This window comes from Loxodonta africana, chromosome 20 (assembly GCF_030014295.1).
Source record: "Loxodonta africana isolate mLoxAfr1 chromosome 20, mLoxAfr1.hap2, whole genome shotgun sequence".
NCBI lineage: Eukaryota > Metazoa > Chordata > Mammalia > Proboscidea > Elephantidae > Loxodonta > Loxodonta africana.
Window position 1 is genome coordinate 57,289,092 of NC_087361.1, and position 132,479 is coordinate 57,421,570.

Consider the following 132,479-nt stretch of genomic DNA (forward strand, 5'->3'; position numbering starts at 1 on the left):
ACTACCAGGAATCCTGCTTCCAATTTAACAATTATACACAGTTTAACACAATTATACACAATTACAATAAAAAGCCAATACATATCACAATGGGGAAGTATGGGACACAACGGGAGAACCCGCAGGAGTAGCTGTGAGAGATTCTCAGGGGAGAGATATCAATGATGAGACCTGCAGGACAAATACTGAGTCAGTTAATTCGTTCAGTAATATTGACTGAGCGCTTTGGGATGGGCACAGTGGTGGTGGTTGTTAGCTCTCGTTGACTCATGGCGACCAACATGCACAATGAAATGGAACACTGCTCAGACCATTGTGATCCATAGGGTTACCATGGGCTGATTTTCAGAAGTAGATTGCCAGGCCTTTCCTCTTAGTCTGTCTTAGTGTGGAAGCTCTGTTGAAGCCTCTTCAGCTTCATAGCCACACATAAGCCTCTGCTGACAGGTGGTGTCTGCACATGAGGTGCACTGGCTGGGAATCGAACTGGGGTCTCCTGCACGGAAGGCAACAATTCTACCACTGAACCGCCAATATCCCAAGAACAGTGGTTGCTGCTAGTGCTTGAGACGCAGGGGAAGAGGTGAACAGGCAGACCTGGCCTGCCCTCGTGGGGTGTATCGTGGTGGCATTAGCTTCGTGGGGTGTATCGTGGTGGGGTTAGTGGGGCAGGGCTGGGCTGGGGGACTGTTCTAAGCAGAGGGCAGGGGCATCATGACACATAGGGAAAAGGGAACATGGGAAGTTAGAAACACTAAGAATTCCACACGGCCAGGGTATGATGCCAGGTGGGAGGGTGGCCCTGACAGACTTGAAGGAGGGCGCTGTGACCTGTGGCTGCAGCTCTCATTTGCTTATCCTCATCACGGTGATCACACCTCTAATCAGAATCTTAGAAGGAAAAGAAATGCTCGAGGTGGACACCTCATTTCAATCACTTGCAAATAATTTCTTTCTGTCTCCATGTAGCCGTGATTAAAATGACCTTTCACTGACAGAAGTGAGGCTGCTGAAGAAGTTCAGTTTGCAAGAATAAAATCTATCTCATTGCCATGGAACTTTCGGTGAGTCATGAGAGTGAGGATTTCAGATGGGAGTTACAGATTGCCAAAAGTGGAGCATACTTGAAAAAAATTCCCTACATGTCCTGCTTACAAATCAGAGCGTCAGAGGCTAGGGGAAGGGATTTATTTTTCTACCTTCCTCATAAGCAACTGTTCCTGCACTTTCTTCTAATAAAATGTGTTATTGTGTTAAAACAAAAATCCTTACAACTGGACCAATAAGCCACATCATCATAAACAGAGAAAAGACTGAAGTTGTCAAGGATTTTGTTTTACTTGGATCCACAATCAACACCCATGGAAGCGGTAGTCAAGGTATCAAAAGATACATTGCACTGGGCAAACCTGCTGCAAAAGACTTCTTCAGTGTTAAAAAGCAAAGACTTCACTTTAAAGACTAAGGTGCACCTGACCCAGGCCATGGTGTTCCAATACCTCATATGCATGTGAAAGCTGGACAATGAATAAGGAAGACAGAAGAAGAATTGATGCCTTTGAATTATGATTTTGGTAAAGAATATTGAATATACCATGGACTACCAGAAGAGCGAACAAATCTGTCCTTGAAGGAGTACAGCCGGAGTGGTCCTTGGAAGCAAGGATGGGGAGACTTCGTCTCACATACTTTGGACATGTTATCAGGAGGGACCAGTCCCTGGAGAAGGACATCATGCTCAGTAAGTTGGAGGTCATCCAAAGACACAAAGACCCTCAACGAGGCAGACTGACACAGCGGCTGTAACAATGGGCTCAAGCATAACAACGATTGTGAGGATGGTGCAGGACCAGGCAGTGTTTTGTTCTGTTGCACACAGGGTACTGTGAGTCAGAACCGACTTGACGGCACCTCACAACAACAACGTAACAACAAAGGTGGTGGCATACTTGAAAAAATTCCGTACGTGTCTTATGTTCAAATCAGAATATCACAGACTAGGGGAAGAGATTTATTTACATCTACTTTGCTCTTAAGCAATTTTTTTGTGCGTTTTCTTTTTAAAAATGTTTTGTGTTAAAATATATGTAACATAAAGTCTGTTATTTTAACCGTTTTAAGTGCACGACTCAGTGACATTGTTTACATTCCCAATGTTGTGCGATCATGACCACCGTCTGTTTCCAAAACTTTTTCATCACCCCAAACATAAACAACAGAAATTCAGCTCCCATTAAGTAATAACTCCCCATTGCCCTCCCCCCAGGCCCAAGTAATTTTAAGGTAGTTTATGCAGTTTCCATCTCTAAATTGTTGAGACGTAAATGGGTGTTACTTGATACGTACTCAGAACGTTCTGTTGAGACCATTCCTTGGGGTTCTGCAAAAGCTGAAAACTATGATGGGTTCCAGCTGGCCATTCCTTCTGAGGCATAACATGTTATATAACCCAACCAAACCCACTGCCGTCAAGTAGATTCATATTCATAGCAACCCTATGGGACAGAGTAGAACTGCCCCGTAGAGTTTCCAAGGAGCACCTGGCAGATTCGAACTGCCGACCTTTCGGTTAGCTGTTAACTTAACCACTAAGTATATTTAACTTAATAGTTGGTAAAATCTATGTATTTTGTAGTGAGTTTTGTATCTTTCCCCTAAAATTAGAACCCTGAAAACTGCAGCTCTCCTGTGGGTATTAGTTCACGCAGCATTCTGGCAATGTACAACCCTAAGCGCTGGCTGACGGCGAATCGATGTTTGCACCTGAGTACGAACAGCTGCGTGAAGAGCTCTGTGCCTTTCGTGGTTTGTCACCCTTTACTTCGATGTAGCATAACTTTCGAAGGGTTGATTTCTTTCTTGGATGATCCCAATCTGCCAAGCACCAGAACAATAATATATTCTACTGAAGCCTACTCAAGAAATACATTCAATAGATGGCAAAGCGTGTGTTCTGCGTGGCTCCGCCTGTCTCGTGTCTGCCATATTGCACTTTACTGAGTTACTGTCACTAGCAGGGCAGACCAAGACGTGCGAGTCCTGGGGTCCTTCGGCACTTGGTGTCCTTTGGACCCATCGGCCTGGTAAATAACAACCACATACGGTATTGGGGCCAGGTCTTCAGGTGGCTGAGGTGTGCCCGCCACAAAAGCATCAATCAGAGACTGTCCGTTGTGAGCGGGAACGTTTGTTGGCTTGTGATTTCTACTGTGTTGTTCTGTTGGCTTCGCCAGCAGTGGAACCACGAACTCACGTTGTTGTCGATTGCTGTTGAGTCGGCTCTAACTCAGGGTGAACGCCAAGCACAACAGAATGAAACGTTGCCCCATCCGGCACCATCTTCGCAACATTGGTATGCTTGTCTTCATTGTTGTGGCCATTGTATTGTTTTCAGTACTTTCCAACTCAGGGGCTCATCTTCCAGCACTGTATCAGACAATAATCTGTGATCCATAGGGTTTTCATTGGCTAATTTTTAGAAGTAGATTCCCAGGCCTTTCTTTTTAGTCTGTCTTAGCCTGGGAGCTCCACTGAAACCTGTCCACCATGGGTGAGCCTGCTGATATTTGAAATGCCAATGGCATAGCTTCCAGCATCACAGCAACATGCAAGCCACTATAGTACGACAGACTGACAGACGGGTGGTGGCCAGACGTATTTCCCTACTTACATAAGGGGACCCAACTCCTATGTTGGAAGTCTGTGTTAACTGACCACACATTTCTGACTTATTTCAGGGATATCTGAGCGGCCTTTTATGAAACTACATGCGTTTGTTTATGGCCTGTGTGCTTCTCCATCCAGCTCTGTTCATGGCCGAGCTCCTTGTTTCTCACATGTGGCAATGAGTGACAGCTGCCTTCCGCCCCCAGGTGGTCAGCTGTGAGCTTGCTCTCCATTCACTCCGTAATCCCATGGGAACAGCCTGACTGAAGTGTGAATTTCCCAGCATATTTAAACCTCTAATGGGCGTAGCTTTAAAATATAAAAGTGTCCTTGGGAGAGGAAGGACGAGGCTTCTCATAAAAGGGGGAAAAAAAGTAGCATTTGGGTTTTTATAGAAAAACGCCCACTGTTAATCTTGACAAAGATGAATGCCATTTGCTAGATTTCAGCAAATAAATACACTGAGTTATGTAGGCCTTCGTGGGCTGGTGCAGGAAGCTCACTGCCGTTTGTTGTAAGGGCTCCAGAGAAAATGCTGCTTGAGGCTCAAAGGGAAGATGTGCAGATTTTCTGAACATAACCAGCCACTGTACCTGCGTACCTTCCATGGACATCTGGTCTAACAGAAAACTCCTAACCAGCCACTACACCTGGTACCCTCTGTGGACATCTGGTCTAACGGGAAACTCCTAGCCAGCCACTGTACCTGTGCACCTTCCGTGGACATCTGGTCTAACAGAAAACTCCTGACCAGCCACTGTACCTGGTACCCTCTGTGGACATCTGGTCTAACAGGAAACTCCTAGCCAGCCACTGTACCTGGTACCCTCTGTGAACATCTGGTCTAACAGAAAACTCCTAACCAGCCACTGTACCTGGTACCCTCTGTGGACATCTGGTCTAACAGAAAACTTCTAACCAGCCACTGTACCTGGTACCCTCTGTGGACATCTGGTCTAACAGAAAACTCCTAACCAGCCACTGTACCTGGTACCCTCTGTGGACATCTGGTCTAACGGGAAACTCCTAGCCAGCCACTGTACCTGGTACCCTCTGTGGACATCTGGTCTAATGGAAAACTCCTAGCCAGTCACTGTACCTGGTACTCTCTGTGGACATCTGGTCTAACGGGAAACTCCTAGCCAGCCACTGTACCTGGTACCCTCTGTGGACATCTGGTCTAACAGAAAACTCCTAACCAGCCACTGTACCTGGTCCTCTGTGGACATCTGGTCTAACGGGAAACTCCTAGCCAGCCACTGTACCTAGTACCCTCTGTGGACATCTGGTCTAACAGAAAACTCCTAACCAGCCACTGTATCTGGTACCCTCTGTGGACATCTGGTCTAATGGAAAACTCCTAACCAGCCACTGTACCTGCACACCTTCCGTGGACATCTGGTCTAACAGAAAACTCCTGACCAGCCACTATACCTGGTACCCTCTGTGGACATCTGGTCTAATGGGAAACTCCTAACCAGCCACTGTACCTGGTACCCTCTGTGGACATCTGGTCTAATGGAAAACTCCGCGAATGAAGGAGCAAACGCAGCTTTCGTAAGTGGGGCTGCAGGTGATGGGGCTTTCACCATCGCATCATCTCTCTGCAAAAAGGGCATTCCCAGAGGCCTGATTCTAGTTTTATCCACTTCCCCCTTTTTTAAGTGACACGTTGCAGCGTGGCAAACCCTAGCGTAAACCAGAGCAGAAAACTGGGATTTCTAAACTCAAACTGATGAAAGAATGTGTCCTTATGGTGTTGTGTGCTGTCGAGTCGATTCCAACTCACGCCCACCCTACTAAGACACTGCAAAATCCAAAGGGTTCCCAGACTGAGCCTTAGAAATAAAGGGACACACAGATAACTTTTCTGTAAGGAGCATATTGTGCCAATTTATTATAGAACACAGTTAAAAAAAATATTTTGAGGCTAGCCTCTCCAGTTTAAAAGCACTTAACTAGGAGCACTTGAACAGCTAGGCAACAGTCTCTCCCTTACGTGCCCCCCACCCCGCAAGTCCTGTAAACGAGGTTTGAGAACATTCAATTCATTTCTTGACAGGAACCACCAAAGTAGTTAACGCAAACATACTTGCTTCTTGAAGAAAACCACCTTCCAAATTTCAAAAGCATGCATTGTTACTTGCCATTAGGTATTTCAAAATGACACACTCTGTTATGGTATTTTTAAGGCCAAAATATAATACCTATTACCAGACATACACATTACAACTAGAAAAAAATGACAAAGGTTAACCTCGTGTACCATTCCATCAGGAATTAACAGGAAAGGCACTGCATCCCTCTGGTATCACCACGCAGCTACCACCCACTTGACATGCTTTGGATTCAAGTCCTGTTAAAATGTTTTAACGGCATTTTCTACAACATACAACTCACAGGAAGGTTAACATGTCTTACGCTACTCTTCCACCACCATGTTTCCGCCCCCGTATACAACAGTTATGGATATTCACTATCAGCTCTATTTACAAGTTTATTTCGATGTTTCGGTGGGGTCGAAATCAACCACCTCAACCAAAAGTCCCCAAAGAGCATCTGGCTATGATTCATGGGTACCAACAACCACTTCAAAGAGACAAACGAAACCAATGTCTCACTCAAAACACCTAAACTAAAATTTCTCACCCACGAAAAGTTGGCAGTGAAGCTGCTATTCTCTGAATTTTGTAAGCTAAATTCTACAAGGATGTTTCAGAGTGACTTCTTCTGCAAAGCACAGGTTACATGTTGCCCCGGGTAGGGTGCTGAGCGAATGTGTTCCAGGTAAAAAAAGGGGCGCTGTTGAAAATGAGAGTCGCAGATTGGCAAGGGTGACAGTTTTCAAATCTTCCCCAGCTTTCCAGAAGATGTGAAACACAATGGTGTAACTTTACATAAGAACAAAGATTAGTTTTGAAAATCAGTAATACACATGCACAAACGTTAGAACGTGGGGGGAAAATAAAACGCTACCATTTCCGCACTGCAGCTGTTGTTGTGTTAACCAACTCCCTGCACCGACATGCGGCATGGTGCCTCTGCAGACCAGTCGGGACTCTACCCTGCAGGCTGGCTAGAAAACACAATGCTCTCCCTGGGCCCGCAGGCCAACCTGCCCTTGGCACAAACATGACAACCTACCAGGAAAGAACAAGTACAAAATACTATCATTATCGGTTTTCTCAAGACGTCCCCAAATGTCCTTGTGCGATCACCGCAAACTCAGTGATTGGCCCAAGACATCGGGGTGCCGTGAACACGGACGGATGTGCAGCGTTGGAGCAAGGAGACAAAGCCTCGATTCTCTTCTGAGCAACATGGACTGGAATTTCTGCCACAATGGTCACGGCTGCCATTTCCAAATTGTGACCGGCCATTTGCACAGTCAAGGGTTCCTCCCCATGAGGATGTTTGGAATACTCGTCATCCAGGGCCTGTTCAGCTTAAGTGGATAGAGGTGTACTCCGGCCTCCTGGTCTGGATTATTTTGGGCTTGGGTCTCTTCATCCTCTCTGTCTCCTCATCCTCATCCTCCTTCTCTTGGTCACTCTCACACACGTGGACCACCACGCTGGGCGTGGTGTCAGTGGCTGCGTGCAGCTCGTACTTCTCCCCTAGGGAGAGAAAAGCATCACAGGTGACTCGGACAAGTCCTCGAGAGCCGAGAGCAAGAGAACGGAAAAGCATCGAGGGGTCTGCTTGGCTGAGCGGCTGCGTACCTTCAGTGGGGACTGAGAGACACGGGCAGGCATGTTCTGTACTTCAGGGGCTCACTCAGGAGAAGACCTACATTACTGCTGTACTTGAGTCTGCTGACAGTCAAACCCTGCCGAGTCCAGGCATGTGGAAGGTGTGGAGGAAATGCATTTTTGGCTTTTTCAATTACAGTCCCTGGGTTGTTCAAACGGTTAGCACACTAGGCTGCTAGCTGAAAGCTTGACAGTTTAAGTCTACCCAGAGGGATCTCAGAAGAAAGGCCTGGATATCTACTTCCAAAAATGCAGCCATTGAAAGCCTACGGGACGCAGATCTACTCTGATGCAGGTGGGGTTGCCATGAGTCAGAGGTGACTCAACGGCAAGTGGCTTTTAACACATCCTTTAACGTGTCTACCAGGAACCCTAAACTACCTGAAGGTCAGTATTCCCCAAAGCGTGGTGTGACGAGCACAGGCCCGGGAAATGATGCTGGTGGACAAGTGCATGTTGAAACGGAGCCTGCTGAGTCTCCCCTGTGAGGCCCCACTGAGAGTCACAGTGCACACCAGGGCACCGGGAACGCCAGGGTCCCACAGCACAGACACGGGGCTGCACGTGGCCACATGCCCCGGAAGCATTTCTGACCGAGGCATCCTTTTCCACGTAACAGCTGCTAAGCCCCCTGGGACAGGCAGTGTTCTGTGGGTCCATTTCAGCCTGAGAATCGCCAGGTTCAGTAAGGTTCAGGCCAGTCTGGTCCAGTAAGGGTGGATTCAACTTTTTGTACCTGGCATCACTTTCTGGTACCTGTCTGGCTATGGGGATAGCCTGTGTCTTTGGGGGCTGAGGGGAGGCTGGGTAGCAAAGTGGTCAAGAGCTTGGGCTCTGGACAGCCTGCCTGGCCACTTAGTACTGGATGCCTGTGGGCAGGCTGCTTGCCTTCCTGTGTACCTCGGTATTCTCCTCCGTATAATGGGCTGAGATGGTACCTGCCTCATGGAGCTAATTAAAGAAGTGAACACAGCAAAGCACTTCATAATGCTGACAGTATAAGCATGCACTCACTCCCTCGTATTCTGTTTTAAAAGAGAGCTGGAGCGGTTGCTCTCCCGTGGAATGCTAGGGGGAGCAGAAATGCTAGGGATTTTAAACAGGGGCAGTGGGTTTGCTTCGGCTTGCTCTATCTGTCCTCAGAGTGGCCGGGAGGGGTTTCCCTCCAAGACATCATGTGCGACACTTCTCAGCAGCTCTGGGCAGGTGAGGAGGAGCCCCTGACTGCTGCATGCCCTTCACCTGGAAGGAGCAGCGGAGCAGGACTCCTCCTCAGGCTACACCTGACACCCCTCTGACGGTGGGAGGCACTTTGGGTGAAAACGGTTAGCGTGCTTGGCTGTGTTAGGTTGGAGGCTCAAGTTCACCTAGGGGTGCTGTGGAAGAAAAGCCTGGTGATCTACTTCTGAAAAGCCAGCCATTGAAAACACCACGGAGCGCAGTTCTACCCTGACACACATCAGGCTGCGTTAAGTCAACTCCAGCGAAACTGTTTTATACTCATAAAATGGTTGTTGCCCTTCTCTATCCCACGTGGGAGGCTGAGGCACCTCTGGCTGGGTTTGAACTACCAACCTTTCAGTTAGTAGTTGAGCATTTAACCACTTGTGCCGCCTGAGGGACTCCTTACAGTGATACTGAAAAACCAAACCCGTTGCTGTTGAGCTGATTTCGGCTCATGGCGACCCCACGTGTTACGGAGTAGAATTGTTCTGTAGGGTTTTCCTGGTTGTAGTTTTTACGGAACCAGATTGCCAGGCACTGCTGGGTGGGTTCGAAACACCAACCTTAAGTCCAGTAGTTGACAGCAAACCATTTGAGCCACCCAGGGTACCTACTTCAGGGATATGGAAGGATATAAACAGAAAATCACCAAACGTGCTGTGTAGACCACACGCATGATGACAAGAGCAATGGGGATGCAGCCGCTCCCCAGCACAGAGAGCGAGCACCTGGGCCAGGGCCTTCAGCACAGCCTCTGCCTGCCTCCTGGCCCTCCCGGCCTGACAGCAGCACTTACCTGGCCCCAGCTTGGAGATAGCGTATAAGAGATCGTAGTTAATGACCGGAGTGGCATCTTCCACTTGTTTCCAACCCACGGGTGGAGAGGCAGGAGGAGAGATCAGAAACTGCTTGTCAGGATTTGGCGGAGCCAGATGTGAACTTCCTATGTGTAAAGTCTGAGAAGATAAAGAAATACATGTCCGTTTAGCGAGGGGCAGCCTGAAGTAACGCACCAGTACTTAATAACAGCTCAGGGTGACAGGTGTGAAGGGACAAAACCAAAGTGATTTCAAGGATGAACCCTAAAATGGTTGAAGGGGAAGGAAATAGGGGTGTGAACTCTGGTTATGGTACAAGTGCAATTGGAGCCACTTTCGGGGGCGCAGGACCCACAGGGACTAAAGTGATTACACTTGAGCTCAACTGACAGAAAATTACAGAGATGATTTTAGTATAAATGGAAAGACTAAAGCCACTGACTTCAAGGTTAGAAAACCCAGTGCTGTCAAGTGGATTCTGACTTATAGCAACCCTATAGGACAGAGCAGAACTGCCCCATAGGGTTTCCAAGGAGTGGCTGATGGATTTGAATTCCTGACCTTTTGGTTAGCAGCCAAGCTCTTGACCACTGCACCACCGGGCTCCATGATCCTAGTTAGGTCTTAGTAATTATCCCTATGATTAGAAGGCTATTTGGAAACAACCTACTTCAAAAGCTTACCAGTTTTGTTTTTCTTTATACTTTTACATTTTCCCTCAAATTTTCAAATGAACATGTGTTGCTTTTATGATCAGAAAAAAGTCAGGAAAGTGCTAAGAAGTAATTCATAGGAAACCAAAACCCAGTTGACCCTGAGTCGGTTCCAATTCATAGTGACCCAATAGGACAGGGTAGAGCCACCCCATAAGGCTTCCAAGGAGTGGCTGGTGGGTTCAAACTGCCAACCTTTTGGTTAGCAGCCAGGCTCCTAACCACTGCGCTTCCAGGATTTCCTTAAAACCAAACCAAACCCACTGCCGTCGAATAGATTCCGACTCATAGCGACCCTATAGAACAGAGTAGAACTGTTCCATAGAGTTTCCAAGGAGCGCCTGGCAGATTCGAACTGTTGAACTCTTGGTTAGCAGCTGTAGCACTAAAACACTACGCCACCAGGGTTTCTCTTATTCATAGAAAAAAAAAAAACCTGCTGCTGTCGAATATAGGATAGAGTAGAACTGCCCCATAGAGTTTCCAAGGAGCACCTGGTGGATTCAAACTGCCGACCCTTTGGCTAGCAGCCGTAGCACTTAACCACTACATACCAGGATTTCCTTACTCATTAAAGAAACCCAAAAGGCCTGCCAAATACAGGAAAGCATGTGCCCACAGGGGAAGCTGCACCTGCCACACTTGGCCCAATGACCACTAGGGGGCAGCGCATCCCAGCCTGCTTTAATTTTCAGGGAACCTGCTGGGCGGGCTGGCCCTTGGTTCATTCTGTCAAGGCATTTTGCTTTCTGGCCTGGAGTCAGGAAAGCTTTCCTCCACTGGCAGAAAGCCTGGTGGGGACCCACTGCCATCCTGGTGCAGGGGCTCACAGCCTGAGTGGGGCTTGCTCACACAGCTGAACAGCACCCTAGAAGCTCCTTCCCCACCCCCTCCAGCCCCAGGGCCATCTTCATGTGGAATTTTGTGGGCTGCCTGGCAGGTGGGTCACCAGCTGATTCTGACTCATTCCAACCCTAAAGGACAGAGGGGAGCTACCCCATAGGGTTTCCAAGGAGTGGCTGGTGGATGCAAAATGCTGACCCTTTAGTTAAAGCTGAGCTCTTAACTGCTGCACCACCAGGGCTCATGAGGGTGGTGAGCAGGAGGAAAAAGCAAACCTGTGAGTGCCCCCAGGGCTGGGCTCCTTAGCGTCAGCTACCAGTCTGGGCCACCCATTTTCTGCATTTTCTTTGGGGCCAGGGCTGGCAGCCCTACCTTGGTGTGTGTGGTGTTTGCAGACTGCTGCTTCCCTGAGGGCTGAGAGGACACTGACTTTTCCCACCAGGGGAGGGAGAGCATGTTGCTGTTTGCTGAGAACCACACGGAGCTTGAACCTCCGCCTCTGCTCGGGCTGGAATATGTCACTAGTCAGAACCCTCCAGCAAGTTCAGTGTGAAAACCAGCCGTGCACATTTGTGAGGGCCCCAGAGCAGCCAGGCCACAACCCTGCCTCAGTACCTCACTTCACAGCCTTCCCCTGCTCACCTGGCACTGGCCACAACTCAAGACGACCAGGGGACATCGTGAGGCTGCTTTCAAACACACCTCGATGTTTTCCTAAGGTAGATGAGATACTGGAAACTTAGAGTATAAATTTTGCCTTTCTCAACATGAATTCTTGGGGTTCAACAAGAAGAAATCAATGTGTAATGTAATCTAAGTCTCAGCTGCTTCCAAAAACACAGTGGGAGGGAGGAGCAGCACACCAACAAACCCGACTTACCTGAGCAAAATACAATTTCATTTCCTTTCCCAGAAATTCAGTCTTATGCAGCTGAAGTCTGGCGTCTGCTGCAGATAAAGGGCTACTGAAGTTTATCCTGACCCGTTTGAAGCTCTTAAAATACTGAAAGGTGATATCTTTGTCATATGTCCTAAAGAGCGATTCAAACTTGGCCTGAAAAACGATAATAATAACAAAAGAAGTTAAAATTTACCCAAATATGATCCTTGACTAGGCCCCCGCATTACACTGCGTACAGAGGAGGAAGTGAATCATCAGTCATCTCCAGGATGGGGAGCTTCTCTCTTAGAGAAGATAGAGAATCGGCTTTTCTTCTGACGATACACTGCGCCTTCTGCTCTTTTAGCCCCAAGAGAGGTGGCTGGATGGGGTCCCTGGGTGGTGCAAAAGGTTAAGTGTTTGGAAACCCACCCAGAGATGCCCTGGAAGAAAGATCTGCTTCTGACAGGTCACAGCCACGAAAACCCTAGGGAGCTGTTCTACTCTGCAGCATGTGAGTCGGAATCGACAACTGCTTACTGGTTTGCAGGTGGCTGTGTAAGAAACAGAAGGCCTGGTTGCACAGTGGTGAAAGCGCTCAACTACAACCCAAAGGTTGGCAGTTTGGACTCACCAGCTGCTCTGCGGGAGAAAGATGTGGCAGTCTGCTTCCATAAGGATTTACAGCCTTAGAAACCCTATGGGGCAGATCTACTCTGTCCTACAGGGTCACTATGAGTTAGAATTGACTTAATGGCAGTGGGTATAAGAAAGTAAGATTGTATGGTTTATGGAATTGCATTTCATAAGCAGAACAATGATCAAAACTTAAGCACTTTTTATACTATTAGAAACATTCTTTTTAAAGTAGAGTATTTTCCAAGGGGGTACAGTTTGGTAATTTGGTCCCCCCCATGCCTGCCACTTTCTCTGTCCAGTGACCTTCTCTAGTCTAGTTAACCCCAAGCACCACTGCCACCCACCCCCCTCCTCCCCCAGCTTGGAGTGCTAAGCAAACACCGTCTTGTTAATGGGCACAGGCCCCCTTTCTCAGCCCACTTAGGAAAGTCACAGCCTCTGGCCTTAGCTTCCTTCCATAAAACAAGGCCCTATCAGCTCTAGAAAGACTCTGAGCAACAGTTCTCAGCCCAAGTGAAGATAAAAATACTTCTTTAGGGATTAAAAGCACTGAAGCTAATTTGAGAAAAACATTTTTTTAATTTATTTTTATTGTGCTTTAAGTGAAAGTTTACAAGTCAAGTCAGTCTCTCATATAAAAAGTCATACACGCCTTGCTATGTACCCCTAGTTGCTCTCCCCCTAATGAGATAGCACACTCCTTCTCTCCACGCTGTATTCCCCGTGTCCATTCAGCCAGCTCTTGTCCCCCTCTGCCTTCTCACGAGAAAACCATTTTTACTGAGTAGGAAAACGATGAAGTTAATAAAAAGCTTTGTGTTTCTTAATGTAGAGAGAGTGGTTTAAAAAAAACTCACTCCTGCTTTTATCTCAGTGTTATTTTTTGACTCTAAAATAATCCTGGTTTAAAAAACAACACACTGCAAGTGGACCCATTTCTGTGTCGTGGCTTTAATACCTGTAAGCATCTAGCTCCAGTGTTACAGGGATTAGTGAAAATTATGAAATCTTATGAGCTCTTAGAATGAAAAGCCAAAGTTCAAAGACTGCAAGCTTAGATTCAAACAACAGAGCTCATTAGCTTCGACTCTTTTCTGAGAAGCTCTGCAGAGGCCCCTGGGCCGGGTCCTGGTGAGGTAGGGTGGGGCAGGGCAGGGTGGGGTGCAGGTTGGGAGAGCTGGGCAGTCCACCGTGATTCCTCAGGGTTCTGGGAGAGTCAGTGGGCAGGGGAGGTTTCTGGTGATCGCAAGGGGTTTTAGTAGCCATGTTTCTGAGACTTCTCAGACCAAACACTCAGGGCCTGTACTGGGAGTTGGCCGAAAGGCACAGGGGGTGGGTAAGAGCTAGAATCTGAGCAGCAGGGGCCCACGATCTCATGGTCATGCAGAAGGGGAAACTGAGCCCTTGAGTATTGGGAAACACCTGCAGAAAGCATGGTGTAAGTGCAGACTGGAGAGAGGATTTTAAATAGGACAGGCAGACAGCTTCCAGAATGTTCACAGCTCCACAGTGTGGGGCAGGGCGGGGGAGGGTGGGTGGGTGGAGAAGGCTCAGGGGAGGAAAAAGCAAAGGCATACCTGCCCAGGTAGGGCTACCGCAGGATAGGCTGCCAGGTCCCGCATCCGCCTGCGGAGGGGCTGCTGATTTGTTAAGGGAGAAGGGAACAACTCACAAACTTACTGTTCTTGCATTTCCCTGGTTTTCTTTAAAAACAAACAAAAAGAACCTGTTGCCATCAAGTGGATTCCAACTCCTAGCGACCCTATAGGAAAGAGTAGAACTGCCCCATAGGGTTTCCAAGGAGTGGCTGGTAGATTGCAACTGCCGACTTTTTGGTTAGCAGCCAGGCCCTTAACTGTGGCGCCACCAGGCTTGTCTTCAGCTGATGAAATTTTCTGTGACTACTCTGGGAGGGTGTTTGTAAAGGCTGCCTCATACTTCTCTCCACCTCTCGAGCATGGGCAACTTTCTGGCAGAAGGGTGTGCTTAGTAGATCTGGAATTTCACATGACCTCATCAATAAGCACCGTGACCAAGTGCTTCGTTCTGAAGTTTCGCCTCAGAAGTTAGGTGAGACGGCTTTGATGAATACTCTTAGAATACAAGCCAGGGCCGAGGCCCAGGACACGAGAGAAATTACCTTATCTGTTCAATCCATGTTATCATGATTAGACTATTCTCTTATAAAATAATCATAACTCTTCAAATAATTGACATTTAGTTATTACAGTTGTTGTATGGCATCTCTGCTTAGTTAAAGGAAACAGCTATTTTACTCACGTTGAGTCTGATATTGAACACTTTGAATCTGTGGCACAGAGAGCCAAGTATGTGTGTGCTCTGTGTAGTACTTTCACACCTAGATTGTTCTACAACCTAGTTCAAAACCTGGTTCCAGCCCAAAAGCATTGTATACAATTACGGAGTTAAATTTTATATAGACAGATGCCCAAAATCCAATGCTGTCAAGTCAATTCCGACTCGCAGCAACCACTAGGCTGTAAATCTTTACAGAAGCAGGCTGCCACATCTTTCTTCCTCCAAGTGGCTGGTGGCTTCAAACTGCCAACGTTTTGGTTAGCAGTCAATCACTTTACCTGCTGCACCACCAGATACATATTCACCTGTACCGATATGGCTTTGGCTAGAAGCATATAAATAACACAAACAACACCCCCTAAACACAGCATACAGGATTCATCGTATACGATATTATTAAAGATCAGTTATATAGCTGAGCAGTTATTTGATGAAAAATCTCATATTGTAATCAAACGAGGGAGAAAACTACACATTAATTATCGTGGAGAGCAGAGCTGCTCCCCAGGAAGTACCCTTACCCCGCACTTGGGTGACTTAGCCACTCTATCATTTGCTACGACGGACCAATTTCTCTACTGGAGAGGCCTGTAGTCTCTGGGACAGACCCTGGGAACTACTGGCAAAGCATGCAAAGATCTTTCCAGTATCTAGTTCCTAAGATAAAATCAAGTCACTCTGAGTTCTGGCTGTGAAACTTAACCATCTGAAATCTTACTTCCAACATAAAACCAAAACCAACCAAACCAGTTGCCACTGAGTTGATTCCGACTCAGAAACGCCCAAACCCTGCCTTTAGTAGTAGTATTTGGTCAAGGACCTGGATGTTTTCAAATAGAGATCTTTAGAAATTCCTTCGCTGTGTAGTTTTTGCTTTTTCCAAGCTAAAAGCACTTTGGATTTACTTCAAAACTCCAAAATCGACAAGAGAGCTGCACCCCCCCAAATATTTCGGTTAATAATCCCCATTAAGGCAAAGTCGTTCAACTCTCTGAAATCCCACGACCTTAGTCAGGAGCCTTACCCTGGTTTCACTTTCGCTGAAGACATCGCTGTTTGCCACACAGGCAACGAGCGAGCTAAAGCTGTAGTTGAAGGTTCTGAAGTGCATCCTGCTTTCTTACTGGGCCCTGGAGTCACGTCCTGAGTGACGTTCCTTTATAGGAGCCGCAGGTTCCTTCCCGAGCCAGCCTTTATAAAGCACCTAGGGCCGGCCCCTTGGGGGAAAAAGCACCACTTCCAGGGCATCCTGTTTGGACAGCAAATTCCTGAGTCAAGTCCTGCCTGCTAGCAGGCCGACAGGGACAAACTGGGAGTCGCTACTGGAAAGAGGTGACGTCAGCACCTTAGTCATTTTCCCTATGCTAATTAACGCTGCCTCGGGAGGACGGAAAAAGCAGCCAAGGTTTGCTCAGCAGCTGCTTTATCAGCCTCTCTTGCAGCATAGTTTCCACTGGTAGTAATCCCATTCAGCGCTCAGGCAGCACGCTCCCGGCTGAACGGACGGCCCTCCTGGAGACTGACAACCTGACAGGCAAGAGCGGCCAGGTCCACAGTGGTAAAGAGCGGCGAGCCCGCCCGGGAATCTCAAGGCTTTGGGAAACCTGGAGACCAAAGTCTTGGTGAGCTGTTTCAGCCTTGCAATTTCCTGAAAACCTCAACGAAAGTTTCAAATTGGGGAATTAGAGAAAACGTTTTGAAATCCGTCCTGGTCAATGAACTCTGATTTTTTAAAGAAAAAAAATGGAATTAGTTTTGAAATACAGCGTTGTTGTTGTTTTCCAGTTAAGCTTTACTGGATGAATGTCCCAATCCCCACTTGTTCTCCACATCCTTATTATGGGATGGTGGGAAGAGATCCCAAAGCAGTCCTGGGACTTCCCTTTGAAAACTTCATTATGGTAGTTTGAGGACTAGGAATAAGAAACACTTTGATCATTTTCTAATGGCTACTGAATTTAGGCAAAGATAGAAAAACATTTTCAGGAATCCAGCCTCCAGAGGTGAGAAAAGACACACTAAGAAGTCCTGCTTAGAGGCTCACAAATGAAATGCTTTTTTCAAACATAGGAAAAGCAGCAGCAGTAGAAAGACCGTACAGTACTAGGGCAAAGCTGGTTACCTTGGCTGGTGCTTTTCAGGTAAGCCTCCTGGTCTGGTCCAGAAGCACATGGGGATGGCAGGTCTGGCTCTGCTTTTGTCTTTCAAAAGGTTGCAACTCTTTAAAATTTCTTAACCCCTTATCACTTCAGATGCCTGTGGCAGTCTGGGTCCTAAGTCTATTCCACCCTCCCCAATTTTGTCATACACCTGAAAGTGCTAAAAAACCCGTTGCCATCGAGAAAGTGCTAAAGTGATTTTAAAAAGTGTTCTCTAGTCTAATCAACACCCATGGAAGCAACAGTCAAGAAATCAAACAACACATTGCACTGGGCAACTCTGCTGCAAAAGACCCCTTTGAGGTATTGAAAAGCAAAGATGTCACCCTGAGGACTAGGGTACACTTGATCCAAGCCATGGTGTTTTCAACGACCTCATATGCCTGTGAAAGCTGGGCAATGAATAAGGAAGGCCAAAGAAGAATTGACACCTTTGAATTATGATGTTGGCAAAGAATATTGAACACACCATGGACTATCAGAAGAATGAACAAGTCTGTCTCAGAAAAAATACAGCCAGAATGCTCCTTAGAAGCAAGGATGGCGAGACTATACTTCACATACTTTGGACATATTCTCAGGAGGGATCAGTCCCTGGAGAAGGACATCATGCTTGGTAAAGTAGAGGGTCAGGGAGAAAGAAGACCCTCAACAAGATGGATTGACACGGTGGCTGTGACAATGGGCTCAACTGTAACAGTGATTGTGAGGATGGTGCAGGACTGGCAGTGTTTCATTCTGTTGTTCACAGGGCCACTGTGAGTCAGCACCAACTCGACGGCACCGAACAACAACAGCAAGTCTAGGGGTGCAGGCAGTGGCGGTTCAGTGGTAGAATTCTCCCTTTCTGTGCCGGAGACCCTGGTTCCATTCCCAGCCAATACAGACTAAGACAGACTAGGAAGAAAGGCCTGGTGTTCTACTTCCAAAAATCAGCCATTGAAAACTTTATGGATCACAGTGGTCCAATCTCGTGCATGGGGTCACCACGAGTCAGGGGCCTACACAATGACAGCTAACAACAGTCTAGGAGCACACAGGGACATCTCCTAACCTTCAAAAGTTAAACAGAACCCTACCATTCACATTTAAAAATTAACTTCAATGAATCATTAAAGCCAGCCAATAATTAAAAAGAATACACGGAACAGGAAAAAACAAACCAGAACATTTATCCCTCCAAAAAAGGAAATCAAAGACTTCTTCCATGAGTGCGCATTGCTTAATTTCAATGCGCTGAGACTTGCTGCCAACTGTGGGTTATGTAAGGAACCAGTTACGGCGTTTGCTTTGCCAGAGTGCCGGGAACTCTCAACCAGAAAAGCGTTAAATGCATGGATTCTAGCACGTTGGAGAACATGGAGAACACAATGGTATACACACAGGCACCCGGGGAGCTGGCCGTAGTGATGGGACTCCAAGATGCCCAGCATTTGCCTTGAACGGGCTGCACTTCCTGTCCTGGAAGCCAGTGCAGAGTGCGGTGGTGGTGTGTGGGGTGTGTGTGTGGTGTGTCTGTGGCGTGTGTATGGCGTGTGTGTGTGGCGTGTGTGTGTGGTGTATGGTGTGTGTGGCGTGTGTGTGGTGTGGGTGTGTGTGTGTGGTGTGTAGTGTGTGGTGTGTATGGTGTGAGTGTGGTGTGTGTGTGTGGTGTGTGTATGGTGTATGTGTGTGGCATGTGTATGGTGTGGGTGTGGTGTGTGTGTGGTGTGTACGGTGTGTGTGGTGTGTGTATGGTGTGTATGTGTGGCGTGTGGTGTGTGTATGGTGTGTGTGTGGTGTGTATGTGTGTGGTGTGTTGTGTGTATGGTGTGTGTGTGGTGTGTATGTGTGGTGTGTGTATGGTGTGTGTGTGGTGTGTGTGTGGTGGGTGTGTGTGTGGTGTGTGTGTGGTGGGTGTGTGTGTGGTGTGTGTGTGGTGTGTATGTGTGTGGTGTGTGTATGGTGTGTATGTGTGGTGTGCGTGTGGTGTGCGTGTGGTGTGCGTGTGGTGGGTGTGTGTGGTGTGTGTGTGGTGTGTATGTGTGTGGTGCGTGTGTGGCGTGTGTATGGTGTGTGTGTGGTGTGTGTGTGGCGTGTGTGTGGTGGGTGTGTGTGGTGTGTGTGTATGGTGTGTGGTGTGTGTGTGGTGTGTGTGTATGGTGTGTGTGGTGTGTATGTGTGGTGTGCGTGTGGTGTGCGTGTGGTGTGTGTGTATGGTGTGTGTGTGTGGTGTGTGTGTGGTGTGTGTGTGGTGGGTGTGTGTGGTGTGTGTGTATGGTGTGTGGTGTGTGTGTGGTGTGTGTGTGGTGTGTGTGTATGGTGTGTGTGGTGTGTATGTGTGGTGTGCGTGTGGTGTGCGTGTGGTGTGTGTGTATGGTGTGTGTGTATGGTGTGTGTGGTGTGTATGTGTGTGCCGTGTGGGTGGTGTGTGTGTATGGTGTGTGTGTGGTGTATATGTGGTGTGTATGTGTGTGGTGGGTGTGTGTGGTGTGTGTGTGCCATGTGGGTGGTGTGTGGGTGGTGTGTGTATGGTGTGTGCGTGTGGTGTGTGTGGTGCGTATGTGTGTGGTGTGTGTATGGTGTGTGTATAGTGTATGTGGGGTGTGTATGTGTGCGGTGTATGTGGCGTGGGCACTGGGGCTGGAGACGCAGGGCTGTATTCCTCTTGTCCACGGAAGCTGGGGACTTCTCTGAAGCGCTCTTATCTCTCTCTCTTCCTCCCCATCTCCACAGTGGCAAACAGAGTTAAAGGGGGATCAAACCAAACCCAACCCGTTGCCTTCGAGTTGATTCTGACTCATAGGACAGAGCAGCACTGCCCCATTGGGGTTCCTGTAATCTGAAGGGAAGCACACCGCCACATCTTTCTCCCGTGGAGCAGCTGGTGGGTTCGAACTGCAGACCTTTCAGTTAGCAGCCAAGCACTTAACCAGTTGCACCACCAGGGCTAATTCACGTTTATTTTCTTCTTGGTTATAACATAAGGCCCTGTTCAGTCGACTGCAACATTCCTGTTCATCTGAGACACTAGTACTCGGCTCACCAAATTTATAATTTTGATTTTATTATGGGTGAGAAAACAGAATAGGAAGGTAGCTGAAGACTGTTTAACTCTTTAAATGAGAACTCTTTCCCTAGGCTGCCCGCAAAGCCAAACCAAATTTGGAAATATGTACCTGCCTTTGAACTGATTTTACCTTCCACCTGACTTGAGTTTAGTGAACTTGCAAGGTTAGACCAGGAATAGGGGCTGGTCAGAGTGGTGGCTGCTGAGCGTGGGACGCTGGAACCAGGGCTATCTGGCAAAAATCCTGGGTCACAAGTATCCCGGCAACTGGAGCAGGGGCGAGGACACCTAGCATCCGTCACCTCAGGTGTGAGAGGTATGGAGCAGGTTAGGGTTTTCAGAGCACATCACCCTGAGTGACACAGCTCCATGTCACTGCTCTGACACCCCGCTGGCCAAGGAAGCTGGGCACCAAGCTGGACACTGCTTAAGCTCACCTCAGTTTCCCTTCATCTGCTAATCTGACAGTTCTTGCTCATGACGCCTTGTCTCATACGTGAACTTGGGTTTCTAAACCTCCTTTGCAACATTTACTTTGTAAATAGCTCTCTGCCCCACAGAGAATAAAAACGGATCCAAAGGAAGTCTAAAACAAGCTGACTTCCTATTGTGTATCTCTTGGTGGTTTGGGAGACAAGTACATTCTTGATTCTTGCTTGGGAGTCGGATTTAAGTGATGCAGAGGAAGGAGTGCCCACAGCAATACAGAGCTTCTTAAAACTCCTGAAAAGCATACTAAAAACTGCACTCAGAGTGGTAAAACTGAAACCAGGAGTTAAAACAGAAATTAAATGTCTTAGTTACCGCAAAGCTTCAGATGTTTTACATTTCTTCCATTCACACTGTAAAAATCATAAAAGAATCTTTTTAACCTGCATTTGCCTCCTCTGGCTCCAGTGAGAGCATACTTTCATTAAGAAGTTTCTATTTTCAGCGATGAAAACCTGAGGTTTATGTGAATTCCATCGTTCCCATTACAGCATTCCTGCAACATAGTCAGGATTACCTCAGCGCTTCCATTACAAACCCCAAGGAGTTTACAATGTGGCAAGAATGTGCCACTGGCTGACACTGTACAAAAGGAACTGATCAGAGAAAGTGGGTTTTGACTTTGATGGGCAGACCAAAACCGAGGGGAGAAATGTGGCACCTTCTAAAGACCTCTTGGAAAGGAGAGCGACACCTGAAGAAGATAAATGGAGTCACGGAACTCATCTTTAACAGGAATGAGACTTAGATTTTATTGGCCTTTCAGGTTCTGAGATAATGGAATGATTTTATTGTTGTTTCCTGTTCTTTCTAACTTGGGGCACTGTTTCCCCAGCCTAAGTGATTATACAAAGTAAAAACACAACAAGCAACTTTCTTCACCTTTATCATTTTGAATGCTAAAAGGCTTCATTGAACAGAAGGTTCTAGTCCTCCACTGAGCTGTGGTGAGGACTGAACCACCTGAAGTATCTAGCAGGGTGTGTTAGCTGCATTTCTCCTCCCCAGTTCACAGATAAGCACATCACAGCTCAGGGTAGCACTGTCTTAAGGGAGCCAGGACTCTCCCCTGATGGCCTGGTGGCAGTGCCCCTCAGCACTGCAGTGCATTTCTCCATTTCTGAGACGGGTGTCTCTGTTTTTTCAGTCCCTCCAGCTGGACTGTCCAGGCCACCTAGGATGTCCTCCTCACCTTCCTCTCTGCTTCGCACTCCTACAGCACCACTTGAGGCAGCTCCCCGTAACTCTGCAACCTTCTAACCGGCCTCACTGTGGCCAATTTCTTATTGTGCCGATAAACTCTGTACATTTCCACAACAAAAAATTTCCCAAAGCCAAGCTTGGATCACATTCCTCTACTACAAAAACTTCAGTGACTTCTCACTGCTCGTAAGTATCCATCCATCCACCTGTCCACCCACTAATCTACCCACTTATCTACCCATCCATCCACTCATCTACCCATTAACCCACCCATCCATCCATCCACTCACTCATCCAACCATCCATCTACCTATCCATCCATCCACCTGCCCATCCACCCACCAACCCACCCACCCATTCATCCATCCATCCATCCATGCATCCATCCATCCATTCATCCACTCATCTACCTATCCAACTACCCATCCATCCATCGATCCATCTACTCACTCACTGATCATCCACCCAACCACCCATCCATCCATCCACTCACCCACCCACGTATCCACCTGTCCGTCCGTCCGTCCGTCCATCCATCCATCCATCCACGCATCTATCTATTCTCCCAGACACTGTTCTAGGTGCTGGGGATTTGGTAGTGAACAAAACTGAAAACAATCCCTGCCTTCATGGAGCTTACATTCTACCTGGAGAGAAAGGCAATACACAAGGATAAAAGAGCAGAGTACACAGTATGTTTAGATAATGATACATCCTGGCAATAAAGCAGAAGGGAAGGATAGAAGTTTGGAAAAGGGGATGCTGAAAGTTTAGAAAGACTAGCCAGGACGGGCATCCTTGAGAAGGTGGCATGGAGGGGAGTGAGCGAGCTGTGGGAACAGGACTCCAGGCCGAGGGAACAGCAGGTGCAAAGACGCACAGTTGAGAATCCTGGCACGTGGAGGGCCCAGGAGGCTGCAGGAGACACACGGGGGCTGGGGAGAGCACTGAGAACTTTAGTTCCCTGGAAGGACGCTGGCGTGTATTCTGACTGAGGTGGGAGTCATTGGAGGGTCATGATCTGACTTCTGCACTAACAGAATCACTCCGGTTTCTGGTTCAGAATAGAGTGAGGGGTGAAGGTGGAAGCAAGGTGCCTAGTGAGGAGGCAGCTGGCACCAGCACGGCAATGGAACCTCCTTCTCTGACCACAGTGCCCACTGCTCCCCTTGGGTTCCCTCAGCTGGCTCCTGCCTTCTGTCAATTCTACCTTTAAACTCCTATTCATCCTTGAAAGCCCATCCATGTACCACTCCTCCAGTAGGCTTGCCCCCAGCTAAAGTTTCTCTTCTTCCTTTAACCCCAGTGACCCCCAGCTCTCCCCACAGTCTGCCTGGCGTAATAACACCAATATCCTCGCTTGGTTACCTCCTACACTGAGCGCTTCATGAGGACAATGCCCCTGCCACACCACCAACGTGGGACACGCTTACAGAATTCAGCAACCCTGAAGTTTGGGGGCCTGCCCCGGGGGGTCCCTGTGATGCAAAGAGCCAGGACTGACTGGCCTTGGCCGCTGTGTTACTGCTGAGGCCATCCTGTCTCTGGTTTGTGCACTGCCCTGGCTCTCGTGTGGTCACAGGTGGCAGCACGGTGTTGGTAGGGGCACTTGCTCACAGGCATCTTGGGTAGTGCTGTGCTCCAGGGCCTGTGCGTGCTCACAGGGCACCAGACGCAGCCCAGGTGAGTCTCCTTGCTCTGGGGGAGCTCGCAGGATGCCCAGGTCCTGTAGTGACCACACCACCAGTGGGCAGCTCTAAGGCATCGCTACCCTGTGGGACTCCTGGTACTTCTTCCTGTGGGTCTAGGGTGTCTTCAAGACAGTCCTTCAGGTGTGGGACGAACACAGTCCACTTCCATACATTCACCTGGTCTATCTTAAATGCCAATTTTTAGGGTATGCTTTATAAGACACCTAATGTATAGTAGAACTTGCATAGAACTTAGAAATTAAGTGATTTTATCAGCAGATATACTCAGAAATCTTTTGCTAACGAGATCCGTGATCAGAGTTCGCACAGTATTTATCTAAGCAGTGTCGTGATTTGCTTCTCAATTTTCTTTTGGCTCCTTCATGATGGTTAAATGTCAGAAACAGAAGAGGAGAGATATTCTCATGTTTGTTAGCTTTCAAGCAATTTCTGTCTTGTTCACTTCCAGCAGTAGTCAGGGAATGGGCTCAGGGGAGGCCAGCTCGGGCTCAGGAATCTACTGAGTACCGTTAAAATTTGCTGGGTCACAGGGAGCGGCCCCTATTTAAAAGAAGACTTAAGCAGACAGCTTAAGATAATGGCCATATGTTGATTTTCTAATGGGCTTTGAAGATTCTATCAGGGTTCCCCGGAGAAATCAGGCAGGTGCCAGTTCTCCAACCACTGAGAAGTCTAAATCTGAAATAAGACACTATCTTACAGGAAAATCACTGATGGAGGGGGAAAGCGGAGGAAGAGGTCAGGGTTCATACAAGATTTCATCTTGTTTGTTAAATTCCATGTGTGCTTTCAATCCCATTAACTCCGGTTCCCTTATTACCTCAATCTTTCCCCAGTGCACGGAGGTTAACCACTGCCTGGAACTTCTTGGAAACACACAGCTCGCAAAGCTTAAGATGAAGAAATGGCCGTAGGCAGATCAAAGCTCCACTCATGACTTGGAAACAGGGAGTGTCTTAGTTATCTGGTGCTGCTATAACAGAAATACCACAAGCGGATGGCTTTAATAGAAATTTATTTCTTCTTATTTTAGGAGGCTAGAAGTCTGAATTCAGAGCGCTGGTTCTAGGGGAGGCTATCTCTGTCAGTTCTGGGGGAAGGTCTTTGTTTCTTCAGCTTCTGCTTCCTGGTGCCTTGGAGATCTCCATGTGTCCTGGCTTCTATCTTACCCCCTCTCTCCTCTGCTCACTTGTTTCCTGTTGTCCTGACTCACAGTGACCCTACAGCACAGAGTAGAACTGCCCCATAAGGTTCCCAAGGAGCAGCTGGTGAATTCGAACTGCCGATCTTTTGGTTAGTAGATGAGCTCTTAACCACGGTGTCACCAGGGCTCCGGGCCAACCACTGGCATAGAGGTTAGGATTTACAACACACACACACACACACACACACGCACACACATATTTATTGTGCTTTAGATGAAGGTTTACAGAGCAAATTAGCTTCTCATTAAGCAATCCACATATTGTTTTGTGACATCAGCTGCCAACCCGACGACGTGCCAGCACTCTCCCCTTCTTGACCTTGGATTCCCCATTACCAGCTTTCCTGTCCCTTCCTGCCTTCTAGTCCTTGCCCCTGGGCTGGTATAGCTATTTAGTCTTGCTTTGTTTTATGGGCCTAATTTTTGGCTGAAGGGTGACCCTCAGGAGCGACTTCAGTACTGAGTTAAAATGGTGTCCAGGGGCCATACTCTCAGGGTTTCTCCAGTATCTGTCAGACCAGTAAGTCTGGTCTTTTTTTGTGAGTTAGAATTTTGTTCTACATTTTTCTCCAGCTCTATCCCGGGACCCTGTATTGTGATCCCTGTCAGAGCAGTCAGTGGTGGTAGCCAGGCACCATCTACTTGTGCTGGACTCAGTCTGGTGGAGGCTGTGGTAGTTGTGGTCCATTAGTCCTTTGGACTAATCTTTGCCTTGTGTCCCTTGGTTTTCTTCATTTTCCCTTGCTCCAGATGGGGTAGGACCAGTGGAGTATCTAAGAGGGCCACTCACAGGCTTTTAAGACCCCAGACACTACTTGCCAAAGTGGAATGTAGAACATTTTCTTTATAAACCATGTCATGCCAATTGAGCTAGATGTTCCCGAGACCATGGTCCCCACAGCCCTCCACCCCAGCAATTCGGTCCCTCATTGGACATGTCTATGGAGCTTCTATGACCTTGCCTTGTACAGGTTGTGCTGGCTTCTCTAGTATTGTGTACTGTCCTACCCTTCACCAAAGTTACCCCTTATCTATTGTGTTTTTTCCTCCTCACCCCTCCCCTCCCTGGTAATCATCAAAGATTGTTTCTTTCTGTGTGTAAATCTTTTCATGAGTCTTTATAATAGTGATTTCATACAGTATTTGTTCTTTTGTGATTGACTTACTTCACTTAGCGTAACGCCCTCCAGATTTGTCCATGTACAACACATATTTTTGGGGTGAATAATGCCACCCATTATGCAGACGGGGATGAAGTGAGGTCACTTTTACTTAGAGGTTATCGGGGCCAACGCCACCCTAATTAATCATTGCTTATTAGCTCTCTTTAGTCTACTTCTTTCTGGGCCCACTTTGCTTTAACTACTGATGTTAACTTCTGCTCTGATATGCTCTCAGCTGGGCCACAACACTGCAGGGACAAGAACCTCGGCAGGATCTCAAGCTGGTGTCCACGAGTAGGCTGGCAACGCTCAGCCACCTCGCTCCTCAGCCGGGAGCACCTGGTTCTTTCTCACCCAGCTCTGCCCAGCATGCCCAACCTGGACTGATGCATTCCCAAAAAGTCACTTCCTTTATGTTCAGAGTTTGACTTTGACTCTCATTCTCAAGCTGGCAGAAAAACCACGTTCTGTTTGTGCCATAACTCACACTCATCTCAGGGGACTGACTACCACAGTGCCGGCCAGGACGCGCAGCTGTGTGAGGGCGGAGGGTCCTCCCAGTGCACCTGGCTGGGGCAGAGGGTCCTCCCCACACACCTGGCTCAAGGCTGGGGCGGAGGGTCCTCCCAGTGCACCCGGCTGGGGTGGAGGTTCCTCCCCAGGTACCTGGCTCGAGGCTGGGGCGGAGGGTCCTCCCCACACCTGGCTCGGGGCTGGGGCACCCTATCAATGTGCGGAGGGTGGCTGGCTCTGCTCAGGTGAGTCAAAGGTGAGGAGGCCTGGAGGAAAGGTAAACACAAAATCTTTAGTACTGTACCAGGTATAAGACGGTTTTCAGTAACTTCGCCCAGTCTCGTTTGCAGCCACACCCATTCTTAAAGCCCAGGAGTCACTTCACCAATTGTTTCTAGCTTAGGGCTGCGAGAAGAGAAGAGCATACTGATGATTACTCAGAGATTACCGGGGCCAATGCCACCCTGATCAATCACTGAAGACCTATTTCCATCACCGCTGGAGCCAGGACCACAGCACGCGTGCTTTCTAAACGGACACCGCATTCTTCCTGGTCCTTTAGCAGTCTGATGACGACAGTGTGCGGGAGTGTGTCCTGTCATCTCGATGACGGTAAAACAGTAGTTCAAAATCGGTTTAAAAACAATGAACTATAAGCACTGAATAAACAAGACCCCACCACGAATCGGACGCGTTAACACTCGCTATCAAAGAAGAGGAGCCCTGGCGGCACAGCGGTTAAGAGCTCGGCTGCTAACCAAAAGGCTGGAGTTTGAATTCACCAGCTGCTCCTTGGAAACCTTGTGGGGCAGTTCTACTCTGTCCAACAGGGTTGCTGTGAGTTGGAATCGATTCCACGGCAACAGGTTATCAAAGAAGACAATAACTGTGCCAAGTCTGTTCTTTAGGAAAACATGGGTGTCCTGGCCCCGTGACTGAAAGCAGTCAGGCAGCAAAATCATGTTATGAAGGTTTCCCCATCTCTGCACAGCCCCTGAGGTGTTAACAAAGCTGTCCTCTTGCCAGCGAGTCCAGGATGCCCAGGCTGGTTTCCTGGCTGTGAACTGGTGGATCCCAACATTAAAAAAAAAAAAAACACTAGTCATCAATATTTTCAAACTAGGAGGTTTCACATCACAGTAGAATTTCCGGCTTCTTTGGGGAAAAAAGGGCAGATGTCCCAACAAGGCCCAGAGACTCAGGTGGCCGCGGCCGGAGCAGCTGCCCTGAGGAGAAACAAGCTGTGCTCCCAAAGGCCTGAGACCCTGCAGCAGTGTCCTGTGGTCTCACACCTGCCCTTCAATCTCAGCTGCTGACTGAGCAACCCCAAAGGCATTCAAGATTTTGGTCTCTGCTTTCCTGTAGCAATTCACCAAAAATAGGTTAGTCACCTGCTATGAGCCAGACCCACCACCTGTCTGTCACTGTGTTGTACTGTGGTGGCTTGTGCGTTGCTGTGATGCTGGAAGCTATGCCACCAGTGTTTCAAAAACCAGCAGAGTCAGCCATGGTGGACAGGTTTTACTGGAGCTTCCAGACTAGGAAAAAAGGCCTGGTGATCTACTTCTGAAAATTAGCCAGAGAAAACCCTGTGGATCACAACAGAATACTGTACAATATAGTGCTAGGAGATGAGCCCCCTAAGCTGGAAGGCACTCAGACTACACAGTGGCCGCAACAATGGACTTGCGCACGCCAACAATTGTGAAGATGGTGCAGGACCAGGCAGTGTGTCGTTCTGTTGTAGGTGCCATCGCCATGAGTCAGAGCCAACTTGACGGCAGCTAACAAATGAGCCGGATACCGTGAGGTGCTAGGCACACAGAGAGCAGTTTGCCTGTTTCCAAGGCACCATTGGTCTCCATTGAATAATCTACATCAAATCATTTAGGAGCATGGCCCTTACTCCTCACACGGCTATTCTCCGTGTCTTTCTGCCTGACAGTTCACTATCGCGACACGCTCCCATGGGTGACCCCGGGCACTTGTGGAATGCTCTTTCCAACTGGTGAAATCACACAGTCGTGTAGGTCCCTGGGGGAGGTGCCGTTACAGGGTGTGGCCTTGACTGCTCACGGGCACATCAGCAGCAGCCAGCTTCCTCAATGCCGGTCGGTAAGAGGTGACTGGGCCACAGCAGGCAGGCAGGCAGCACGCTGGGAATCGGATCTCAACACGCTCAAGGATTTCTACAGAATCAGTGTGTGATCAGCAGGGACAGAAAGGCGCTGCCACGCAGGCACTGGGGGACGTGGCTGGAAGGATGATCTGGGAGCAGACCGAGAAGCAGGAATTTTCAGTTTGAGGTTTTTAAGATGGCCTTTCATAAGACTTTCCCGAGAAGCCAGCACTTTAAGCTGTTCTTGTAAAAACCTAGGATACAGTTTGGTCCATCGTTTAGTGGTGAAACAACCACGGAAGACGGTGCTGGGTGGGTGTGAACCGCTGACCTTTCAGTTAGTAGCCAAGTGCTTAACCACTGCATCACCAGGGCTTCTTCAGTAATTACTGAGTCACTAAAAGTAAAGAGGTGCAAAACTACCTTATGATACAGGGAGATGCTCGCAACTTCATATTAAAGGAGAAAAAAAAGGTTACAAAACAATGTTTACCACGTGACTCCAGTCTGGTGAAAAGAAAAAATATATGTGGTAGTATTACAGAAAGGAGCCCTGGTGGCATGGTGGTTAAGTGCTCGGCTGCCAACTGAAAGGTCAACTTTTCAAACCCACCAGCTGCTCCATGGGAGAAAGATGTGGCAGTCTGCTTCATCCTTGATTACAGCCTTCGAAACCCTGTAAGGCAGTTCTATTCTGTCCTACAGGGTCGCTATGAGTTGAAATCGATGGCAGCAGGTTTGGTTTTTAATATTTTGGAATACCAGTTGTTGATTGAACCCATTTCTTAACTAAATATCTTTAAAAACAGGGATTTCACCAGAAAAAAAATGATTTCCCCTTTCTTTGATAACCTCTCTTGCGAGCTGTCTTTATCTAGTGAGATGCCCAGTTTTTTAGCCGTGTCAGCGGGGCTGTTCTCGCTGTATTGGAGTTGTATGTCTGCGAGCAAACGGTCACTGGATTCTGTCCTGGTACAGCAGGGAGTCAGGCCAAGGCTCTGAATTAGTGTGAGCACATCTCACAAAGAAAACGTGGGGGCCCTCGAGTGTACCCACAGAGGATACTCAACGTTCTTGGAAAATCTCCCATCCAAGCACTGCACATGACCCTCAGTTTGATGCCTTCCTTCTCTGAGCAAAACTAAGAACTCTTTCTTGTCACTGACCAGTCCTGACATCCACCTCTGTCTCACCTGTGTTCCATTCTCTATTCTTCTTGCCATCCCAGGTCACATCCAGGCTTTCTCTTTCTTGCTGGGGCTGCCCCATGCTCTGGACATTCCTTCACAGGAGACTGGGACGTTATCTGACAAGCTTTCTCCACAGAGGGTTAGTGATGACAGCGTTTAATGTGTAAGGCCTCGTCAGAGAATTTGTCTTTAATCAGCAAATTCTGGAGATCAAAGTCTCAATCTCAAAGGAATGCATCACAAAGGGGAAAATTTCAGGCAGCAAGTCTGGTTACAGGAGACAGCTGGGCTCTTCTTGGGCCAGGGGCTGATGACCTGGGGGTGAGACACAGCGCATTCCTTTGACCCGTATTTTTCCAGCGCTTTTTACATGGAGCAGATTCCAGGGTTTCGGATTAAGAATAGACTTTCAAGTCTGAAGGAAAACCACTCACTTGTACATTGACTCAACACCACTTTTGGAGGATCTGCTATGTGCCTTCCAGACCCCCATGAGTGGGTCAAATTACCCCTCTTCCACACAGGCCCTGGAGCACTGAAGATCCTCAGTAGGTATTTGCTGAAGGAATGCTGGTACATTACTGTTCTCTGGAGACACAGATGTATAAAGAGACAAAGAGCTCAGGGTGAATCATCCGCCAACACTCACTGAGCCATTACCAGTCACTCGGTACTCTCCGAGGGGCTTCAGAAGCTTAAGACACAGTTCCTGTCCCTACAAGGGCTTAACAGTGAAGCCCTGAAGACTGCAGCTAGAATGACAACTCAAATGATCTCGATTGCATGTTGCGAAAATAAGTGGTCATACACGGAGGTAGGAATGATGGGGCGGCGATCGTGATCCCGTCCCAACATCGATTAGTCCGGCTACAGAAAGCCTTGCAGATACGGAACTGGAAAACAGGGCTGGATTGTAAAAGGGTGGGAAAAGGACCTGTCCCTTCATTTTCTCATTCCTACCTGAAAAAGAGGTCATAGGAACATCAACACCTTCTTCGTTCACTCTCCTGCAGAATGAAACTAAGGATCTGCTTTTACCAAAAGACACGTACACTTTACTCATTTGGAACAAGGTTCTTTGGCTGCCTGCGTGGCACTGGCTAGATGCTAATATTTGTTAAACTGATGTCCTGTACTTCTCGGGAAATCCTACCTTTGATTTTGGCACACTGAGACTGACTCTGTACCTCTCACCCTTGGAACTGTAAGATAATCTATTTGTGTTAAGTCACTAAACTTGTGGTAGTTTTTGTTACAGCAGCGATAGCAAACAAATACAGACTTTAAACTTGAGAAGGTAGATTTGTAGAATACCAAGCAGATACCCGTTGAAACCCATTGCCTTCAAGTCGATTCCAACTCATAGCGACCCTACAGGACAGAGTAGAACTATCCCGTAGGGTTTCCAAGTGACTGGTGGACTCAAACTGCCGACCTATTGGTTAGCAGCTATAGCACTTAACCAGTGTGCCACCAGGGCTCCCAGATAGAATATTCACAATAAGATGGATGTTAGAACCAATAAATGGCTATCTCCCTATTTCCTCTTAGGCTGGACCAGGTTTTCTTTTTAATGAAAGCCTGGACATGAGCCCTGGCTCCAGCACTTACTTGGGCAACTGGTCCCCACCAGGGTGGCCACAATGGTTATTTACAGCCAGACCTGTTCAGACTGGCTGACATCTGCTCCGACTGGTCAGTATGCTTGTCTTACTACTTGCTATTTATTTTGAATATTACCTCTAGACATTACTTTGAGCTTCAGTTTCTGCATCTGTGGATCAGACACAATCCTAGACAAAGACTGTTACAGAATTAGTGTAGGTAGGTGGCTCTCAAGCTGTGGTCCCCAGACCAGCAGTGTCTGCATGGCCTGGGAACTTGTCAGAAATACAAATTCTCACCCTCCTACCCCCAGCCCTCTCACCTCAGTGGTAGGCAGAATTCTAAAATGACCCCTAAGGCCCCACCCGCAATGTTCACCCCCTGCATAATCCCCAGGACTATGAATGTGATGGATTTTAGCCCCATGACTAGGCTACACTGTACAGCACAATTTAAAAGAGATTGTCCAGGGTAAGCCTGTGACAGGCTGGGCAGTCCACTAAGATTCTCCATCACTGGCTTTTTGATGGAGGGGGCCATGTGGCAAGGAATGGGAGTGGCCTCCAGGAGCTAGAGCAGCCCCCAGCAGAGAAATGGGGACCTCAGTCCGGTACCTCTAGGAACTGAACTTGGCCAACAACCTGAACGGGCTTGGAAGCACATCCTTCCCCACCAGAACCTCAAGACAGAAATGCAGCCCAGCTGATAACCTTGATTTCAGCCTTTTAAAACCCGGAACAGAGAACCCACCGCGCCAGGCTGGACTTCTGACCTACACAAGTGTGAGCTAACAAACTGCTGTTGTTTTCAGCCACTACATTTGGGGTCATTTGTTAGGTAGTGATGGACAACTGACACTCACTGAGTCGGAAACTCTGCTTTAACAAGCCCTTCAGGTGATCCTGGGGCACGTTCAAGGGCCACTGGTGTAGACCAGGAGCCCTGGTGGTGCAGTGGCTAAAGCACTCGGCTGCTAACCGAAAGGTTGTTGGTTTGAACCCATCAGCTGCTTCAAGGGAGAAAGATGTGGCAGTCTGCTTCTGTAAAGATTACAGCCTTGGAAACCCTACAGGGCAGTTCTACTCTGTCCTATAGGGCTGCTATGAGCTGGAATCGACTGGATGGTAAGGGTTGGGGATGGGAGGGTGTAGACCAAGAGGTCCTCCTAGCTCTGTGCTTGGCACAGCAGGTGGTCAGTAAACACAGCTGCTGCATCACTAGCAACACATATTCTGAGGGTCTTCCTGCCCCTTCGTTGCATTTGAAAAAGTATCAAAAAGCACAAAAGAAAAAAATTCTTCCATATTTCATCTTTCACATGTAAGACCAGAGTGAATACTAGATATTCTGCAAAACCCAGATAAGGGACCATGTAAAATTCCCTTTTCCCCCTTAAAATGAGGGTCATGAGTGGCTAGAACTGAAACTAATAAAGGAGCTACAGAAAAAAATTTGTGAGCAGAACTGGGCCTGAGAGGCTGGGGCGGGGAGCGGGGCGCGGGGGGAGGGTGAGGAGCTGGCCTGAGTCTCTAGAACTGTAGACGCCAAGTCTTGCCCATAGGGTGGCTGTGGGGATTAAGTGAAGCGATCCACACCAAGGGCTTGGGACTGTGCCTGGCACACAGCAGGCATGCAGTCAGCTTGTGCTGGCACACGGTGGGCATGCGGTCAGTGTGGGTTGGCACACGGGGGCATGCACAGAGTAGGCATGTGGTCAGCGTGGGTTGGCACACGGGGGCATGCACAGACTAGGTGCACAGTCAGCGTGGACTGGCACATGGTGGGCGCGTGGTCTCCATAGGCAAGCACACAGGGGCACGCACAGAGTAGGCACGAGGGCAGTGTGGACCGGCACGTAGTGGGCGTGCGGTCAGTGTGAGCAGGCACATGGTGCATGCACAGAGTAGGCGCGCTGTCAGTGTGGGCAGGCACACAGTGGGTGCGCGGTCAGTGTGGGTTGGCACACGGGGGCACACACAGAGTAGGCACGAAGTCAGTGCCGGTTGGCATCTGGTGGGCGGACGGTCAGCGTGGGCAGGCACACGGGGGTGTGCACACAGTAGGTGCGTGGTCAGCATGGACCGGCACACGGAGGGTGCACAGTTAGTGTGAACTGGCACTTGTGTCCCTCCTCCCTTTCCTTTCGTCTTCTGCTTCCCTCTTGTTTCTTTCAGATTTTTTCTGTCTTTCTTTTAAATCCACATCCATCCCCCAGCTGTCTTTCCATCTTTCTGGTTCACTCCTGAGGCCCTCCTTCACCCCTCTCTAGCTTCTTGGAGTACTCCTACACTCCAGGGCTGCCATGGGGGTGACTGGCGGGAGGGGACAATGCCCCGTGGATGGCTGCTGATGAGTTGACGCATTATGGCAGGTCTGTTTATGAGAACAGGTGGCTGGAAGTGTTACCCAGTCAACAGCAACAGGACCAGCTGTACAAGGAGGAACAGTGTCTTGGGATGCATTCTGGAAGGTAAGCTTTGGAAGATGGGCAACCATGCTGTATTCTTTTAGACATCCCCCCAAGTGTGAGTTACCAAGTGGCCTGGCCTGCTCTTTCCGGAAGCCCTCCCAGGCTTCCGTTTGCTCACAGCAGAAAATCCAGTCTTGACCATGAGCTGGCTGCTGCCACCTCTCGGCTTGGGTCCTACCTTACCCTCGCCTTCACCACACTCCAGCTTGGCCACGCTGTCCTTTTCCAGGTTCGCTGATGCCCCACAGGCCTGTGTTCGCGGCAGGGTCTCTATTCAGACATCTTCTCCATCTGGAGCACCTCCCACAACTTCTCCTGGCTGGCTCCCACATTAAATAGAGCTTTAAATCACACTCCTTCGAAAAGTTGCCCTGAACCCCACATGCGGTTAAGTCCTCTATTAAAACCAGTTTTCATCAAGTTGATTCCAACTCATGGTGACCCATGTGTGCACCATAGGGTTTTCAATGGGTGATTTTCTGGAAGTAGATCAACTAGGCCTTTCTTCTGGGTGGACTGGGACTTCCAACCTTTTGGTTAGCAGCCGAGGACATTACCCACTTGCACCACCCAAAATCCTGTTGCTGTCCAGCTGATTCCAACGCGCTTCGACCATATAGGACAGAGTCGAGCTGCCTCATATGGTTTCCAAGGCTGTGATTTTTACCAAAGCAACTGCCACATCTTCCTCCTCCAGAGCGGCTGGTGGGTTTAAACCGCTGACCTTTTGGTTAGCAGCTGAGCACTTTACCACTGTGCCACCAGGGCTCCCTCTGCCCCACGGAGGGAATGCTGAGTCCTCTGCTAAGCGCCCCTTTTCCTCCCTAGCACATAGGATACTTGCCTTTGGTCCCAGGTTTATTTTTTTAACACCCAGCTTCTCTACCGTGTAAGTCCCACGGGCTGGAAAGTGCCTCTGCTGTTGCCTGCTGTGCTTTCGCATCTGGCCCAGTTCCAGTTCGGGTACCCAGGGATGGCCCTGCAACTATTTGTTGGCTGGGTGACTGAGTGAATTAATGATCATGCCATCTGTAAGCTTCAAAAAAAAGGACATTTAGTTAAAAAAAAAAAAAAAAAGATATAATTGGTATCCTTTAAAACTTTTAAACAATTTGGGGAAAAATCTGGCTTTTGTATTTAGTGAATTTAGGCTCTGGTGCCTTCCTCCTCCCATACATTCAATAAACATTTTCTGAACATTTTCTTTGTCCAAGGAGCCACACTGACACCCTGAGAGAGAAAAGGCAAGGCCAAGGAGACTAGCCCCTGCTGTCTTCAGGTGGAGCGAAAGGCCCCCACACAGACAACACCCTCTTTTCAGTCCTGGAAGCAGCCATGTGAGCAGCGGTTGCCTGGGGAACAGAGGTGGCAGCAGGGCCCTGGGCACACAGGAGGGAAGCCTCCAGAACTTAAAGGTCTACCCTTGAAGGCCAGGACAAAGCTAGGCAGACTGAGACATTACACGGGATTCTGTGTTTGTGCATCTTGCTCCATCATTTGCCAGCAAACTTCTCTCCAGACCATCAGCGGTGAGAGCCTCCAGGACAGTCTCTCTAGAGGCCTAGCCTGTGAAAGGGCACACGCGGGCTGACCAGCCTCCATTGGTTCCGGGGGTCCCATCACTTACTTCCTGGTGAGACAAGTTCCCCCAGAGAAGCTACACCAAAAGGCAAAAGCAAAGACAGTTCACGACAGTGGGCCCCAACCCACCCCCGTTTCAGTGCCCCCTCAAGTGGGCTTCTTGGTGTCACGGAAGTTCCAGCATTGCACGACACACCTATTACCCACGCTTCCAAGTTTCTCAGGGGCATGTGGCCCACCCGCTCGATATTTCTTAAGGATAGATGTTGCTGGTGACGTACATGTGTGCTGGTTCCCCACAGAAAGCTGATTTGAGTCATGACTAAGAAAGTTGTTTTAGAAATGAGGAAGTGTATCTTGGGGGCTTTGTGGTTTCTGATGAAAACTGCTGCAATGTGGGGCATGGGCGAAGGGAAAACACTCAAAAAAGAGATGTGGACACAGTTTCCACAAACTTGTTCCAAGAACAAGGGAGTTAAACTAGACAGGAAGGACCTTTATGTTCTAATGAAGCCCTGGTAGTACAGCGGTTCAAGAGCTCGGCTTGCTAACCAAAAGGTCAACAGTTTGAATTCACTAGCCGCTCCTTGGACACCCTATGGGGCAGTTCTATTCTGTCCTATAGAGTCACTATGAGTTGGAATCAACTCAATGGCAACAAGTTTTTTTTGGTATGTTCTAATATTCTATGAGCCTATGGTTCCTCTCAGTGTTTCTCAACATTCTCACAGCGGCATTTTGGGTGACAAGATTTTCCCTTGTGTGGCACTGTCCCCTGCATGTAGAAAGCTTAGCGTACCTGCCTGTCACCCTCATCTCCCTTATAAATGCCTGTAGCCTCCCCCAAGTCATTGCTGCAACCCAGCGTCTCCCCTGGATTTTCCAAATACCCCTAGGAGAGGTGGTGGCTCTACCTTGATTGAGAACAATGGCTCTGGAGCCGTTTGTTCCTACATCCCGGGAAGACCCCCAGCACATCACACACAGTCATTTAGTTTCTTGCTCAACTTGAAAGAACGACCTCTTTTAAAGTAGAGTGTCTCTGAAACCTGCCATTTCGGAAGCGACTGATGTTGTCTGTGTCTCAACTACTTGGTTGGAAAACTCACGTATAGAAATGTTGGAGGCTTTGATGGACCCCTCAGAGACACAATGTGCTCTTTGGTCATCTGAAGGATGCTAAAAGAAAGGGATTTACTGAAATAAAATGGATAAAAACAGACATTTCAGTGAGACCGAGGAGAAAATGGCTAGAAATCACTTCAGCCAAAATTCTACTTTCTTCCACTAAAAAACCCCACCAAATCGCAACACCCCATCCCTGCGCAGACATTTCTTGCCAGCCGGCCGACAAGTTACTAAGCTCTGGCTCTAAGAGAAACTGACATAAAAATACCGACCTCACGGTATTTCGAGGCAGTTTCTTTCTTATCACTAGGTGTTCTGGAAGTGGAGGAGCTGTTTTCTTTGTTTCAGGCTTAATAGGCTGAAGTTAAAATCTTTTCCTGATATAACTGCACATGAAATTATTTGAAAAATCCCAACAATGCTCTTAAGAGATTGTCAACGGATGTGTAATTACTATTTATTTTAGAAGCTGCTGCACAGAGAATACTACAAATATAAAAATGAAAGAAACACTTGGTAGCTTAAAAGGAAAATTGTCTCTGCGGTTTGGAGATAAACGCAAGGTTCTCAAAGAATAATCAGGTAAATGATTATGACTCCCCAACATGGAAAGTAAAAGGAGAGAGAACAAACATCCACCGTACCAGGAACCAAAGAATGGGAGGAAGCAAGCTTATAATAGCAACGGGTTCTTCCCCGAGATGGACATTTTACAAGAAGCGTTTGATTCCATTTTAGATATGGAAGGATGGTGTGTTTTCCCCATTGAAGGAGGAAACAGGAAAGGCACAAGTAGCTTGACCCATAACCAATCCTATCTGGAAAAAAAAAAAAAAAAGTGGAGGAAATGATTAGTTGTAAGCACATGACTTATGAAAGGTGACATCCTGGATAACAGACGCGAACCTGCACTTATAAACATTTCCCCAAACCTCTATTTTGGGTCCATACTTTTAAAAATTTATTTCTATTGTACTTTAAGTGAAAGTTTACAAATTAAGTCAGCCTTTCGCACAAAAATTTATATACACCTTGCTATGTACTATAGTTACTCTCCCCCTAATAAGTCAACATACACTCCTTCTCTCCGCCCTGTATTTCCTGTGTCCCTTCAGCCAGCTTCTGTCCTCCTCCGCCTTCTCATCTCCCCTCCAGACAGGAGCTGCCCACATAGGCTCATGTGTCTACTTGAGCCAAGAAACTCACTCCTCACCAGTATCATTTTCTATCTTATAGTCCAGTCTAATCCCTGTCTGAAGAGTTGGCTTTGGGAATGGTTCATGTCTTGGGCTAACAGAAGGTCTGGGGACCATGACCTCTGGGGTTCTTCCAGTCTCTGTCAGACCATTAAGTCTGGTCTTTTTACAAGAATTTGAGGCCTGCATCCCACTGTGGGTATATACTTTTGAAAAGGCGTCTCTGGATAATTCAAATGGTTAGCACACTCAGTTGCTAAGTGTAAGGTTGGAAGTTTACGTCCATCCAGAGGCATCTCGGAAGAAAGGCCTGGCAATCTACTTCCAGAAAATCAGCCATTGAAAACCCTATGGAGCACAGTTCTACTCTGACATACATGAGGTCACCATGAGTCAACTCAATGGCAACTCGTTTATTTACTTTGGAACCCAAAGAGCCACAGAAAAACTCATGCTAGGGTGCAGCTGCCACCCCAGGACCAAGGAGCAGTGGGGTCCATGAGGCCTTCAAGCCTGACCACAGCACAGGCGTCTCCCAGTGTGGCCAGAGGACCGGGCCCTGCTAGGGGAGACAAGGGTCATCCTCCCACGACTGGCGACCAGGTTCACTCAGGCCGGCTGCTGGCCCTTCACAACTTCATGGCCTCTCGCTCCTCCTCACCTCCTCCCCTGGTCCCACAACTTGTGCTTGAATACCCCCTGGAGGCACATGATTTGGGAAAATAGAAAATAGTCCCAACAGAAAAAGGAAAGAACTGTCATGAGAGACCAGGGGAATAAGCAGAAATCAAGTCACTGGGGTTCATCACTGACCGCTAGTAACTTAAGCCACTGAGTATATCACTGTCCACTCTGGGGTACATCACTGACCACTTGTAACTTAAGCCACTGGGTACCTCACTGACCACTCTGGGGTACATCGCTGACCACTCTGGGGTACATCGCTGACCACTCTGGGGTACATCGCTGACCACTCTGGGGTACCTCACTGACCACTCTGGGGTACATCACTGACCACTGTTCAATGCTGCACCAAGTAACTTAAGCCATCTTAGCTTCCTCGTCTAAAAACAAATGCTTCATTTATCTCTCAGAGGACTTGTGAGGAATCAGTACACACACATTCCATATATTTACATAATATTTACATATAGTTAATGTTATATAGGAAACCCTGGTGGTGTAGTGGTTAACAGCAGTTCAAATCCGCCAGGCGCTCCCTGGAAACTCTATGAGGCAGTTCTACTCTGTCCTATAGGGTTGCTATGAGTTGGAATTGACTCGACGGCAGTGGGTTTTTTTTTTGTTTGTTTTGTAATGTTATATATATGACTATATAGACAGACAATAGATAGCTAGACAGACAGAGAAGCTGAAAATTTCTCATAAATGTATGAAAACTATGACATACATGCCCCTGATCATTTGAACTTATCTTTGGAATTTGTTTCGATTCTCAGATTCAAATTGAGCTAATTTTCAGTGCCATCCTAATATTTTAAGTAAATTTACTGTTAGTTGCCATTGAGTTCATTCCAATTCATGGCGACCCCATGTGTGCAGAGTAGAGCTGCGCCATAGGGTTTTCAAGGCTGTGATCTTTTGGAAGCAGATCACTGGGCCTGTCCTCCGAGGCACCTCTGGCTGGGTTTGAACTGCCAGCTAGCAGTCGAGCACTTAACCGTTTTTGCCACTCAAGTCCTGTTATCAAGATCTGACTCAGAAGGCTCTCCACCCTGTCTGCTCCTCAAGACCTATTCTCTCCGTCTTACCCCACCCAAAGAGCCCCCGCGATTCGGCTGCCCTCTTCCTGAACATGACACTTCTCTGGCTGTACAGGGGCATGGAGGTGAAGGCTGCAGTGAAGCACGCTTCCATAAAAAGACGTAAGAAGTCCACACAACAACAGCATTTCAGTAATTTATGTGCTTTTGCTGGCAGGGAACCTAGGATTATCCTCACGCTTATGAAGCTGCATATACTCCACAGCTCATTTTTATGGTGTGCGCGCACCCCACAGCCCTCATCCTTGGGACCCTGCCTTGTTGCTGTTGTTCGTTGCCATGGAGCTGTCTCCACTCATGGCGACTTATGTACAGCAGAACGAAGCGCTGCCCATTCGACTGTGGGGTCATAACAAATTAGGGGTGACATTATGAGAGTGGAAATTCCAGACACTTCGTTGTGCTTGTGCGGAACCTGTACACAGACCAAGAGGCAGTCGTTCAAACAGAACAGGGGTGGTTTAAAACTGGAAAAGGTGTGCAGCAAGGCTGTATCCTTTTACCTTTATCTGTCTGTATGTCTTTTAGTAACCTTGTATAATAACATAATATTCCTATGTTGGCCTAACGTTGCAAGCCCCCTTCCCTCACAGCTAAGGCCTCTTGAAAAAAGCCAAAACCAAATCTGTTGCCATTAAGTCAATCCTGACTCACAGAGACCCTATAAGACAGAGTAGAACTGCCCCACAGGGTTTCCAAGGAGCGGCTGGTGGATCTGAACTGCTTACTTTTTGGTTAGCAGCCGAGCTCTTAACCATTGTGCCACCAGGGCTCCAAATGAAAGTGCAACTTGGTCCCAGGTCAACCATTCTGGCCTTAGGCAGGTAGGATTTAGAAACCCTCACCTCCCTACGGAACTCGGCGGCCTCGGGTGCCCCTCCTGCAACCACCTCACCACCTGGCCTTTTGTGTTGTTTCTGGGTCGTTTTCTTGAGGGCTGCTTTCTGTACATCTGCTTACTGAGTCGTCATAGCTCACCCCGCCGCCCCCATGAGGCAGGTATCATTTACCCCACTTACAACCAGAAACAGTCTCTGAGGTAAATTAAGGACCTTGTCCCAAGTGGCTCAGTGTTGCAACCCGGATTTTGAACCCAAAGTCTGGATTCTAAGCCAGTGTTCTTAATCACTGCATTCTATCACTTTTTTTAAAGGCACTGGATCAAGCATTCACTGTGTTTTAATTACAATGCACTTTTTGCTATCAAAGCAGTGTATGAAATTTGTTTGTATGGTTAGATATATGCTGAATGATTAAGAATCTTGGAAGACAACTTAACATGTCAAGAATCAAATCAGATCTCCTAACATAATCACAATCACCAATTTCTGCAACAGCTCTTCTGTGACCACTTAAGCTGGGGAAGCTGGGTTTGGGCATCAGTAGTGAGCCTGCTGATGCTCTCAGATAGGGGACTTCTCTCCACCATGTTTCCCCAGGGATTTATTTAGATGGCACGAAGACAGAACTAAGGGGCCATCGTGGCACAGTGGTTAAGCACTCGGCTGCTAACTGAAAGGCAGGCGGTGAGAACCCACCAGCGGCTGGGAGGCAGAAAATACCTGGCAATCTGCTCCTGTAAAGCTTACAGCCTAGGAAACCCTATGGGGCAGCTCTGCTCTGTCCTACAGGGTCGCCAGGAGTTGGGATCAACTTGATGGCTCACAATAACAAGACAGGACTTAACAGTCCTACACGCCAGCACATTCTGAACTAGACACCAGACGGATGTACAAGTTGATAGTAGCTTTCTACTTTATCGTGAAGGTTTTTCGATGAAAACAGAATATTTATGTCATTAAGCAAAATATTAACTTTACCTGAGTATAAAGACAAAGATGAAAAAAGTACTAGAATGTTCTATAAATTATATCTCAATAAAGCTGTTTAAAACAAATACTATGCTCATATTTGAAGAATTGCAATATTGCAGAGAATTTAAATCTTGAGCATATACCCAGTGCCGTCAAGTCGATTCCAAGCATATACTGCCTTAAAATCTTAAAATAATTTCTAACCTTTTGAAAGCTTGGTCAAAAAAAATATATATATATATATATTTTTTTTTTTCTAAAAAATATATAGTCTTGAGATTTAAAAGCTGGTCGGTGATAAAAATAAACCAGGCTCGAGTAGAGTAAGTTCAGCCTTTTTTCCACGACACATGTGGAAATCCCAGCTCAGACTCTGTGTTTAGTCAGGGCCCTCATTACGGGTGACCTTCACTTTATAGAACTGTTGAAAAATAACTATATCTAAACTTGATGTACAAGCAAAATTTTTTAATTGATTCCATTATCTAATCCATTAGCAGTGATCTTTTCAGGTATCCTTCACCTTGATTTTCTCATTGGTTTTGATAGCGACTCCCAAGCCTAGTGGTGCCTCATGGGAGGAGAGCCCTAGCCTGGAAGTGAGAGGCCAGAGGGTCTACTTCAGATGGGCCCCTGATGTGCTGGTGACTCTGGGCGTCCTTTTAACTTCCTGTCCTCAGCTATCATGTGCAGGAAATGGTGAGTCTGGACAGGACAGCTGCCACGTGGTCTTCCATTTCCAGGATGGCCTGTCTCCCTTCCGTCCTCTGCCAGTCCTCCAGTCAAGGAATATTCACAGACGTCTGCCCCAGGGGAATGCTCCCTGGGCCCTCACAGCACACACAGCCCCCACACCTGCCACAATGGAGGGCGACACCTAGCATCATGTGGGAAAACCAAGGATTCGAAGGAGCCCTTTTGGAAGGTGAGACTCCTTTCTAATGAGATGTAGTAGTAAAAAAAACCCAGCCTAACACTCGGTGGTGCAAACAGCACGTTCATCCGGGAACCGAGAAGTTGGTGTTTTGAGTCCACTGCCCAGAAGCACCTCGGAAGAAAGGCCTGGTGACCTACTCCCCAAAAGTCAGCCACTGAAAACTCTACTGAGCACATCGTACTCTGACACACGTGGGGTCGCCGTGAGTCTGCTGAGCACATCGTACTCTGACACACGTGGGGTCGCCGTGAGTCTGCTGAGCACACTGTACTCTGGCACACGTGGGGTCGCCGTGAGTCTGCTGAGCACATCGTACTCTGACACACGCGGGGTCGCCGTGAGTCTGGGTCTACTCGGTGGCAACTGGTTAACCCTAAATAAATGAAGTAATGGTTACTCACGGCTGTTGGTTTCATGACTACTATTTTTATCACAACTGAGGCAGCAAGGTATGGCGGCAGAAGTGAGAGGCCTGGACACAGGGCAGAGCCTGAGTGCCCGCTCCATTACTCAGGAGGCCAGTGGGTTGGGCTAAGACACTTAACCTTCAACCCTGACACATGGACAATGAAGCCATTTACTTCCTGGGGTTGTTCTCAGGATTAAATGAGAAAACAAGCAGGAAACGCTCCTTACGGTCGGCAGTCCACCACACACACGCTAATTGCAATACTCAGGGCAGTGCCTGAACATGGCTTTATTAAAACTATTCAAGTTTTAATAAGAACAATCCATACAGACATTTTTCAGAAACAATGCTTATTATTTAAAATAGGGTACCAGTGAACTCATCTCCCGATGTCTGACTTTAGACTTCACAGGTTTTCTTAAATGAACATTCCTCTCTCCCTTCTGCTGGGTAAAATCTAGAGTCTTTCTCACTTATATAAAGGAGCCCCGGCGGCATAGTGGTTAAAGTGATCGACTGCTAACTGAGAGGTCGGGGGTTCGAAACCACCAGTGGCTCTGTGGGAGAAAGAGGTGGCAGTCTGCTTCTGTAGAGATTTATCGCCTTGGAAGCCCTAGGGGGTCGCTATGAGTCAGAATCGACTCAAGGAAGTGGGTTTCATTTTGGGTTCCACTTACGAACTTAGGATCCTTCTATATTGTTACAAAATAAGCTGCTTACTGTAACACATCCCTTTTACTGGTGTAGCACAGAGATGGATTTCTGCACGTTTATATTGTAAATTCAAGAAAGCACTGTAACAGTACAACGCAGTGACAATGAAGTGCGTGTGTTTCCCCTTGAGGGCTTATTTTGCGCAGGCTCGATGAAGGTCTGCAGTTTGAGCCCACCAGCCACTCTGAGGAAGAAAGATGTAGCAAGCAGTCTGCTTCTGTAATGATTACAGCCTTGTAAACCCTATGGGGCAGTAGGGTCGCTTTGAGTTGGAACGGACTCTACGGCACAGGTTTTTTTGTTTGTTTTTTGATGAGTTTGCTAAGCTGCATTGCTAACGCACTGGCTGGTTGTGGCCAAACACCCAGGAAAGGGTCTACGGTGTTTTGTTTGCCAGATCTTGGACTAAGGCCAAATAATTATGTCTGAAGTTATCCTTCATTTGCCTTGTTACTCACGCTCCTTGTTGTCTGCATCCTAGATGGTGACAGAACCGTGTGTCCTCTGGCCAGGGACTAAGGCGCGAGGCTGACATGCCTGTAGGGTCTGGTGTGGTCTGACTCATGCTGGTGGTGCCCTCTAAGACACCAGGTCAGAGAAGAGGGCCAGACAGCCAGGAACCAGCGTTCAAAACGTGAAATCTGCCTGGAGGCACTTTCTAGGACTTAACCGATGACTGTATGTAATTATTATTTTTATTTCTTCCACAGCAGTGTTCATGTTCTAACCTGGTGGTAGTTCAGGTGATGTTCTCATCTGCTTTTGAGTTTGGAAGTGCATCTATTAGATGATTCACTGTGGTTGCTCAAAAGCAGTATTAGTGGTGGGTACCACGACCCAATAATGACAAGTTCTGAAGGTAAATTTAGAAAATGAACACTCTCTCACAGCCGGGGTGGTGTGGAGACCCTCCAATCAGAACTGCACAAAACCTACCTTTTCCCAATACACACAAAGCAAGGTGTAGCTACACAGCCATCACTAAGCAGCAGTCCCCAAAGGTGTGCGAGGGCGCAGGATGACAGAGGAGCGGGAGGAGGTGAGCAGCTTCAATGGCTGACACTGGAAACACTTCTGAGTGGAAGTGGTTTACCAACGTTATCAATTTATTCATCCTTTCATTCATTCATTTAATGAGCACCTACTGGGGGTCGGGCGCTGACTATGCTAGGTATCGGGCCCTCAAGACGACTACATCATGGTTCCTTCAGGAGATGATAGCTCTGCGTGTCAGACCTGGCCACTCAAACTGACTCCAAGAGCTACGGTGCACAGAATCCAGTTGTAATTCTGGGGCCCCGAGCCCCCTCCCTGATCCTCCTGGTGGTGGCAGCTGCAGGGCAGCTCACAGACGGTAAGAAGTGAGAAGAATGGAGGAAGAATACCCAGGACTCCAGTGTGGCAAAGGTCCATTCCACTCTGCAGAAAACCCAGGGTGTATTTCTGAAGCATCTCCTCACCGAGTTTCAGACAGACCTACAACAATCTCCAGAGGTCCACTCCACTCTGCAGAAAACCCGGGGTGTATTTCTGAAGTATCTCCTCACCGAGTTTCAGACAGACCTACAACAATCTCCAAAGGTCCACTCCACTCTGCAGAAAACCTGGGGTGTATTTCTAAAGCATCTCCTCACCGAGTTTCAGGCAGACCTACAACAATCTCCAACCACCTAAAGTACCACTGAGAGAACTGTTCTTTTTGTTGTAACTTCCACAACAAAATTCCAGATCTGCCATCCTTCCACGATGATGAATACAGGAACATTCTTTAAAAGAGATGGAAGAACTGAAAAAACAACTTGAGTCTCAGAAGTTGTTATACAATTTCAAAGTGGTTTCTATGAGCTCCAACTCGAGAGCATATAGCAATACAGAATGTGGCCATCTCGAAGGATCATCCTCACTAAAAATCCCCGTATGTGGTCTCTGCAGAAGCAGAAATTCCCATCTACAGTCTGCCTTTATATGTTCAAGGAAAAGACTCTAGAAGAAAATGATTAGGCAGGAACGCAGTGATAGCACCAGTCCACCAGGCCAGCCTTGAGAGGGTTCCAAATTCAATGGTGTGTACAGAGCTTTAGCATGTGTCTGAAGGAAGCTCCATGTTCCAAATTCTGCCATCATTCAATAACGAGCCATAAGTAACTCATTTACATATGCAAACCACTGAACTCACTGATGATAAGGTGAGATAAAGAACTCTACAACAGTGATTAAAGTTGTCTTTTCCAGCGCCTTGTTCTTGGCAATCCTTTGGAATGGGGCTCTTTTTTTAAACAAAGGACTCCAGGAAAAGAGTGGAAAGGCTTTCAAAGGCACCGATTACTCTAAGAGAAAACATGAACAATGTATGCGTGCAAGCTTTTAAGGCCCCAGTCGCCACTCACCAGAATAGGATGTAGAGCATTGTCTTTGTGGACTATGTCATGCCAGTTGACCTAGATGTCCCCTAAGACTATGGTCCTCAGCCCTCAAGCCCAGTGACCCAGTCCCTCAAGATGTTTGGTTAGGGCCAAGGAGTTTTCATAACTGTGCCCCCGTGTGCTCATGGGTATATTTGCAGCACATACAAACATGAACATAGAAATATCCTCTGCTTAAGCCTACATATGCTGGTGGGTGTACGCCCATACACCATTCCACACCTGTTCAGCTTACGTATCTACCTATACATCCACTCATAATTTGCTGTTTGTAATTACTGCTATTGCAGGATTGTGTATGTAATAGTACTTACCATTGTTACCTTTTACCCTTGAGTACCTGTCAGAGTCTTCCTTTGCCCTGGTCATGCTGTGCTGACTTTCCCCATATTGTGTATGTCTGTCCCTTCACCAAAATTAGTACCTGTCTACCTATCTGGTTAGTGATTTCCCTCTCTCCCCTTCCCATTCCTGGTAACCATCAAAGAATGTTTCTTTCTGTGTGTAAGCCTTCTCTTGACTTTTGATAATAATGGTCTCATACAATATTTATTCTTTTGTGATCGACTAATTTCGTTCAGCATAATGTCCTCCAGGCTCATCCATGATGCGAGATGTTTCACAGATTCATCATTATTCTTTAGTGCTGCTTGGTATTCCACTGTGTGTGTTACCATGGTTTATCCATTCATCTCTAGATGGGTACTTAGGTTGCTCCCATCTTTTTGCTATTGTGAAAAATGCTGCAGTGAACACGGGTGTGCTAAGATACAACTATTGATCTGTTCCCATTAGGAGCAAAGAGGAGTGAAGAGAATCAGAATCTCAAGGAAACAAGTAGCCCAAAGGACTAATGGGCCACACGAACCACAGCCTCCACTAGCCTGAGACCAGAAGAACTAGATGGTGTCTGGCTACCATGACCCACTGCTCTGGTCAGGATCACAGTAGAGGGTCCTGGACAGAGTGGGAGAAAAATGTAGAACAAAATTCAAATTCATAAAGAAGAGCAGACCTGCTGGTCTGATAGAGACTGGTGGAACCCCTGAGGCTGCAGCCCTTAGACACCCATCCAACCTGGAACCGAAACCAGTCCCCGAGATCATCCTCCAGCCAAACAACAGGCCCATAAGGTGAACAGTAACACCCGTGAGGAACATGCTGCTCAAGGCAATCAACCACAGGAGATCAAAAGGGCAGCATTTGCCCAAAAGCCAAGTTGAGAAGCAAGAGGAAGCAGGTAGAGTGTTGTCACACTGAGGAGCGCAGCTAATGTCATGACACAAAATGTCTATCTGTTGTTGAACAGGAAGCTAATCTGCCCTGTAAACTTTCACTCAAACCACAATAAAATGTTCAAAAAAACAATGCATGTGTGCCAATAACAACCACTTTTATTCTACATTCTGAACACTGTTTCTTTTGAAACAGGATGTGTGTAAGGCCTGCTGGCCGGCTTCTAATTGGAAAAGTCACAGAAATTCACCCTTGCAGAAAATATCTATAATAGCTTCTTCCTTGGAAAAAATAATGACAGACCTTGAATCATATTTCCTAGGATTTTAAAATAATGGTGCCGGTTTATTTGAAAATTCCATGGTAATAAAATAACCAATTAAAGACTTAACCTATTTCCATTGGGGAGGGAAAAAAGGAGGGGGCAGAAAGCCCGTCTTGGCTTAGCCATGTCTTCAGCTAGCCCACAAACCACCACTGGCGATTCTGAAATACAATTGCTGAAATTACTATGCTGGGCTGAGTATTCTTTCTTTAAATCAGCCTTAAAGAATTCCTAAACCTCTTAAACCTTTGCTTATAGAACTCCTAGAATTTCTCCCCTTGGTCCTAAAACTGAAATCCCTTTTTGTCTCTCTGATTTTCTGAAAATTTTCCCCTGCACGTTGGAGGATGAAGTAGAATTGACTGTGTAAAACTTCTTAGAATGAAGACCCAGAAGGTAGGGTTGATGGGTCCATGAAAAGACTTGGATGACCAAGTAGATTTAGAAATCTCCCTTTCACTAAGGAAGGGTACAGTTGATGGACAAAGAGAGGGGATTTCCAGACAGGTACAGGGCTTTGGTAGAGTATGGGGCAGGCAGCTGTATCCTTGGAGGATAAAGTGTGAGTGATTCAGGTGGCTAAGTGGAACAGCCCTACTGGTGTCCCCAGGGTGAGGACTCACGTCACGTCTCTATTAGGGTTCTTCTCAACATGGGGTGTTCCCCACTCCTAGTGGGGTGGAGGTTGATGGATATAAGAGGTGTGAGGCCTTAGAGAAGGGCTCTGTAGGTAGTAGTATTAGACAATGATACCCTTAGGGTTTGGATTCTTGCTAACTCTATGGACATAACTGGCCTTGAGGGCCTTGACACTCACCGGAGGACTAGCAGCACTGGTATCACCTATGAGCTTGCTAGAAATGCGGAATCTTGGGCCCCACCTGAGATCTACTCTTCTGGACAGTATAGTTCGAGAAGCACTGGTCAAGGGCAAAGTGGGAGGAAGAGAGAGCTGAAGGTTATCACCTGATTGCTAAGTGCCACCATGCCATGAGAACATTAAAACACTGGGGGTTAACTTCTGGGCCAGCAATTCTCCAGAGGAACCCTGCCAGAGTGCCACAGATGGCAAATGGGACAAACCTGGCTTACAGGATTTCTTCAGGATAAAATAAATGTTTACCCAGTTGCCATGGGCATCAGAATCAACTGAATGCCATGGGCTTTCAATGGGAGTGCCACTATTCACACATGGGCTTCATCCTTAACTGAGCGACTCCATTAGATGTATGGGACAAAAGAATGTCATCATAAATAAATACTAATTATATATATATATATATTTTATATATATATATTAAGCATATAAAAATATTACACGTGTGTGTATCAAGGTCTAATTCTAGAACGCTGTATGTGCACATCAAGCATAGCAGACAGCAACAGTCTGACTGGATTATACCTTCGCTGACTTTATTGCCGACAAAGCAAAATACTTCTTATTTCTCCCCAAGTGTAATTTTAGGGGCTGACTCTAGTTTCAGCATATTCCTTCAGAGATGTAGTTTTAGGGACCTTAGGTGACTCAAACTTTGGATCTACTCAATTTCCACAAATTTGTCTTTTCTCCTTAATGTTGTTGTCAGGAGCCGTCAAGTGGGTTCCAACTCAAAGCGACCCTATGTACAACAGAACAAACACTGCCTAGTCCTGCGCCATCCTCACAATCATTCCTATGTTTGAGCTCGTGGTTGCAGCCACTGTGTCAATCCACCTCATTGAGGGTCTTCCTGTTTCTCGCTGACACTCTACTTGACCATGAATGATGTCCTTCTCCAGGGACTGGTCCCTCCCGATAACATGTCCAAAGTGTGTGAGATGAAGTCTCACCATCCTTGTTCCTAAGGAGCATTCTGGCTGTACTTCTTCCAAGACAGATTTGTTCATTCTTCTGGCAGTCCATGGTGTATTCAATATTCTTCACCAACACCATAATTCAAAGGCATCGCTTCTCCTTAATATGATGACAGAAGATGGGACTACAACTGCCTTACTGTGAATTTCAGAGTACCTTTCTGAAATACAACACAGGGAGAACCAACTCTGTTCCAGACCATAAATGACACAGCTTTATAAGCAGCAAGCACAAAGGGTATTAGAACCAGAGTATTAGAAACAAAACCAGTTTCCACCGAGTTGATCCTGACTCATGGCAACACCCCATGAGTGTCAGAGTAGAACTGTGCCCCACAGGGCTTCCAACGGCTGATCTTTTAGAAGTAGATCCTGCCAGGCCTTTTTTCTGAGGCACCTCTGGCTGTGTGGCTGCTAGCCAAAAGGTCGGTGGTTCAAGTCCACCCAGAGGTGTCCCGGTAGAAAGGCCTCATGCTCTACTTCCAGAAGATCAGCCATTGAAAACCCTTTGGAGCACAGTTCTACTCTGGCACACACGGGGTTGCCATGAGCCCGAATTGACTTGATGGCAACTGGTTGGTTATTAGAAACAAAATAGACAGAGCCACCCCTTTGTAGTAGTGACTGTCAATCACTTTTCACACTTGATCTAGCAGCCCCAACGGGCTTTTTTTTTTTTTTTAATATTTTATTGTGTCTTCGGTGCGAGTTTATGCAGCAAATTACATTCCCATTTGACATTTTCTATCTACGCAAATTGTTCAGCGACATCAGTTACTTGTTTTTACAAGTTATCAACAGTCTCTTTAATTGCATTCGGGTTGTTCTCTTTCCAGTCCTCTAGCTTCCTCCCCCTTATCATCTCATCTTTGCTTTAGAGTATTGTTGACCTTTTGGTCTCATCAAACCAAACCAAACCCAGTGCCGTCGAGTTGATTTCGACTCATAGCAACCCTACAGGACAGAGTAGAATTGTCCCATAGAGTTTCCAAGGAGTGCCTGGCAGATTCAAAATGCCGACCCTTTGGTTAGCAGCCGTAGCACTTAACCTCTATGCCACCAGGGTTTACAGATGTTTTAATGGAGCACCCTACTCGTGGGTAATAGGCTTTGTGTGTCAATCTGTTATTTCCCTACAAGGTGACCTCTGGGGATAGATTCTGTTCAAGATTTCAATAGCATCTCAGGGCGATAGTCTCAGGGAGTCCTCCAGTCTCAACTGGTCTAGTAAGTCTGGACTTGTTAAGAGTTTGTGTTCTCCCCTTCTATAAGGGTCCATCTATTGTAGCCCTGATCAGAATGGTCAGTAGTGGTAGCTGGGTACCATCTAGTTCTTCTGGTGTCAGCGCGGATGAGACTGTGGCTCGTGCAGGCGATGAGCTCTGTAGACTAGTTTCTTGTCTGAGACTTTGATTTCCTCCCTTTTCTCTTGCTCTTAACAAGTAGAGACCAACAGTTGTATCTTAGCCCAATGGGCTTTTGGATGAGTGTCCTCATCCCACATGAGCTGAGAGTGGGGGTGGAAGACATTCAAGTTCACTGTGTATTTAAATTAGGCAACGCAGCAGGGATGACTGGCTACTGAAAGAGATGTGGCACTTTTACTCCATTGTGCTTTCAGTTTTATCTCAAAAATTATGATTAAAAAAAAAAAAGCCTCCAGGTCTCTGGCTGGCTACACCACATGATTTACAGTACATAAACTCATGGAAAGACACACCGCTTCCTGACAGCACACAGCTCATGCTGGCCGCTAAAACACGTCTTCTGACTAATTCATTCCACGCTGCAGTTTTCCATAGCTGACTCATAACCATATCCTACTTTTCTCATTTCCTGAAATGATTCTGATGAAGGTAATTCCACATAAAAATGGAACGACATGTAAAACCCAGAAACCTAGGTACGAGTTTAAAATTATAACTCGAAATCCTAAATAAACTTCTAGCCATAAATTCATCAGAGGAACCCATGTTTCTGGGTTCTCGGTGCATCACATATTCCAGTAGCTGAGCCCATGTGGCGCAGTGCCGGGACCGTGATGGAAACCTAGTGAATTCAACTCTAGGATGAGGTCTACTCGTACGGAATGAAGCAAATAAGCTATAAAGCAATATCTTTTCAGACCAATGAGAAGTCTGAAATCAAGAAGACATATGATGAGGACGTAGAGGGGATAAGAAGCATGACAGACACCCTGTTCTGTAAGACGGTGTACCACCAGGCTTTATTTAAAGGGACATTTCAATACACAACCACTGATTTTTTCGTTGTTGCTAAAGGAAACATGGAGTACTTTGAGTTGGGTCCACGTGCATAGGTTTCAGGAAGAGGTACGCTTTGAAGTTACTTAGGAACAACACACGTTCAGTTGGGGCTTACAGGAAGACAGTAAACAGGCTGGCCCTCTACTAACTTCTCATAATCCTCTTCTTCCTTTGAGGCTGTGATTCTTTTCCTCCTTCTAGTTAGCACCCTGAATGGTATGTATTTCTACATAATAACATGAAAACATGCTGAACCACGCAGTCAGTTCCACCTGAAGGTCGTCTTTCTATGTGAATTGCTCAGTATCTCTAACACCCACTCAGGAATATTTGTTAAAACCTTGAGTTCTGTGAGAACTCAGTTAGGTGTCAGGTGCTGAGACCTGCCTGAAATGATGAATCTAGGAGCAAGGGCAGTAATGGCCACTAACACCACCAGGTGGAGGCTGATGGGGAATTTCGTAAGCTGGATCACACAGGACTCAGGGATGATCGATCTAAACAACACCCGAGAGAGACAACCAGCCACCAGGAGCCTCTTGATGTACAGCAAGTACAGAATTTCACATGAGAAGCAGCCCTGCAAAAAGAACCCAAACAAACAGAAAACTTTGCCTCTGAGCACGCCTCCAGACTTACCCTTTACAATAAACACAGGGGCCTAAGGGGCATGTTCAACAATGCAAATAAGATGGAATTGCAGTTTCCAGACTATGGAAAATTCTACCATTAAATGACTCAGTTTATTCAAATACAAATGAATAGAGGGGAGAAAGCCAGGGTGGGGATCCCAGATATTAGAAGAGACAGAAGGGCTACACCAACCACTCAGTGGATTCACCTTTTCGGGTTCTGACTTGAACAAGTTTGACTGTAAAAAGATATTCAAGAGACAAACTGGGGAAATGTGAACAGAGAATGGATATTTGATGATATTAAGAAAGTACTTTTATTTTTTTAAGAAAAGTTCTTATCTCTTAGAGATGCACACAGATAAACTGAAATGACGCCTGAAATGATAAAGTATGCTTATGGAAGGATTCCAAATGTTGACAAAAAAATTTTTTTTTGGAGGTTTTAATTTCTTAGTTTATTGTGCTTTAGGTGAAAGTTTACAGTGCAAATTAGTTTCTCATTCAAAAATTTATAAACATATTTTTTTGTGATATTGGTTGCCATCACTGTAACATGTTAGCACTCTCCCCCTTTCCACCCTGGGTTCCCCGTGTCATTTGTCCAGGTTTCCTGTCCCTTCCTGCCTCCTCGTCTTTACTTTTGGGCAGGCATTGCCCATTTGGTCTCCTATTCTTGGTTGAACTAAGAAGCATGCTCTTCACGTGTTGTTTGTTTTCTAGGCCTGTCTAATCTTTGGTGGAAAGGTAGATTTGGGGAGTGGCTTCAGTTCTGAGTTAGCAGGGTATCTGGGGGCCATAGTCTACGAGGTTCCTCCAGTTTCTGTCAGACCAGTAAGTCTGGTCTATTTTTGTGAATTTGAATTCTGTCCTTCATTTTTCTCCCACTTTGTCCGGGACCCTCTATTGTGATCCTTGTCAAAGCAGTTGGTGGTGGTAGCCAGGAACCATTTAGTTCTTTTGGGCTCAGACTGGTGGAGGCTGTGGTTCATGAGGTCCATTAGTCCTCTGGACTAATATTTTCCTTGTGTCTTTTGTTTTTTTCATTATCCTTTGCTGTGGACAGGATGGGACCAATTAGATGTACCTCATATGGCCTCTTGCAAGCTTTTAAGACCCTAGGTGCCACTCCCCCAAGTAGGATGTAGAACATTTTCTTTAAGAGCTAAGTTATGCCAATTGACCTAGATGTCCCCTGCAACCATGATCCCCAGCCCTCAGCCCCAGTCAGTCAGTCCTTCAAGGTGTTTGGATGTGTCTGGGAAGCATCTATGACTTTGCCTTGGTCAAGTTGTGCTAACTTCCCCTATATTGTGTGTTGTTTGTCTCTTTACCAAAATTTTCCAAAGTGTTGATAATTTTTGAAGTTGGAGATGAGTTCAGTACATGGGGCTTGTTAGAGACCCCCGATAAGCTGAATTGGTACAACAGCTGCAACAACGGACTCGAACATGCCGGTGCTCGTTAGGATGACATAGGACCAGGCATGAGGTCACCTCTAGGGGAGCTAGGGCCAACAGCAGATTATCCTCTCTGCTTTTGTATGCATTTAAACACCTCCATAATAAAGTTATTTAAAAGAGTTAAAAGAGAATAAAAATTAAGTACTGAAGAATTGATAAGGCAATTTAAAATAAGGTCCGGACCAAACCCACCGCTGTCGAGGCAATTCTGACTCATAGCGACCCCATTGGGTTTCCGAGGCTGTAAATCTCTATGGAAGGAAACTACTGCATTTCTCATGTGGAGCCACCGGTGGTTTCGAACCGCTGACCTTTCATTAGCAGTCGATCGCTTCAACCACTGCGCCTCACTACTCCCATTAATTCTAAACTGACATGGCGTAAGATGGGCTTCATAATAAAATGTGTACGTCACACAAGGTGAAAATTCACAATTTGTTTTTTAAGCATTTTGCAAGAGAGTGAGGTTTCCGAGGGAACATCTCACACTCTGACACTGAAAGTACACAGCCGAACTCTCTCGGATGTGGTTTATTTTTTTAAAATCATTCTACTATTTAGAACCACTTTCAAAATGCTAGGAAAATAAACTTAGATAAACGTCTCAGCCCATCTTCCAGATGAAGACCGAGTACCACCTAAGGGTTTGTTTTTTATGGTGTAACAGGAATGGAGCCTCACGTGTGTCTAGTCACCATCACATGTGAGGCACAGCCTGGAAAGGTGTAAGAGCCACACTGAGAGGGGTGCTGTTGATGAAAACATTTGGATGCATTACGGTGCTTTAAACACTGTGAAGAGTGTTCCAGGGCCATTGGTACAAGGTAACAGCCATTAGTCCAGGTGTGATACGCAAACACCTCATGCCTGTATGGTTCCTTCCAGCCAACCATTTCAGAAATACTAACTCAAAACTCCCATAACGGCACAGTGGGGTATGAAGGTGGCAGCTGCATGTTTTCATTTCTTCTGTGAAAAGACTGATGCAGATCACGTCATGGCTCAAGCTAGGGAATGACTCTGGGGGATGGCCAGGAATTAGACTCAACCCAGCACTTGAAATCCCAGCTTCACCTCTCGCAAGGTGCTTTCTCCAAGCCCAGGGAAGACATCACACTGAATGGGACATCAAAACACATATTGGCAAATATCGCGCGGTGGCTTTTTAACTACTAAGATATTTTTTAAAATAATCAACACTAGAACAACACTCACATTTAGCATACTCAAAGGAAGGGAATGCTGGTGCCCGTTTTTCACAGAAGAATACAACATGCAACAGACTTAGCAGCAAACACGGACAGTGACGATGACGAAGATGATGGGGAATAGCAACCACCACAAACTGACAGGTTACTACCTACCAGGTGCCGAGGCAGGGCCCTGGTGGCGCCATGATTAAGAGCTACGGTGTGCTACGGCTGCTAATCAAAAAGCTTGGCAGTTCAAATCCACCAGCCGCTCTTTGGAAACCCTACAGTGTAGTTCTACTCTGTCCTAAAGGGCAGCTATAAGTTAGAATTGACTCAACTGCAGCAGGTAGGTACCAAGGGCAAGTATTTTGCATACATTCTCCATTTAAACCTCATAACGATTCTACGGGGGTTTTTAGAGTGGAGGAAAGTGAAGCTATACGTTGCGCTTAATTCTCTTGGGTGTTTGAATTGGAATCGCAGTTCGAAGCAGAGCAACAATGAAATTGTACCCGGCCTACACAAATTCTTAAAATAGTGAAGAATGATCCATCATACCCCATGACAAACTATGGTGACAAGTTTCAGCTGTCAAGGAGGCGCCTGTGGCCCAATGTAATAGTGATGGAAAAAGGATAATGCCTCTAAAGCTGCTGACAGGTCACAAGGCATTTGGCTCTTCTGGAGGAGATACTCTGAAAGGTGAGACTACTCCTGGGAGAAGGCTGCTTCAGGCTTCAGCCTGCAGACAGGCCGCCATGTTGCCCCGGGCAGGCGTCCTCACTCACAAAGCACAGCATGAGAGAGACCAAGATCAGAGGCTTGCAAGGCCCTGCAGCCTCTTCTAAGAAAGCAGCTCCTGGGCAAGGCTGTTTAATATATGCCCCACGGCACGTGTACAGGTAACAATGCACAGTGGCTGCGCCTCAGGATGACTGATGAACTGCAGTGACCATCAAGAAGTATCAGGAAAGGGACTTACCAAGAAAAGGAACCTTTATCTCCACTTAAGAAGGCAGGGCTGGGCTGCCCATTTTAGAAAGACACTGATCGCCACATGGTTAGACATCAGATTTCTAACAATCGAACAGTTATATACCTTTCAGCTCTACTGAAAACCTGGCTATTCAACATGATTTACTTCATTTCCGAAGGATTCTGAATAGTAGAGGTTTACATTGGTGTCTTAGGAAGGACCCTGGCCCAGGAGTCAGAAGTACTCGGCAGTGACAACCGACATGATTTACTTCATTTCCTAAAGATTCTGAGTAGTACAGGTTTATGTTGATGTCTTAGGAAAGACCCTGGCCCAGCAGTCAGAAGTGCTTGGCAGTAACAACCGACATGATTTACTTCATTTCCCAAGGATTCTGAGTAGTAGAGGTTTACATTGGTGTCTTAGGAGGGACCCTGCCCCAGGAGTCAGAAGTGCTCAGCAATAACAAGCTGTCCTGCAATGAACAAGCAGGCACTTTGCCTCCTGGGTCTCAGTCCCTGCTGCAAAACCAACGGACGGACCATCACTTGGACCAGGAGACATGAAAGGTCCCTTCAGCTCCAACACTCTGAATCTGGAGACTCCAAAAGGACGCTGGCAGGGAGGGGAAAGGTCATAGTCAGAAACATAACTGACCACAGGGCGGGAAGCATAGCAGAGATATTAATACCACACTAATGGACATTAGAAAGATGGTTACCTGAATACTAGAAATAGGCCTCTAAGTAATCTTAAAAAAAAAAAAAAAATCATAAATTGCTGTCATCTTAGCTGCATGAAACTCCCATTACAGTCTCTGGAAATTGTGAGAGTGAAAAGATGGATGAATGCAGCCTCCTTATTCCAGGAATAGCTGGAAAATTCAGAGCGAGGCCAGGACGGGTTGGGGGGACTTGCTTGACAAGTTAAGTAGTGTCAGGAAGTTGAACACATTCTACGCATGATTCACAGCACAAAATTCTTCTGTAAGAAGCATCATCAAAGCCTGTTTGTTCTGGATAAAGGCTTATGTGCTCAAGAATAAGTTCAGATAAGTAAAACTTAATACAGCACTCCATAATGAATCCTATTACACTGATGGCCATCAAAGCATTTTTACAACTTTCACAGGCAAGGAGGAAGATAAAGAACTCAATTGTAAGGTGCACAGATGTCACACTGTAGCGGTCTAATAAGTCTGATGCTTTCAATGTCCTGCCCTGAAACACTCTCTTGTTCCCACTGATTAAGGCAGTCAAAATGCCCAGAAGTTGGTCCCACTGGAGGCCCTGCTGTTCTTCTGAATACAGCGTGCATTTTCTGGTTTATTATGCGGACTCTGGCTGATAATAATTCTAAGTTACATTTGACCCACACTTTGCAGTTTACATAGACTCTTTCACACGTATTAACTCATTCGAATTTCCGTAAACCCTCAAGAGGAGCCTTGGTGGTGCAGTGGTTAAGTCCTTGCCTGCTAACCAAAAGGTCGGTGGTTCAAACCCACCAGCCACTCCGTGGAAGAAAGATGTGGCAGTCAGTTACAATAAAGATTAACCAAAAACCAGACCTGTTGCCACTGAGTTGATTCTGACTCACAGTGACCCTATAGGATAGAGTAGAACTGCCCCATAGGGTTTCCAAGGAGCAGCTGGTGGATTCAAACTGAAGACCTTTTGGTTAGCAGCTGAGTTCTTAACCACTGTGCTACCAGGGCTTCTTGGTAAAGATTACAGCCTTGGAAACCCTATGGGGCAGTTCTACTCTGTACTATAGGCTTGCTGCAAGTTGGAATTAACTCAATGGCAGTGGGTTTTAAAGCCTCCAAAGGCTGGTAGAGCTGACATCCTTGTCCTTACCTTTAAAAAGGTGGCAAAAGGGGTTAAGGGCTTGGATCACTTGCCCACGGTCACGTAGCCATAACAGGCACCATCAACATTCACGGTCCAGCCCTCTGACTCGGTTACCCTTTGTAGCTCTTCCCTGAAAATCATTAAGATAGTACTAAAACAGGTACAGCCCAGGTGTCCTGATGCGCCCTCAGATTTCATGGTCAGTCTGTAAATGGAACTTAAAGGGAGCATACTGCTGAGCACATTCGGATCTCAAGTTCTGAACTGAGAAGGGGTCAGGACGTCTGGAGTAAAACATCTGCCTCAACTGGCATACCAGTTTATAAAGAAAACTTTCTACATCCTACTTTGGTGAGTAGTGTCTGGGGTCTTCAAAGCCTCTGAGCAGCCATCTAAGATACTCAACTGGACCCACCGCATCTGGAGCAAGAGAGAATGAAGAAAACCAAAGACACGAGGGGAAGATTAGCCCAAAGGACTAATGGACCACAACTACCATAGTCTCCACCAGACTGAGTTCAGCACAACTAGACGGTGCCCGGCTAACACCACTGACTGCTCTGACAGGGATTACAACTGAGGGTCCCACACAGAGCTGGAGAAAAACTTAGAACAAAATTCTAACTCACAAAAAAAGACCAGACTTATTGGTCTGGCAGAGACTGAAGAAACCCCGAGAGTACGGCCCCTGGACTGAAGTCGCTCCTGAGGTTCACTCTTCTGCCAAAGATTAGACAGGCCAATAAAACAAACAGTAATACCTGTAGCTCCATTATGTATACCAGACCAAATGGGCACACCAGCCCAGGGGCAAGGACAAGAAGGCAGGGGGGAACAGGAAAGCTGGATGAATGGAAATGGGGAACCCAAGGTCGAGAAGGGGAGAGTGTTGACACATTGCGAAGTTGGCAGCCCATGTCACAAAACAATATGTGTATTAACTGTTTAACAAGAAACTAATTTGCTCTGTAAACCTTCACCTAAAGCACAATAGAAAAAAGAAAGAAAGAAAGGGTCAGGACCATTAAAAAGTTGGTTAAAAGAAAAAAAAAAAAAAGATATTTTACTCCAAGAAGTCAGGCTCCATGCATTTGTGAGCACTTTAGTACAAACCCAGCACCTGCTTTGGCTAGTCACAGTGGTTGTATGCCTTGTGCCTCTAACAAGCCTCATTAGTCTGAAGGTTTGCTGATAACGGGCAAATACAGGCATGGACGGAGCAACTCAGGAAGGCTCTAGCAGAAAAGCGCCCACATGGGAAGACGCCTGGAGGTTTCTGGGAGGAAGCTAATTTCAAACTCCTTCACGAGCTGCTCTGCATAACGTTTACATACAATCCCCACTCAGATTTTTTTTTAAACATTTTAAGCAAGGATCTCTATCATTTTTCTGTATTTTACACATAGGTAATAGAGATAATAGAGAACAATAAAAAGTGAGAAAAAAAAGAACAGAAGCAAACAATGAATGTTGTTGTTAGGTGCCCACGAGTTGGTTCCAACTTACAGCAACCCTAGGGACAATGGAAGGAAACCCTGCCTGGTCCTGTGCCACAAGCACAGCCATGTTAATATTTATGTCAAGGTTGCTGATTTTTGTGGGACGTCCATTTACTGAAAAACATCCTTATAAAAGGAGAATTTTGGTAGTTTTAAATATGAGAAGAGGGGTTTACAATGGAAACTATTTCACAATTCTGTAATAATTTCAATACTCAATACGTTTGGAACGTACCAGAAGAAAATCTGGTTGGAATGACAACAAAAAGAAAATAACGCGTTAAAAGTCAGATACATCGGGATGTTTTCACAGACAGAAGAATGGTGTGTTTGTTTAGGAGGCGCGGTAAGAGCCTGGGGGAAGCTAAGTGGAGGATCAGTGGTGACACAGAGACAGAGGAATGGTTGCAGTCAAGGCCCTCTGACTGAGCGGAGGCAGAGCTGAAATCACCAGCAATGTAAATAGGTGATAAAGTTTCCAAGAGATGCAATTTCCTCCCACATCAGGAAACTTCTTTTGGCAAGTGGTTACTTTAAAACTTTTATTTTTAGTACAAAGAAAAATAATCCCAAGAGGAATGTGTGAGCCAAGGCTGACCCACTGTTGATGTCAGAGATAGCCTGCATATTTCAGTACTTTCCTAGTGCTATCTGCCCACCAACAGTCTGTCAGTCTGTTGTTCTATACTAGAAGCTGGGTGACCCATATTTCAAATACAGAAGGGTCACCCATGGTAGACAGGTTTCAGCAGAGCTTCCAGACTAAGACAGGCTAGGAAGAAAGGCCCAATGATCTACTTCCAAAAATTAGCCAACAAAAACTCTATGGATCACAACAGAATACTACCCACTCTAGTGTTGGAAGGTGAGCCCCCTAGGTTGGCAGGGTGGCCTCAACAATGGGCTCAAGCATACCAACCGTCATGAAGATGGCACAGGACTGGATAGTGTTTCACTCAGCAAATAACAAAAGTGCTCTCTACATTAACATTTGAAAGAGTTTTCTCTTCTTCCAGTAGCTGAAAAAATACTGTTGCTAGTTTAAATTGGTTGATTACCAAAAACCAAACCAAACCCGCTGCCGTTGATTCCAACTCATAGCGACCCTATAGGACAGAGTAGAGCTGCCCTATACGGTTCCCAGAGTGCCTGGTGGATTCAAACTGTCAAGCTTTTGGTTAGCAGCTGTAGTTCTTAACCACTACACCACCAGGATTTCCAAATTGGTTGATTAGAATACCTGAATTCAAATTAAGTATTTCAGAACTGAAAGAACTAGCACTGTCTAGAAAGTTTGTACCCCTTCCTGAGTTACTTTACATAAAAGGTAGTTAGCAGAGTAATGTGTTTGTGAAAAGAAGAGAAGCTAAACCTGAATCCAGACAAAGGAGAGAGTCCTACTGTTGAGACAAGCTGAAGGCCTGGGACAGCTCCCTAGGTGCAGCGCCATTCAGGGATTTGGCTTTCAAAGGCTCAAGTCCCATCTCCCTGAATTCCAGGGTCTACTCAGAAAATCTCAAGTCGTTTATCACTCTGGTATATTGATGCTGTGCCCCTTACACGCTGTTAAATGTGGCAGCATTAGCTGAGGTGGGGCACTCCCAGATCGGCCTCATATTTTCTGTGAAGTCATGCAGAGCAAAACGCTTCAAGAAAATCCGCCCCAACGCTCTGTGAATTCCATTATGAAGGCACATAAAACAATCCTCTTGCCCATTTCCCTCAGGGTGAATCTCTTAAGACCACATTTGGGCTAAAAACAAACAAAGACTTCTTGGAGCTCTGACTTAGTCTGCAGTAACGTCAGTTGTGGAACCTTCTTATGCTCCTGGAAAATAAAATTACTCGATACTTCATTATTTCCCCTGAATCTTCTGCTTCATTCAGTAATGACTGGGTGCCTACTATGCACCAGGCATTCCCAAGAAAACATATTTTCTAGGGAGACAGATGTGGCAGTCTGCTTCCATAGAGATTTACAGCCTTGGAAACCCTATGGGGTTGCTATGAGCCAGAATCAACCCAACAGCAGTGGGTTTGGGTGTTTGGAATCTTAACAGAAACAGGTGGCCTGGCCTTTTCTTCCACAGTACCACTGGGTGGGTTCAAACCACCAACCATGTGCACTACCTAGAAACTTCAGCGTATCTTAAAACCAAAAAAAAAAAAAAAAAAACCCCACTGCTGTTAAGTCAATTCTGACTCATAGTGACCCCATAGAACAGAGTTGAACTGCCCCATAGGGTTTCCAAGGAGCAGATCATGGATTCTAACTGCCAACCTTTTGGTTAGTAGCTGAGTGAGCTCTTAACCACTATGCCACCAGAGCTCCCAGCATGTCTTGGGCATGTTTCATTTAGTAAGCTGGCTATTTTCGGTGGCTTTCTCATCTCTTCCTTTGCTTGACACACAAGGAGGGATGTCTTCTGTAAACAAACCTTTATTTTAACTTCCACTCATCTCAGAATCAGATTTAGCATCATCAGCATTACTGCCAACAGGTATTAATCAGGTGTACACTGCTTTCAGGATAAAAGAATGTTGGAACACAAAGTCCTTACCTTTGATGAACTTACATCTAAAGCAGAATGCCAATTAATTTGACAACCACTAAAAAAAAAAAAATTTTTTTTTATTAGAAACATAAGACACACCGCACACTTGAGGCGAGAAGTTAAATTAACTCAGAAATACTGACAGAATATTTCTGAGTTAAAATTCAGGTTTTACTGATGCTGACAATGAAAAATGCCTTAGCCTTTCTGGAAAACATTTTGGCAATATGCACAAAGTTTATAAAGGGTCTGTTATCTTGGTTTCTATCATTTTATTTAGGGAAATTAACTCTTATGTTAAAGTGGATAAGTTGATGCTGTTTGACAGAAAAATTCTGGGAAATGTGCCCAAATGGGGAGGTCATTAGGCACGAGAACACAAGAGGTGGAATTCGGTGCACACCGGGTGTGGGTGCCGTGTGCTGGCTCATCAGTGCCGGGGCAGGGTCATGAAAAGGCAGGGACCTTTCAGAGCGGCCTGGACCTCAGCATGGCTGAAGCACATGGGGTAGGGGAAGACTCATAAGGCAGGAGATAAGAAATGAAGCCGAAGAGGTAGGCGGGGCGAGGTCAGGCTGTGGCGGAGCCTAGAGGCCATCCCGGAAGAACCTGCCACCTTTCAGGAATGTAGTAGAGTAACACCACTGTGGAAAGGGGGTATTCTTGGCTGTTTTGGAGTCACTTAAGGATACAATGGGCTCTGCTGGGAAGGAAGAAGCTGCCCTTTTCTAGGGGAGGCCAGCCGTGGACTCGCAGGGCTGGGGCCTGGCAGGCATCTGGACGAGGCAGCGTCCAGGTCTCTCCCCAACCCGTGTCCACATTGTGAGTGAAGAACTCCAGACCCGCTTACTGTGACAGCACTGGGGTCCGGAGCAGGCCACCCTGATGAACAAATGGAGGTCTGCATACCACGTGTCTGTGTAGTTACAAGCGACACATTGATGTAATGAACTGTAAATAAAATACATTCTCTTCCTACCTGGAAAAAAAAATATGGTGATAGTGACCAGAAGGCCAGGTTCGAACTTGGGACTCTCAAATTCCTCGGTGTCCCTCACTGGACTGAGCTGCTGGAGGGAGAGGTGACCCCTCTTCCTACCACTGGCTGCACCAGAGCCTGAGGACCTTGCCCCCTGCCAGGTGGACCCCAGCCTACAAGATGAAGCCCTGTCCACAGCCCCAGGGAACCCCTAGGGCCTGGAATGGCTCCACCCAGGGCTTGGTCCACAGACTGGGGGAAGAGGCCCATGCGAGCTGGCAGTGGATCTGGATCACTGGGGAGGGAATTGCAGAATCCTGGGAATCCAGAGGGGCCCTGGTGGCACAGTGGTTAAACAGCGCAGCAGCTAACCAAATGGTCAGCAGTTCAAATCCACCAAGTGCTCCTTGGAAACCCTATGGGGCAGTTCTACTCTGTCATATAAGATCTTTATGAGTCGGAATTGACTCAATGGTAACGGGCTTTGTTTTTCTTGGTTTGAGAATCCAGAATATGGCCAAAAAAGAGGGGTGTGGGATCTGTATGGACTGTCTCCTTGGGGACATGGGAAGCATGGCCAGAGGAGGACCAGAGTGGGGGCCCCTAGAACGCAGGTTTCAGGGCAGGTGCCCCTGCTGAGAACATCTAAGGAGACACGAATGATAGGATCAGCACTGCCACGCTCCCCGTCTCCACTGTGGCCCCCACAACACAGTTCTTCTGTTCTCTACGTTCTCTGCTACAAGTCAAACTCTTCTGTTCTTTTCTCTCCCTAATGTTTGCACACACACACATTGTCATGGACTGAACTGTGTCCCCCCAAAATGTGTATCCATTTGGCTAGACCATGATTCCCAGTATTTATTGTATGATTGTCCAACATTTTGTCATCTGATGTGATTTTCCTACGTACTGTAAATTCTATCACTAAGACGTTAATGAGATGGATTAGCGGCAGTTATGCTGATGAGATCTACAAGATTATACTGTGTCTTAAGCCAATCTCTTTTGAAATATAAAAGTGAGAAGCAAGCAGAGAGACACTGGGACCTCATACCACCAAGAAACAAGAGTCGGGAGGATAGTGTGTCCTTTGGACCAGGGTCCCTGTACTGAGAAGCTCCTGCTCCAGGGGAAGATGGATGACAAGGACCTTCCTCCAGAGCCGACACAGAAAGTCTTCCCTTGGATCTGATGCCCTGAATTTGGACTTCTGGACTGTAAGAGAATAAATCTCTGCTTGTTATAGCCACCCATGTGTGGTATTTCTGTTATAGCAGCACTAGATGACTAAGACACACGTCTATGCCAGTCACATGGTCCAGTGAGACGCACACCTGCCCTGATGGGGGGCTGAAAGGGCGTCAGATCACGCTTCCGGTTTCCAGTTGTCATAGAATCCATTCCAACTCATGGCACCCCCATGCACGTTAGAGTAGAGCTGCACTCCACAGGGTCTTCAGTGGCTGATTTTTTGGAAGTAGATCGCCAGGCTTTTCCTCTGAAGTGTCTCTGAGTGGCCTTGAACCTCAGCCATCGAGTGCATTAAACTCTGTACCACCGAGGGACTCCAGAATCGTGCTAAGCATCCTCATTCCTTTGACCTGAGGGCCTTTAAACTAAAAACCTTATAAATGGCATTGTTTTGCCTTCCACCACCACCCCTCCCCATCCAATCCCGGCTCTACGAATTTCTACAATTTGGAACTGTACAGACACAAACCAGATGCTTCGAAGTGAGAAAGGCACAGATTTTGTTTCATTAAAAAAAACCTTTGAATACTTGTAACATTGAGGACATCAGCTCTAACAAGTATTCCTCTGTTAAGGAAAAAAAAAGATAACGGTAACTTCAGAAAAATCTCAAATCAACATCACAACTTAAAATTTCAGCCTCGTTACGGACTGACTAACAAAACCCTCAGGGAGATGTCTGTGAGGTTTAGCCCGCAGCCTGTGAAGTTTCTAGCAAGTTATCTGCTTCACCAGAACGTCCTAGTCTGGGTTGACTACTCGTTGCTGATGTTAATGAAACGGCAATGCCTGAGGGCGGACTTGGACAGAAGACAATCCGAGTGCTCAGGACCGTTCCCATGTCTCTCACGCATTTGGGACAAACTACACCTGGTGAGTAGCAGCACCAAAGGGGCTTAGCTCTCAGAAGGCTGAGTGCTGGCCGTCTGTCAGGCAGCTTCCCCTGGGACAGGCAGGGAGCTTCAGTGTTGAAAGCTCCTCAGGGCCCCGTTTGAAGGAAGCTCTATGTGCACACTGAAAGCCGGCCTCCCGGTTCAGCCGGCTACCGATGCCCACCCTGGCACCTCACCAGCCACCTACAGTCAGAATTCCATTTGAAAGCCAGATACGTCTAACACCCACGCCAGGCAGGACAAAGGGCAAACCAAAGACTCTCCGTTTGGCGCCATTCTTTCACCCAACGAACCATCAAAAGATCCTGCTTCATAATTAAGACTGGCTGTTATAAACCCCACCTCAAGTGTAATTTAACTGTTAAGTTACTTTGAGAATTCAGTTTTGCAACTTAGCACTGAAGTGAAGCTGTACTTTGAGTCTAAGCAGTGTTTGCTGGTGAGAGGTGGCAAAGAGAGCCAGGTGATGTCAGCTGACTTCATTTACTTCCACTTTTGAATGGCTAAGATGTGTGTCCTTGGATCAAGCTGGTTTTCCAGGCAGGAGAAATCGTATTAATCATATGTTTATAGGAGTCCCTGGGTGGTGTAAATAACCTTAAGTGCTCAGCTACTAACTGAAAGGTTGGTGGTTTGAATCCACCTGGTGGCATCTCAGAAGAAAGTCCTGGCAATCTACTTCCGAAAGGTCACCAAACACTTAAAAAACCTGTTGCTATCCAGTTGATTCCGACTCATAGGGATCCTAAAGGACAGAGTAGAACTGCCCTGTAGGGTTTCCAAGGCTGTCATCTTTACGGAAGCAGACTGCCACATCTTTCTCCCTCCAAGCGGATAGTGGGTTCAAACCTCCGACCATTTTGCTAGCAGCCAAGCACAGCCACTGAAAACCCTGTGCAGCAGGTCAACTCCACGCACGTGGGCTGGCCGTAAGTCGGAGTCAGCCTGACAGCAGGTCGACCCCACGCACGTGGGCTGGCCGTAAGTCGGAGTCAGCCTGACAGCAGGTCGACCCCACACACACGCGCTGGCCATAAGTCGGAGTCAGCCTGACAGCAGGTCGACCCCACGCACACGGGCTGGCCGTAAGTCGGAGTCGGCCTGACAGCAGGTCGACTCCATGCTCCACGCACATGCGCTGGCCGTTAAGTCCGAGTCAGCCTGACAGCAGGTCGACTCCACGCACACGGGCTGGCCGTAAGTCGGAGTCAGCCTGACAGCAGGTCGACTCCATGCTCCACGCACATGCGCTGGCCGTAAGTCCGAGTCAGCCTGACAGCAGGTCGACCCAACGCACACGGGCTGGCCCTAAGTCGGAGTCAGCCTGACAGCAGGTCGACCCCATGCACACGGGCTGGCCGTAAGTCGGAGTCAGCCTGACAGCAGGTCGACCCCACGCACGTGGGCTGGCCGTAAGTCGGAGTCAGCCTGACAGCAGGTCGACCCCACGCACGTGGGCTGGCCGTAAGTCGGAGTCAGCCTGACAGCAGGTCGACCCCACGCACGTGGGCTGGCCGTAAGTCGGAGTCAGCCTGACAGCAGGTCGACCCCACGCACGTGGGCTGGCCGTAAGTCGGAGTCAGCCTGACAGCAGGTCGACCCCACGCACGTGGGCTGGCCGTAAGTCGGAGTCAGCCTCACAGCAGCACCTGGTTTGGTTTTTGGTTTTCCACGCAGAATGGACCCTCTCATCTCTCCAAGTCCCTGTGCTCGCAGACCACTGGGGTGGAGCCAACAGAATGGAAGGCCTTCAGACCTGCCTTTTCAATACCTACAGGAGGCCTAGAGTCACTTCACGTCAGGTTTCACTTCACTCCTTTTCTTCAATGTCCCTCCAATCTCTTTAAATCCTGAAAAGCTAGGCGTCAAGTAAGAGTCTGTTTCCTTTAAGCTATTCTGAAATAATTGAACACAAATACTAACAAATGTTACCTTTATTCTGTGGTGAGTCTTTACATGTAACGTGTTATGGTTATGACTATTAAAACCAGTTGTCCTAAAGTCTGACTCATGGCAGCCCCACGTGTGTCAAAAGTAGAGCTGTGTTCCATAGGGTTTTCAACGACTGATTTTTTGGAAGTAGATCACTAAGCCTTTCTTCCCAGGTACCTCTGGGTAAACTTGAACCTCCAACCTTTCAGCAGCCAAGCACACTAACGGTTTACACCACCCAGGGACTCCTAGCCCCTGAAAACACAGCCTCAACTGCAGACTAGAAGGCGGAGACCTCCTTCCCCGGAGCCTGGAGGACAAGGTGGAGCTTCCTCCTATGCAGCCCCTGGAGGACAAGGAGGAACTTTCTCCTGTGCAGCCCCCAGAGGACAACAGGGGACTTTCTCCTGTGCACCTCCCGGAAGACAAGGGGGAACTTTCTCCTGTGCAGCCCCCAGAGGACAACGGGGGACTTTCTCCTGTGCACCTCCCGGAAGACAAGGGGGAACTTTTTCCTGTGCAGTCCTCTGAGGACAAGGTGGAGCTTCCTCCTGTGCAGCCCCTGGAGGACAAGGGGATTTACACCTGCCAGTTGCTGCTCCTCATTTCCAGTGGGGAAGGCACCATGGGGGCCACGGGGACATGGGGGCTGTGGGGCATGGGGACCACGGGGGCCATGGGGGCTGCAGGGGCACGGGGGCCACAGGGGCCACAGGGGCCACAGGGACATGGGGGCTGTGGGGCATGGGGACCACGGGGACATGGGGGCCATGGGGGCTGCAGGGGCACAGGGGCCACGGGGACATGGGGGCTGTGGGGCATGGGGACCACAGGGGCCACGGGGACATGGGGACCATGGGGGCTGCAGGGGCACAGGGGCCACAGGGGCTGCAGGGACATGGGGGCAGTGGGGCCACAGCGACATGGGGGCCGCGGGGGCACCGGGGCAGAGGGAGAGGAGGTGGCACGGTGCTCTTACTCCTTCTCCTTGAAGCCTGCAATACTGCTCAACCACAGATTGAGGATGAGGGATAGAGGACAGGGAAGTGGCGTGCATGCCGGACAGCCCACCCCCGCCAAGGAGCTGAGTCTTCAATAAGTTGTGGGTGCTGCCTGTAGAGATTTTAAAGAAAACTAGTCAATCTAGAACATCTCAGACAGAGAAAAAGGCCCTTTCCGTTCTAAAGATGCTGAGTTAAAATTCGTTACAGGTAAAATGTGACCTGAGAAAGTAAGAGAGAACAAACTGAGTACAGGAATATTTTAAAAAGAAGGAAGGGAGGGAGGGAGGGAGGGAGGGAGGGAAACCTTCTGGCACAAGAATTCTGCAAAAGACTAGAGCGATTTTCTTCTGCATTTAACTTCCAGTAACTTCAGTTCCGGCAGCGTGAAAGGTCTGGTAAACACGGAAAAAACCACACACACCGGGAACAGGATGTAAATGACAACTTCTTGGTCAACAGGAGTTAAGACCATAAAGCAGCATGGCAGACGTTCTGTCTCAGCACCCTCGCTAAGCTCTATCAAGCATTCTGTCTACATATCCCTCGCTGCGTGGCTCAAAACTCATACTGCCGTCATATGTAACACGGTTTTCTGATGTTACATCTCTGTCCTTTGAAGATGGGCTGGATTGATTTTCTTTTAGAACACTTGAAACCAAAACAGTACATGAAGTGCATGACCAACCTGGTAACACTATTACAAACTAAAAATAGAAGGTGACCATAACCCAGGTCTAATTTTCTCATGTACTTAGTGAATTTGCTCCAAATACAATGTGCAATGGAGAGTTAAAATCCCCTTTGGCACAGTGCTAGAGTCTGCTTCTGTTTATACCGACTTACCTGAGTGTATAAAATACAGTGCTTTAAAAAGTCCTTTCCCCAACCGACCCTTCCCCAATGGTTGCACAACCTGGTGAATGTAACTAACGTCAGTGAATTGGTACGTGTAAAAAATGGTGAAATGGCAAGGCTTTTGTTATATTTTTTTTACCACACACACACACAATCTTTTCTCAGTCAGACATTAGCAAGCTGCAAACTTCAACAAAGACCCAAAAATCCATCATGATTATGAAGAATAAAAAGGATATCTTCTTAGAGAGAAGCTGCTTTATAAACAAATGGAACATGTGCCAATAGGGCAAGTCATTATTGGATTTCCTGACACAGCTGCAAAATTATCCTAAAAAAAATCACCACTTAAACACTGATTAAATTTATTCTTTAAAAATTAAATTTACATCTATCTCTTAAAAATAAGCATGTTGTTAAAACATGAATGTCCTTTTAATTAAAAAAAAAAATCTTTTTTCTAATGATGCAAACCACTTTGCTTAAGTCAGAATTGCGCAGACTACAGACACAAAATTTTAATGACTTTAAAATGAATCATTAAGACAATTATTTTATTTGGTAAATTACAATAAATTGCTTTTACTTGCCTGCCTATTAAGGGCCTAATTTAACGATCACTTTTTAGCTTAACTGGAGAGCCCTGGTGGCGAGTAGTTAAGAGCTCTGGTGCAAACCAAAAGGTCATCAGTTCAAATCAGAAACCCTATGAGGCAGTTCTACTCTGTCCTGTGGGGCCACTATGAGTCGGAATCTACTTGACGGCACACAACAACGATGATGACGTAACTGGTGACCAAGGCGAGGCCGAGCAGGATAACCCTATGGCCTGGAGAGCCCTCTTCCACTTGGGAAACACAGCATCCAGGTGTTCCCAAGAAGGAAGGCTAGAAATCCGTTAGAACTAACCCAGGCTTTATCTCTAGGCCACACAGACATCTGTGGGACAAGAAGCAAGCGTTCTCTCTCTTATGGGGTTTCCTAAGAGCCTAAGGTAAAGAAGCCTTGCATTAAAAGCTCCTGAGATGCCTCCTGCCCTTCCAGGGAGACACTGGACTGTGGGCGCCTGGATCCCTTCTCTTGCCTCCTGGTGCAGGATACGCGGCTTCTCGGGGCAGGGAGGAACAGAACAGGGGGAGCAGAACGCAACGCTCAGACCTGGGGGCCAGGCTCAGCTCTCACTCCACGTGCTCGTTTGCTGGCTCAGTTCCATCAGCTATAAAATAAGGGGGACTCCCCAGGGTGTGGAGGTGGCATAGGAGGCTAATAGGGGAGGTAACGAGGACAGGGGTCTCCTGGGCAGACTACCCTTTGGTGTGCGTTATGTGCCAGGGCTCATTAACAACAACAACAAAAAAATAAAACAATTTCAAAACGACCGAGCTTCTTCAGCTCCCCACTCTGAAGTCCCCCAAGGTCGGCGCACTGGTGGCTGTGGACTCTGCTCCCAGGCAAACGTCAGCTGGAAATTCCGCCTGGAAGGCAAAATGACTCTCTCGGGTGGACTCTGCTTTTGTAAACAGTGATCCAAGGACGCTATGTGACAACTGATTTTATGTAGATGGAAAGATTTTAGCAGAGACCCACAAATTTTGAGACCAAAAGTTTCCAACTTCCTTTTTTCCTCAGTTCTGTTTGGTACAAACTTTGTTGTGACGATAGTGACTGTGGAGTGGGTTGGGCAGGGAGAAAACAGCAAGTCAGGAACCTGAACAGAGTCAACATGATCTAGCTGATCTCTAGCAGGGACCGTCAACTACTGAAAATACAACGCCTTGGTTGAGTTCCCTTCTCAGTGTCTCGTTGCCGTGCTGCCGGGCCAAATTCCAATCCTATTCCTGCTCCTTAAAAGAAAAACAATAACAAAAAAACAGTTGCCGTGGAGTTGATTCCGACTCAGTGGCAACCCCACATGTGTCAGAGTAAAACTGTGCTCCACAGGGGTTTCAAGGGCTGTGATCTTTCCGAAGCAGATGACCAGGTCTTTCTTCTGAAGTGCCTCTGGGTAGATTTGAACTTCCAACCTTTTGGTTAGTAGGCAAGCCCTTAACCATCTGCGCCACCCAGGGACTTCATTTGTGCTCTAGGGTTCTGATTACTGAAGGTTACAAAACCAGGCCAAGTGGTCCTACTACAAACACAGCCTATCTAACTTCAGAAGGTCTTCGAGGCTGCTGGGTCAGATTTCCATTGACCACGTTATCCCTGGCAGATGTTTATACCTTTTTATACCCCAACTCTTCAGTTCAAGTAGAAGACTTCAGGTTCTACGTTATAGCTATGAAGGCCAAGCAACCTGAGTTAATGTCTCCAGCCCCCCATTTTTGTTCCTTTTTGGCTCCTTCTCTATTGTGTCAACAAGAAGCACCCCTCCTCCGTCCCAAAGATAACACCTTCTTTATTCCCTCAGTTTTCTTCCCTCTTGCCTCTTCCATGGCCTTGCTCCACCTCACAATGACTCCTACTTGTAATGTTTGGTATCGCTGTTACTATAGACGTTGTCTTTTCAATTAGTACGAAATTGGACAAAATAGTTTGCATCACAAAAACACATAAAGATAGAAAATATAAGAGGTACAGAGTGCCAGTCTAGAGGCCCACCACTCAATCACGAGGTGTCCCGAATAAACACGCAGGAAGAACGTGAGAAAGGATAAAAACATTCCTGGAGCCTAAAGGACACGGGTCCTCAGATGGAAAGGAATCACCAAAAAGACAAATCACAATAAATAAAGATCCTCGCGTAGACACATGTACATGGCATTCCAGGATATCAACGGTGAAGAGAGATGTTTCAAGAGAAAAGTCAGTCACCTGGAAAGACGATCATCAACCCTTTCCATCGGCCAGGCTGGATGCCAGATGACGGTGCCGTTCCCTGGGGTCCTGAGAGAAAACAATCTTCACTGGCGATTCTACGTGCAGGTAAACTACCACTCACCTTTGTGAAGGTGAAACAAATGTATTTTAAGATACTTTCAATAAATCAGACAATTTACTTTTTATTCTTTTTGGGGGAGCGTTAATGTAAATGTAGTCTGGCAAAAGGAAGGCATAAACCACAAAAGAGAAAGACACAGTATCGAGGAAATGTACGAACACAGGCAGAGTGAAGCAACGTCCCCAGTGACAGTTATGCCCCAGCACAGCCAGTCCAGATGGAAATGCAAATAATAGATATTTGCCATAATTGTGAAGAGCAAAAACTTGCGGCAATGATAATGTACACACGCACACACATCACACAAATTTTGCTTAGAATAGAAACTCTAAGAAAAATTTAAATGCTGCTCAAGAAAGTGAGGTTGAAATGACAGCAGAATGGGACATCGTTTTAATCAGCTGTCTGAGCATAAAAAGGAGTTTCCACGTGCCTTTGACGATAAATACATTCTCGTTAAGTGCTTCCTGGGTCCTGATGTTGGACCTCCACCCTAACCAACTGCTTGGTCCAGCATTAAAAAAAAATTTTCATAGCTAAAATAATGTAAACCCTCCTTACTAATTTTCAGCTTTTAGAATTAACTTACGAACAAAACATGAAGAATGGTTACAGCTGCAGCACAGAAAGTAAATATTTCCCACCAAAATGTAAAAGTCGGATTAGAAGGTGGAATTTGGAGGGAGAGAAGGAAATCAGGAAGAAATGAGAGAGAAAAAAAAAAAAAGGAAGGTGGAAATTTTCAATTCCAAAATGTTAGGTTATCTGCTAACGTCGGTCCGTTTACATCAAATGAGTCTTCGAACAGTGCCCATGGGTCACGGTTTACTGACCTGGTCCTGTGCCTTCTGGAGACGTGGTGAGAAGGGCAGCTCAGCCCAGCTGCCTGACCCCTCAGCTGTGCAGCCTGGGAGCCTACGTGCTCTGCCCACCCCCCACATGCAAAGCGGGTACCAGACAGAACACAGTTCCCCGCTTCCTCAGGTCTGGAGCAGCCACACTCAACTTGGCTGTTAATACCATTTGCTTCCACCCTCCCTCCCTCTTTTCCCACCTGCTGGGCCCCTTGGATGTGCCCGGCACTAAGGCTAAGACATCCTTACCCTCCAGGTGAGCCCACCTTAAAGGTCAGCCCTAAAACCCAAAGAGTCGATGCCTGCAGGGACAGAGAAGAACATGCAACGTAAAGTGCTTCAGAAAGGCATCTGACTCAGAAAGGTCAGAGACTAGTTATGACTCGGACTCGACTCCACGGCAACAAGTTTTTTTTTTTTTTATGCACAATTCTGGAGTGCTGGTGGCACAGTGGTTAAGAGCTCAGCTGCAGTTTGCATTCACCAGCCGCTCCTTGGAAATCCTATGGGGCAGCTCTACTCAGTCCTATAGGGTCACTATGAGTCGGAATTGACTTGAAGGCCATGGGTTTTTTTTTTTTTTTTTCCCCTTAAAGCACAATTCCACTAACGGGAGGGATACAGGAAAGGATTCCACTAACAGGAGGGACAGAGGCAAGAATTCCACTAACAGGAGGGACACAGGGCAAGGATTCCGCTAACAGGAGGGACACAGGCAAGAACTCCGCTAACAGAAGGGACACAGGCAAGAATTTCATTAACAGGTGGGATATAGGCAAGAACTCCGCTAACAGGAGGGATACAGGAAAGGATTCCACTAACAGGAGGGACAGAGGCAAGAATTCCACTAACAGGAGGGACACAGGCAAGAACTCCGCTAACAGGAGGGACACAGGCAAGGATTCCGCTAACAGGAGGGGTACAAGTAAGAACTCCGCTAACAGGAGGGGCACAGGCAAGAATTCCGCTAACAGGAGGGATACAGGCAAGAACTCCACTAACGGGGGGATACAGGCAAGAACTCCGCTAATAGGACCCAGAAGAGTGACGACAGGGCAGTCTGCTGAGGGACCCCGTGAGCCTACACCAGGCAGAGTCAAGCCCATCATTCCATCTCACCTCAGAACCACCCTTTGAGGCGACCACAGTTTACCAAGGAGGAAATAAAGAACTGGAGCAGGCCCAGCCCAGGCCTGGGTGTAGGTGCTTCCTATGACGTGTGGGGTCCTTCCTCTCGGTTGCTCTGGGTGACTGAATGCACGCAGAAGCCAGGGTCCTAGAGAATCCTGGACACACTGTACGCATCCCAGATGAGATGGATGGAGAATTAATGCAACATGCAGGAAAGCTCCAAGAAGATTTCCAGTCCAAGAGCTCAACAATGCAGTTTAGTTTAGTTCACCCTACGTGAGCCATGAGGTATGAGGCATTACATGATGCAGTGACAAAAGTCTGGTCTGTAGCTCTCCTCCTAGTTCTTCCTTCTGTGTCCATACAAGGACGTGATTTCACTGCGTTTGTCAGATAATGCAGTAACACACTTGGGGAGCGAGCCGGGCAGGCCCACACCTGCACCACCTGCTCTGCGTGCTCTGCCTGCTCCTGAGCTGTTTTTTCCAGCAGTAAGAAGCGAGGTGCCGCCAAGGGCAGGGCTCTGGAGAGCTCCCAGAGGGGCCACGACAAGGAGAAATGGGCCCTTGGAACACCGTCCAACTCAGACACGAGGGAACTGCAAAGTGGGGTGCTGGCTCGGATGCCAGGCTCAATGGATTTCTGCTTTGGCTTTAAATCCATGCCCAGCTGTCTCGTGTGCTCTAATTTCGGTTTTCCTTTTAAGAAAGCAAGATAAATTTTACTAAAAAACCAAAAACAAAACCAGCCAGGGACTACATAGTCTTCCAAAAAAAAAAACCAAACTCATTGCTGTCAAGTCAATTCTGACTCTTAGCGACCCTACAGGACCGAATAAAACTGCCTCAAAGGGTTTCTAAGGAGCAGCTGGTAGATCCAAACTGCCAACCTTTGGGTTAGTAGCCAAGCTCTTAACCACTGTACCACCAGGGCTCCATACAGTCCTTAAAAAAAAAAAAAAAAACAGTTGCCATCGAGTCTATTCCGACTCATAGCAACCCTTTAGCACAGAGTAGAACTGCCCCATAGGGTTTCCAAGGAGCAGCTGTTGCATTCGAACTGTCAATCTTTTGGTAAGCAGCCATAGCTCCTAATCACTGTGCCAAAAAACCCAACCCATTGCCATCGAGTCCATTCTGACTCATAGTGTCCCTATAGGACAGAATAGAACTGCCCATAGGGTTTCCAAGGAGTGGCTGATAGATTTGAACTGCTGACGTTTTGGTTAGTAGCCAAGCTCTTAACCACTGCACCACCAGGGCTCATTACAGTCTTTAACTAACTAACTATGAGTCGAGTTGATTCCGACTCATAGTGACCCCAGAATCTTTAGGAGAAGCCAATTACAGCAGGTAGAGAGTAACGCGCTAGCGCTGGAGAAGTCTGCGTATTTGGTAAAGACGAGTGAATGTTATAAGGGAGCACTTGTCTGGGCAGATTCTAGGGCACCTAATGGCTCACCAGGAGATGAGCTGCAGTCAAACGCACTTTATAACACAAGTGAGCAGGTGGGAGAAGACGAGGCAGAGACAGCTTGGGTCATACGTCCTCTGTGGGTTCAAATATATGACTTAATTTAAAAATGACTTGCTAACTCATTCATTCCCTCATCAAACACTTAACACATAACACGGCAAGTGACTATGCTTGGAACTGGCAATACTAGGAGAGTCTCTTCATTCAAGGAGATCAAAGTTCAGTTGGGATTCTCAGATGAGGATCCCTCGGTGTTTAGGCTGGCTGCTGAAAAATTACTTGGAGTAAAAAAAAGCTTGTTGAAAATGCAAAGCTAAAGACACAAAGTCCAGATCCTTGACCCTGAGCCTGGGCTAGGACTAGGACATCTGATGTTTAACTAAGCTCCTTAGGTCATTCTGGGGCCCTGGTGCCATAGTGGTTCAGAGCTCGGCCGTTAACCCAAAGGTCAGCAGTTCAAATCCACCAGCCGTTCCTTGGAAACCCTATGGGACAGTTCTACTCTGTCCTATAGGGTCGCTATGAGTTGGAATTGACTTGATGGTGACAGGTTTTTTTGCTTGTTTGTTTGTTTTTAGGTGAGCCTGACAAGCAGCTGGATTTGGGAACCACTGGATTAAACAATAAAATCACAATCTGTGATTCAATGCGTGTATTTCATAAATGCTACCGACCAATTCCACAGCCATGACCCAAACCTAACAGGTGCAATAGCACTGCTCGGACACTACTTACACGTGCTGGCGAGTGACTCTTTTGCTTTATATGAAACCAGAATAAAAGCTAATTAGTCAGGGATTCTAAAATAGGCCTCTGCGTCCCATCTCCCTCGAGTGAGTTTTCTAAAAGTAAGGCAGAATGTCAACAATATCCCTGAGCTGGGAACAGGGACGCGGCGCGGGGGCAGGTCCAGGGCCATGGGCTCTAATTCCATGGGGCTCCTGATATATAATATGTCCCTAAGCAGACGTTCCTTGGTTTTTGTTTTGTTTTGCTTTAAATTGCCTTTCTACCCTTTATATAAAGCAGAAACCACCACCACCAACCTGTCTCTAGAGGCTGCTGGGCAGGGTTCACATGGAATTTGCTATCAGTCTGACTTTTTACAAGTCACACCGGGTACCAGTGGAGTAGGGGAAAGAGAGTGACACACCACTTTACTTTCTGACCCAAAATGTCTGCATTGTTACTACTTCAACAGCTTAAAACAAAGGCGAACCGGACCAAGAATTGCCAAGGAGAAGGGAGGAGGCCTGACTTTACTTTCACAGGTAGGGACAGTTTAGCCCCAGACACCAGAGCCATCTCGTCAACCTGCACGTGTGCTAGGAGGGAGCTGGGTCTGCACAGCCCAGCCAGCAGCTGCAACTTCCTTGAGTTGAACGTGCAGGCATTGGGGCTGACACCAGGCAGGGTCTGCGCGGTGGAAAGAGTGACTGTGTGTCCTTCCGTCTTCCTGAGGCTCCGGCTGATATGGAAACCGGCTGGCGCTGGAGGCAGTGGAAAGTATGAACACATTCCTGCCTGGGGATGGGTGAGTGAAGAATAATCAGACGAGGGCTCCTGTTAAAGGCTCATGCCTCCCTGACAGCCACATCCAGTCACGCCTTTGGGCTGCAGCAGCTGAGGAGGCAGGAAGCTAGGATGGGACTGGACGGGCACTGAGACCCAGAAGTGGGAAGCCAGGTGGGTGTGATGACCGCCCTGCAGGGGTTCTGGGAGGTTTACCTGCATCACCACACCTTGGAGGTCCTAACAGGTGTGCAGTCTCTGCCCATTTTACAGATGAGGACATCCAACCAGGACAGACTAACCTTGGCTTACCTGAGGTTGCCAGAGCAGGGATCCGAATCCTGTCCCATGACTTCCCACCACTCTGGCTACCCCTGTGCACAGACAAGCAAGAGCACTTTGTAAATCAAGGAAACCACAGAAAGGGAAGGAACAGGGGAACAGGAAAACAGGAGGAAGAGGGGCATTTAGGCCCAAACATTTAGGCCAAATGTCTTTTAGACAAGCACTAGGAAAAAAAAAAAAAAAACCCGTGCCATCAAGTTGATCCAACTCATAGGGACTTTAAAGGACAGAGTAGAACTGTCCCATAGAGTTTCCAAGGAGTGGTTGGTGGATTCAAACTGCTGGCGTTTTGGTTAGCAGCCATAGCACTTACCACTACACCACCAGGGCTTTCAAGCACTAGAAGAACCTAGGGAAATATAAGCATTCAGCAGTAAGTTGGGAGTTCTAGGCCCTTCCAGCTCCCATTGCCCCGGAGATGTCCTAGTCTTGAAGGGAAAGAACAACTGAGAATGCCTTCCAGGCTGGAAAGTTTACATACAAATGTCCGCGCCTCCCGAATAATTGTTTGGGTTTTTTATAAGTGTGCCTTAGAATAGAAGGCAACCCAACCCGACTGCTATGGGTTGAATTATGTCCCACCAAAATATGTGTTGTAAATCCTAACCTCTATTCCTGAGGATGTAATCCCACTGGGGAATAGAGTTTTCTTTTTTATGTTAATGAGGTCGTATTACCCAGTGCCCTGGAGTTGATTCGGACTCATAGCGATCCTGTAGTCGTATCAGTGTAAGCCAAAAACCAAACCCATTGCTGATAGTCAGTACTGACTCATAGCAACCCTACAGGACAGAGTAGAACTGCCCTATAGGACTTCCAAGGAATGGCTAATGGATTCCACCTGCCAAACTTTTGGTTAGCAGCCGAGCTCTTAACCGCTTCACCGCCAGGGCTCCACAATTAAACCTGTTGCTGTCAAGCTGGTTAGCAGCTGTTACGGATTGAATTGTGTCCCCCCAAAAATCTGTCTACTTGGCTAGGTCATGATTCTCAGTGTTGTACGACTGTCTACCATTTTGTCATCTGATTTGATTTCCCTGTGTATCGTAAACCCTATTACTGTGATGTAAGGAGATGGACAAAAAAAAAAAAACCGAACCCGTTGCCATCGGGTCGATTGTGACTCATAGCAACCCTATAGGTTTGCTATGAGATGGGCTAGTGGCAGTTATATTGATGAGATCTACAAGATTAGATAGTCTTAAGCCAATCTCTTTTGAGATAAAAAAGAGAGAAGCGAGCAGAGAGACATGAGGACCTCGTACCACCAAGAAAGCAGTGCCAGGAGCAGAGTGTGTCCTTTGGACCTGGGTTCCTGCGCGGAGAAGCTCCTAGTACAGGAGAAGATTAATGACAAAGACCTTCCTCCAGAGCCAACAGAGGAAGCCTTCCCCTGGAGCTGAGGCCTTGAATTTGGACATCTAGACTACACGACTGTGAGAGAATAAACTTGTTTGTTGAAGCCAGTCACTTGTGGTATTTCTGTTATAGCAGCACTAGATGACTAAGATAGCAGCCAAGCTCTTGACTTCACCACCAGGGCTCCATAACTCATACTGACCCTATAGGACAGAGTAGAACTGCCCCATAGGGTTTCCCAGGAGCGGCTGGTGGATTTGAACTGTCAACCTTTTGGTTAGCAGTCATAGCTCTTAATCACTGCTTTACAAATTATTAAACACAATCAGGATATGCTGCATGACGGTACCTACACAGTATTAATGAAAAAAAAATCTTAGAAAACTTAGGGAGATAAGGAAAAGGCCTAAATGTCAGCAGAGAAGGGGTTTCATGGGAGTCCTAGAGCATTCTTGCAAAGTGGGTGCCTATAGTTAGGTCAGGGGTCCCTGGATGGCACAGTTAACCACTGTTAGCCAAAAGATTGGTTTGATTCCACCCAGTGGCGCCTTGGAAGAGGCTGGACGATCTCCTTCCGAAAACTCACAACCTTGAAAGGGGTAGGTGTACTCATACATGGGGTCACCAGGAGTTGAACTGACTGGATGGCAACTAAACTACTATTTAGGCCACAGAATCAAGAGACCAGCCTCAGTCTGTGGCCTCCCAGCTCCAAATCTGTTATCAAAGTGCAGAGTGTCTGATCTCTTTCAAACCACAGGGGTTATCTACCCTTTTCAGGCAGTTTCTCGACTAATTACGCCAGTGATGCAGGCTTCTCCCGACTGCTCTGGGCAGCCGAGGCGTCTGTATTCACCAAGCAAGGCAATCTGCCCGCCTTCACCTCTGACGCCAGATTCTTCTGAGTCACAGAATTGCACTTATCGATTTAGCCCATATTCATTACACAGGCACGGTTCTAGGCACTGGGTGTATCAGTGGTGAACAAGACAAAGCCTTAATGAAACTCATAATCCCAGCCAAGACAGATGATCTGCTATTAGGTAGATAACGTCAGGGACTGAGAATGCTCTGAAGACAATTCAGGACAGGTGGTGAGGGCAGGGTGCTGTGTGCTAGGGGCTCAGGGAAGACCCCTCTGAGGCAGTGACATTTGGGCTGAGACCCAAGAGAAGTGAAGGAGTAAGTTACGTGGGTATCTGGGGGTAGGATAGTCCAGATAGAAGAAAGGCCTTGAGGGAGGGACGGTACTAGACACCAGGAACAGCAAGAGGCCTGCATGGCTCCAGGGCGTGGCTGAAGAGGGGCCTGGAAGGAGGTGAGCTAGGACAAGCATATGGGCCAGGTCATGGATGACTTCCTAGCCCTGGAAAGCATTCTAGAGTTTGTACTGAATGTGCTAGAGTGCTGCCGGAGAGCTCCGGACGAGGGTGACCACGTCTGATTTGTGCTTTGGAAATCCACTTGCCACCAGGTGCAACCAGCGGTCCAGGATGACAAAAGCACAGGGACTGACCAGGAGGCCCCTGCAACAATCCAGGCAGCAGGTGATGCTGCTTAGACAAAGCAGACAGAGGTGGAGCTGAAAAACAGGTGAGCTCAGAACGTCCTCTGACGAGAGACCCGAACAGCCTTGATGGGTGTGTGGGTGATGAAAGGAGACAAGTGACTTCCAGATGAAGATGGTGCCATCTTGGAGTATTAAAGAGGGACAACCTGTTGCCTGTTTTGGAACAATAACATTTGTCGATTCTGACTCATGGTGACCCCATGCATGTCAGAGTAGAATTGTGCTCCATAGGGTTTTCAGTGGTTGATTTTTTGGAAGTAGATTGCCAGGCCTTTCTTCCGTGGTATCTCTGCATGGACGTGAACATCCAATCGTTCAGTTAGCAACTGAGTGCATGAACTATTTGCAGCACTCAGGGACTACTTTGGAACAATCATTATTGTTGTTGTTAGGTGCCGTCGAGTTGGTTCCAAGTCACAGATGGCCTACGTACAACAGAACAAAACACTGCCCAGTCCTGCGCTACAATTGTTGCTGTGTTTGAGCCCACTGTTGCAGCCACTGTGTCAATCCATTTCATTGAGGGTCTTCCTCTTTTTCCCTGATGCTCTACTTTAGCAACATGATGTCCTTCTCCAGGGACTGGTCCCCCCTGATTACATTTGGAACAACACTGTTAATAAATCCTTGCACATACTCTAAATACACCTCTAGAGCTCAGAGTACACTGCTGTTGTTGTTGTTGTCGTCATGCGCCATCAAGTCGATTCCAACTCACAGCTACCTTACAGGACAGACTAGAACTGCCTCGTAGGGTTTCCAAGGCTGTAATCTTTATAGGAGCAGACTGCCACATCTTTCTCCTGTGAAGCTGACAGTGGGTTTAAACCGTCGCCCTTTTTTTTGATTAGCAGTCAAGAGCTTACCCACTGAGCCACCGGGGCTCCTTTTCCAAGTTATACTAATAAACCCTAGTATGCTTTGAATCTCTAGAGGTTGATAAGCTCAACCACAATCTACAGAAACTCTGTGACCAGATGAGCCATTGCAGAGACCTGAAAGCTACCCATTAAAAAAAAAAAAAAATTCCCTCCCATCTACCTCACGTTCATTCAAACACACACGGCAAAGTTCATAAAGATTGTAATCAAGTCTAACCAAGAGTTCCCAGTTTACCCCCAATTTCTTAGGAAAACATTTCTTCGGAAGTTCTGAAGAAGGGCGTGGTTGCTCCTGCTCACGCCTGGATTCCCAAGGATAGGATTGGCCAAAGACAGCTTTGGAACAGTCATCTGGAGTACCCCAGCCTGCTGACTGTCATCATGCAATAATTTGTTGACTTTAATAACCTTTTGGCCATATCCTAGTGGTAGAAAAATCTTGAAACTTACTTCAGTCTCTATGGACAGCTCTTCCTACCCCTCAGAAGATATTAAGGACTCAAAGGGAAATCAGAAACTCAGCTATGCTAGAGATATTCAAAATATCTCATTCATAATGAATTCATCAAACTCCTCCAAAGCAAAATTGTGATGAAAAATAAATTTCTCAACATCAGAGCATTTCTCTTGCTGAATATTTCCACCAAATCTTGGAAAATAGACACTACCATGTGTCATGGATTGAATTGTGCCCCTAATAATGTGTGTCAACCTGGCTAGGCCATGATTCCAAGTGCTGTGTGATTGTCCACCATTTTGTTATGTGATGGGATTTCCCTATGTGTTGTAAATCCTAACTTCATGAGGCAGTTATGTTAACAAGGCAGGACTCGATCTACAGGATTAGGTTGTATCTTGAGTTAATCTCTTTTGAGAAATAAAAGAGAGAATCAAGCAGAGAAGAGAGGGACTTCATACCACCAAGAAAGAAGCACCAGGTGCAGAGTGCATCCTTTGGACCTGGGGTCTCTGGGCTGAGACGCTCCTAGACCAGGGGATGATTGATGACAAGAGCCTTTCCCCAGAGCCAACAAAGACAGAAAGTCTTCCCCTGGAGCTGGCACCCTGAATTCAGACTTCTAGACTCCTAGACTGTGAGAGAATAAATTTCTGTTTGTTAAAGCCATCTACTTGTGGTACTTCTATTATAGCAGCAATTGATAACTAAGATACCTTAGTTTAAAAAAAAAAATCTTGTAAAGATAATAACTTTATAATTACAGTCTGTTCTTGTGAATAGCTCCTCAAATAAATCCTTCTTGCCAAAGGTTTTCTCTTACTGACCCGTGCTTCCTCCATCGCTGACTTCAGTGGAAAACCACACTCCACCAGGAAATACAATCCTGTTGATATTAACACCTATTAAGGTTTTCATCAGATTGCTAGGTGAGATGGTGTAATTAGGCAGAGCCAGGGGAAAAATTACAAAGTATGCAGAGGACATGAGTCAAAAGGAGATAAATGCTGGAAAGATAATAAGTTGCTTTTAATTTTGGATCACCTTGCTTCCAAATTACAAAGAGCTAACAGGCTAGGCTTCTCCAACCCATTACAGAAGCTTGTACCTGCCTGCCTGGTGACAGTCTTTTTGGAAAATAAACCTACACTTACTACATTTTCTTTTCTCAGTCTGCCTTTTACCAGAAGGTTCATCAGAACATCATGAATCCAAATAACAGAATAAACACACACTAAACACGAGTCTAACGGTGCCACGTAAATGAGTAGCATCAGGAACTGAACACAAGAATTCACAGTAGCCCTTAATATATCAAGGATGTACATTGTAATCTGTAGAATAATCACTGAAAGAACTGTAAAGAAATGTTTAATAAGAAAGTTAGCAGGCGGGAACAATAAAATTTAAAAATGCATGATTAATTCAGAAGAGATGCAGCAAAAGCCATATTTGAGTGAAATTTACAGCCTTATATAGATCTTTTGGAAAAAAAGAAAAGGTGAAAATCAATGATTTACACATCCATCTCAAAAATGCAAGGAAACAGAACAGTAAACTAAACAAAAAGAAAGTAGAAAGAAACAAAAATAAAGCCTAAAAATCACTAAAACGAAAAAACAAATACACAATAAATGGACAGATGAAGAAAAAGGAAAGAAAGCACAAATTATCATTATCAGCACTGAAAAAGGAGACATCTATAGGTCCTACAGGTATTAAAAAAACAATGAGAGACTATGATTAAAAAATTATATAAAAATATTATACGAATGTATTTGAAATTTAAAATAAAATGGAAAAATTCCTTATATATATATATATATATATATATATATATAATATACACCTTACAAAACTGACACAAGTAGACTAAAGTGATTGGTTCTGTGGTACAATGGGTTTCCTTTCACGTGCCGCTTCTCGCCTTGGGTTTGTAACTCTCCCAAAACGGTTGGGTGGTAATCTTGCAAGGGACTGGTCAGTTTACCATCCACATAAGTGGTCTGCCAGAATTGGTTGGTTTACTGTCTGCGTAAGAGACGTGCAAATCCACTTATGGGAGCAGACTGACAGGTCTTTCTCCTGAAGAGCTGCTGGGTGGATTTGAACCACCAACCTTAAGTCTTTTCAATTTAAACTGAATTCCAATTTGACGTATTAATCTACGGAGATAAAAGGCTTCAAGTTCCTCTCAAGGTAAATCCCATGGTTGTTATGCTAACAACCAAATGTCCGTTACTTCACATGGGTCCACAGGATTAACCATCATCTCGTTGGACCCATCTTCCTTCCTCCCTCTATGCCTCCCAATTACAACGGACATGGTTACATAGCAAACTGCAACATGACCAAGATTTGAGCTGCGAAAAGCGTCATCAAATGTACTAAAGGAGTACCCCCGCGAGAACCTCAGATCCTACAGTCTGTATCGAGGCCGCCTCTATTTGGGTTTAGATCCAAAAACCAAACGCATTGCTGTCAAATTGATTTCAACTCCCATTGAACCCATGTGTTAGAGCAGAACTGCTCCATAGGGTTTTCTTGGCTTTAATCTTTATGGAAGCAGATCACCAGGCCTGTCTTCCGTGGCACCACTGGATGGGTTCAAACTGCCAACCTGTCAGTTAGTACTTAAGCACAAACTGTTCATGTCATCCAGGGTGAAAGAAAAATGATGGGAGCCAGAAAAACTGAGAAACTGAAAATGCCACCGAGATGCACAGCAGTGAGGGAACTTCCACCCTAGAGAGGCCGCACCTGGCTGGGCCCACACGAAACTGTTCTTCTGAGCACAAACAGTGGTCAGGAAGTGATTACAGGTCAAGCAGAGGGGAAAGTCCCATTTTTCCAGCTCGAGGATTAGATGGCAAGTCAACCTAAGGGGACAATTTATACCAGCAGTAACCCCCACCACCCTGACCTGTCACAGCCTCCTTCCCTGAGCCGCCTCCCTGGTGCCATCTAAGTGCCTGCCGGTATTCTACACAGGACTCCACATCTGTAAGAGGAGAATCACCGATTAATGGGCCACATTGGTTTACGTAGCTTTTTTTAGAAGTGAACAGAACTGAACCACCCGTCACTCGTGTTCTCTGGTCCCACACATCCTGACTGAGGCTGCCTCACCCCGACCAGGTTCTCCTACGTTGCTTTGATGCATTCCAATCCAAAGTTATGGGAAAACCCCCCTGGCTTGGCTTAACTGGAGCGCCAGGGGGGCCCTGGAAAGGCCTGTAGCTCTGCTTCTTTTAGTGCGCATGGGAATATGAGGGCAGAAGGTGAGGAACTGGGCACTCAGCAGCCCAGGGGTACAGTGTCAGCACAGGTGTCTTGGCTCCCCAGCCCTGCTGTGCCCAAAACACCTCAAGTGGGCGGCTTTACAGAACGGAAATGTATCTTCTCACAGTTCTGGAGACTGACGACCTAAATCAGGGCCCCGCAGATTCACGCCTTGTAGGCGGCCCAGGTGTTCCTTTGACCCTTGGCTTGTAGGTGATCCTTACATGGGGGTGCCTCAGGGTCTGTTCTGCTTCTTCTAACTCCAAAGTGATTACGCTTAGGAGCCCCCCTAAACTGGTAAGGCCTCATTCACGTAACAAAAGAAAACCCTATTTCCAAACAGGGTCACATTCACAAGTGCAAGGGCCAGGAATTCAGCACGTATTTTAGGGGGGCACAGTTCAACCCATAACAGCAGTTATTCTGCACCAACGCGACAGAGCAGAGGTCTTGTAAGGAGTGACAGTAAAACATTGCTGGCCTTCACTCTGAAATGAGCTAAATCTTCCCTCATCTAGATTATAATACGACTTGATCCCTGGTTTATACAGGCTACGTTTCATATAACCTTCTCGATCTTGCTTTGGCTACCATGATGCTCATTCATTACGAGACAATCTCATATGAGAAACCTGATCATGGAGAAAGGCATAACAGTGAAGCAATAATATTTTTAGGTAAAAACTGCTCAAATATTGCCAATTTTGCACATTCCAACCTATGGCTAATTAGCCCTCACTCAACAGCCTGTAATTGCCAGGCGAGACCCAACCGATTTTACCAGTGAGAAGTTTGCCCTGGGTCGACCCTCTAGGTGCGCTACCACCCGCTGCTGTCGAGTTGACTCTGACTCATGGAATCTACTCAGAGAAGAACTGTGCTCCGTAGAGTTTTCAGTGGCTGATCTTTCAGAAGTTGATCACCAGGCCTTTCTCCCGAGGCTCCTCTGCGTGGACTCCAACCACCACCCAAGGACTCAGCCCCTCTAAACATACCATCACAAATTAGAAAAGAATCAGATCGTTATGAGTAAGATCTGGCTTATGACATGTGCTGAGGTGCCACCCCGAATCAACCTCCCTCTGAAGGGAGTGATGACGGGACGCTACACATGGCTGGCATTGCTGCCTTTGGCATTTACTGAGGTGAAGAGCTCCACCCCTCTGTGGCGGCCTGGATTGGAACAACTGTGCCTGCTTCACGGATAAAGGGGCAGAGCCGCCAAGAGGTTAGATTGCAGGGAGTTACATGGTGGGGCTGAGGGACCCTCTGGCTGCTGAGTTAACTGCTGCACAGAGACGGGAGAGGCAGTTTTCAGAAGAGGAACAAGTTCTAGTAAATAAGCAAATGGAAAGAGTCTAGAAAACAGAGACCAAAACCGTCGTGGGTATTCTTTCCAGGGAAGTGCTGGGCCTGTTTCTGCCTCCCTGGGTCTCCCTCCCAGAATATACGTGCGAGTTGGTCACTGTTGTTGTCTCAGCAGGTGACTACATAAGGTTCCGTACACCAGGGGACCCCAGGTCAGGGCACATGGGTGAGCCAGACACGGCACCTGCCCTTCAAGGCATGGTGCACAGTCCAAGCAGTAGCTTGTACCACTTGTAAGTCTCTGTGTAGGAAAAAGCTTACTCTTGACTTCTATCCTGGGGTATCTTATCCTCTTATTCAGCATCACGGGCTAGTGATTATCTTCAGAGTTGTTGTAAAACAGAAAGGGACAAAAACATTACGTAGCTGACAGATGACGGTAGGGGAATTTCTGTCCTGAGCCCAGAGTTGGAAAGCGGACCTCCTAAAATAAGCAGTTCAGAGCCGCACAGGATAGGGCGTGAACCTACGACTCACAAGAGGAAGTGGAACAAGTAAGCAGGCACATGGGAAGATGGAAGGACCTGGGAGTCAGGGACAGTGCTGAGAAAAGCGAAATTGTTTCAGGGAAAGAAGAGCCAAGAGGCACCCTTTAGGGGAGCCTTGAGCCCCTACAGCAGGTGTCATTTAACGGGAACAGGGTGACGAACACGGAGAGGAACGGTCCGGGGGCTCTGATGTGGCCCAGAGGCAGCCAGGCGCAGGAGGAGGACAGTGGTTGGTGTCAGACCCGGGTCCACGGGCGCTGCGTCTGAATCGTAGGCAGGTTACTGGCCTGCCATGGGCACTGTACATGCCTCAGTGTCCCCACTGTAAGACAGAAGTAACAAGTATACCCCAGAGGGATGCCAGGCATCAAACTAAGTCAGGGGACATCGCGGAGAGGAGGCAGGTGGGGTAAGAACGGGGAGTCTGGGACCAAGCAGCCCGGGTTCAACGCTGCACCTCCTCCACCTTAGCTGTACGACACTGAGCAGGCGACTCCACCTCCTCAGGTCTCAGTTAATCCATCCATAAGATGGACACAATAACAGGATATACCTTATATGGTTTGGAGCCCTGGTGGCAGAGTAGTTAAGTATCGGCTGCTAACCAAAGGTCGGCAGTTCAAATTCACCAGCTGCTCCTTGGAAATTCTAAGGGGCAGTTCTACTCTGTCATATAGGGCTGTGATGAGTTGGAACTGGCTCGACAGCAATGGGTTTGGTTTTGGTTTTTATAAGGTTTGTGTGTGGATGAAAAGTGTTCATATTCCCAAGTACTTAAAACAGTGCCTGGCTCAGAACAAGCCTAAAAAGCGTCTCCTAAATAAGCACACACAAAAAGCACTTGCTCTACATAGTAGATGAAACACCAATAAATAAACATAATACCATAAACACCATAAATAAACACAAATTAAAAACACACAGGACACGTTAGAACTGTGGTGTTGGTGAAGAATATTGAATACACCGTGGACTGCCAACAGAATGAACAAAACAATCTTAAAAGAAATACAATCAGAATGCTCCTTAGAAGCAAGGATGGCGAGACTTCGACTTGTCACCAAGAAAGACAAATCACTAAAAACGGTATCACTTTCAGTAAAATGGAGAGCCAGCGAAAAGAGGGAAACCCTTAATGAGATGGGATGACACTACAGACACAACGAAGGGCTCCAACACGTAAAGATGGTGCTGGACATAAGGTCACCACGAGTCAGAAATGTCAACCAGCAACAATGTTCACGGTGAGTCCTGAATAAGCGGCTGGGGAAACTCGTCAGGTCCATTTCCCTTCTGTGGGTGTGCTGGGAGGCAGGAAAGGAGGGTAACCAGAGGGAGGAGAAAATTACCTAGTTTTCAAACCCTAAGAAAGTGCTCCAAGACTACGCGGGGAAGGAAAGGAGCCGCACCTACAGAAAGCAAAGAATCCTAGTAATTTTGTGTTCTGACCAAGCTGAGTCTGACCTTTAAATAAATTACCAACTCTGCTGGCAGGGAAACGGCCCGCGCACTCTCCACCTTTTCACGTCTGGGAAGGTGGCTGCGGTTATCTAAGCCAGAGGACACGTGTGCTGAGAAGCAGTGGCGTTTGCTCAGGTTCCCAGGAGGCAGGGCCCTTCTCTCGCCCGACAAGCTGACCTCTGAGTGGGCACGCTGACTCGCCCAGGCACTCTGTCTTCACAGGCGGCTCGAGCGGCTCTTCTCCCCACACGCACCAACGAGGTGCCTCAGAGCCTGTGAGGTGAGCACAGGGACCTCGCGTGTTAGACAGCCAGCCCCATTCTGCAGAGTCAGGACAGCATGTGTTGTCCAGCACTGAAAGGGGACTCCCAGGACCACCACTGCTGCCCACCTGCACACACCTGGCAATGCTGGCCAGGCAGGGTGGGCCCACCTGCACACACCCGCAATGCTGGCCAGGTAGGTCGATCCACCTGCACATACCTGGCAATGCTGGCCAGGTAGGATGGCCCACTGGCACACACTTGGCAATGCTGGCCAGGTAGGGCTGTGCTGAGAACTCTGAGGGACAGAAATGGGTACAGTGGAGGGCCCCTGGGCTCAGCGCAGGAAAGTTGTCACCCCAGTGTGAAAAAGGTGGGTCACTTGCTGAGGGCATACTGATGACCAAGCTACTTTCCATCCACCCGCCGTCTTCACCAGAGCCCATGAGGCGGCAATTATTGTGATCCTCCTCCATCTAAAAGGCCAGGAAGAAATACAACCAGGATGCTCCCTAGAGGCGAGCATGGCAAGACTTCAGCTCACTCACTCTGAACACGTCATCAGGAAGGACCAACCGCTGAAAAAGGACATCACGTTTGGTAAATGAGAGAATGCTGAGGCAGGGATAATTCAAAATGGCTTGTGAGTAAAATGCCAAGGCCCCATCTTTCCTGAGAGATCCTATTTCTATGCTAGAGCTCTTGGCTGAGGGTCTTCTTGAAGGCTCTCCTTTATTCTCCTCTCAGATTCCCTGCAGAGTTCTCTTTAGCTTTAGATCAAATCACCAGGATAAGAGCAAGCCCGTGACCCTGTTGCAGTCACGGATGTTTAAAATCTTTCAGAAAAAGTTACGCATTTGGACCAGGAGGCACAGCGCCCGCATTTCCTGAGGACGCTGGCGCACAGGCAAGTGCCTAATGCTGCTTTCAAACCATCGAATAGGAACACTGCTTCCCAGGGGGCTGTGTTGCCCTGATCTTGGAAGAACCTTTGAACTATAGAGCAAAATGACTCAGCTGAAAACTCAGCAACTGGCAGCCACTCTGGGCCGACCACGTGTTAACCAGGAGGTCAGTGAGGCTGAGGTATGTCACTGTACGTCTGCTGTCTACGTACCCAGGGCTTCGGTTATTGTTTAAAGAAGGGGAACGGGAAGTGAGGAAGCAAGCAGGGGGCCAGGTAGAGTAAGAAAATCTGAGACTCAGAACCAAACGCCTGGGCTTCTGGTTTCAGTTCAACTATGAACTTGCCATGTGATTTGGGGCCAATCTCGACCTCTCCAAGCAGTCCCCTTATCTATAAAACGCAGGGGTCACGCACATCCACTCATGGTAGGAATGGGGAACCCATGCTGCACAAGCTGTAGCTACCAGCCACGTCTGGCTACTTAAATTAAAATTAGACAGAATTAAAAATTCAGCTCGTCAGTAGCACTTGCCACATTTTAAGTACTCAATAGCATGTGATGATTTAAATTAAAAAATTTGGTCCCCTTGGTCACATCAGCCACATTTCACATGCTCAAGGGCCACATGTAGCGAGTGGCCACCGCACTGGGCAGTGCAGACAGAGAAGAGTTCCATCAACGCAGCACTGAGACTACGCAGACGGAGAAACACAATTCACAGGACATTCTTGAGTCACTTCTTTAAAAGAAAAATTGTGCGCTGGGTTAGACCAATATAAAAGTCATGGAAGAACTGGCCGTGCTCACTGTGTATAGCCAGGTCTATAAGGCAGAAGTACTCATCCTTCAAGGTATTCTTGGAGATGAGTTAAAATACCAGACCACCGTGCCAAGGTTACGACTGATGATAAAACACTAGCACGAGTCCCTTGAAAGCTGCCCACAAGACAAGGTGGCCATCTGCCACCTCTATAATTTAATGCTGAAGGGTCAGCCAGTGCGTTTGGACATGAGAATAAAACAAGACATACGATATTGTGATGAAGATGGCAAAACCATTGTTATTTGCAGATGATATAATTTTATACCTAGAAAGCACAAAAGAATCAACTCAAAAACAATTAGAAATGGTAAGAGGCTTTGGTGAGGTGGTTGGTTAAAAAGTTAATACGTAAAAACAACAATTGCCTGTATACGAAAGTCAAATTAAGTACAATGAAAGAATCTCACATTTTAATACATTTCTTAAGGCTACATGAAATTATTTATATAGGAGAACATACAACGTAAATAAAACCTAAGGAATATATAAGATCTGTCTGAAGAAAAGAGACCTGGTGGTGCAGTGGTTAAGTATTCGGCTATTAATCAAAAGATGGGCAGTTCGAATCCATCAGCTGCTCCTTGGAAACCCTATGGGGCAGTTCTACTCTGCCCTATAGGGTTGCTATGAGTTGGCATCGACTTGACAGCATTGGGTTTGTTCGTTTTAATATGAAGAAAACTCCAAACCTGATGTAGAAAAAAAAAAAAACTTTTTTTTTTTTATTGGGTTTGTTCGTTTTAATATGAAGAAAACTCCAAACCTGATGTAGAGTGACATAAAAATGGCTTACATAAGTAAAACACTGCAAGGACATAATATTGAAGATGTCAATTTTCCCTAAGTAACTCTATAAGCCCAAAGTGATCCCACTCAAAATACTAACGCTGCATTCTTGCTTTTCTTCTTTGTAGGGGCAGGAGAGTTTCAACAAGACTGAATGATTCTAAAGTTCGTGAAAAATAAGAAGCAAATAAAATTGACCAGGAAAATAAATTCTGAAAAAGAAGAATGAGGAGGGAGAATTAGTCTTATTAATTGTCAAGTAAGGCTAAAATATAAGGGTATGGCCGTTAAAATAGTCTTAAACTGGTTCAGAAATGGACAAAAAAGATCAACAGAAGAGTCCTGATGCAAACACAGCTGATCATTTAGGTGGCATTTCAAACCTGCAGGGAAAGGCAGGCTGCTTAGGAAACAGGACTGGAATGGCCTTCAGTTACAAGCAGGAAAAAAAAAAAAAAAACTTAACTTAGCCTTTATGCCAAAATACCCAGTGAATTAAAGACAAATATTAAAAATCAAAACATCAAAGTACTAGAAGAAAACACCCTCCTACGCATAATCTCGGCACAGGTAAGGACTCTCGACATATGCGTATGAGACAAACCCAGAGGATATAAAGGAAAATTTTCTATGTTTGAAGTACAAAAAAAAAAAAATGATGTGTGATAAAACACCACAAAATCAAAGGACAAACTGGTGATAATATCTGCAATAGATGTGATAGAGTACTAATTTCCTTAATATACAAAAAAACTCTTACAAGTTCATGAGGACAGACCAAAATCTCAGCAGAAAAGGGGCAAAAGACATAAAGAATCAATTTGCAGAAAAAGAAAAATGACTAACAAGCGTAGTAGGATGGTCGACCTTGTTCTCAGTTAAAGAAAAGCAAGCTAAACCAAAGAGAGACTGTTTCTTATCCATCAGAGATCCTAGCAATGATCCAAAAGGATTTATAACATCCAGTGTTGGCAAGAATGTGGGGAAAGAGGAACGCTTACGCAATGTTGGTGCTGGTAAGGTAAATCGGTATAAACATTTTGGACAGTAAACTGGCAGTATCTATCAAATTTGAAATAACCATACCCTCTGACTCAGCAATTCCACTCTAGGAAGGTATCTCACAAACATGCCTACAGAAATAAACATATATGCCTAAGGATGCTGCTTGCAACATTGTGTAAAATAGGGAGGAAAAAACCTAGAAACAACCTAAATGTCCATCAACAGGTGAAATAAACTGTTATGTTTTTATGAAATACCTGGCCCTGGTGGCTCAGTAGTTAAGCGCTATGGCTGCTAACCAAAACGTCAGCAGTTCGAATCCACCAGGCATTCCTTGGAAACCCTGTGGGGCAGTTCTACTCTGTCCTATTGGGTCACCATGACTCGACGGCAATGGGTTTGGGTTTTTTTTTGGTTTTATGAATTACCAGGCAGTCACAGAAAGAAATGCAGAGTCTACCGGAAAGAGACCCACAATTTACAAAAAAAGGCAAGTAGCCAACCTGCATACACAGCATGATATTGTGTAAAGATACACACATGGTATATATTTAAACGCCTGTCTCTATATGCACCCTGTGTGTGCAGTATGTTTATACACGCAAAGAATGTGTCTGAAAGGCTATACACACAATTAGCAGAGGGTATCTCAGAATCGACTTGACGGCTATCTCCAGAGAACAGATTGAGAGAAGAGGCTGGGGGGCTTTTAGTAAATGCTGTTATTTATTTTCATAACCAGATCTTACTTTTATAAAGAATTGCTCTTTGAATCATACAGCAATCTAGACAAATGTTATAACACACGGTTGGTGATCAGCAAATTCTACTTAATGAAAGTTGCATTCTTCAGACATTTCTCCATCATGCCAATACATACTCTTTCAGCCAGTATGGTGCAGGCCTAATATAACTGGTGAGTAACCTGGAGTTGTGCTCTCTGGCGAGAAGACTGGACAATGGTGAGCCATCCCTGATCTGGGGAGTCTCTGGGTAGCACAAAGGGTTAAATGCTTGGCTACTAACTGAAATGCTGGCAGTTCTTATCCACCCAGAGGTGTCTTGAAAGAAAGGCCTGGCAACCTACTTCTGAAAGGTCACAGCCATTGAAAGCCCTGTAGAGTGCAGTTCTGTTCTGAAACACACAGGGTCACCATGAGTTGGAATTGACTAAACAGCAACTGATTTGTCTTTTTGTTTATTTTTTTGTCCCTTATTTATCTATTTTTCACGGTAATAATTTGTATACTGTAAAAATAATTTGTATGCTGTTGTTGTTGTGTGCCACCGAGTCGACTCTGACCCATAGCGAACCTACATGACAGAGTAGAGCTGCCCCAGAGGGTCTCCTCAGCTGAAATCTTTATGGGAGCAGATGGCCAGGTCTTTTCTCCCAAGGAGTTGCTGGTGGGTTTGAATCACCGAACTTTTAGTTAGCAACCAAGTGATTACCCACCGTGCACCAGGGCTCCTTTGGTTTTTGTTCTTGTTTTTTTTTTTAATACTTGCCCTGAAGCATAGAGAACTAGCCTCGAGTAAGTCCAGATCACATGATGCAACCACTTCTTGCTCTAGTCTTCAGCCCCCACTAGGGCCATCAGATGACATCTCAGATTACTGTCACTGGGGCAGACTGCTGGGTGACATGCTGCTGAGGGGGAAAGAATCCAGTTTTTAAAGATTGGATCATTTAATTAAAAGCATAGCAGGGAACTCTGTACTGAGCAGACAGCACGCACTTCATTAAGGAAGGTCACCCTGCCTGCCAGAATCTAGCAGAAACCAGGTGGCATGAGGAGATAAGGAGGGTGGCAAGCTGACTTTGCCCTGCGAGGACTAGATACAGAACAGTGGCCAGCAGCCTTCTCTCAAGGGGGTTGGAGGCCGGCTGGTGCAGCTGGTGGACATTTAGCACATGACAATGTATTTCTGAAAAGATCTGTCTGTCCCCTAAAAGGCATTCTAAGCACAGTAAGAGAGAAGGGACAGAGGAAGGGAAGGGGAAGAGAAGAAAGAAGAATTGAAGGCAGGGAGGAGAAAAGCCTCACTGTCAAACATTCCCATTTATTTCCCAATTAAAACATTTTTCTTTAATTGTGCTAGGAATCCTAGGATTTCTTATCATCAGTAATCATTTTACGTTTTGCAGCTCACAGAGGTCTCATATTTATTCTCTTATTTGAGATTCATAAAAAGAGCTGTTTAGGTTCTTAAGTTGTTTTCAACTTTGTACAATGCTCATTTCACATTGAAACATTCTTTTAAGTCCTAACATGCCAACCAAAATGACAGCTTTATCTAAGCGTTTACAAGTGGTAAATCGTGCTAGTCTTGGGGTATACGATATCTAGTTACAGGATTCTGAGCGTTCAGCAACTTCTAAGTCTGTTCACACACACACACACACACACACACACACACACACACACACACCCCACAGCAATAATTTTAAAACTGCAGACCCTAGTAGCCTGAAATAATTCATGCCACTTCTGAAAGTACCTAAGTAACTCCTGAGAAAACAAGGCTTAATATTCAATAGGTTTAAAAGAGCAATGCTTTCATTTTTTTGTTGCTGCTGTATTTCCAGTTTCACAAATATTTATTAGGCACGCCCTGTGCCAGGCAGGAGACAGACGACCATGAGCAATACAGACACAGTAATCCTTGTATTTTAATAATCATTGTAATATAATCACTACCACACACTAAACACTTACCCTGAGCCAGCTATTACTCTAAGCCCTTTATTTACATGATCTCCACGGACATTGGGCCCTCACAAACAGGTACACGTGCACACACCTTCACGCATGTTTCCATTCTCAGTTGAGCCATAAAAATAAGATTAATAACAAGCAGCAAGAAAACCCACAGGTCTGTGATATTGTCAGTGTGATCACTGTGCTATCTAATGGAGAAAACAAACGTAGAAAAGAAAATACATAAATGAAAAGGAAACAAACAAATATTAAATGGTGACACAACATAAAACCTCTAACAATATGGTTCATTGACATGAAAGCGAGATTCTTGATCAAGACTAAACAAAGTATTTTTTGAGTATGTACTGTCTTGGGTTTGTGCTCAACTGTTAATCTAAAGGTTAGTGGTTTGAACCCACCAAGGGGCACCATGGAAGAAAGGCCTGGCAATCTGCTTCCATAAAAATTATGGCCAAGAAAACCCCACGGAGGAGTTCTATTCTATAACTCAGGGGGTTGCTATGAGTTGGAATCGACTTGATGGCAATGGGTTTTTTGTTTGTTTGTTTGCCCGTTTACTGTCTTCAGATACTATCACAAACATTAAAAAAAAAAAAAAAAAGATTGCTGTAGAGTCAATTCCAACTCATGGCAACCCCATGTATGTCAGAATAGAACTGTGCTCCATAGAGTTTTCAATGGCCAATTTTTTGGAAGTAAATTGCCAGGCCTTTCTTCCGAGGCACCTTTAGGTGGAACGGAACCTCCAACCTTTCAGTCAGCAGTGAAGTGTGTTAACCACCCAGGAATTACAAACATCACTGTACCATATTTACTTCTCACAGCAGCCTGGTAAGTCAAACGCAGCATCTAGACCTCTTCTTACAGATACTAAGATGGAGGGGCTCAGAACCTCAGTAACAGCCCTGGAGGCAGCCCGCTGGTGCTTTATTCCAAGTAACTCTGCTGCACGTGACGCCCTGTTCTGTCCGACATAAACGCCCCCTCACTAAACGTACAAAGTCACCCCCATATGACCGCTCTACCGCGCCCCCTCCTCACCCCATATCCAGTCTCAGGCAGGCTCCTGGCACTAAGGGATCAGGTAATCTTCCTGAACTTGGTCTAAATGATTAAAATACTCTTTAAAAAAAGACTTAGAGGTTACAATGTATCCTTTGATACATTAACAATGTTTTCTAACACATGCCAAAGATTAAATGAATATTTGACAAAACAGAGCATATTAGGATCAAAGTGCTTGCCTCCAGCAACCCTATGAATCGCTCTGAGGAAATGTACAAGTTCAAAACTGATTCAAAAAATGCAAACCACTCTAAAACGCAAGTGGCTGGGTTTGAAAAATCCATCTCAGACTCAGCCATTCTAGGAAGAGATACAGATACAAGCCTGAATTACTTTCAAAACCTTTGCAGCTGTCTCAAGGTCAGTTCAGGAACTGTAACGCAGTTCCTTTTTCTGACTACAGTTCCTTTGTTCTGACAGGCGGCCTGTTTTTAGGTGCTTCAAGTTTTATAAGCCAGTCGCCACCTGAGATCCCCAGTTTAGGATGCAATGGTGGTTTTGTGAGGAAGCTGAGAACTACGCTAATCCCCTAGAATCCCAGCTCCAGCCCAGAATTCTGTCACCCCACAGCCTGGGCGGTAGGCAATGCTGGAATCATGCGAAGACATGAGTTTCCAGGTGCCCCCTCCTCCCCCACACAGGTCTACCGCCCTAACAACCAGCACCAGCATTTCCTTTTATTAAATGTAATCTACCTGGAAACCTACGAAGGAAAGTCTGCTCAGACAGTTACCATCATCTCTGAAATGGCTTCGTATTTCCCAGCGCTGACAGATTGAGTCACATACCGTATAACTTATACCAAATCTGAGTGGGTGGAAGAAAATCTTACAAACTTGCAGAGAGGAGCAGTGGGAGTGGAGGCCATGCCTTTAAATAAAGCCCCCCTTCAGGAGGGGGGCAGTGGCAGTTCACAGGTAGAATTCTCCCCTTCCATGCGGGAGACCCAGGTTCAATTCCTGGTCAGTGCACCTCACGCACAGCCACCACCCATCTGTCAGTGGAGGTTTACGTGTTGCTGACGAAGAACAGGTTTCAGTGGAGCTTCCAGACTAAGATAAACTAGGAAGAAAGGCCTGGCCGTCTACTTCTGAAAATCAGCCAATGAAAATCTAGTGATCACATGCCATCATGCGTGAGTTGCCATGAGTCAGGGGCTTACAGTTTCTAGGTGAACTCAGCTACCCTGTATTCCACCTCCTAACCAAAGGCGGCAGCATACCCCAGCAGCCGAGAAAGGGCCCGACAGCTCAGGGACGCTGCGGCTTTCTCACAGGCATGGTTTCCCTCTGTGAAAGGCGGTCCTCACTTTAAGTTTCAACTACAAACCCTATCTTCTTAGTAGCTTCCTCTGTGGCACAGGCCTGAGTTTTCTCCCTTCTGAAAACGCACTTGGTTTCTGATGCCTGAAATAGTCTCAGTCAACCAGCAGGATCCATCGCAGAACAGAAGTGAAGTTACTTCCCCCTAGTGGTGACTGCTGGTCTTTTGAACGGCACCAGCCTAGCTCTCAAGGCAGAGCTCTGCTGTCTGTCCCACAATCCTGGGCTACCCAGGCCAGACAGAGGGGCACTGGGTCAGGCCTGACCAGGGGTACTGAGTTAGCCCTGTCGGACCTGATGTCTCTGGACGTCCTGCTTGTTATCTGTACGTTCCTGGTTCTTCTGGGTGAGCGGTGGGGATATTATCTGAGACAGAATTAAATGAGGTGTGAAAACACTGGGCTGGGAGAAAGCAGACCTGCATTTAAGTTCTAGTACTGCGGGTATCTAGTGAGCACTTCTGAGAAAACGTCATCACCTCTCTGGGCCTTAATCCTTCACTGAAGAAAGGAAAGCTTCAGACATCTGAGGTCCCTGCCTGCCACGAGACTGTGAGGAGGCCCAGAAGTGGATGTCCAACTGCTCTGGGATTCCATGGTCCCTACTGTCCTTGCAAAGGGAGAAGAAGTCTTCTTCATCCACAAGATGGGCAAGTAACACTATTTATTTCATTGTTGTTAGGTGCCGTCAAGTCGGTTCCGACTCATGGGGACGCTATGTATGAAGGAACGAAAACACTGCCCGGTCCTGCACCATGCTCACAATTGTTATGCTTTAGCCCACTGTTGCAGCCACTGTGTGAATCCACCTTGTTGAGGTCTTCCTCTTTTCCACTGACCCTGTACTTAATCAGGCATGATGTGCTTCTCCAGGGCTGGTCCCTCCTGAAAACATGTCCAAAGTACATAAGACAAAGTCTCGCCATCCTTGCTTCTAAGGAGCATTCTGGCTGTATTTCAAGACAGATTTGTTCATTCTTCTGGCAGTCCATGGTATATTCAATATTCTTCTACAACACCACAATTCAAAAGCATTAATTCTTCTTCTGTCTTCCTTATTCCTTGTCCAACTTTCACACGCATATGAGGTGACTGAAAACACCACGGCGGGTCAGGCACACCTTAGCCCTTGAAGTTACATCCTTTTGTAGCAGATCTGCCCAATGCAATCATATTTATCTTAGAGGGTTACAATAAGAATCCAAAGAAATGATGTACGTAAAATACACGGCACAAATGGCACGTACTAAATAAATAAAGTAATTATGATTAATTGTGTAATCTTTAATTATAAAATTTTCCATCCAAATTTAAGAGTAAAAAGGAGTGCTACTCAGAATTTTCCGGGGACAAGCATAAACCAGGAGGGACAGGCTGGAATGTACTGTCAGCCTATCAATAAATAATAGCTGTTATGAGATTTGGAAAAATTCCCCCAAAAATCAACAGACTATTTTTACTGTTTTACTCAAGTGTTTTGGGACGATGAGCAAACCCTCTGTTATGTACTGAACTATGTTCCTAAAAATACATGTTGAATTCCTGGCCCTTGTACCTACAGATATGACCTTGTTTAGAGATAGTTTTCTTTTGTTACGTTAATAGACATTGGTCCTAAATCCGGTCACTTCTGAGTTATAAAAAAGCCCAGGACGGGCACACACACCCTCCCCTCTCCTCCCCACCACCACCCCCCCCGCCACCCCCAGGAAGAAAGACACCCTGAGATGATCCTCTACAAACCAAGGAACCAAGGAAAACCCTGGCTACAACGAAGGAATTGACATGGTCGAGACCCTGATTTGAACTTTTAGCCTCCAGAAGTGTGAGAAAATAAATTCCTGTTCTTCACGGCCACCCACCTGTGGTATCCGTGTTACAGCAGCACCAGGGAACTAAGACATTGTCATGGTTTTTGGACAAAATCAGTGCTGGAGTCCTTTTACATCCTTCCCGACACAAGATCATCTCATGTCTGTCCTATACAAATTTCCAACACCAATCAAAGAAGCAAAGTTTAAGTGACTAAAATTTACCTCCTCTCTAGCTACAAACTAGCAGGCTAGACCCCCTCCCGTCTTAGTCATCCAGTGCTGCTATAAAAGAAATGCCACACGTGGATGCTGTCTTTGTCACCTAGTGCTGCTGTAACAGAAACGCCACAGGTGGACGGTGTCTCAGTCACCTAGTGCTGCTGTAACAGAAACGCCACAGGTGGACAGTGTCTCAGTCACCTAGTGCTGCTGTAACAGAAACGCCACAGGTGGACGGTGTCTCAGTCACCTAGTGCTGCTGTAACAGAAACACCACAAGTGGATGACTTCAACAAACAGAAGTTTATTCTCTCACAGTCTAGGAGGCTAGGAGTCCAAATCCAGGGCGTCAGCTCCAGGGGAAGGCTTTCTCTGTCAGCTGTGGAGGAAAGTCCTTGTCATCAATCTTCCCCTGGTCTAGGAGCTTCTCAGTGCAGGGACCCCAAGTCCGAAGGATGCGCTATTCTCCTAGCTCTTGTTTCTTGGTGGTATAAGGTTCCCATGTCTCTCTGCTCACTTCTTTCTTTTATATTTCAGAACAGATTGGTTTAAGACTCAACCTAATCTTGTAGATTGAGTCAGTGCCTCATTAACATAACTGCCTCTAATCCAGCCTCATTAACATCACAGAGGTAGGATTTACAACACAAAGCAAAACCACATCAGATGACAAAATAGTGGACAATCACACAATACTGGGAATCATGCCCTAGCCAAGTTGACACATCTTTTGGGGGGACACAATTCAATCCATGACACCCCATGTCGGACAAGGCAAGAGAGGAGTTGGGAGGCTGGGACAGCTGGGTGGAAGAGAACTACAGAATCACACTGCAGGAGTTTTCTTCTTGGGCAAACTCCTATCTGGAAAAGCCTGACTTCACTTGTGGGATGCAGGTGACCATGGGACAAATGGGCCATGCCCCTGACAGAAGTGTAGAGTCAACCAGCTTTGAGAGCCACACAGATGATCCAATTCTACTTGCTCAGTTAGCAGATGAAACAACTGAGGTCTGGAAAAGTTAAAGAACTTGACCAAGGGCATGTTGTTAATTATCGCCCTATTCAGCTCTTTGGTTATATTTACACAACACACACAATACAAATAAGCTTTTTAAAGGTGAAAAAACTCAACTATGTGCCTTCCCAGCTGGCCTGCAAGCTCCAAGGGGGAGGAAATGCTATCTGTCCTTCACCATGGCCATATCTAGGGCTGCCGCCTCACCTGGACCCTCACGTGGCTTTGGGGTGGGGACACTTGTGCTCACTGGGCACTAAAGGCTGGGGCTTGGGGAGGCTGACTGATGTGCCCAGGTCTCCCAGCTGGTTGTGCAACAAGCATGGTGCCTGGAGCAAGGCAGACACCAGGGAATAGCTGCTGAGTGAGGGAGAGATGCAGGCAGGATTGATACCCGGTCTGGCTGGCTCGAGACCAGACACTTCTGGTTGAACACAAGACTATCATCAGAGTTGCCCCTGGGCCTGGGGCACCACAGCACACAAAAATATCTGTTAAAAAAAAAAAAAAAATGACTGAAAGAATAATAAAGGGTAGCAACTTGTCCGAAGCTCAGTTTCCTGTGGACAACACACTTTCTCACAGAGCTGTTACAGGTGTACATAAGGCATGGAAGGTACAGAACATCCCTGTGCACCAGGCCATCCTGGAAGAAGACCAACAACACAAGCTTGGCAGATGGCTAGCACTGAGTTTGAATCCTGGGACCAACATGCGTTGACTGTGTGACCTAGGGTGGGCTTCTGTGCCTCCCCTTGCCTCATTTTTCACATTTGTACAATGGAGGTGACAATGGTACCTACTTCATAGGGTTCCTACAAAGACGAAATGATATGTATTATACACAAAGCACTTTGCATTAGTGAATGTAAACTATTTTATTATCTTTAAAGTAAAGCAGAAAATTAACAAAAAATATAAAGGGGATAAAGTAAAACAAGCTATTACTATGTTGAGGGGAAAAAAAATCAAAATTAGCTCTGAATTCAGGCCACCTCAAATGCCTCTTCTCGTCCTGTTAATATGCGCTCACATTGGAATTTCATACTGCACCTGCTGAAATGAGCAATGAAAGGAAAAGTACTGGGCCTTCCCAAGTTACAAAGGATTTAATTTCCGGAGTTCTTTCAGAAATGTAGCGGTCAGCAGTTTCTGATACTTCAGAAACATAATATCCAACTATAATCCCATAAACTAGGTATTTTCATGCTAAAACTGTATTCATTCATGGAGTTGAAGCTAAAAAAAAAAACAAGATTAGAAAATGCCTTAGTAAATATTTATAAAAATTAGCTGCTCTATGGGGGAAAAAAAAATTTACAAAGAAAAACTGTACTAATAAACAGCTAGGACACCCTGATGGTGTAGTGGTTGTTACAGGTGCTAACCAAAAGGCTGGCAGTTCAAATCCACCAGGCGCTCCTCAGAAACCGTATGGGGCAGTTCGACTCTGTCCCGTAGGGTTGCTATGACTCAGAATCGACTCGACGGCAATGGGTTTGGTTTTGGTTTTTTGGTTTAATGAATAGCTAGCTATGGTTACAAAATGGCCCCCACGACCTCACCTCCTGGTATTCACGCCCTGGAGCGTGGGCTGCATCACTGGCTGGCTTCTAACGAACAGACCGGTTGCCACTGGGATGATTCCCATTCATGGTGACCTCGTGTGTGTCAGAGTAGAACTGTGCTCTGTAGGGTTTTCAGTGCCTGATTTTTTGAAGTGGATCACCAGGCCTTTCTACTGAGGTCCCTCTGGGTGAAGCTGAACCTCCAACCTTTCGCTTAACAGCCGAGTGCATTAACCATTTACACATCCAACAAAAGTCAATGGACAGCATTCCGAAACTAATTACAAAGCACGGCGGGTTTCACCTTGCGTGCTTTCTTTCCAGTTGGTAAGAAGCCATCTGCCACGGTGCCAGCTGCCCTCCAAGAGGCCCTTGCGCCGAGGAACTGAAGGAGGCCTCCAGCCATCAGCCATCCAGGACCTGAATCCTGCCAGCAGCGTGGGAGTGAACCTGGAGGCAGATGCTCCTTCAGGTGAGGCTGCAGGTGACACTTCACTACAGTATGTGAGAGACCCCGAGGCAGAGACAAAAGACAAGCCGTTCCTGGATCCCCGACCCAGAGAAATGCTGAGATAATAAATGCCTAATGTTCTAAGACATTACGTTTTGGGTTGATTTTTTACACAGCCGTAGATAATGATTCACTAAGCTATGTTGTGCGTTTCCTACGTCCCAAAAACTGGGCCAACACTTCAGGTACCTCATAGGATGGAAGCCCTAAGTTATGTTGTGTGTTTACTACATCCCAGACACTGGGCCAACACGTCATGTACCTCATAGGATGGAAGCCCTAAGCTATGTTGTATGTTTACTACATCCCAGACACTGGGCCAACACTTCAGGTACCTCATAGGATGGAAGCCCTAAGCTATGTTGTGTGTTTACTACATCCCAGACACTGGGCCAACACTTCAGGTACCTCACAGGATGGAAGCCCTAAGCTATGTTGTGTGTTTACTACATGCCAGACACTGGGCCAACACTTCAGGTACCTCATAGGATGGAAGCCCTAAGCTGTGTTGTATGTTTACCACATCCCAGACACTGGGCCAACACTTCAGGTACCTCATAGGATGGAAGCCCTAAGCTATGTTTTGTGTTTACTGCATCCCAGACACTGGGCCAACATGTCATGTACCTCATAGGATGGAAGCCCTAAGCTATGTTGTATGTTTACTACATCCCAGACACTGGGCCAACACTTCAGGTACCTCATAGGATGGAAGCCCTAAGCTATGTTGTGTGTTTACCACATCCCAGACACTGGGCCAACACTTCAGGTACCTCATAGGATGGAAGCCCTAAGTTATGTTGTGTGTTTACTACATCCCAGACACTGGGCCAACACGTCATGTACCTCATAGGATGGAAGTACTAACCTATGTTGTGTGTTTACTACATCCCAGACACTGGGCCAACACGTCATATACCTCATAGGATGGAAGCCCTAAGCTGTGTTGTATGTTTACCACATCCCAGACACTGGGCCAACACTTCAGGTACCTCATAGGATGGAAGCCCTAAGTTATGTTGTGTGTTTACTACATCCCAGACACTGGGCCAACACGTCATGTACCTCATAGGATGGAAGTACTAACCTATGTTGTGTGTTTACTACATCCCAGACACTGGGCCAACACGTCATATACCTCATAGGATGGAAGCCCTAAGCTGTGTTGTATGTTTACCACATCCCAGACACTGGGCCAACACTTCAGGTACCTCATAGGATGGAAGCCCTAAGTTATGTTATGTGTTTACTGCATCCCAGACACTGGGCCAACACGTCATGTACCTCATAGGATGGAAGTACTAAGCTATGTTGTGTGTTTACTACATCCCAGACACTGGGCCAACACGTCATGTACCTCATAGGATGGAAGCCCTAAGCTGTGTTGTATGTTTACTACATCCCAGACACTGGGCCAACACTTCAGGTACCTCATAGGATGGAAGCCCTAAGCTATGTTGTGTGTTTACCACATCCCAGACACTGGGCCAACACTTCAGGTACCTCATAGGATGGAAGCCCTAAGTTATGTTGTGTGTTTACTACATCCCAGACACTGGGCCAACACGTCATATACCTCATAGGATGGAAGCCCTAAGCTGTGTTGTATGTTTACCACATCCCAGACACTGCGCCAACACTTCAGGTACCTCATAGGATGGAAGCCCTAAGCTATGTTTTGTGTTTACTGCATCCCAGACACTGGGCCAACATGTCATGTACCTCATAGGATGGAAGCCCTAAGCTATGTTGTATGTTTACTACATCCCAGACACTGGGCCAACACTTCAGGTACCTCATAGGATGGAAGCCCTAAGCTATGTTGTGTGTTTACCACATCCCAGACACTGGGCCAACACTTCAGGTACCTCATAGGATGGAAGCCCTAAGTTATGTTGTGTGTTTACTACATCCCAGACACTGGGCCAACACGTCATGTACCTCATAGGATGGAAGTACTAACCTATGTTGTGTGTTTACTACATCCCAGACACTGGGCCAACACGTCATATACCTCATAGGATGGAAGCCCTAAGCTGTGTTGTATGTTTACCACATCCCAGACACTGGGCCAACACTTCAGGTACCTCATAGGATGGAAGCCCTAAGTTATGTTATGTGTTTACTACATCCCAGACACTGGGCCAACACGTCATGTACCTCATAGGATGGAAATACTAGGCTATGTTGTGTGTTTACTACATCCCAGACACTGGGCCAACACGTCATGTACCTCATAGGATGGAAGCCCTAAGCTGTGTTGTATGTTTACTACATCCCAGACACTGGGCCAACACTTCAGGTACCTCATAGGATGGAAGCCCTAAGCTATGTTGTGTGTTTACTACATCCCAGACACTGGGCCAACACTTCAGGTACCTCATAGGATGGAAGCCCTAAGCTATTTGTGTGTTTACTACATGCCAGACACTGGGCCAACACTTCAGGTACCTCATAGGATGGAAGCCCTAAGCTATGTTTTGTGTTTACTACATCCCAGACACTGGGCCAACATGTCATGTACCTCATAGGATGGAAGCCCTAAGCTATGTTGAGTGTTTACTACATCCCAGACTCTGGGCCAACACGTCATGTACCTCATAGGATGGAAGTCCTAAGCTATATTGTATGTTTACTACATCCCAGACACTGGGCCAACACTTCAGGTACCTCATAGGATGGAAGCACTAAGCTATGTTGTGTGTTTCCTACGTCCCAGACACTGCGCCAACACTTCATATACCTGATATGATGGAAGAACTATTTTGCCAGTTGCCACCGAGTCAACTCCGACTCATGGCGACCCCATGTGTGTCAGAGTAGAACTGTGCTCTATAGGGTTTTCAGTGGTTGGCTTTTTGGAAATAGATCACCAGGCCTTTCTTCTGAGGTACTGCAGTGTGAACTTGAACCTCTCGTCTGGTTAGCAGCCAAGCACACGATTGCTTGCACTATCCAGGGACTCACCCATTTTACAGACAGGGAAACTAAAGCACAGGCAGGGTCCCTGATTCCCCGGATCACGTGTAAGTGGCAAACACGTGATTAGAGCCCATATCCTTAACTACTAGGCTGCACTACCTCCTCAGGTACAAATTTCGGAGCAGAATGAAACCACTGAAATCTTTAGTATTCAAAATAAAACAAGCAAACAAAACCACCGTACCTAAGCGAAATCAAACAAGTAGAGGATTTCCACAATGACTGACTCTATCCAACATGTAAGTCGCTTTCCTTGATGTCAAAGTCTGAGTCCAGGTAATAAATATTTCCCTGATGTGACATCGTGAAAACATTCCTCTTTCGCCCAAGAAGGGCAGGAGAGCTATTTTTACTTTCCCTCACCATGAGGCACCCTGTTTATGCTCAGAGAACGCTGCAGAGTCATCAGCTGTCTCATTAACCCTCAGCATCCCCATGTTTTCACACTGATTGGTATTTATAAAGAAAAAAAAAAATCTTTCACAAATGAGTTGTATTTCAAATGACTGGCACTTCCCCACAGGCTTTGAAATGCTTCCTACCAACTGTGCATAGAAAATGAACGCCGAGGGGTCTATCCCTATTCCACCCTACCACACACACCGCCGTGGGTCTATCCCCCTGCCACACACACACGCATACACACTGCTGTGGATCTATACACGCACACACCACTGTGCATCTATTCCCCCCCCCAACACACACACCCCACACCCCACCGTGGGTCTATCCCCCTGCCACATACACACGCATACACACTGCTGTGGATCTATACCCCCGCTACACACACACACACCACCGTGAGTCTATCCCCCCACCACACAAACACATGCATACACACACACCGCCGTGGGTCTATCCCCCTTCCACACACACATGCACACACTGCTGTGGGTCTATACCCCCATCACACACACACACATACACACACACTGCCGTGGGTCTATCCCCCCACCACACACACACACATACACACACACACACCGCTGTAGGTCTATACCCCACCACACATACACACACAACCATCCCCTGTGGATCTATCCCCCCACCACACATACGCACATGCGCACGTGCACACGCACACATATGCACACACACGGATGTGCACTCAACTGCTCTCACCGCCACCGGGGTGGTGCGTTCACAGAGCGTGGCATTAGGCCCCTCAGTGAGATGCATGAAAAGGAGGAATCATGTCCTCTGATCACATATTTAAAAAGGAAAGAAACAGAGAGATGAGGAATATAGCCTGAAATATAAACACTGACAGGATCAACAGCCTCTGCTCCAGCTATTCTAGCACAAAGCCTGTTTTTCTGTTCCCTTATGTAACTGTCTCGGGGACTGAAAAGTCTGTAGCAGCAGGCAATGACATGTAAGGTCACCACTACTGCAGAAAAATGATTTGAACAATGCATGGTGGTGACAGATTAAGCTGAAAAGGGAACAAACAACTGCTAAGGAGTGGAGTGGTGGGGATGGATTACAAGAAACACGTGGAAGTTAAAATATTTGTCCTTATTTACTTAAGAGTCAGAAATTCTAAAATTGGGGAAACGATAAATAACTTCTAAAATAAACTTTTTTCACATACGTAATAAGCAAATTTTTTTTTTTTTTTCACATAAAACATTCTGAACATTCCCAAATAACTTACACCGTACGATATCGCGGACAAGATCAGCTGTTTCTCCAAATTTAAGGAAGTTTTGTGGGAAAAGAAGATAGTCCATTAGATACTTTTCACACATAATTTAAGTCTGAGAAACCTCATGCCTATGACACTAGGGTGAAAAGTGAAAACGGTCTAAAAATGCCTCCATTTTGCCCTGTAACATATACGCCCCAAGTGTTACTATGCTGACTGCTGGAATGTCAGATTTTACAACATGCTACCTCTGAGTGGGACTCCCTGGGTGGTGTAAGCAGTTAATGTGCTCGGCTGCTAACTGAAAGGTTGGTGGCTCAAGTCCCCCCAGAGGTGCCTCAGAAGAAAGGCCTGGAGATCTACATGCAAAAAATCAGCCACTGAAAACCCCATGGAGCACAGCTCTGCTCCAACTCACATGGGGACGCCATGAGGCAGGCAACTGGTTCACCCCAGACTGACTTGTAACTGGAATGGCCAGAAACACAGTAAAATACACACAACCTCCTGAGCTGAAACTATGTGTACCAGCTGCATGACCCTGGATGTTAAAAACATCCCAATCACCAAATTACAACTGAATGATATCTAGTCTAGTAAAAAATAAGGCAGCTTCAGGAAAAGTACATGCTCTGACACGTGGGAGGAGTGTGAGCGGCGTGAGAGGATGCTGCCAGGGCAGAGGGAGGCGCCCAGGTAAAGAAAAATACTCGCTCTTGGCCCAAAGGCACAGGCTGTCCTGCTGATGGTCAATAGCCCTGGCTTTCGGGGCCAAGGCCAGACAACACGTGAGAAGGGGGCACACAGATCGAGAGTCTGACTCTCATTTCAGACTGAGGAAATCAAGGCTCAGAAAGGTTATGTTACCAGGCTGCAAGAAGCCAGCTTTTCAGTCCAGTGATCTTCTCACCATACAATGATGCCTCTGGTCAGGCGTCATCCTCCTAGCTAAACCCGTTGCCAACGAGTCGATTTTGACTTAGTGACCCTGCAGAACAACGCAGAACTGCTCATAATTTCCAGGGAGCGTCTGGTGGATTCAAACTGCCGACCTTTTGGTTAGCAGCTGAGCTCTTAACCACTGTACCACCAGGGCTCCCCAGCTAGCACAATGGTTCTCGGTCTTCACTACCAAGTGGAGTCACCTGGGAGCTGTTTCACCTGCGGACACTGGGTCCCAGCCCCTGAGATTCGGCTTTAATTGGTCTGGAGGTGGCACGGGTGTGGAGTGTTTCAAAGTTCCCTCCAGGTAATCTAATGCACACCTAAGCTTCAGCCCACTGGTAGGGGCATGCACTTACGTAAAGATTCAGGAACACCACTTAACTCCTTTGGTGCCTGTCAGAGTATTTTATGTCATTAAGAGAAACTCATTGCAGTATCACAAATCTTAATTGGCGTTTTTCTTTTTTAAATGAAAGTCAGTTTATTCACTAAGAAGAGTACATTTTTCCACGATTAGCATTTTCTGATAGCCTTCAGGCAAAGCTCTATTACCCAAGTATACATTCATGTTTTAGACAACAGAAAGGAAAAAAAAGCATTCACTTCTCTGACTGAATGGAACGATATTTACTGCTTGGAAACCAGCAGAATATCATTTGAGAACTCTTCAATGCCTGGCTTGCTTGGTGACTCTTCAATGCCTGGCTTGCTTGGTGACAACAAGGGTTTATTCATAAACCCTTATTTCAGGGTACCAAGTACCAGTGCCGACAACCCCACATACAGGTAATTACTGGTTCAAAGCACTGCTTTGCTTTTCTAAGTAAAAAAAGAAAAATAAGGTTCCAAAAACAGTACAGTGATGAAAATATTTGTACAAACAGAAAATAATCTTATTTTAAAAAAAGTTTTCATTTGTTTGTAATGATGTATATCTCCCTAATAATATCACTATAAATCAATGATAACGCGGATTTATTTTTTAGATAAACATTTAATGAACACACTTATTATAAGATATTTACCATATCGGTGATCCAGCTAACAGAAACAAATCTTACATATAGGACCAAACTGTTAGACTGTTACAAAATGGCTTCAGGTGTAAATTCCCAAATGAAGGAGGAGTTCAGGTCAATTTCCTTCTTCCGTTTAAGACTAAGGTTACAGTATGATACAACCAAATGTAAAGAAGTCCAACATCGTCCTTTTTCTTCACCCAGGTGACTGCCAACCCACGGTTAGGAAGAGAGGATGATTTAGGGCTTGTGACAGAACTGCAGCTAATGGCTGGCTTATTCAGGTGCTAGACACCACAAGCCTTAAAGCGGATTCACCTTCCCATTACACCACCCAAAGGTGAACACTTCATTCTTAAGAAAAAGTGACTTTTAAAATAATAAGGCTGTTAGATCGAAACCACAGAACCCACGTGTTCCTACCTAGAGGGGCAGTTGTAGCTAAACGAGACACTACTTACTGGAAGGCTTACCCAAGACCTGTGGAGTCCCTGGGCAGGGCAGACAGTTAAGGCACTCGGCTGCTTAACAAAAGGTTGGAGGTAGGAGTCTACCCAGAAGCGCCTTGGAGGAAAGGCCTGGTAATCCACTTCTGAAAAATCGGCCATGGAAAACCCTAAAGAGCATAGTTCTATTTTGACACACACGGGGTCACCATGAGCCACCTGTGGTGGTTTTAGCTCTCTGGTTGCCTTGTTGCACAGAGTTATTTGCCTTCCGGGACCCCAACTACCTCAGAGAACTGGTTTTTGAGTCTTCACCTATTATTTTACATCTTACCAAAACAAACAAACAAAACCCAAACCCACTGCCACCGAGGTGATTCCAACTCATAGCGACCCCATAGCATTTCCAAGGCTGTAAATCTTTACGGAAACAGACTGCCACATCTTTCTACCTCGGAGTCACTGGTGGTTTCAAACCACAGACCTTTCAGTTAGCAATCAGGCACTTTAACCACTGCACCACCAGGGCTCCCATCTTACAGGATACTACAAATGGGCAACCGACATACACAAGCCCCACCTCCCTCCGGTCTGAAACACCTCATCTTCTGAATGGAAAGAAGGGGAGGCTCTGTCTCTCTCTCCATCTCTAACACCACTGCCCTAGTCCAGTCACCTTCTCACCACTCACCTAGCCACCCACCTAACCACCCACGTAGCCACCTAACCACTCACCTAGCCACCTACCTAACCGCCCACCTAACCACCTACCTAAACGCCCACCTAACTGCTCAACTAACCACCTACCTAACCACCTACCTAACTGCTCACCTAACCACCTACCTAACCACCCACCTAACCACTCACCTAGCCACATACCTAACCACCCACCTAACCACTCACCTAGCCACCTAACTACCCAACCACTCACCTAGCCACCTAACCGCCCACCTAACCACTCACCTAGCCACCTAACGGCTCACCTAACCACTCACCTAGCCATCTACCTAACCACCCACCTAGCCACCTACCTAACCACCCACCTAACCACTCACCTAGCACCTACCTAACTGCCCAAATAACCACTCACCTAACCGCCCACCTAGCCGCCCACCTAACATCCACCTAACTGCTCACCTAACCACCCACCTAACTGTTCATCTACCCACCTACCTAACCACCCACCTAATCACTCACCTAACCACCTACCTAACCACTCACCTAACTGCCCACCTAACCACCTACCTAACCACCCAGCTAACAACCCACCTAACCACTCACCTAACCGCCCAGCTAACAACCCACCTAAGCACTCACCTAACCACCTACCTAGCCGCCCACCTAACCACCCACCTAACTGCCCTGGATACCTCCAAATGCCTCCTCATTGGTCTCCTTGTTTCTTCTCTTACCCACCCACCTTCCTTCCTCACAAGGCATTTCCCACCCAGCTTTGCAATTAGAATGCAACCCGAATCCTTACCATGGCAGGCCACCAGGGCCACTCCACCAGGGCACTCCACGTAACCGGCCCTGACTGCTCGTCCTAGCTCAGCCACAATCACCCCCCACCTCTCACTCTCCAGCCACGCAGTTCCTTCATGATGGTCATCCTTGCATAGGAACCTCTGTGTTTGCTACTCCCTGACTAGACGACATGAGACAGCGGTGTTCACTGGCAGAATTCCAGCCTTCCATGTGGGAGACCTGGGTTCGATTCCTGGCCAGTGCACCTCATGCGTGGCTACCACCCATCTGTCAGTGGAGGTGTGTGTGCTGCTCTGAGGCAGAAAGGGCTTTGGGCAGGGTGTCCAAACTGAGATGGGTTAGGAAGCCTCGCCATCTACTCCTGAAAATCAGCCAATGAAAATCCTATGGATCACAACGGTCTGATCCACATTTGATCAGGGGGATGGTACAGGACTGGGCAGTGTTTTGTTGCATTGTGCATGGGGGTGCCCCGAGTCGGTGGCCAGACTGACTGCAACTAATGACAGAGGCCTAGGCAGCCAACTACCCAAAAATCTCAACAAGGAACTTCCTCCTGCCAGCCAAATCCAAACTATTCAGAGGTCTTTCTAGGCCACTCAAGCTAAAACAGCTCCACGCCTGTCCTCGGTGCATCCCCAAAGCTGTTCTCCGCCCTTTCTGCCCTTCTCTGGGCCCTGGAAGGCTGACCCCACCTAGAGATGTGCTGTCTGGGCCCCTGACTCATTGCTGCCAGCTGGGCTCTGCCAGTGAGATCTGAGGCCCAGGAAAGTCAGTCCTGCTCACAGTGACAGCCCATGTAATACCCTCAGAGCCTAGAACAGTGCCCACCCCACAGTAAAGTCTCAACAAACATCTCTTATATGAATTAGGGGCAAAGTGGGCAAATTTTCATACAAAGCAATTTCAGAGTGCCCCCAACACTTACTAGGAGAAATTAAGCACCCAATTCTTATGGGACCTGACCTTGGTCAGCTAGACAGTCTGAGACCCCTGGAGAGAGACTTGAAACACTGGCTAGGCCTTAGCCCAGGACAAGAAGGCTTCGGGGAAGACAAACAAGGCCCTGTGCTCCTGACATGTGCTGTGCCAAGAAGGCATGCAGAAAGCTTACCTGAGCACACAGCCGTTGTCAACCCTCCTGAGAGTAAATGCATATACAAATAAATGGGACCTGGGCCCACCATTTTCCACTCCACAGTGGGGTTCCTCTTGGCAGCCACAGATCATTGACAGTGTATATGGACCCAGAGCCAAGCACTGAAAGCATTGCTTGTTTTTTTTCTTTTTTTTGACAGCTGGTCTCCTCACCAGGCATCTCCCAAAGACAGGTTTCATTCTGCAACACCTCCACCCTCTAAATTTTATTCTGCACAATAGCTGCAAATTTGAAATAAATTCTTCCTCCCCACCAACATCATTGATTGCTCATTCCTGGCCAAAGTGTCTAGATTGTATGGACTTGGGAAAAAAAAATGAAATCCCAATGTACTGAGTGCCCTCGATGTGGCGTGTCACTCCCTCGGGGGTCAAGATTTGACTAAATATCCTAAAGGCCTAGAAAATGGGCCCCTTTTGCCCCAACACCATTTGCCCAAAACTGGCCAAACAGGGTATAATGAACAACCAGAGATCCTCACCCAAACACTGGTTTTTCTTCCAAAGCACAGACTGGGAATGCAAGGATGCCCTATTCGTGAGCACTGAGTCACGTCGCCACTCACATCCGTTTCCTCGTCCCTATGAAGAAGTGACCCTCCCCGCGCAAGTGAATACATGCAGGGGATGGTCAAAGCGGTGGGGGGTCGGGGGGTCAGCGTTCCCTCGGCCAGTCGGTGCTAATGCATTCCCTGGTCCCCCGCCCCAGAGAGCAGGTAAACACCCAGGGGCAAGGGTGTCTCGGGGAGGGGGGCAGTGGTGAGCTCAGGTCAAAGGCGGGATAGAAAGATGCCCCCAGCCGGTCGGACTCGCTCCCTTGTGGCTGAAAGGAGGGGCCCCGACGGTTGGCATGGAGACACCCCTGACCTCTGGCCCCCAGGCTGGAGATGCCCCCTAACACCTGGAACCCAGGCTGGAGACACCCCCGAACCCGAGCTAGAGATGCCCCGTGACCACCGGTTGGAGTCACCCCTGACCCCCGGGCTAGAGATGCCCTCTGACCCCCGGCTGGAGTCACTCCCGACCGCGGGGCGAGAGACACCCCCTGACCCCCGGGCTGAAGACGCTCCTAGACCCCCGGCTGCAGACGCCCCCCGACCCACGGGCTAGAGACACCCCATAACCCCCGGGATGAAGACGCTCCTAGACCCCCGGCTGGGGACTCCCCCCGACCCTCGGCCGGAGACGCCCCCGGGCAGCGAGCACCCGCCCCCGCCCGCCTCACCCGGCACAGGCCGTCCGCGAGCACGCGCGGGTCCAGGCGGCAGGCGATGGTGGCGGTGGGCAGGTCCTGCAGGGCCACCTCCTCCATCTCGCAGTCGATGAAGCTCCAGTCGCCGCCGTCCTCGGCCTCGGCCTCGGCCGCCCCGGGGAACGGCGCGAAGGGCCGCGTGCGCGCCTCGGCCGCCGCCCCGAGCCGGGGCCCGGCCACGCCGCCCTCCATCCCGCGCCCCGCCGGGTCCTCGCGCCGCGGCCTCCGCGCTAACCCCCGGGCTCGCGCCGCGGACGGCTGTCACTACGGCTCCGGGAGACGCGGCCTCCGAGCGCACCCCGCCCGCCGCCGCCGCCACACGCGGGAGGGGCGCAAACCGCGCGCGCGCCCAGCCCCGAGGGATGAGCTTCGGCGCACTGAGTGGCGGGCCCTTTAAGGCCGGCACCCGCCGTGCTACCGACCAAGCACTTCCAGGAGAGAAGGCCAATGAGGGCACGGAATTCTCTTCACGTGATCTCTACGCCTGAAGCCCTGGGTGCCATGTTGCATAGGGGCAAAGGTCCCTAGCTTGGTGGCTTTTTGCGCGGCTGGCGGCTGCTGAGTGGTGCCTGGCGGGGCGCCGGGATGGTAGCCGGGGAGGCTGCGCGTCGGTGGTGCCTGTGCGGCGACGACTTAAGGGACGTGGGCCAGCTTTGGGAGGATTTAAGCGAGATCTAGTCGTGGCTGTTGCTGTATTTGCGGACATTACCAAGTGGTTAGATGCTTCCCATGTATTATCATAAACCAAAAACCAAACCCACTGCCTTCGATTCGGACTCATAGCGACCCTACAGGACACAGTAGAGCTGCCCCATAGGGTTTTCAAGGCTGAAATCTTAACGGAAGCAGACTACCAGATCTTTCTCCCGCAGAGCCGCCGGTGGTTTCGAACCGCCAACATTTCGGTTGGCAGCCGCGCGCTTTAACCACGGGGCCACTAGGGCTCCTTATTGAAAAAGATTGTATACAGTCCTAAATAAGGATTGAGCTAGAGGTGGTAACAGTAACTTACGTCTGTATTTCAGTTTTTTAGTCCTTATATCATTGCTCAAAATTGGTATCAGAGGAATTTTTTGAATTGCTGCTATGTACAAGGGGCCCTGGTGGCACCGTGTTAAAGCGCTCGCCTGCTAATGCAAAGAAAGGTCAGCGGTTTGAACCCACCCTTATCCTGTGGGAGAACGTTGGGGCAGTCTGCTTCCATGAATATTCGCGGCCTTGGAAACCCTATAGGGCGTTCTACTCTGTCCTACAGGGGTCCCTAGGAGTCAGAAATCCACCCCACGGCAGTGGGTTTGGTTTGGGTTGTTTTTTTTATGTGCAACGGAGCCCTGCTGGCCCAACAGTTAAGTGCTGGGCAGCTAACAGAAAACCTGGCGGGCTCCCTTAAAGATTACAGCTTAGAAAACCCTGTGGGGCGGTTCTACTCTGTCACATGGGGTTGCTGTGAGCTGAAGTCGACTTGACCGCACCTAACAACACCAACTACAAAAGAAGATACCTTTAGATAAGACATTAGTTCTTGCATTGGAGAGTTTACAGAGGGAAAGCAGAGGACCTCAAATGTGCCTGCACCTCACTCTCTTCCTACAAAATAGAGGTCCTGTGCTGGGAAGGGCAGTATGGTACCCTAAAAACTTGGGCCTGAATTCCAGCTTTGCCATTAATTGGTTGTGTGACCTTGGTCAAGTAACCTGAATCTCTTTCCTTACTTGGAAAGTGAGGCCACTTCTAATAAGCATCCAGTAAGTGCCCAACAAATGGTAGCTCTGTTATGTGCTGGGTTCTTTGGAGGATAGGAAGCCAGGGCTGTATATTCTCCTAAAGTGGGCTTAGCCTCTTCTTAGGAAGTGTAACTGACTGTAGTAAAAACTATACTCAACTAACAGCTGGGGCGTACCCAGAACCTGCCGCGTGTAAGGTGTGGTTGCCGTTAGGACAATTTCAGGGCTCTGTGTCCTCAAGGAGCCTAAATCAAAGGGGACAAGTAATAATATACAGACATAATGCACATAAAATAGAGTGTGATACACTCAAACCTACCTCAAGGAGTTGCTTCGGACTCATAGCGATCCTATAGGACAGAGTAGAACTGCCACATAGGGTTTCCAAGGCTGTAGTCTTTATGGAAGCAGACTGCCACATCTTTCTCCCATTGGAACAGCTCGTGGGTTTGAACTGGTGACCTTTCAGTTAGTAGCCGATCTCTTACCCACTGTGCCACCAGGGCTTCTTGGATGTGAAACAGTGTGTGGAGAAATTGAAACCGACATTCATTGCTGGTGAGAGTGTAAAATGGTCCAGGCGCTGTGGAAAACAGTTTGGCAGATCCTCAAAAAGCTAGACGTAGAATTATCATATGATCCGGCAATCCCAGCTCTAGGTATTGAAACCATATATCCACGCAGAACATGTACGCCAATGTTTATAGCAGTGTTACCGGTAATAGCCACGAAAGTGGGAACAACCGAAATGTCCATCAGCTGATGAGCAGATAAACAAATATATATCCATGCTGTGGAATGTTATTCAGCCCTTAAAAAGAATGAAGTACTGATTCATGCTTTAACGTGCACAGAGCGTGGAAGTATTGTTACAAGAAAGAAGCCAATCACCAGAGGCCACATGTTATGTGATTCCGTTTATGGAATGTCTGGAACAGATAAATCCACAGACGCAGGAAGCAGATCTATGGCAGCCAGGGGCTGGGGGAGGATTGTGGGGTGATGAAAGTGTTCTAAAACTGGATCGTACTGGTAGTTGCACAACCTCGTGAATACGCTAAAATCACAGAATTCTGCACTTTCGGGGGTGAATTTCGTGGAATGTGAACTATATCCCAATAAACTGGTATTAAAAAAAAGATGTAATCAAGGCCACAAGGGTTAGGTGAAATGCTGCAGGGTGGATGACACTGCAGATTTGAACCCTCTGTAAACTCAGCCAGACATTCTCGAAAGTGTAACAAAGGCGATGAGACTCCAGTTTTGGAAAAACAACTCCTGCCCAGCCTGTTGCTGGGTGGGTCCCTGTCGTCATCCTCCCGAGGACAGTAGGCTCTCACATGGCTGGCTTACTGTAAGCCGCTTAAGGGACAAAGCAGGCAAGGGGAATGCCAGCAGACAGAAGCCTGAAGTGGGAGCCCAGCAGACCATCACAGCTGCCACCGGGCAGGAAAAGAAGGGGCAGGTGCAACCCCAGGCGGGAAGAGCGGGAAAGGCACGGCCCCTCTAATGGGCTGTGGGGTGCAGTGGGTCCTGACTAAGGTGCAAACAAAACCGGACATTCCCTCAGTGCCTCTGCACTCTCACCTCCGCCCCTCCCATCTCCCTCCCCAGGCAGCATAGTAAACAGGGTGACATTTCTGAGCTCAGGAGACAGATCAGTTACTGGTCTGCACAACTCCAATAATAGTACTGCTTCCATCTGCGTAGCAAACGAGATTGTTAAATAATTCTCTTTAACTTAAATAGCTAATGAGGAGCCCAGAGAACAGGGGAAGAGAGGAGAGTTGGAGAGGGAGGGGAGGGGAGGGGAAGAAAGGGAGAGAGATGCCTGCTGTTCAAAGTGGGGAGCAGGGGTGTGTGCCCCCCTCCGCCAGCCTGCCAAGCGGGACACACTCTGAGATACTGAGGGAAAGCAATGGCATGTTGCTTGGCTCCTAGCAAAAAACTCAAACCAAATCCAATGCTATCCAACTCGTGGCAACCCTACAGGACAGAGTAGAACTGCCCCGTAGGATTTCCAAGGCTGTAATCTTTACAGAAGCAGACTGCCACATCTTTGTCCCACAGAGCAGCTGATGGGTTCAAACCGCCAACCTTTACTTTAGCAGCTGAGCGTTTTAACCACTGTGCCACTCAGGTCTATAGACATCTCCCAAGACATCGGAACCAAATGGCAGAAGCACTCAATAAATAGGATTACCATCATGCCCTCTGGAGCCCTCATGGCTCACTGGCTGAGTTCAGCTGCTAATCAGAAGGTCCACAGTTTGAATCCACCAGCTGCTCCTTAGAAACCCTGTGGGGCAGTTATATTCTGTCCTATAGGGTTGCTATGAGTCAGAATTGACTCAACGACTTTGGGTTTTATCATGCCTTCCACATCTGGCTGCTCCATTTCCTTGCCTTATTGCAAATGACATATTTAGTAATAAAATGCCAGATTTGTCTTTCCACATAGGAAATAAAATGTTATAGTAACTGACATCTTAACTACGCCTTATAAGCTAAAGAAAGGCAGACGGATGGTTGAATGCTCACAGACACTAACAAATTAACACCGACAATCAGTGGCCTCTCCTAAGGAGGAAAACACACAGGAAATGTTAGCTGTCAACAGCACAGGCAAAAACAGCAAAACTTGCTCCCAGAGTATTATTCTAGACTTTTCTAAGGGTGAAATCAATGGAACTCAAGAGTAAACTTACTTATATTATTGAACTCTCCCTTCTCAACCGTGGGTTCCTCATCACCAGCTTTCCTGTGGCCTTCTGCTTTCTAGTCCTTGCCCCTGGGCTGGTGTGCCCCTTTAGTCTTCTTTTGTCTGTCTAATCTTTTGCCGAAGGATGAATCTCAGGAATGACTTCATTACTTAGATAAAAGGGTGTTTTGGGGCCATACTCTCAGGATTTCTCCAGTTTCTGTCAGGCCAGCAAGCCTGGTCTTTCTTTTTTGAGTTAGAACTTTGTTCTACATTTGTCTCCAGGTCTGTCCAGGACCCTGTATTGTGATCCCTGTCAGAAGAGTTGGTGGTAGTAGCTGGGCACCATTTAGTTTTACTGGACTCAGTCTGGTGGAGGCCAAGGTAGATGTGGTCCATTAGCCCTTTGGACTAATCTTTCTCAAGGGTAAACTTTTAAGAGGCTGCCGCGTTGTAAAAACCCATTGCCGTAGAGTTGATTCCAACTCACGGTGACCCTGTAGGACAGAATAGAACTGCCCAGTAGGGTTTCCAAGGCTGTCATCTCTAGGGAAGCAGACTGCCACATCTTACTCCTGAAGAGCGCTGGTGGGTTAGAACCACCGACCTTTTGGTTAGCAGAGAGCACTTTAACCACTGTGCCACCAGGGCTCCTCTTGCATCATAAAACATGTACAAATTGCTTGAGCATTCTACGGGAGTTGTTAACTGTCCCTGTTTCCAGCCCTGGCCATGGAACTTTATATCTCCTTCCTGCTTCCACATCTAACTAGAGACTTCCTTTCTCATTGGGTTAAAAAAAGAAAACAAAAACAAACCGTTGCCATCAAGTTGATTCCACCTCATAGCAACCCTATAGGACCTTATAGGAAGGAGAAGAATTGCCCCGTAGAGCTTTCAAGGAGCGCTTGGTGGATTTGAACTACTGACCTTTTGGTTAGCAGCAGTAGCACTTAACCACTGCTCCACCAGGATTTTCTCTCATTGGATGGTAGGGGTATATTTGATCCAGGTCTTTTGATATGCAGAAGGGAAAGGAACCAAAATAAGTAAGGGATTGCTCTCAGTGATCCTACCGAAGTGGGGGCATGGGGGCACACATTTTCATTAACTTCTACCACCTCATGTTCCTTTTCCCATGTTTGGTTTCCCCTACTGGGTCTCCAACGATCTGGATCAGATATACCCCTACCACCCAGTAAGAAAGGACGTCTCTACTTAGATGTGGAAGCAGGAAGCAGACACAGATCTTAAGTTGCATGGCCAGGGCTGGAAAAAGAAATAGCTAACAATTCCCATACAACGCTTGAGCAATTTATACGTTTTCTGATGCAAGAGGACCCTTGGTGGTGCAGTGATTAAAGCACTCCACTGCTAACCAAAAGGTCGGCGGTTCGAAACCATCCCCCAGCTGCTCCATGGGAGAAAGATGTGGTAGTCTGCTTCTGCAGAGATTTACAGCCTTGGAACCCCTAGGGGGTCACTATGAGTCAGAATCTAACCCAAGGGCAGTGGGACTGATCTTCTGTTCCCCAGTCAGCTGTTACAAATTGTCATGGATTGAATTATGTCCCCCCAGAAATGTGTGTATCAACTTGGTTAGGCCATGACTCCCAGTAGTGTGTGGTTGTCCTCCATTTTGTGATTGTGATTTTATGTTGAGAGGATTAGGGTGGGATCGTAACACCACCCTCATTCAGGTCACCTCCCTGATCCAAGCAAGTTAAAGGGAATTTCCCTGGGGTGGGGCCTGCACCATCTTTTGTCTCTCAAGAGATAAAAGGAAAGGGAAGCAAGCAGAGAATTCAGGACCTCATATCACCAAGAAAGCAGTACCTGGAGCATAGCATGGCCTTTTGACCCAGGGTCCCTGCGCCTGAGAAGCTCCTTGACCAGGGGAAGATTGAGAACAAGGACCTTCCTCCAGAGCCAACACAGATAGAAAGCCTTCCCCTGGAGCTGACACCCTGAATTTGGACTTGTAGCCTACTAGACTGTGAGAGAATAAATAAATAAAATACCCACTTGTGGTATTTCTATTGTAGCAGCACCAGGTGACTGAGACGCAAGTACCGAATGTACAGGGAGAAGAGACTCAGAAAGGCACCCTTGGTTATTTTTGTTCTCAACACCTGCCTCTTAAATCTCTCATAGCCCAGTTATGGGAACGGTGCCTGTGCAAAGTCAAATGAGCCTATTCCTGTGCCAGGTGGGGACTGGGGACAGTTTGCTGCGTAATACTTTCAGCTGCTTCCTCGTTTGTTCTGGAACTTGAATGGGGCTGTGTAGCTGAGTACAGTAGGTACTTGCTGAATGCTTATTCAAGGAACCAGAGGCAGTTCTGCACATTCTGGGAAATTGTTGAACATTTAAGAAACTTATTTAAGGTAGAAGGGGAACAGCTGGCTTTCGTTAATTTTTTCAAAGAATGAGCCATTCCAAAGGCTGCTTAAATGAATAAACCCCTCAAATAACTCAACTGAAAGTTTCTGTTTTGTTACTTCCTGTAAAATGAATAAAAATAGGATGCTGTTTTGTTGTTGGGGTTTGTTTTCTTTTGGAGGGAGGGACTTTTTTCCCTACTCAAGTTTTACTTTTTAAGCCTCATTTATTTATTTATTTATTCATTTTTTTAAAGTTGTGTTTTAGGTGAAAGTACATAGTGCAGATTAGCTTCTCATTCAACTATTTAAGCACAAATTGTGTTGTGACGTTGGTTGCAATTCCCGCAATGTGTCAGCACTCTCCCCCTTTCCACCCCGGGTTCCCGTGTCCCTTCCTCCAGTTTTTCTGTCCCTTTCTGCCTTTTTCTCTTGGCTTTTGGGCAGGTGTTGCCCTTTTGGTTTTGTATTCTTGATTGAACTATAAACACATTCTTCACATGTGTTATTGTTTGTGTCCTAGGCCTGTCTAATCTTTAGCTGAAAGGTGGACTTCCTGAGCGCCTTCATTTCTGAGTTAGCAGGGTGTCCAGGGCCATAATCTCGGGGGCTTCTCCAGTCTTTGTCAGACCAGTGAGTCTGGTGTTTTTTGTGAATTTGAATTTTGATCTATGTTTTTCTCCCACTCTGTCCAAACCAAAAACAAACCCAATGTCATCGAGTAAATTCTGACTTGTAGCCACTCTATAGGACAGAGTAGAACTGCCCCACAGAGTTTCCAAGGAGCGGCTAGTGCATTTGAACTGCCGACTTTTTGGTTAGCAGCTGTAGCTCTTAACCACTGCACCACCAGGGTTTCTTCTCATTCTGTCCAGGACCCTCTATGGTCATCCCTGTCAGAGCAGTTGGTGGTAGTAGCTGGGCACCATCTAGTTCTTCTAGGCTCAAGCTAGTGGAGGCTGTGGTTCATGTGCTCCGTTAGTCTTTTGGACTAATATTTTCCTTGTGTCTTTGTTTTTTTTTTTCATTCTCCTTTGCTCCAGGCGAGATGGGACCAATAGATGTATCTTAAGTCCCATCATTTTTGACAGTCTTTCGATGCTTCTTAATTCAGAAAAGCAGAGTTATAAATTAGTTTTGGGGGAATTAATGGAAATTGGTTACTTGGCAAGTTTGGGAAGGAGATCCACCGACTTTTGCAATACTCTAAGTTCTCTTTCAAGTGCATTGACACTTGTGTGACTTTTATATCAGATAGTATTCTTCCAGCTGCAAGTACCCAGAACCTCTGGAGCTAGATATAAAAAGGGAGAATTTAAATTAAAGATGGTTGGTGTGTCATGGAAGGCAAAGGCAGGAACCGTCAGGCCTTGGAAAGTTCTCAGAAGCAGGACCTGGTCATGGTCCAGGAGCAATGAAGTCTTTTTGGACCATCTTTTTTTTTTTTTTGGTGGTAAAATGTATATGACATTAAATTTGTCACTGTAGCCATTATAGAGTGTACAATTCAGTGGCATTCACAGTGTTGTGCAACTGCCCAACCAAAACCAAATCCATTACTGTCAAGTCACGCAGACTCATGGCCGCTTTGTGTGTTTCAGAGCAGAACTGCGCTCCCTAGGGTTTTCAATGGCTATAATCTTCCAGAAGGAGTCCTGGAGTGGCACAATTAAGCACTTGTATACTATTATTTTTATACTAACTGAAAGGTTGGCTTTTCAAGTCCACCCAGAGATGCCTTAGAAAAAAACCCTGGCAATTTGCTTCCAAAAGTTCACAACCATTGAAAACCCTAGGGAGTGCGGTTCTACTCTGACACGTTTTGGGTTGCCATGAGTTGGAATTGACTTGACAGCAATAGATTTACGGCACCGCTGGGTGGATTCAAACCATCAACCTTTCAGTTAGGCGAGCGCAAGCCATTTGCACCACTCAGGGACCTTGTGCAACCATCATCACCCTCTATTTCCAAAACTTCTTCATCGCTTCGTAGGCCATCTCTGCCCCTCATCTTTGTCTGCCCCATTCCTTCCTCTTTACAGAATGGCTTCCCAGTTTTTTTGCGTTTTCTTCTCCTTGTTCATAGGCATTCTCAGGTGGAATGTGTCTACCCCACGGCTCTGAGCATATGTGTTGCAGGTTCAGCCCCTTCGCGGAAGAGCTCGAATCTCGTCAAGGTCTTTCACCAGCCAGGAAGCCCCTGGAGCTTCCAAGAAACAATGTAGGTGGAACCTCCTACTTCCAATAAAGTCCACGGCCTTTATTAGAGCCTCATTACATAGCACGATTGATTGAATCTGCCCCCTCCCCTGAGGTCAGGCTGACAGAGTGGTGGGTCTTTCTGACCTGGTCAGCCCCCACCCAGCAGGCATCTCATTATCATATACCCTCAGATGTGGTCTGGACGCTTCACAGAGACACTTTAATCACTGAGGAAATTCCAGATTTAGACATCATTGCCCAGGAACCAAAGACAAAGACCGTAATTTGGTAAAGTTAAATCCTTTACGCCACAGCCACCTGGTTTTTCTTTGGATAAATAGCCTTTTTCCACCTGCAATCTGTGTGTTCCCAGAGGGCTGAGTCCTTCCACTGCCACATGACCTAGGCCTTGCTAATTAGCATATTTCAGCCCCTGGGCCACAGTAATTGGAACAAGGAGAGACATGTGACCCAAGTGGGTCCAATGAGATCCAGCCCCAGGACTTTGGTTGGAACTGTTGGCAAGGAGAACCCTTCTTTCCTCTGACTTGCAAAGCTAGAGGAATGAGAGCCTGGACTGCCACGTGGGGAAGAGTCTGCCAGAGAATGAAGTCAACACCAAAAAGCAGAGCAGAGAGACGAGGGAGAGATTCCCATCAGCAGCAGCAGCAGGAAACACATTGCATCACCATGTCACAGGCAGCCCACACAGTGGCAGTCAGCCCTCACTGTTGAGAATGTCTTTCTTTGCTTTGAGCTGAAATCATCACCCCATAAGAGTATCATACAATCTCCTAAATAGCCCCAGAAACCAGGTAAATCTGCTCTCATTTCCAGCTCTGTCTCTCATTGCCTCTGTGGACTTAGGGAAGTCACTTAACTTCTCTGTCGCTGTTTCTTTGTATGAAAAGATGATATACATACCTTCCTTTCAGAGATGTTGCAGGGGCTGGCACTAATGCAGAAGTAGTGCCTGGCACAGTGCCTGGCACAGAGGAAGAGCTCAGGATGGGAGGGTTGTAATTCCAGCCTTGGTTCTGGATCTCCCGGCTGGAGCTTCTCTTCTATGTAACAAACAGGTAACAGTCTTAGCTAAGTGATGACAGGTAAGTAGATTTTCCCCTCTGTCTTAGTTAGCTACTGTTGCTATAACACAAACACCATACATGGGTGTCTTTAAAGAACAGAAATCTATTGTCTCACAGTTTTGGAGGCTAGAAGTCCAAATTAGGACATTGGCTCCGGGGAGGGACCTTCCTTGTCCATAGCCCTGGGCATTCCTTGGTGTTCCTTGACTTGTAGTTGACGCCTCCTGTGGTCTCTTCCCCCATGTGTATGTGTGTGTCTCTGTGTTGATTCTGTTCTTTTTACAAGACACCACACACAAAAGATAAGGTTTAGGACCCACCCTATTCCAGTATGAGCTCATTAGCATAACAAAGGAAAGCCATATTTCAAACTGGGTCATATTTACAGGTATAGGGGTTAAGATTTCAGCTGTTATAGCAGGACTAGATAACTAAGACTGTGATAACTGAGACTGGGTGTGACTGTCTCTTTGCTGTACATTCTAATTGATTTCCTCAGATTTACATTTATTTTCCAGTGCTTGTGTGGCTTTTTGTTCAGCAAGCATCATTTAAACATTGCTTTATTGAGGTATAATTGGCATTCACTGAATCACACACATTTAAACTGTACAATTTGATAGTTTTGACACATAGTGAAGCCATCACCACAATCAAGGGAGTAAACAAGTCCATCCCTCCCTGCAAAATTCCCTCGTACTTCTTTGTCTTCCTCCCTCCCACCCCCATCCCCACGCTACCAACCTTCCTGCTGTCACTATAGATTAGTTGAGCAAGCATACTCTTCATCTTTAAGAGCTTCCTTGTTCTCTCTTCCCCTTTCATAGATTTTCTGTTCTTAAATTATTGTTCTATAATCTTCTCATAACTTACTGATGTTTTAATGAATTTTTTGTTTGTTCGTTTTAATTTTTGGTCTGTTATTTCTGTAGCCTCCAAAGCGGGTTTTCCCTATTTTTTATATCTTGTGATTTCTCTTTTAGCTTGTTGGCCCTCCCCATGTCTAGGAAGCCGTGATTTATTTAGCATTTCATGGTCAGTGGCACATATAGTGTAACATCTCCTTTTTCTGGTAGTATAAAAAAAAAAAAAAATACTTGTATACTTGTACCAGCGAAAGTATTTACTGCCCTCCAGTGGGGATTTGCATACTGGCATAAGGTTTCCAAGGAGCAGCTAGTGGATTTGAACTGCTGACCTTTTGGTTAGCAGCTGAGCTCTTACCCACTGTGCCACCAGAGTTCCGAAAAAAAGACATGTTAGTTGAAGCAAAATAGCCAGGGTATGAAGCTTGCAAGTAAGGTAGTGCAACCAGGAAGTGCGACTGGGTAAAAATTTCATCTCTTTCAGCTTTTGTACCCATAGATCAGCCTCGTAAGTGTGTAAAAGCTGTGCAGTGAATAAGGCAGTCTGAAGAAGAAGTGATGCCTTTGAATTATGACGTTGGTGAAGATTATCAGATATACCATGGACTGCGAGATGAGTGAACAAATCTCTCTTAGAAGAAGTACAGCCAGAATGCTCCTTAGAAGCCAGGATAGCGAGACTTTATCTTATGTACTTTGGACATGTTATCAGGAGGAATCAGTCCCTGGAGAAGGATATCATGCTTGGTAAGTAGAAGGTCAGCGAAAAAGAGGAAGACCTCGAGGAGATAGATTGACACAGTGGGTGCAACAATGGCCTGAAGTATAACAACGATCATGAGGATGGCGCAGGACCAGGCAGTGTTTTGTTCTGTTGTACCCAGGGTCAGTACGAGTCGGAAGCAACTCGATGGCACCTAACAACAACAGCTAAGCCTCGTAAGGTTATATATGGTTTTCTATGTGATAGTTAGGGAGTCCTGGTGGGTTTGGTGTGTGTCCGTGCATGTGTGATATTTGGAAAACCAGACATTTCCCATGTTACCTAATGGAAAAAAAAAAATGGAAGGGGCCATGAAAAACGTAAGCAACCAAGGTCCAGTGGTACAGACGGGTGCCCACTAATTATGGGTTCGAGGATTTTAAAAGTTCTGTGGTAGCCATGTAGTACCAGATAATATTTCTCAAAACCCACGTTACCAACCAAAAACTTAAACACACCCCATAACTCAGCATGCTTTCGTTAATGAAAACACATGGTATCAAAAAAAAAAGAAAAAATCAAAGCAGAAACTAATTGGACCTTGAAAGTGTTGAGGAAGAAGGATTAGGTAGCTAGCATGCGTTTCTCTTGCTGTTGGATAGCACTGGCTCCCCAAGGCCTTTCCTCAGAGTGGGAATTCGGAGTGGCATCCCTACATGAAGTGGGGAGGGGGGTAACTGTTGGGCTGTAATAGAGGGAGTGAGCCAGCTGCCAGCCTCTGGAGCCCCAAAATGCCAGAAGGAATGGGCTTTGCTCAAGATGCCACTATTAACAAGGAAAGTTTTGGCTTCCCTCACAGTTTGTTGAATTTATTGAAAGAGCCATCTGGGTTTTTGCTATTTTGTATGTGCTGTGTGTGTGTCTTTCTGTACACGTGTTGTGTGTATATGTGCACCTGTGTGCATTTGAGTATGCATATGTAAGCAGTCTATGTGCACGTGTGTATATGGGTACATGTGTGCATGTGTGTTGTATATGTGTGCATGTGTAGTGTGTACATGTATGTACATATATATGTGTGAATGTATACGTACACATGTGTGTATGTGAATGTGAATATATGTGTGTGCACATATGTATGCTCCTGTGTATGTGTGTACATATGTGCACGCGTGTTCACATGTGTGTATGTACATGTATGTGTGAGTACAGGGGTGTGTGTATATAATTGTGTGTCTGTGTATAGTGTGCATGTGTGCATACTCCTGATGTGTGTGTACATGTGTGCATGTGTGTTCACGTGTCTGTAGGTACATGTATGTGTGAGTACAGGGGTGTATGTGTGTGTATGATTGTGTATAGTGTGTATGTGCGTGTACTCCTGATGTGTGTGTGTGCATGTGCACATTCACCAGTTTGTACACTTGTTTCCTATACAGGAGTTTCAAGCAATCCCCATTTGAACCCCAACCCTCTACTAATCCTGAACTTGGGGCCTCTCTGTGGTTCTCTCAGGTACACTCAGGTGCACTGGCTCCTTGGAGATCCTAACCCCCCTCTGAAGCTGCACTAGCTCTTTGTGGTTTCTTATGCTTACTAAGGAGTGCAGGGTTGAATCCTCACCCAGGCAATGGAGAGGTCATTTGGGTGTTTCCGAGCCACCTCTCGGAGCCCTGGTGGCGCAGCAGTTAAGAGCTATGGCTCCTAACCAAAGGGCAGCAGTTTGAATCCAGCAGCCGCTCCTTGGGTTGTGGGGCAGTTCTACTCTGTCCTCTAGGATCACTATGAGTCGGAATTGACTTGATGGCAACAGGTTTGGCTTTTGGCTTCTGAGCCACCTCTGAGACCAAGGTGGCCTTTATTACATGGATACACAGCTCTTGTTTTATAAGTAGAAACGCTGTTTCTTCCACTGAAATAATTCCACCTGAGGCTTTTATTAGATTTGGCTGGAAGAGTTGGAGGTTATCTTCTACTCCAAATGGAGGCTCTTCTTTGTGGTTCATGAAAGCGGACCTGTTTGCTTTGTCAGTGGAGAGAGCCCAGAGAGGCTGAGCCCTTTCCTCAGCAGGACGCCTGCGGCCACCTCGCTGCTATTTCAGGAAGAATCAAGATTTTCCTTAGAAAACAGCTGAAGCCCCAATGTTTTAGATGGCGTAGAGATGAAAATCTTCAAAGTATTTCTTTCTCCAGGATAATATTGGAGGATCTGTGTTAATAATTTTGGTTTTAGAGTAGCTAATGTGATTTTTTTTCCCCCGTTTTAAATAGCCAGAGAGTAAAACTAATTGGCTTAGTGGTTAAGAGCTCGGCCGCTAAGCGAAAGGTCAGCAGCTCGAATGTACCACCTGTTCCTTAGAAACCCTGTGGGGCAGTTCTACTCTGTCCTGTAGGGTTGCTACCAGTTGGAATCCACTTAACAGCAAGGAGCTGGGGGCGCTCCCAACACACGGAAGGGTAAGGGAGAGCAAGCTGTGGAAACAGCACCACCTAGTGGACAAACACAGTCTTTGACAGAATCCTGCACCAGTGTCTTACTGCTTTGCAAAACACATTTTCATCACACTGGGGAAGTGATCACAATCCTTTATAAAAAGCTTCACAAAAGAAGGAATGGGAGAAGGAGAGAGAGGCAAACAGGAAGGAAAAGGAGAGCTTGGCTGCCCAAGTGGTCAGATGCGTAATATTTTCCATCAAACAGACCGACCTAGGGAGAATGATCAGATCTTGTGGAGAACTCAGAAGCTACTGTGTGGGTAAGAGGCACCGCAAGATCGCTTACTTAAAAACTTATCTTTCACGTAAGACTCCCCATGTTGCTGTTGCTATCAGTCACCTCTGAGTTGGCTCTGGCTCGTGGTGACCTTAGGTTTAACAGAACAGAACGTTGCTCAGTCCTGCGCCATCCGGAGGACCCTTGGTAAGAAAGTCTGTTGTTGCGGCTACTGTGTCAATCCATCTCATGGAGATTTTTTCTACTTTTCTCTGACCCTCCACTTTACCAACTATGGTGCCTTTTTTAGGAACTGGTCTTTCCTGATGATGTGTCCAAAGTCAGAGAGCTGAACTCTTAGCATCCTCGCTTCTCAGGAGCACCCGGTTGTACTTCTTCTAAGACTGATTTGTTCGTTCCTCTAGCAGTCCATGGTGTACTCAATATTCTTTGCCAGCACCACAGTTGGAACACATCAGTTCTTCTTCTGCCTTCCTTTTTCATTGTCCAGCTTTCACCTATATAGGAGTTTATTGAAAAGATCACAGCTTAGGTCAGATACACCTTAGTCATCAAAATGACATCTTTGCTTTTAAAAACTTTTAAAGAGGATTTGCAGCAGGTTTGCCCAATGTAATATGTCATTTGATTTATTGACTGCTGCTTCCATGGATGTTGATTATTGATCCAAGTAGAATGAAATTGTTGACAACTTCAATTTTTTTCTATTGTTAGTTGCTATAGAATTGATTCTGATTCATGGAGACCTCAGATGTGTCAGAGTAGAACTGTGCTCCATAGGGTTTTCATAGCTTGGCTTTGTGGAAGCAGATTGCCAGATCTGTCTTCTGGAGTGCCTCTGGGTGGATTCAAACCACCAGTCTTTCTGTTAGTAGTAGAGCACTTAACCGTTTGTGCCATCCAGGGACTCATCTTTTTTCTACTTGTTGTGAAGTCCCACAGCCTGGGAATCTCCTTCAGGGAGTGCCTATTGAGTGCCTATTCTGTCCAAGTGCTCTGGTAGGCACTTGGGGTGAATACTGAAAATTGAAGTTGTCAATGATTTCAGTCTACTTGGATCAATAATCAACATCTATGGAAGCAGCAGTCAAGAAATCAAATTACATGTTGTTGTTGTTAGGTGCTGTTGAGTTGGCTCCGGCTCATAGCAACCCTATGCACAACAGAACAAAACACTGCCTGGTCCTGAGCCATCCTTACAATCGTTGTTATGCTTGAGCTCACTGTTGCAGCCACCGTGTCAATCCACCTCGTTGAGGGTCTTCCTCTTTTCTGCCGACCCTTTACTCTGCCAAGCATGATGTCCTTCTCCAGGGACTGATCCCTCCTGACAACATGTCCAAAGTATGCAAGATGCAGTCTTGCCATCCTTGCCTCTAAGGAGCATTCTGGCTATACTTCTTCTAAGACAGATTTGTTCGTTCCTTTGGCAGTCCATGGTATATTCAATATTCTTTGCCAACACCACAATTCAAAGGCATCAATTTTTCTTCTGTCTTCCTTATTCATTGTCCCGCTTTCACATGCATATGATGTGACTGAAAATACCATGGCTTGAGTCAGGCGCACCTTAGTCTTCAAGGTGACATCTTTGCTTTACAACACTTTAAAGAGGTCCTTTGGAGCTTTTTTTTTTTTTTTTTGGAGCAGATTTACCCAATGCAGTGTGTCTTTTGATTCTTAACTGCTGCTTCCATGGCTGTTGATTGTGGACCCAAGTAAAACGAAATCCCTGACAACTTCAATCTTTTCTCTGTTTATCATGATGTTGCTCATTGGTCCAGTTGTAAGGATTTTTGTTTTCTTTATGTTGAGGTGCAATCCATACTGGAGGCTGTGGTCTTTGATCTTCACTAGTAAGTGCTTCAAGTCCTCTTCACTTTCAGCAAGCAATGTTGTGTCATCTGCATAACGCAGGTTGTTAATGAGCCTTCCTCCAATCCTGATGCCCCGTTCTTCTTCATATAGTCCAGCTTCTCCTATTATTTGCTCAGCATACAGATTGAATAGGTATGGTGAAAGAATACAACCCTGACGCACACCTTTCCTGACTTTAAACCAATCAGTATCCCCTTGTTCTGTCTGAACAACTCCCTCTTGATCTATATAAAGATTCCTCATGAGCGCAATTAAGTGTTCCGGAATTCCCATTCTTCACAATGTTATCCATAGTTTGTTATGATCCACACAGTCGAATGCCTTCTCATAGTCAATAAAACACAGGTAAACATCCTTCTGGTATTCTCTGCTTTCAGCCAGGATCCATCTGACATCAGCAACGATACCCCTGGTTCCATGTCCTCTTCTGAAACCAGCCTGAATTTCTGGCACTTCTCTGTCAATATACTGCTGCAGCCATTTTTGAATGATCTTCAGCAAAATTTTGCTTGTGTGTGATATTAATGATATTGTTCAATAATTTCCACATTCAGTTGGATCACCTTTCTTGGGAATAGGCATAAATATGGATCTCTTCCAGTTAGTTGGCCAGGAAGCTGTCTTCTATATTTCTTGGCATAGACGAGTGAGCACCTCCAGCACTACATCTGTTTGTTGAAACATCTCAATTGATATTCCATCAATTCCTGGAGCCTTGCTTTTCGCCAATGCCTTCAGAGCAGCTTGGACTTCTTCCTTCAGTACCATCGGTTCCTGATCACGTGCCACCTGTTGAAATGGTTGAACATCGACTAATTCTTTTTGGTATAATGACTCTGTGTATTCCTTCCATCTTCTTTTGACGCTTGTGTGTTGTTTAATATTTTCCCCATAGAATCCTTCACTATTACAACTCGAGGCTTGAATTTTTTCTTCAGTTCTTGCAGCTCAGGAAACACTGAGTGTGTTCTTCCCTTTTGGTTTTCCATCTCCAGCTCTTCGTACATGTCATTAAAATATTTTACTTTGTCTTCTCGAGCCGCCCTTTGAAATCTTCTGTTAGGTTCTTTTATATCATCATTTCTTCCTTTTGCTTTAGCTGCTCCATGTTCGAGAGCAAGTTTCAGAGTCTCCTCTGACATCCATCTTGGTCTTTTCTTTCAGGAAGATTCATACTTCGTACATTCCAGGTTCCGATTATTAATGGATGTTTGCAGCTGTTTCTTCTCCTTTTGAGTCGTGCCACGTCGGCATATGAAGGTCCCAAAAGCTTTACTCCGTACACGTCATTAAGGTCGACTCTACTTTGAGGACACAGCTCTTCCCCAGTCATCTTTTGAGTGCCTTCCAACCTGGGGGGCTCATCTTCCAGCACTGTATCAGACAGTGTTCCACTGCTATTCATAAGGTTTTCACTGGCTAATGCTTTTCAGATGTAGACTGCCAGGGCCTTCTTCCTAGCTGGTCTAAGTCTGGAAGCTCAGCTGAAAGCTGTCCTCCATGGGTGAACCTGCTGGTATCTGAATACCAGTGGCATAGCTTCCAGCATCACAGCAACACGCAAGCCCCCACGGTATGGCAAACTGACAGACACGTGGGGGATCAAATGACGTATTACACATTATGTCTAGCGCACATGCCATCTGGAAATACAGGCAGCCTTCTAGCCTTTCTTCCTGGTATCCCATTGACCAAGAAAGGGCAAAGAGGGAAAGAGACCTCAGAGCACAATCCAGAGCTGGAGAAGGGAGATCCCAGGGCTATTGGCAAAAAGAGTATTTGTAAATGGGCATCACCACAGGTGTAGGGGAGACCCACAAGGCAAGAAGCAAGGAGATGGTGAGAACAGAAGTCAGCTGTGTTCTGACTTTGCTGCAGGCCCGTGGGGGACAGCAGATCTAGCGGTCTCTGGTGAATTAGATTAACTGGTTAACGGGTGACTGAATCTAGGTCGCTTTTTCTCAACAGAGGAAAATTCCTAGTTTGAAGGGATGCAACGGTTTCACCTCTGCTGGGGTGTGACCCCAGATCACTCTGTGTGTTCTTTTTCCAAGACTGCTGTCACAAGGTCCACAAACTGGGTGGCTTAAAACAACAGAAATTTACCCTTTCATACTCTGGAGGCCAGAAGTCCAAAATCAGGGTGTCAGCAGGGCCATGCTCACTCTGACGGCTCTGGGGGAGGGGAGAATCTTTTCTTGCCTCTTCTAGCTTCTGGTGGCTCCAGGTGTCCCTTGGCTGTGGCAGCATCACTCCAATCTCTACTCCTGTCTTCACATTGCCATCCTCCCCTGTGTGTCAGTGTCTTTGTGTGTCTCCAAATCTCCCTCTCTTTACAAGGACACCAGCCATTGGATTTAGGGCCCACCCTAATCCCGTGTGACCTCATCTTAACTTGATCACATCTGCAAAGACCCTATTTCCAAACAAGGCCACATCCACAGGTACACAGGTTAAGACTTCAGCATATCTTTTGGGAGGACTCAACTCAATCCACAACACTTGTCTGACTTGCTTTATAGAATTGTTGCTGGGTGGAAACCCCAGGTTCTGCTCGGCAAGACTCATCTCAGTCAATAAACAAGAAACTGAGGTAGGAGAGTGGAAAGACGTCTTTATTTTGTTGAGCAAGGAAAGGAACAGTTGGGGCTGCTCCCGTGAAGACTGCTTAGCAAGGGTGAGGGGAAAGTTTACTTTTAAGGAGTTTACGAGTAGGAAGTTCATACAACTTACATCAGCAACATTCTTAATCATACTACATGGGCGCAGTGGGGTTTACATAGAACTTCATGCGTTGTGTATTCAGAAAATGGAGGCTAAACCCCACCCAGAGGCTGGGAAGTTACTCTGTATGAGGTCTAAAATGTTATCCTGAATGTCAACAAGCTGTCTAAACCAGTTTCCGCCAGTTTTCTCTAGTTTGGGGCAGCAGTTAAAGAGTGGGGAACCAGGGTTTTAATGTAAAGTTATGGGGTGTGCCAAGCAAGCTGCCTGAGGCAGTGGAATGTCCCACAGCCTGGGGGCCTCTGTCTTAGATTATCCACCAGGAACTGCATCCTTCCATCATCTTGTCTGTATTCTTATGAAAAGACATATGTGATGATGTCATTTACCTACTTACAATACTTTACTAACTCTCCATGGCCTGTGTAGAGTCAAATACCCTTAGCAGCATCTGTTATTCTGGGTTCTCCTGAATAGTCCCTGAAGATAGGAATTTGAGTGCAGAGGAGGTGATCTCAGGAAATGCCGGGAAAGGATGGGGGAAGTGAGGCCCAGACAGGGTTGTTAGTGAGCAGGTGGGATTTCTGGGTCCACGGTTTGTTTTCATTAAGTGCTGTTAAGTCGATATTGAGTAGAACTGCCCTGTAGGGTTTTCTCGGCCATAATCTTTACAGGGGCAGATCACCAGGTCTCTCTCCTACAGAGCCACTGGATAGGTTCCAACTGCCAGTCTTTCGGTTAGCAGCCAAGTACCTGACCGTTGCACCACCAGGGCTCAGGTTCAAGGGTAAATGCATAATTTTGCTGTTGTTGTTAGCTGCCATCCTAACTCACAGCGACTCCATCTGTTACAGAGTAGAACTGTTCAGAAAAAGTTCACCAGGCCTTTCTTCAACAAACCT

The 132,479-nt window shown here is 46.7% G+C and overlaps 1 protein-coding gene across 2 annotated transcripts; it reads right to left on the reverse strand.

Moving 5' to 3' along the window:
• Positions 1–5,532: 5,532 nt before the first annotated feature.
• Positions 5,533–112,674, reverse strand: RCAN1 (regulator of calcineurin 1). Of its 2 annotated transcripts, none has more exons than XM_064273227.1 (4): positions 112,550–112,674; positions 11,897–12,070; positions 9,439–9,598; positions 5,533–7,283 (listed from the first exon to the last, which is right to left on the reverse strand). In XM_064273227.1, exons 1-4 carry the CDS (start codon positions 112,634–112,636, stop codon positions 7,108–7,110), a joined length of 597 nt encoding a protein of 198 aa, XP_064129297.1. In that variant the 5' UTR covers positions 112,637–112,674; the 3' UTR covers positions 5,533–7,107. The 2 variants fall into 2 exon arrangements, with proteins under 2 accessions (XP_064129297.1, XP_003410338.1); XM_003410290.4 differs by lacking the exon at positions 112,550–112,674 and adding an exon at positions 15,879–16,125.
• Positions 112,675–132,479: the final 19,805 nt, after the last annotated feature.

Excerpts from the sequence above, each read along its gene's own strand:
- RCAN1 (XM_064273227.1), bottom strand. The coding sequence starts at position 112,636 with ATGGAGGAGGTGGCCCTGCAGGACCTGCCCACCGCCACCATCGCCTGC. Across the intron at positions 9,599-11,896 it reads TGAAATTGTATTTTGCTCAG|ACTTTACACATAGGAAGTTC; the intron begins GTAAGTCGGGTT and ends TTATCTTCTCAG. Across the intron at positions 7,284-9,438 it reads TATCTCCAAGCTGGGGCCAG|GGGAGAAGTACGAGCTGCAC; the intron begins GTAAGTGCTGCT and ends TTCTCTCCCTAG.